General features: G+C 43.4%; 4 protein-coding genes and 2 long non-coding RNA genes across 12 annotated transcripts; 3 read left to right on the top strand and 3 right to left on the bottom strand.

Moving 5' to 3' along the window:
- Positions 1-41,660: 41,660 nt before the first annotated feature.
- Positions 41,661-48,017, top strand: LOC310764853. Its single transcript, XR_014549278.1, has 2 exons — positions 41,661-46,302; positions 47,517-48,017. It is a non-coding gene; the product is annotated as an uncharacterized lncRNA (long non-coding RNA).
- CHMP4B (charged multivesicular body protein 4B) lies at positions 43,349-55,942 on the bottom strand. The gene is made up of 5 exons (XM_083619204.1): positions 55,239-55,942; positions 47,735-47,912; positions 45,787-45,901; positions 45,316-45,442; positions 43,349-44,157 (listed from the first exon to the last, which is right to left on the bottom strand). The coding sequence occupies exons 1-5, from the start codon at positions 55,426-55,428 to the stop codon at positions 44,090-44,092; spliced, it is 678 nt and encodes a 225-aa protein (XP_083475330.1). The 5' UTR covers positions 55,429-55,942; the 3' UTR covers positions 43,349-44,089.
- A 1,268-nt stretch (positions 55,943-57,210) lies between these two features.
- On the bottom strand, positions 57,211-79,050 carry ZNF341 (zinc finger protein 341). Of its 3 annotated transcripts, XM_083618543.1 has the most exons (16): positions 78,896-79,050; positions 74,504-74,614; positions 72,309-72,496; positions 70,855-71,004; positions 69,916-70,149; positions 68,064-68,259; positions 66,646-66,730; positions 65,535-65,725; positions 63,930-64,123; positions 62,702-62,910; positions 61,456-61,552; positions 60,825-60,957; positions 59,827-59,938; positions 58,811-58,881; positions 58,628-58,693; positions 57,211-58,048 (listed from the first exon to the last, which is right to left on the bottom strand). In XM_083618543.1, exons 1-15 carry the CDS (start codon positions 78,924-78,926, stop codon positions 58,650-58,652), a joined length of 2,046 nt encoding a protein of 681 aa, XP_083474669.1. In that variant the 5' UTR covers positions 78,927-79,050; the 3' UTR covers positions 57,211-58,048; positions 58,628-58,649. The 3 variants fall into 3 exon arrangements, with proteins under 3 accessions (XP_083474669.1, XP_083474668.1, XP_083474670.1); XM_083618542.1 differs by lacking the exon at positions 58,628-58,693 and having other exon boundaries at positions 78,896-79,048; XM_083618544.1 differs by lacking the exon at positions 58,628-58,693 and having other exon boundaries at positions 69,916-70,144; positions 78,896-78,972.
- A 1,573-nt stretch (positions 79,051-80,623) lies between these two features.
- PXMP4 (peroxisomal membrane protein 4) lies at positions 80,624-90,075 on the top strand. Of its 2 annotated transcripts, XM_083619217.1 has the most exons (5): positions 80,796-81,090; positions 82,802-82,864; positions 83,592-83,790; positions 84,586-84,776; positions 89,740-90,075. In XM_083619217.1, the coding sequence occupies exons 1-5, from the start codon at positions 80,978-80,980 to the stop codon at positions 89,759-89,761; spliced, it is 588 nt and encodes a 195-aa protein (XP_083475343.1). In that variant the 5' UTR covers positions 80,796-80,977; the 3' UTR covers positions 89,762-90,075. The 2 variants fall into 2 exon arrangements, with proteins under 2 accessions (XP_083475342.1, XP_083475343.1); XM_083619216.1 differs by lacking the exon at positions 89,740-90,075 and having other exon boundaries at positions 80,624-81,090; positions 84,586-86,232.
- On the bottom strand, positions 84,889-100,952 carry LOC310764865. 4 transcript variants are annotated; one of them, XR_014549293.1, is made up of 2 exons: positions 100,879-100,952; positions 84,889-85,091 (listed from the first exon to the last, which is right to left on the bottom strand). It is a non-coding gene; the product is annotated as an uncharacterized lncRNA (long non-coding RNA). The 4 variants fall into 4 exon arrangements; XR_014549294.1 differs by lacking the exon at positions 100,879-100,952 and adding an exon at positions 100,767-100,872; XR_014549295.1 differs by lacking the exon at positions 100,879-100,952 and adding an exon at positions 100,197-100,293.
- A 326-nt stretch (positions 100,953-101,278) lies between these two features.
- E2F1 (E2F transcription factor 1) lies at positions 101,279-126,775 on the top strand. The gene is made up of 7 exons (XM_083620015.1): positions 101,279-102,224; positions 111,194-111,284; positions 113,363-113,582; positions 115,085-115,237; positions 116,371-116,485; positions 117,562-117,772; positions 121,179-126,775. The coding sequence occupies exons 1-7, from the start codon at positions 101,997-101,999 to the stop codon at positions 121,421-121,423; spliced, it is 1,263 nt and encodes a 420-aa protein (XP_083476141.1). The 5' UTR covers positions 101,279-101,996; the 3' UTR covers positions 121,424-126,775.
- Positions 126,776-143,638: the final 16,863 nt, after the last annotated feature.

Here is a 143,638-nt window from a genome sequence, read left to right as displayed (position 1 = left end):
TGGCTCTGCCTCCTCCTCTCCCATTCTTTCCCAACTTTCCCCCTCATCTTCCTCTGAGCTGCGACCCCCCGCAAACTCCTGTTGTATTTCTGAACTGTCTTCTTCTTCTCTGGGAGGGTCAGGCTGGGGAGGCCATTATGCCGTTAACATATGAGAGTGCTGGAGGTGAAATAGTTAAACAGGTAACCCAATCAGAACCCAGGGGGGTGGAGTCAGAGGGACTATAAAACCAGCTCTGGGAGGGGCAAAGGGAGAAGTTTGTTGGGAATTGGATGGTTAGTTGGAGTGGGAGTGAATTGGGATAGAGTTTGTGGGTAGGTTGAATTAGTGTAGCAAAATAAGCTGAGTCAGGAATTGTTAGGGGCTAGGAAGACAAGTAAATATCTGAGCGGTGGTTTAGTGAGTGAGAGCAGGTAGCAGAGGTTATAGGTCTGGATAGGCACCCCATGTTTGTAACTGACCGATACTGTTGATGAAACCACACGCTTGTTAAACTGCAATAAACAAACAAAAGTTTATGTTCCAATTTAACCCTGACTGGACTCAGTATTGTACCAGGTAGGGCCTGGGTGGTGGCAGCGAGAAATAAAGTGGTGGCGCAGGGATCTAACATCCTGGGACCCTGTGTGATCGCCACAGCAGTCTCCACCATTCCTCCTCTGCCCAGTCCCTGACACCTGCCATTCAAACATCTCCTGCACTGATCAATGTACTAGTTTATATAACATTTATTCAACAATCAGTTTCATTGTGCATGGGTTTTCCTCACCATTGCTGGGTACCATTCCCTAGTGACAAAAGGCTCGTGCAATCAGCTTCCCATTTGCAGTAGTGGCTTTTCCATGGCACTCATGTTAAGCTGATGGCAAACCCAAGTTATTAGCCTCTGGATAATTTCCACTGCCTTCCTGCTTTTGAATGCAGGACTGCCGTCCAATGCACCCTTGTTTGACACAGGCTTCTTCAAAATGTGCCGCATTATTAGATTCTTGTTATTCAGTAATCTTTCTAGGCGGCCAGCAAACATGATTCTGGATCACATAAACCCCAAAGTAAACACATCGTTTAATGAAGCCTCTCTATAAAATCCCAGTCCGTGTTGGCGTCCTTGCAGATGGGTATTGAAAAGTCCACCCTGATATCTGGGAAGATTTATTTTTTAAAACTCAATGAGGCAGGGTGAAAAGGTTCCATTATAAATCTTGGGATTCAATCCTATAATTAAGCAGTGTGTATGGTAGACCAGCAGGGGGCAAAGCAAGGACGGAGTTCTCCTCAAATTACTGTTACAAATAGCTACAGAACAGTTTGATCAGCTAACCGCAGGCAGCAATGCTGAAAAACAGAACTGTTGAGTGCAAGCTAAAAGCAAAAATTAGGAATCATAAAGGTTCAAACTGAGACAGATACAGCTGCGAAGTCAATGTGCCCAAATGGAAAATGGAGAGAAGGACGTATTTCATAATCTAATATCTGAACTACAAAGAAAGGAAAGGAAAAAATAAATCTCCTTTTAGACTACCTGGAAACATGAAAGGCATATAACAAAGAAATTGACGAGGCAAAACGTTGCTTGTCCTAGGGGGAGAGGCAGGTGGTGGTGGGAGGGAAAACTGAAGAGACTGTCTCCTTTGCAGTAAATATTTGAGTTGGCACAAGCCTTGCCGGTGTGGTGTGGTGGTGTTTATTTTTATTTTTTATTATTATTATTTTATACCCCAGCTTTTCCCTTGATTGGACTCAAGGTGGTTTACAGATAAAAACCAGAATCGCTAGAAACATAGAAAAAACAGCCATTACAAAAATGGATACAATTAAAACTATATAAATATATAAGATCTGTTTAAAACATACAAATAATTACAATAAAAACAGCATTTCATTAAAAGCAGCCATTTCTCAAAAGCCTGTTTGAACAAGGTCTTCACATGCTGACAGAAGGACAAGGAGGGAGCCAGGCTAGCTTCTCCAGGGAGGAAGTTCCAGAGTCTGGGAGCAGCCACCAAGGAGGCCCTTTCCTGCATGCCTGTGAGGGTGGCATGACCAACTTCTGCTGCCAGGTAAGCCAACCAGGGCTCAGATATCAGAGGAAGAGAGGGCCCCACCAGAGACTCTTTTATCAGGGTCCCTAAAACCTGAAGCTGCCCTTGACATGGAGTTTGGGGCAGAGACAGTGGTGTCCCCCTCCCCACCTCCACAGAGTCATCTGTGCAAAAAATCCTGAACAGAGCTATACTGTTAACGCTGGCAAAGAAAACCTTGTGGCGCCAGTATTATTATACCTCCTACCAAGGTTGAAGATCAGGCTAGCCGAAATGCATTTTGGGCAAAGAATTTCATCTCCCTTTATCCTTTCTAGTGGAAGGTCAGGAAAGAGGAGACGAAATGGGGTAAAGTTAATTGTACACGCTGCAGTTGAATCACGGCCTCCTTTAAAACTGTAGCTAATTAGTTGAGTAATATCCAAATGTTATTAATTCTGCAGTTCCTTAAGTAGCAATCGCCCATTTATTTATAATAGCATTTCCACTGTAATTACAAGCATCATAATGAATTTATGGGGGGATTAATGGGGATGGGATATTTATATCCCTTAGGAATTCCATTTGACAACCACCCTACTTAATGTGAAGATTTTATTGTTTAAATTTGTAATGTCTCGTTCATTAATCTGGCTTTCTACCATTCCATGCGGCATATCTTTTGGCAACTGAAAACCACAAAAATTGTAATTACATTTCCTCTATCGGCAAGTGTCTCAAGAACAAGCATTTAGCAGGAACCACAGAAGTCCCTTCAGGAGATGGCTCATTTGGGGCCAAGCACTTCTCCTCTCTGGAGCAGTTGTTTCAAACCAAATCACTGTTGCATATGAGTTTTATTATGAGTTTCCGTGCGCTCTGATTTCCTTCACAGTGTTCCGTTGCGCCAGAAGCGGTTTAGTCATGCAGGTCACATGACCTGGAAAGCAGTCTGTGGACAAACACCGGCACCCTCAGCGAGATGAGTGCCACAACCCCATAGTCGCCTTTGACTGGGCTTAACCGTCCAGGGGTCCTTTACCTTTACCTTTTTATTATAATATTATTCTCATAATATTATTGTACATGATGTCTCACAGCACATCTTCTCTTGATTTAAAAGGAATTTTCACTTCAGCTTAAAAACAAAAAAGCTGAGTTTTTGTGACTGTGTGGAACCCAGTTCAGCTACTGATTCATTGATTGGTTGATTGATTGTGTGACTGCAGTACATTGTTTATTGCTTTCATTTTCAATGGTCTTGATAGATAGTAAAATTCACATTAAATTGCTGTTTTAGGGGTTGTTTTTAAAAGTCTGGAACAGATTAATCCATTTTGCAATACTTTCTATGGGAAAGTGTACCTTGGTTTTGGAACGCTTTGGTTTCAGAATGGACCTCCAGAACAGATTAAGTTTGAGAACTTTACTATACTTTACTCACATCACCTGCGAGGATAATGAAACCTCAACAACTGCTTGTATTAGTGCAAAGCAATGTCAGAAAGAGGTCATTTGAAGTAGAGGCCTGGCAAGAGGAAAGAGATACTTACCCTCCCACCACCATCATCACTTTCCCCATCACTGGTTTCCAGATGCAACTTGGTGAAGGGGTGAGTTTTTCTCCCATTGCAAATACAAAGCTTGTTGTGCATGGGGCGCATGACACTTCTGATCAGGATCATAGCCGTCACAAACCCTCTTCCCCCCGTGTCATAGGCATGCAGTAGGATGGGAAACAAAATTAAATAACTTTGGTTGTAGGCCCAGTGTCATAACAAAGGATTTGTCTCCTCTTTATTCCATTTCTGGAATGTGAAAAAAAGGTATCACCTCCATAACACTGGAAATAGCCTGGATATCCCAGGGTATAGTTTTGGCAAGGGCATGGAGACCAGCAGATCTTTGCTGTTTTGAAGTTTCTGGAATGAACCAAGGTTCTTGTAAGAATATGCAAAGCCCTGGACAACTTCAGTCCAGCATACCTTGAATACCACCTGAGCCCTTATATCCTAGCTTGGTCACTGAGATAATCTGAGCATTGTTCATTGTTCCGTGCTCCTGACTGGCTTCAACTAGATGTTGGGCATTGAGTGTCACCAGTCCCATCCTGTGGAATACCCTTCCGGCAGAGATTCGGAAGGCATCCTCCCCACTCATTTTCAGTTGTCTCTAGAAGAAGCAGCTTGTGATAGACATTTGACTCCCCTTGGTCAGTACAGCAGAACTTTGGATTCTTATTTAATTCTCAGAAGATTTCAAGTATTTAGAAGCTAGCAGCTTCTATATGTGAACATTCTGTTTGTAGACATATTTTTTAAAGAATCACACTGATTTTCACGACGATATACATTTTTATTACAGTACTTGCATTTAACTTTAATTTTATATTTTTAAATGGGCAAAATAGGTATAGTAATATATCTGAAGGAAGATTTTGTGTAGTTTTATGCTGCAGTTCCAATTATTTTATGTCCGTACCATCTATGAATACACAATAAATTAAATTTATCTACTAATACTACATGAACTGAGACCTATTTCCTTATTTGGCTGTACGAGACATGGGCTTTGGTGAATGAGTTTTAGGGAAGGATTAATTCCCTTGTACAGATAATTTCCTTCACAATTGATGTTGTGCATTAATGTTTTATTAGGGGTTTCCTTTCTGAAGCCAATTTTATAAAACTGATTTATTGCCAGTTCCAGTGATATTCAAGTCAAGGCTTTATGGAGAGGTCAGCATTATCTGATTTAGTTTATGGAAGTTCATAAAAACAATGAGAATCCTTAATGTGGTCTGTGTTAAAACCAAGATGTACTTTATCAAGAGTACAATAATGCTGCGCGCTTATCCTGGGGGCCTGTGTTAGCCCCTGGCATCCTTGGGCAACCGCCAGGTCCTCATCACCTGGAATGGTTCACTGCTAACACCTTGCTTGGACCCTTTTATTTTAAAAGATGAATATGCCCTGGTCCTATGAGACCACCTGGTGGCTGGGTCTCACTTCATTCTAATTTCCAAATATGCATTCAATATTAGGACATTAGGGATGCGGGTGGTGCTGTGGGTTAAACCACAGAGCCTAGGACTTGCCGATCAGAAGGTTGGCGGTTCGAATCCCCGCGACGGGGTGAGCTCCCATAGCTCGGTCCCTGTTCCTGCCAACCTAGTAGTTCGAAAGCACGTCAAAGTGCAAGTAGATAAATAGGTACCACTCCGGTAGGAAAGTAAACGGCGTTTCCGTGTGCTGCTCTGGTTCGCCAGAAGCGGCTTAGTCATGCTGGCCACATGACCCAGAAGCTGTACGCCGGCTCCCTCAGCCAATAAAGCGAGATGAGCACTGCAACCCCAGAGTCGGTCACGACTGGACCTAATGGTCAGGTTTCCCTTTACCTTTACTTATTAGGGCATTGTGGATAATTTAAATAGTGGTACTCAGCAATGCTTGGAGTTCTGCTGCCACCAGGGCTCATGAAATAGATGCAGGAGGTCACCATGTGGCATTTTGTCCTGGTCCAAGAGCAAGAGAAATGTTAGTGGTCTAAGGAAGCCATTCATGAATTTATTTAGAGGCTAGGCCCACCTCCTTAATTACTCTGCAATTATACAAGGAATGGCCCGTTTTCATCAGCTGAAGTATTGTGGATGAGGCATTTACCTAAAAATGTGTAGTTAAAAACAAAACACAGGATATCTGACAGTAGAGGACACCCAAAGGAGTGTTCTGATCATAGATGATTGAGGGGGTTGCTCTGTTCAGAATACAGAATTCATCACCGGGAGCTAGACCAAATATACATATATATATATTGCTTCTCTCCAATCAGGATAGTAACAGGAAAAGCCTCACTCCATCTAAATACAGCTAAGTCTGGTGCCACCTAATGTGTAGCCATGTAATGACACTATCCACAAACCACAGAAGGCACTGATAACCACTCTACTACTTATCTGATTGCATAAAACCCTCTATAATAGCCCTTTAAGATTTTAGGCTATCCATTTATTTTTTTGTGCAGTTTTAAGGATTGGGGGTTTAGGAGATATCTCCAATCAGGCCCAACTTCAACACTTGGCTAATGAACTAATCCAAGAGCATGGAGTCGGTTTGTTGTCGCATATCCCTGACTTCACTCCTACAGTCCATGTTCCGTTGGTGCTCTGCTTCCCTCTCCCCCTCTCTGTCTCACAGCACAGTGTGTCTTTACTTCTAATTTGCAAAGCAGGAGTCATAGCCTGGATAATTAAATCTGTCTTAATTAGTATGTGCTGCCACACACCATTGTATTGCCAGAGACGGTATTCTACGCTGCCACAGAATGCTTGCCACGTACCTAATGCCTCATTTCCATCACTGCAAGCACAATCTGTTGAAAGAAACATTGTAACCCATCTCAATCGGGCTCCTTTCAGTGAGCCGATTAAATACAGGGGATTTTTATGCAAACATGCATCAATAAATTATCAAGGTAATGTAGCACAACGCATGGTGGAGCTGAGCATGAAATTAACTGTGGGATCGATTTACACTGTAGCCTTAGAGTTATTGGTGAGTCTGGGAGGTGGTGTGGAAAAGAAAGAGAAAGAGAGAGCAGGGGCCAGTGAAAAAAATAATCCAGAGGGTTAAGCATGCACAAATAAATAAATAAATAAATGCTTTTAAAAAAAAAACAACACCTAACATGCACATACTTTGGGCCACACTCTTCTTCAGCAATAGTTAGATCAACGAACCTCAAAGAAACGGAATTATTTATATACTTCTTGATATGTAAGCAATATATATATATATAATATTTGTCTCCTTCAGGCTGCAAAAACCACACTTTATCAACCTTGGGTTCCCAAATGCTCTTGAACAACAGCTTCCATCATAACTGAACACTGTCCATGCCAGCTAGGAATGATGGGATTTGGGAGCTGTGGTACAAGAACATCTGCGGACCCAAGGTTGAGAAAGACTGGGCTACATATTTACCTAGAAGGATGTGCCATTGCCAAGAGCTGCTGGTTCTGTATGCAGATGCCCCATGTGGTGAATCACAGAACTGCAGGTGGCATCTTTTCTGTGGAGAAACTTCTGGACATGGGCTGCCCATCCAGACTGGCCATGGAACCTTTCTGGACAGGAAGGGCTACTGAGTTTTGCTTGGACAATATAGTATTCCTGTGCTCTGATGTGTTCCTGGATTTTTGGATAATCTTTAGTCCTGACATGCTCTTCAGACCTGCCTCCTGGTTTGACTGTTGGCTCCCAGGGCACTTGTCGCTCATTCCAAAGTCCGCCACCAGGAACTTTGGGAGAAAAATATTTTTTTCAAAATTCAAATATATACATGATCCAAGCAAAATACATCACATTAAAATCACGCACAAGGTTGCCCTTCTGAGTTGTGTATCAAATAACACAACCAATTGCTAGTTAGTATATCAAATACAATTTTTAAAGCAAAGTCCAATGCAAACACAGCTGACTTAAGCTATTGTGATTTTTATTTTTTTTGTACTTTGCTTTTTGGATAATACTTTTAACAACCGAATGCTTCACTGCCTCTTTGGTCTCTTCTTTCAGAAAATTAGGGTGCTTCAATAATCTGCAAAGAAAACCATGCCTTCTCTCATTACACCATTAAAAGGACTGCTTAGGACTACTTAGAAAGTAATTTCTGTTGTAGTTTTGGGTCAGGGGACACGATTCAACAACATTTTTGTATTTCTGGCAATGCATCAATATACTTTCTTCTCAGTTTTTCAGTACCTTATCAAATATACCCATGGTTGAAAATGGCAGCTCCTACTTCAACGATCATCTTCACCAAAACCCCAGATTGTCATGGAATAATGCAATGGTTGGGGCATTCTGTGACAATAAAATGATGGCCTCCAGAAATGGCCACAGAAGTTAGCTCCATTGACCAGTGCTTGAATAGACATGAATAGACATGAAAAAGAAGAAGAAGAAGAGTTTGGATTTGATATCCCGCTTTATCACTACCCTTGGGAGTCTCAAAGCAGCTAACATTCTCCTTTCCCTTCCTCCCCCACAACAAACACTCTGTGAGGTGAGTGGGGCTGAGAGACTTCAGAGAAGTGTGACTAGCCCAAGGTCACCCAGCAGCTGCATATGCAGGAGCAGGGAAGCGAACCCGGTTCACCAGATTACGAGTCCACCGCTCTTAACCACTGCACCACACTGGCTCAGACCATTTGTTTCTCTGGATGTTAATTGTGGGCTACACGGCAATTAAGCTGAATGGGCTACATTCAATTTAGTGTTTTCATTCATTACAAAACAAATGAATACAAAACTAGGAATGACTACAACAGGGTAAGGAAATATTATTTCTTTTTCTTCTGTCCTCATTATGAAGAGCTGTTGGCACATCCACGTGTCTATTCCTTGTGGCATCTTGGAGATGGTTTATGTTTTAGAAAAGAAAATTTAACATTCAGACTCCAGGTCAGCAGCCAATCCCAAACTTAATATGCTGCTAAGAGGCAAGGAATGGATTTCAGCTGCTCTCTAAATATTTGAGACCTGACAGCCTGGAATCCTAATGACAGGATAAGCCTTCTTGGAGGGAAATAATGAGATAAAATCTAAATGAAGCCCATAGTGTTTCATTACAGTAAACACTGCCTGCCTGTAGCACACAGAGCTATGACTTGAGCTATACACAGTGTTAATTCCACATCCATCCATTAGGGCCAAAACACACCTGATGCAGAAGATCCATGATCAGATCTGACTTTTTTTAACCAAGGAGCCACAGACATCTCCAAATTTGATAGGAGCAGTAACATTGGTAGTTAGTGTTCAAACCTTTCATCCAAGGCTATGTTCCTAATTATATCCCCGTTCTCAGAAGCTGCTATTATTCACAGAGGGTAAAAAATGCAAAGAAACAGTTTTGAGCCTGTATTTTACCTCCTGGTCACAGCTCCAATCATGCACTCTTGTAGCTATTTTAAAGGCTTGTTGTTGTTGCTGTGTGAGAGGGGGTCAATGGGCTGAGTCAAACGTAACCCTAAACCATGGGTTAGTGTTATGTGAACAAGCCTCAGGCTTATGCAGCCACCCCGCCCCTGTCTCTCTGTCTCTGTCTCTCGGTCAAAAGGCCACATTCACCCTTGACCAGCCTTCAATAGGTTGCGCACCAGAGGTAGAAGCACAGGTGGCAGAGCATCTACTTTGCATACAGAAGGTCCCAGATCCAATCTCTATCATCTCCAGGTGGGCCAAGGAGAGACTCCTGTCTGAAACAATACTGAACTAGATGGGACCAATGGTCTGGCTTGGTAGAAGGAAGCATTGTTAGATGTCCTGATCTATGATTGCAGTCATAGGATTGTTGTCTTCTTTCACATGACGGTATATGTTTTGACTCCACAGAGTGGGAAGTGATGGAAACAGGATGTTTGTGTTATATGTTCCACGAACTCCCATTGGGGCTAACTTCTAATTAGACAGGTTTAGGGTTGTACTGCTAGTTGGTTTCTGCATTTTTTATTTTTTATTTTGCAGCTGGAAGTTTGATATGATTGATGTGGTTTTGTCCTTGCCTTTGTTTTTCTTGTTTTGGTTTCGATACTGTTTTTAAACTGTACGCTCTGCTAGCTGCTTTGAGTTATTTTACAAAGAAAAGTGGGAAAGGATCTTGTCAAATATTTATTATTATAAGAATGTTCTGAGAGCCACTCATTATTCTACCTTATGATGAACTAAAGTGGAGCCAACCTCAAATAAACAATTTGGTGTTAGGGAGCTCTAGGCTGTAAGGACCCGTCACACCTTTTTGTAGGACAAGTGTACACAGGAAGGCAATGCCAATTCAGCAGCCACTAAGGCTATTTTACCTGCTATTTACACCTCAGGCTCCCAAAGCCATTAACACATTACCCAGCAGATGCCAGCTTCATTCTTAGTGCATTCAAGTTAATGGAACTGTGCACTGAAGTGCCATTGTGGTTATTTGTTTAACTGACAGGAGATGGGGATATTGCTTGAGACAACCTTATAAGAAGCACTCTAATTAAATTAGTGGCAAGGGAGCAGCAGCACAGGTAGAGAGTCCTCAAAGCAGGGTGGGAGAAGACTGTCCCCTTTCACAGGTTCACATGAAAATGTTGCATCACATGGTCCTTTGAGCTGATCCGGCGGGGCTACTTTCATGTTCTTATCTTCCATTTATGTAAGAGCAGCATATCCTAATTGTCCTTGCTCCCACCCAAGACTGAACCTCAAAGCAAAGAAGTAAACTCTAATGGTACAAACTCGGTGCCTAGGAAAGTGCAGAATGTAGTTCAGGTACTCTTACAAGGCAGCAATAAATCTGGTCTGAGAACAAGGCTAAGGTGCCCGAGTTCAATATTAGTAGCAAGAGTTCCAGGACTGTATGGAAGCTGCAAAGCTGTCTCAACAATTGCCCCACCTACCACCCAAGCTTTCAAGCAGAGAGTCTTTTCCCTGTGGGAATTCCTGCTCTGAAGATGGGCACTCTTCCTGATGATGGGAGTCTCTTTGCTTGGCGACACCTTTCCCTGGGAGACACCAGCAGGAGTGCTTCTGTCAGGTGTACATGCAGGAGCCAGGCCCTGTGACCAATAGGACTTTGCAGAACTGGGGCCTTCCTAAGTTTGTTCTGAAGAGGCAAGGCGTGGCTTCACAGGTGAGGCCGATTGGTAACTCACAGCACCTGGTGGCAAGAGCTGGGAAGGGATATAAGGTCAGCATTTCCTGTCGGCTCTTTGCCACAGCAACACGTTCCCTGACCTGCTTTATTTGGCTCCTTGACTCCTTGCTTCTTGATCCTCGGACCCCTGACTTCATGACTCCTGGCTCTCTGACCCTCATACTCTTGGCTTCCTGACTCCTGGCTTCTGGACTCCCGTTCCTGCTCCCACCCCGCCATCTTGCCCCCGGTCCCAACGTCCCCAGCTGGGACTTCGATCACCCGTGAACCGGACCATGACAGCTTCCTCTTCTGAACTCTGCTACTCTTCCCCAGCTAGCTGGGCCCATGAGTGCCCCTCATCCTCCACAGGCTGGGAAGGGGCACCCCCTGGGACTCCCATCTCATGTCTGGAGGCAGAAGGGGGCCTCAGCAAGAGGGCTCTGCAGCATAGTCTTCCCTCCCCTTCCTACTACTAATTGCCCTCATCCTTAGGTGCCTCCCACACTGGGTCTGAATCAGAAAGACCAGGGGGAAAGGGAACCATGACGCTATTAAAGGGTTACAGGACTGGGGGGAAATTGCACCTGTGCAATGTTGCCCCTCTTCAGAGAAGAAGCCCTGTTGTAAAAGAAATGTGATGCTCTTACTATCAACCACAAAAATCTGCAAATTCTGTACAGTGCACAACTTCTTCCCCACTCTAAAAACAATTACGCACAGATCAGTGTATTCATAGTCCTTCCATTTCCATATATATATATATATATATATATATATATATATATATATATATATTTCTCCCTCTCAGTTGTGGGAAACATTCTTGGTTGCTACCCATGTCAGAGCCTTGCAGGCTGTAAAATCCAATGAGGGTGCTTTTTAAAAAGAGTGTGAGAGACAATCATTGTTAATGTCTCAAGGAGCAGACTAAGGCACTGCCATTTTATTCACAAGCCAGAGGCAGAGGCAGTGAAACTGATGGAGCTTGTTCAAGCTTTATGGGTTTGACAGGCACTGCAGTCGTGGCTTTAGACTCAGCGGGAGTCCAGAGTGAGAATACCTGCCAAAACAAACTTTTGTGGCTGTTTAAAGCCATTTCAAATAGCAGTACCAACCAGCCTATTAAACCTTCAACTTAAAGCAGACTGTTACTTTCATCTTCAAGGCTGTTTGTTACTTGAAGCAACCCAAAAATATGCTCTTCACTCAAGAAATCATTTTTCTCACAAGAGAACTCCACACATTCAAAAAACCCCAGATACTACTGTGATACATCCGAAACTGCCCCTAGATCTAGCTACAAGCTGCTTGTGTAGCAAAAATGTCTTCCATAACAGCCACTGATTGTTCACTTTGACATGAATGAGGATCTGAGCTTTATCTGAACCCAGCAACTTTCCACTTGATTCCTCTACTCTCTTACCTGACAAAGTGACCAAGTCAGTCATTCCATGCTATGCTATGCATGAGCGTGTGGTTGTGACCTCGTAATGACCTCTGGGAATGAACCTGACGGAGTGTCTGAAAAAGACTTGCCTCACCGACTCACATGTTGTTTCCACAGAAGGCAAAGGGATGAGCACATGTTTTGAATAAAGAATGTTCCAGTTCAGTTCTTAGACTCTCCGTGTAAAGGGTCTCAGGTAGCAAGGCCTTGGTGAGTCGTGTTCAAAGTCAAAGATGGCTCAATCGTCTTACTCACTATAAAGACAACTTTCCAGGGGGTGAGAGGTCATTGCAATGTGTGGTTGGGAGAATATCCCTTCTGTGGAGCCTGTTTCAGACAGTTGAGCAGCCACACTTGAACTACTTCCACATCCATACTTCCTCAGAGCAAATCTAAAGCTATACAGAGGATGTTAACACATACCATTTTATTGTGCAGAATATGATTTGATGTGTCACGCTTTTATGGAAGCTTTCCATACAGCATGGCCATCACTTTGAACTGCTTTGTATACCTTAAAACACGTGGTGTGTGCTTTATTATTCATATGAGGTTTACCTAAATAATCGAAAAAATGCAGAACTCTCCTGTTCCACAAAAAGATCTGTTTTTCAAACCAAGCTTCACATTTCAAGGCCCTTGAGAAATCATACAATAATGGGCAAACATAAAAAAATACACTCACCTTATGATCTCTTTAGAAAAGGAAGAACCTTCCAATACATTCTTCCCAGAGTTTTTTCCGGGATAGATAGGTAGCAAAAGTACCATACTGCCATTATAGTAGAATTGCCACACACAAAAAGAAATCTAATCAATCTGTAGAAATCTAATCAATCAAGGATTTTTTTAAAAAAACAACAACAACAACCTAGAGGTACTTTAAAACTATCATACCCGGCAAGCACAATATTCAAAAACGGAGCTAGCAGAATGATACGCACATCTTCTGCTATCTAACATCTTGGATTCCAGGTTTAGCTGGCCATGTTTTCTTTACCCTTGTCCTTATTTCTGCAGAAAGCTTCACTTGCCTTGATCTTTCTGTTGCTCTGCAGGATCCACAGATAAAGGGGATGACATTCCAATAATCACTGAAAAGGTGCAGTCCATGGATGCACAACTCTCATTTTACCTTGAGTGGCAGGCAGCCCAGTCTTGAGTGAGGGTTCAGCCATCTACTGTTCCATCAGAAAGATGCATATAAGATATACCAGATCTGACTTTTATGCTCTGAAAATACAGAATGGTCTCCACTACCACCACCACCCCAGAAAAGAGAGCCCTGCATAAGACACCCATCATTTGAGCCCCTTATCACTGGTCACTGTACAAAACCTTAGCCCCCGGATGTTTGGAGGTTCCTGTCATTATCTTTCTATTAAGCATCTTTTTTATAAAAAAACAACAACACACAAAACACTTTTGTTATTGCGTTTTACTCAAATGTCATTTCTTGGAAATGTCAAACATCTTGTTTATTGGTGACATTTCAGAGGTGTCTGTCACAGCTGCTTCAGTGGGTGTCCTGAGGCAATATTTATTACTCTCATATCTATGTAGTTAGGGAATTTCATCCGTAATGCCAGGATTCTCACACCTGCTGCTCCTTTTCATAGTACATCCTTGCAAATGCTATGCATTCTCCTGGGCCTCAGCCTCTCTGTTCTGGGTGAAGGAGACATTTGCCCGTCAGATTATTGAAGGGGTTCTTCATTCTGTTTTGCTTTGATGTGGCTGTTTCTACTCATAGTTCCTCTGGATTTCTCAGGCTGAATGAAACTCCATCTCTGGGCTCTGGGTGGCGCTGTGGTCTAAACCACTGAGCCTCTTGGACTTACCAAACAGAAGGTTGGCAGTTAAAATCCTCACCACGGGGTGAGCTCCCGTTGCTCTGTCCCAGCTCCTGCCAACCTAGCAGTTCAAAAGCATGCCAGTGCAAGTAGATAAAGAGGTACTACTGCAGCAGGAACTTAAATGGCATTTCCGTGCACTCTGGTTTCTGTCATGGTGTCCCATTGTGCCAAAAGCGGTTTAGTCATGTTGGCCACATGACCCAGAAAGCTGTCTGTGGACAAACGCCAGCTCCCTTAGCCTAAAAGCAAGATGAGTGCCGCACAGGGCCAGATTTAGGTTTGATGAGGCCATAAGCTACCGAAGGTAATGAGGCCCTTTATAGCTCCAGCTGTCCTTTGTCAACAACAAATTGTCACTGTTTTTTGTGTTGAATATATGCTATAGGGTAATTTATGGACCTAATAGGTATCTATTACTTACATCATAGGAGCCTACACAACACAAAACACTGTTGCTGTATGTAGGTTTTATTTTATTTGTTTTTTATCTTATATTTTAGAAATGTACATCCAGGTTTTTTTTCCTTTAATTTTTTTGGGCCCCACCAAGAGAGTGGGCCCCTAAACTATAGCTTGTTTAGCTTATACATAAATCTGGCACTGGTGCCACACCCCATAGTGGCCTTTGACAGGACTTAACCGTCCAGGGGTCCTTTACCTTTTTACCTTTACCTCTAAATTTTTCCATTTCCACCCATAAACTTAAGCTATGAAATATATATATATATATATATATTGAGGAGGTGTTGATGTTGTGCAGGTCAATCAAGTCCTTCAGAATAGTGCTTGATGGTGGCTCTTTGATATCATTTCTGGAATGACTTCATACCTCTTTTACAGTATTTTTCCAATCCAAGTGCATTGCAAACCACCCAGGAGCTGCATGCCCAAAGTGGGTGCGACCCAAGTTAAAAGTGGGTGGAGTTATACACACAATATGTGCATGCATGCACACACACACACACTTATATAGACAAACCACGCATATTGCACAAATGCAGTTACCATAAATATAGTGTGTGCGCACATCATAGTTCTCTTTAAAGAATGTGAAAGAAGAACTCACAAGAAATATCTCCTAACTATGAATTTTGTGTCAAATAGAACAATATCACTCTTACTGAGATTTGAACAATTCCTGGTCAACAGTATCTGTTTGCATAAGAAGTGAAGTTTTCACAGTTAAGCACAGAGCAGTGGCTTCTCCGCTTTTATGGAACTGCCTCCCAATGAAGATTTATCAGGCCTAAACTGTCATTTTTTAGGTGCTCAGTGAAAACACCAAGCCTTTTATGGTCCTTGAACTTCCCGTTTTATCTCTTTGTTGCTACTAGCAGCTTTAAATTTTGTAGTTTCCAATTGTGCTTGATTAATTGGCTTGTTTTATTTCTTTATATTTATTGATGCCCTGTTTCTCAAGGAAGGCAGCCTTCCCAAAGCAACTTGCAATATAGCCTAATCTAGTATAAAAGCTAGTATAAATAAATTGTAAAGCAATTTTTAAATCATTTTAAAAACAATTCCTTGGTACTTCCAGATTTCACAGCTGAGAGAGACTGGCCGTGGCAACCTTGAAATTAGTAAGTGTGCGGATATGTGATTGCTTTTGAACGTTTAAAATGTGTTTTGTTAAACTAGCAGGGAGTGCCCAGTGCTTCCTGGTAATTTGTAGACATGCACAGTTTGCAAAGCTCCCAGAGCAGTCAGTGAGGATTTGTTAAGGAAGTGGGATGAGCTGTCTAGCCTTGGGAAATACAGCCCTTTCCAATGATCTAGGACTTGGAAAATGCCAGCAGGAATCATGCACAGCCTAGTCCCTGACTGGTCTATGCACTAATCCCGGGTAGTTCAACACGCAGCTCTCAAGGACTTTTTGGTGGCCCTCTGCAACATTTGACACCACCCCCGCCTTCACACTGCCTTCCAAAGCTGGGTAAGCAAAGCGCTGGGCTTTGGGAAGGAGTCGTGAGGGCTCTGATAGGGTCCTAGAGGCATCCCACCTCCTTCCCAAATTCTAGTTAGTGCTTTCCCAGCTTTCAGAAAGAGGTAGGAAGGCTCTAGGACCCTGCCAGAGCCTCACACCTATTTCCTAGCTTAGCTGGCTTTGGAAAGACAGTGTAAAGGCTGGTGTGTGTGTGTCTGTCTGTCAGATTTTGGCCTCACTCCCAGCTGCCCCCATGCAGCCCCCCCCCACCGCATGACAAGACAATGTGTGGTCCACAGGTTCCATGTCAAAGTACTCTTGCACTAATACTGCACTAATCCAAGCACTTTGGCAGGATGAGGTCCATGTACCGTTCCTCAGGGAAAGGTAACCCCATGTTCAACACAATGCTCCTTAGTTTCCCACTGATCATGGCCACCTATTACATCTTAACTGTATTGGTACTTTACGGCATTTTTTGTTGTTGTTGTAATCTGCTTTGAGGGCCATTTGAGGTGGAAAGACGGCGTATTGATCTATCTAGCATCACATTTGTGGCATTCCACAAGTTTGGTATGCTGATATCAACACTGTGCTCAGTCCCTTCTTGCATAAATGGTAGCCAGCAAGCAAATCTAAGTAACAGAAATGGTAGACAAAAATCTTGGCTTTACACATTGACCGCATGCATAACTACACACCGACTGCTTTTAACTCTACAATTCTATGATTCTATGTACTTGAACAATGAAGATTGCCCTCATGTGTAGTTTTCTCAGGTCCATGACCATTACTTGTGCAACTGAGTACTGGGTACATTTTGCTACAACCTTCCCCATAATCACTTGTCAAGATTAGACCAATGAAGAAACAGCTATATCATATGAAAAAGCAAATAAGTATAGGACTAGCCTAACTGCTTGCCTTCAGACAGGTGCCTAAAGCTTCTCATAACAAGAGAGATAGCACAAAAAAACAGGAAGTGACAGGAAGTGAAACAGGAAGTAGATACATTGGAAATCTTCTACTCAGTCCTACAGAGTTGTGCTGTGGAATAGGATGTCAAATTGTAATATGCAATCAGCGTTCGTTATGAGCCAACAAACCTCCTATGAGAATAATTAGCTGGTAGACAATTTACTCCCTGCCAAAGTCTTCCTGTGGGCTAACAGCTCTGATTAGCTCCTCATCACACGATGGATTTGCACCTGGCAGATGGCTAATATCTCATTGGTGCAAGATTATGAAAATTATTGCAAACATTTTTTGTAAATAATTTGCAAATTTTAAATGAAAATCACATCTAGTTAGCATATCAAAGTTCATTTTAATTAAGAAGATTTGAACGGCAGCTAAAACAAATAAGCAAATGAGCAAATCCTTTCTCCCCCTCCCCCGGCAAAGAAAATGGCACCAAGTTAAAATGCTCCTTGAGAAAAAGATGCCCGTATTTGAATTCTCTGTTTGTAAGCAAACACATTGATTAGACAAAATGAACATCGTCCCTTAAGGCATTTTCCTTATGCATGTTAACAATGTAAAAGTTTAAAGGGCAGAAAACTTGGCAAACAGAGGAGGCGAAGGAGGAAAAGGAGAAAAAGAAACACTGATGTTAACTCTGCTGAGGTGTAAACCTATTAATGGATAAAAAAACAAGTGTTCAGTCACCCTAAGGGCCATCCTTTCAGGTGCTCCCTGGGGCTTTCTTGTTCTGACACTCTTGCTGTTCAACGTGTCTCTCCCCAGAGAGATAATGAAACACACCAGATTAACATATCATCAGTGTGGTTTCAGCAAGGTAAAGCTGTGCCACAGTCCCACACAGTTCATTTGGGGCAGTGATGAACATGATGCATACCTGCTCGCACCATTGGCCTTTCTAGCCCCGAACTGAAAGTTAGGAGGGATCTCAAAGGTCTTCTAATCCAACCCCCTGACCCTGCCAATGCAGGAAATCCATCACAGCATCTCTGAGCTGTGGCGACTCTGTTTCATCTATCTTCCTCTCTGTACGTGCTCTGAAAGGTAGGTGGCTAATCTGTTGTCTACTCTTACTGGCAGCAGTTGTCAGATTTTATAGCATTTGATGACTGGGAGTCACTGTTCTTGGCAGCTCTTTAGATCTTGGTTGACACATCAGGTCACCCTGCCCTGAGTTGACCTGGGGACTACCACCCTGCCCTAGATCCCACCCCCTGAATAAATTTGGGGGCAGGAATAATGTTTAATTGGGGTTTTAAAATGTTAATCAAAGATATAGCTGGGAACTGGGATCAGAGATCCATTCCCTATCCTAGCCAAAACCAAGGGTGCTGAGATGCCTCCTCCTTCTCCCTCATATCAGCAGAGAGGTCAATCCTGCAGGATATGGAACCCTCCATGAGCAGAGGGTTCTATCCTGTGTGGGTGATGGGGGTTAATCCTATGTAGGTGATGCTCCTAAAGCAAAATCATCTGTGGACCATCACCAGCATCCCTGTAGGATCAATTCCTCCAATGAACAGCTCTTGAGTGGAGAGGATCAACGCTGGAGAAGGAGGCTTCAGGCAGGCTGGGAGTTGGCCCTTGCACTTCCTGGAAGATGCATGAAACAATCAGAGAAAAGTCTTTGGCTTTTTTGAAGGATTTTCTGCCCTTCCTATCTCTCTCCCTTCTTTATGCCCTTACCCCTGACAGCTACGGATCAATGTGAACCACCCAACTCATAGCGAACCATGGCTATCTGAACCCAACTCATTGAACATCCTAGTCACTCTGAATAGGCCTGATTTGGGTTGACACTCAGCCAGATCCAGGTGCACAGCCCTAATAATGACTGGTGAGTTTGTTACCCTGGGCACCTTTGGAAGGAAGAAAGGAATATGAATTGAAAAAAAGAAGCAAAACAGCCAATTCTCCTCTGCCAATACCCACCTTTCCTGTTTTCATCATTCTCCCAGTTTGGGGGAGGGGTAGAGCCTCAGATGCAATGGGTTACTTGGCAGGCACAGCAGGACCAAAGCATCCCTTCCTACTGCCAATTCTTTCTTTCCCACACATTTGGGTTGGTTTGTGACCAGGCATTTGCTGAGTTAAAAAACAAAGGAAGAATGCTAGAAAGGAAAGGAAAGGATGCATTAACTTGACCTGCTGCATGGGATCCATGTTAGCTCTGAAACCTCAGGTGAGGGATGACATTGTCTTAGCTCAGATAATGAAAATGACAAATAGACTCAGTTCTCTTGACAGAGCTTCCCACTATTTATTTATGAAGCAGATTTTGGGCTTGCGAAGCAAGGCGACATTTTAAGCCTTTGAGCACACATTGCTTGTTCCAGTTCCTCTCTTAATAGCAGCAAGTCTTGGCGCAGAGTTTAAAACTAAGTTACACTGTGGTGGGATGTTCTCCAGATCTAAATCAACATGCCAAGGAGATGTGTGTGAGCTTCTGTATGTCTAGTTTGTTTAAACCAGTGCTGTGCCAAAACAATGTATCCTGTGCTTTGTTTCTTTTTAAACCATTCTCCACCAACTAACAAGAAAAGAAATGACATTCAAAAATTATCAAGGGGGAGAGAAAATTTCAGTGAAATATTCAGGAATGAGATGCAGGGGTTTTGTCATGCTTACTTTACTCTTGTGATGGCCAAGGGGTATTTCTGGGCGCCCTTGCTTTTATTCTAAAAGTATCTCTGCAGCCTTCCTTGCTTCCCACACTTCAATTAAATCCCAGGGGAAGACATCATGAAGTCACTCTGCCCATGGCACTCTCCCCTGACAGAGGCCTTCCCAAGTTTCTCCCACCCTCTGGAGAAGCTGAGTTTTTTCTGTCCTCTCCTTGCTTCCTAGCCACCCTGCTTCAGATTAGCCTGGTTCTTCTAAATGTGTCTACTCTGCACAAATCCTAGGAGACCTTGCGTGGCCTTGCTTCCTATTTTCCAGGGAGTAATCCAGAGCCGCACTTTAATTGCAAATGTATATCACCTCTTCCTAAGAGCAGCACTTTCTCAGCCCGCTGCAGATTTATTTGCGTTGTTCTTCTGTTTAATAGAGACAAAAGAGGGGTTGCAGTCTGCTTGTTAAAAGAAAGAACCGTACAAGGAAATACAAGGACACAGAGAGCAGCCAGTGTCAGTCCATCAGGAGGACTGTTCAGATTAAATAGCTGTATCTTCAAGTACCAATGCTGGCTCTGAGCCGAGTTTTTAGCTGAAAGAAAAGCAAATTGATGCCTGGCTTGCAGTGGCCTAAAAATAAAATACTTTTATACAGGTCTTCCTTCTTTCCTTTTCTTTGAAAGGGGGACACCGGTGCTCCTGCAACACTTTAGCTATAATGGATGCAGACATCTTCTTTCCAGATCATGCCAACTTTGCTGTGGACCCAGCACTCCGCCATGATTAAATGTTGGTCAGTAATGGCAGCAATCCATTCCCCCCCACCCATCCAGCCCTACTTGCCATTAAGCTGTTCTATACACCATGCAGCCTGGCTGGCCCTGAGCTTCGTGCAGGCTAGGAAGGTGACTTACATTAAGTCAAACTATTGGCCCATCTGGTTCGGGATGATCAACACCAGAAGTGCAGAGCCTTTTCCAGCCCACTTTCACGTCTCCCAGTTTCTCATTTTTTCAATCTGAAATCTAGTTCTTGTTACAGCAGTTTGCAATTATTATTATTTAATAAAAATCCTCATGAAGCTTCTTCACCATTTTAGTTGCATTTTTCCTAATAAATACCTTTTCTGTGTGTGCATATGTTTTTTTTGCAAGCGATGCCTCCCAATATAATACATGTTTGTATGTTTTTTTCACTCATGCGTTCATTTGTATACACTTTTTTAAAATTACCTAATATATGCATTTTTGTAAACACTGGAGAACCATCACAAAATCCTAACAGCTCTGAATTTCAAAGGGCGGCTGCATATTTGTTCTCATATTGTTTCGGAAGGGGCAAATGATCGATTCACCTTTAAACACCAACTGGTTTGAATTTCTCCCCCATCCCTGGTACAAGGCTGTGTTCTGTCGGGGGCGTTTTTCCAGGGCCTAAAAGCCAGAGGTGGAGGGAGGAGGAAGATGTAATAGCTGCTTTCTATACACACTCGCACATTCCTCTCTTTCCTCCAATGAAACAAGCAAGAGGCATCATGCGAGCTCAAGGTCATATCCCAACCAGGCAAAAACCCTCAAGGAGGGTGAAGGGTGTGGCCTGGGAGTCCCACAAGGGCCAAATAAAGAGGTCTGGAGGGCTGCATTCAGCTACCAGGCCTGGGGTGCACCATCCCTAGTCTACACTGACAGACAGCAGCTCTCCAAGGTTTTAAGCAGCAGCCTTTCCCAGCCTTCCTTGGAGATGCCAAAAAATGATCCTGGGACCTTCTGCATGTTCTGTGACCCAGAGCTATGGCCCTCAGGGATGTGACCAGCTGGTGCAACACTGCTGCTCCCACTGCAGTCAGTAAACAAATGGGGACTCCTGTAAAATGGGGATGCGGCTCTGTGCCATCTCTTACAGGGCTGTTGCGAGGTCTAATGAGATAACGCATTATGATATGGTGGCCTTGGGGAAAGAGCAGTAGAAATCCTAAGTAATAATATAAGTGGAGGCAGGATTAGCATTAGTCAGGAAAAAGCCAAAGGGAAAGTATCAGGGTTGCTCTTTAGAGCTGAATAGACCAGGAGGCACACAATGCGTTTGCATTTGCGAGTCTATGAGCTTCCTAATTGGGTTTGTGCCCCTGTATTGTCGCCAGAGACAACAGCATCATCTTAGCAGGCAGTGATGAATGGGAATGATCTGTGCTGCCAGCCAGCGCTTTCATTTGCTTCAGCAAAGTGCCGAATGGAAGATGGCAAAGAAGTTAATGCTGATGGAGAGGCAGGGTGTGGGAACAAACATATTGTTTGCTGGCGCCATGGGAGGGGAGGCGGTCTCTCCCCTGCTTGCTTATTAAGTAAAAGCTTCACCTCCAATTTGAATAGCATTAAATTCCGAGCCACATAAAGGGGCAATCTGTACATTTGAATCAGGAGGACCCCTGTCCACGCTCTAATCAAATGCATTTTTCTTTCTTTTGCAAGCAGGTGTAGAAATCAAGTTATGGCAAGTGGTAAAGAACAATCAGGTTAACACACATAATAAACTTGATACCAAGATGAAGGGCAAAATTAAAGCCCATTAAATGTGACATAGAATATAGAGGTATATTATATATAAAACCAAAGGGAGCATAGATTTATAGGCTGCCTAACACAAGGGAGCACAGTGAGTTACATATACATCCATATATTAAATGCTGTGCTTTAAGTATCCTCAGAAGGAAAACCAGTATTGGTTCATCTAGTTCAGTATTGTCTGCTCTGACAGGCAGTCACTCTCCAGGGTTTGGGGCAAGTGACATTCGCAGCCCTACATGGAGACACCAAGAATTGAACATGGGACCTTCTGAGTGGAAGACAGATGCTCTACCACTGCACTACGGGTCCTTCACATACCACAATATCTCTGCCACTCACCTGCTTTCCTTTATGCTCAGTCCACTCCATCTCCAGTGACAAACAGAGCCAATTAATTTTACCATTGTCCTCATGCTCCTTTCTGCGGTGTTCAACAATGGCAGTGCTGAGATTGAGGAGGAGGAGGAAGCAGATCGGTGGTGCTGCCCTCTGGGCTGTGTGTGAAAATGAAGGCTGGTGGAAGGCTGGCTAAAGGCAAAACTGTGGGGCAATGCCCTATGATCCCTAATGGATCAGCCTGTGTGATTTGTTTTGGGGTTGGAAGGCTTTTTGTATGAAACAGCACTACTCTCTCTTTATGTATGAAGGACAAGCCTGCTCATCACCACCCCTGCCATCCCACCATGCATTCATATAACATACGAAAAGGGCTTTTTAAAGAACTGTTCATGGGGGCCCCATGTCCAAGTGAAACTATCTTCTCAGCTTCTCTAGCAGTTGTGATTAGTTTCCAGAAAGAGGTTTAATCTGGCAGTTCTCTGGTTTGGTGTCCCATGCAAACTGCTGCTATCTCATTATTGCAATGTAATGAGATGGTTCTGGGCTGCTTTCCCCAATAAGGTCATCCCTCTACTGGACTGATTTCCACAGCCTTGGCTGACCTGGCTCAGCTCTTGCTGCCTTGTGATCATCTCACATGGGTAACTTGCATGCTGCATTTCTACAGCTTCAGGTTTATCAGTGTTGTGGGGAAGGAGGGAATGGGAAGAGAAAATCCCGCCATCTTCTTCAACTCCAGGCCATACCTGATATCATTGCTCTGCTCAGCCAAAAGGATGAAGCAGCTTCTGGAATGGGTTACAGGGAGGCTGTGATTGGACAGGCAAGGCATCTTCTGCCTCTGGGTTAATGTCAAAAGTCACTATTTTAAAAAAAATTATTTAATCAATTTTTCGATACAAGCATCAACCGCAAAAGACACATACAACAAAAACCATAATAACAGTAATAACACAATTTGACAATTCAGATTTGGATACACTGATATACCTATGGCTACACCTTTTTTAACAATATTTTCCCATCACTCTCTCCTTCTACTTCCCACCACTATCCACCTTATAACTTAAATGTTTATTCCAGATTTCTTCATATTTATCCACTCTTATTTTGCATCGACATGCAATTTCCTCTTATGTAGCTAATCTGTCCATATTATCAATCCATGTGCTCAATGGAATCTATGTCAAAAGTCACTATTGTCTGTTCACCAGTCTGGTGCCCTCCTACAATTGGGGAGGGGGGCTGGTGAGAGTTGTGGTTCAAAAGAGCAGGGTAGCAACAGGTTGGGGAAGCTGCTCAGCTGTGAAGTCAACCCACCAAGGTCTAAAACAGATCACCTTCTGCAGCTCTGCTACATAAGATAATTTAACTAAATAGAACCCCCTCTTCAAATGAACCTGGAACCTCCTGCCTACAGAGCATGTTTTCTACCACGGAGCTAAGTTCTCTCCCCTGTGTATGTGTACAAAGCTGAGGAAAGAAGATGCATTTCAATTTTCTTACAGTGATCTTGCTAATTAGCCCCATGCAATTTAGCTCAGGCTTGCTTTTATCTTTTGCAGGCTTTCTGAAGTGAGAGTTTGATCCAACACCCGTTTCTTCCATGGCATAGAATTTTACTGCCCAAAAAACTGACGGAAAAACAAAACAAAAGCTCCAACCCAACACTAGCAGCAAGGGAAGTTGCATTTTTCATCACATCAATTCCATTTCAAAGCATTTTCCAGTACTAGCTAATCCCCATAGTGATGCCTTGGTTGTCAATAACTTCTCAGCAGGAACCTGGCTGTGTAATTCAGGAACAAATTCCTTGGGCTATCTATCTTCCTGGGGCATAAGAGAAGCAGTGTGAGCTTGAATTACAGAGTCTCTGGTTCTCCCCTTCACAGAACAGGAGGGGGGAAACTTCCAGAAGGAAGCAAATGGCACAGCTGTAAAGTGGGCATAACATAACAGGTTCTGGCAATGGTTCCAGGTCAGGACTGTTAAGCACAATCAGAAGGGCAGAGAGTTTCCTTTTCCCTCAGGGATGGGGTGGTAAACACATGGCTGTCCAGTCTCAGTCAGTATGGCCAGTGGTGAGGGATGATGGGAGTTGTAGTCTTACAACATCAACAGACCTACAGATTAAGTCACACTTGCTCTAGGGCAGGGATGAGGAACCTCTGCTTCTCCAACCAGTAGATAAATGACAAGGAATTATGGGAGTTATAGGCCAACAATGTCCAGAAGGCCAGAGGTTCCCCATGACACCTCTACCCTCAAATTCAGAAGCTCCAGTTCATTACAGCACAATAATTAACAGCCTATAGACATTAAGTCCTGGACTGCTAACAACTGATGCCTTGATTTGGTACAAATGAGAAATACAGAAGCAGCTGTATTTCAACGGAACTCTACAAAAACTCAGTGGAGAACTTTAAATCTGGATGACGACAGATTTAAGATTTTAAATGAGGAGGTAGTTTGAAAGCACCATTCCTGCTCTGAAAACATGTATACATTTTTCTGTCTGGGGGGGGGGGGAGTGGTTCTGCAAGTTTCCAGTATGCTGGGGGAAGTGTTGGGAAGCTTATGAAAGGTCCCAGGTTCAAATTGCAGCATCTCTGGGTAGCACCTGTCTGAAACACTTCAGAGTCTCTGTCAGTCAATGTAAACAATACTGAAAGTGATGGACATAAGGCAGCATCCTATGTGGAAAATCTTTTCCAGGAATGTGTAGGGGAGTGCATTTTGAACTCTGTCCCTTGGCTTTCTAAGTGCAGAGACTGCTTTTGAAAAGAGGGGGGAGGGAGCATTCAAACACACAACACATATCAATTGGCTGGAGTTGTACACTTTTAGGGGTCAGGTATTTGGAACACAGGAGAAGAGATGTAGCTCAGTGGTAGGTAAAGGTAAAGGACTCCTGGACGGTAAAGTCCAGTCAAAGGCGACTATGGGGTTGCAGCGCTCATCTTGCTTTCAGGCCAAGGGAGCCAGCGTTTGTCCACAGACAGCTTTCCGGGTCATGTGGCCAACATACTAAACCACTTCTGGCACAACAGAACACCGTGTCGGAAACCAGAGCGCATGGAAACGATGTTTACCTTCCCAACACAGCAGTACCTATTTATCTATTGCACTGGTGTGCTTTTGAACTGCTAGGTTGGCAGGAGCTGAGACAGAGCAACGGGAGCTCACCCTGTCACAGGGATTCAAACCGCCGACCTTCTGTTTGGCAAGCCCAAAAGGCTCAGTGGTTTAGACTCCAGTGCCTCTCGTGTCTTTAGCTCAGTGGTAGAACAGTTTCATTGCACACAGAAAGTCCCAGATTCTGTCCTTGGAATCTCCAGGTAGAGCTGGGAGGAGTTCCCTGCCTGAAACCCTATGGATCCACTGCCAGTCAGTGTAGACAAAAAAACATATTTTGCCTGACCTTTCCTTTATTTTGCCTGACCAAAGGTGGCAACACTATGTCTTGGTCTTATTTTTAACTGCTATTATCTCATTCACCCTTTTTGTTCCACTGCTTGCTCTCTTTCTTGTACTTCTACAGCAGCTCCAATGAGATGCAGCAGACACAAAACTAACTCTTCATCAGGGCCTGAATTAAATCTGCTGCAGTGTTCTTGTTTGCTTTCATTTATTAAATGTTTTTATATCCTGCCCTTCCTCCATTCTGAAGCACAGGGTAATTTCAGATAACTAATCATTTAAACACCTGTTTCTAACGAGGCAGGCAGTTGACAACTTTTCCTCTTATCTTCTGGAGCAGTTCTCCAGCCCTCTCCCTCCATGGTGTTCTTCCTCCAGCAGACTTTATAATAATTTAGGAAGCTGACACACAATCCAAACTTTTCTTCTGGATAATTAGCGAATCAAATGGCCGAAAGACGAAGGTAATTTTCATCCTCCTTGGAGACTTCTTTGCAACAGACATTTTATTGCATGCACAGCTCCAGTCATTACCCAGATGAGCTCTAAAATACCTGAGACAATAACAGACTCGTTGACTTGTAACAGTCTGTCAGTTACCTATAATAAGCCCCTCTGAAGTCGAGTTAAATCCCTGTGCATGAAAATGTTTGCTGATTGTGTTTGTGAATTACAGACTTCTTCCCTGAGTCTGGTCACATGTTCTACAAAGCTAAGCAGATAAGAAGAGCTCAGGTAGATGAGGCCAATGGCCCATCTAGTCCAGCATCCTGTTATCACACTGGCCAAGCAGATGCCATTATTATTATTATTATTATTATTATTATTATTATTATTATTATTACTATTACTATTATTATTACTATTACTATTCCTATTTATATACTGCCCTATATCAAAAGATCCCAGGGTGGTGTACAACATTAGAATAATAAAAACATAATAAAAAAGCATCATAATATACAGTATAATAATAAATTAATCATAACAACAGTCTCCCCACCCACCCACCCACCCACCCATAGCTTTAACAGGCCATAGATTATTTCATGGCCAAAGGTCTGAGTAAAGAGGAATGTTTTTGCCTGTTGCTTAAAGACCTCTAATGATGGTGCCAGGCAAGCCACTCTGGGGAGAGCGTTCCACAGATGGGGAGCCATCACAGAAATGGTTCATTCTCATCTTGTCACCCTCTGAACCTCTCAGGGATGGGGAACATAGAGAAGGGCCTCAGATGAAAAGCTCAGGGTACGTGCGCTCTGGCTTCCATCACGGTATCCTGTTGCACCAGAAGTGGTTTAGTCATGCTGGCCACATGACTCGGAAAGCTGTCTGTGGACAAACACCAGCTCCCTCGGCCTGAAGTGGGATGAGCGCTGCAACCCCATAGTCATTTTTGACTGGACTTAACCATCCAGGGGTCCTTTACCTTTTTTTTTACCTAAGGTATTGAGGAAAACCAAAAGCAGACGCACCATGGCATTTCTTCATTCCGCTTTATGGATACACAACCTGTCTGTCTGTCTGCACGCACTGCAGTCATCTGCAAGGGATTCCACAATGAGGGCAATTAAATTTATCTCATTGCCCTCAGGGGGCAGGTAAAATTTAAACACACGCCTGTCCTTGTGTGACGGCAAACACCTTTCAGTTCAGCAGGTTTATGGGCAGGGAAAAGGCTTACCAGTGTGAAGAAGGAGGAGCCAGAAAGCAAAACTGATCCTGTTCATTTCTGCCCAGGCTGCCCAAAGCATCCCAGTCTGAGATCCCTCTGGAAAGGACAACCATCCTTCCATCTTCCCAGCCAATGTAGCAGCTTACAGAGAATAACAAAAATGCTAGCAGTCTTGCCACAGCCGAGAAAGGAGGAAAGCAGAAGCCTGCATACAGAAGCAAGTGCGTGGAAGGAGGGTTGCTTCTTCCGATCATTCGCTTGCTGCTTCCCTATTCCACAGCCAACATTCTAATTGGCAACACTATGCTGTTTCTTCTTATTGATTGACAGGGTTTCTCTGCTGCCTTTTGATACAATTGAGCTCAAGGTAATTGAGCTCAATGGCTTGTTTGGGGTTTTTTTGTTTTTTAGAAAATCAAAGCATGCAATATAATATAGCATGGATAAGAATGTGACAATTACAAAGGTTATATTGGGGAGGGGGGGGATTAAAAATCTACATAACAAGCATTAAAAACAACAGCAGCAGCAAGGCTCCAGCCATCAAAGAGGTGACCAATCATGTTTTATAACTATGGCTGGGTGGAGGGAATATATCCTGAACAGAGCATCATTTAACTCAATGAAAAGATGACACATGGAGCAGGACCTCTAAGGATGCTCTTATAGCATAGGAAATCTAATGGGAAAGTAAACAAACACCTGGTGTTTGGATGAATCTCCAACTAGACTTGACAGGCTCATAGGAGCCACAACAATTTTCATCCCTGTAATAAAAATGTCACTTGGCGTTTTAGAAAATGTGTGATCTCATGGTCCCTAGGAGGACATCCCAGGGGCCATAGGATATAAAGGAGCAAGCGCTCGCTTTCTCTTTCTCTCTCGTTCTCTTTCTCATCAAAGGGGAGATCTGCTCCTGGATGCCTCCCCAGAGCAATGGGGGAAACGTCTCCTTTGCCATCAGTGATCCAACACAGAGAGGGGAAAGGGGGTCATTCCACAGGCAGGTTGGGGCAGATCAGGCAAGGCTCTGGATCCACTAGCTGCAAACCTCTTCCTTTGCTGGAACACCCCACCACTACCACTCACACAAAAAAGGGGGAGGGAATTTGCCAGGTCTGAGACTGGCATATGTTACCAATAGAAGGGCAAATACATCCCCCCCCAAAAAAAACCCCACCCAAAGATAAGAATGGGCAGATCAATAAGAAACGGTGGTAGAAAAGTTACAAAGTATTCACACATAATAATAATAATTTAATAATAATTTATTATTTATACCCTGCCCATCTGGCTGGGCTTCCCCAGCCACTCTGGGCAGCTTACAAAAAAATATTAAAATACTGTAATACATCAAACATTAAAAGCTTCCCTAAACAGGGCTGCCTTCAGATGTCTTCTAAAAGTCTGGTAGTTTTTGTTCTCTTTGACATCTGATGGGAGGGCGTTCCACAGGGAGGGCGCCACTACCGAGAAGGCCTTCTGCCTGCTTCCCTGTTATTCCCACATAACATTTTTGCCCTGCTAAAGGGAGCCCAGAGACACTTTGCATTTAGCAGTTCTTCTGCTATGGATTTTCCCTCCCCATAGGATTGTTCTGTAAATATGAAGAACTTCCAGAACACCTAGTAGACTCTAATCTGCTCCTTGTACTTGCCAGCAATTCCATGTAAAAGAACTTCAGTATCAGTAGGAACAATCAGAGTGACCACTCAGGTTTAAGATTCTCTTACCAGTATCTCCGTAGGCAGACATTTCTTAAAATGGTGAAAATTTAGCTTACAGCTAAGGAGGGGGGAAATGCCCAGTGAAATTAACACTGGAGCTGTCCCAACTCTGACTTACTCAATGGGTATAATTAAGTGGTCTGATGAAGACTTGAATTAGCTCATCAGTCTGCACATCCGTGATGAAGTTCAGAAATCATCAGGAAAATCTCTCAGTGGAAAGTCTATCTGCCCTGAGATTTGAAAAAGGTAGAGTCAATAAGGCACCTGATCACCCAGTTTTCCAGGCGGTGGCCTAGGCTGATTAAACTGTCACCTCTCTAAAACTCAGTGATGAATTATTCCAGCCACTCTCAGTATCAATAAAAGAAAGCACCGAAACAGGGGATCCCAAAACCCTGCACTGGGAATAGTTGTGTAGTGGCAAATCCAGAACTGCAGGGTCCCTTTATGACAGTCACAGCCACAATCCTCATAGCCATGCCCCCTTCTAAGATTACCCAACAATTGGATAATCATACAATGATAATAATTAGGGATGCATTGCAGCCATCACTGCAGATCGACTCTTTAGAGCTACACCAATGACTGGCAATACCCAGACAGCTTTAGCAATGGAGATGTGGGCATACCCTCATCAGTTAAAAGTCTAAAGGCAGGTCAGTTTAAAGCAGAAACTAAAGGGTTTGTCTTTGCTATCCAAAGCTCTGTACTTGCTGCCAGTGAACAATGACAATGGATACAGATACCTGCAAAAAATGCAAATATAAATCAAGAACAATAGAACATGGAGGTGTCTTATCCTGTACATTATATCTTATCAGATATACTGAGGTTGCAAAGCTCATTCCCGATCAACTGGATAGGAAGTACAAATGAATCAGTTCCTTACTATAAATAAACTGTTTTAACTGTGTATTGACAAATGTACTTTTTTCTGACTGACGGTCGAATAAAAGGTTGATGATGATGATGATACTATAAATAAACTCTTCAGCCTGTTCTTGAGAAAAATGGTTTCATTGTGTATTTGTATAAACCTAGCATAACAGATAAAACTATATATTACAATGGACTAGGCATAATTCTAGTGCACACCCTACCCCCAAATACCCTACCATAATAGATATTGCAATATTTGTCATGCATAACATGTGGAGCCAGGAGAACATAGAGATTTTTTAAAAAAATGAAAATATAACACTAAAGATAAAGCACACGGAGAAACTCAAGGTAATTCATATATACCTGGAATATTATATCCAGTTCTGGGTGCCACAACTTAATACCTGTGGGTAAAGGGTGGTATACAAATTTAAGAAGGATAGTGACATGCAGAGGAGGGCAACCAGGATGATCATGGATCTGGAAACCAAGCTTTATGAGGAACCATTGAGTGAGATGGAAAAGAGGTGGCTGAGAGGAGATATGATAGCCATTTTCAAATATCTAAAGGACTGTCACATGGAGACGGGGTCAAGTGTGTTTCCTTCTGCTCCGGAGGGCAGGACTTGAACCAATGGATTCAAGATACAAGAAAGGAGATTCTGACTAAACATCAGGAAGAACTTTCTGACAATAGGAGCTGTTTGACAGTGGAATTGAATCCCTTGGGAGGTTGTGGGTTCTCCTTCCTTGGAGGTTTTTAAGCAGAGGTTGGATGGTCATCTGTCATGGATGCTTTAGTTGAGATTCCTGCATTGCAGGGGGTTGGGCTAAAAGACCCTCGGGGTCCCTTCCAACCCTACAATTCTATGATTCTTAGGGTCCACTCTTGTCACGATGTCCTAAACTGCCACCAGGAGTTAGGCACAGAAGGAAAGGATCCAGCTGAGTTCTTCTCTTCCACATTCCCAGCAGAGAAGCAGCATCTCTAGAACGCAGAACTCTTGAACAAGGACAACCAAAGAGAGTTCCTCCCAAGCCAGACTCCCCTCCAAGGAACCATGTCTCAGTATCCAAGATGTGCCTATAAGGCTCCAGACCAAGGATCTCAACTCTTGGTGGAATGCTCTGCCACAAGAGACTAGGGCCCTGCGGGACTTGACATCTTTCCGCAGGGCCTGCAAGAAGAAGAGTTTGGATTTGATATCCCACTTAACACTACCTGAAGGAGTCTCAAAGTGGCTAACATTCTTCTTTCCCTTCCTCCCCCACAACAAACACTCTGTGAGGTGAGTGGGGCTGAGAGACTTCAAAGAAGTGTGACTGGCCCAAGGTCACCCAGCAGCTGCATGTGGAGGAGCGGAGACGCGAACCCAGTACACCAGATGACGAGTCTATCGCTCTTAACCAGTCTGACCTTTATGTTTCCCTCCCCTTATGGTTTTGATCTATGGGCTACTTTTAAAATGAGGCTGCATTTTAAATTGCATTTTAACCTGTATTTTAAATTGGTTCCCCCCCCCCCCATTATGCTTTTGCTGTAATTTTACTGGTGTTAGCTGCCCTGAGCCCGGCTCTGGCCGGGGAGGGTGGGGTATAAATAAAAATTATTATTATTATTATTTTATTGAGCCATGGGGGTGGAAGAATACAAGGTGCCCTTTGAAGCTTGGGTTTCATTTCAGTGCATTCCTTGCACTTAGTGATCTGTCCATGGTCCTGCAAGCTTGATGACTGATCCACCACTTTAAGTTCTCTTACCTCTTTCCTCCTCCCAAACTACAGGGCAGATTCCCCTGCCAGCCAGGCTATCTGTTGGCCTCACCAACTCAATGCAAATCAATTATAAAGCAGTCATGGAAGCGGAGAATAAATACTTTCCCCGCCACCATTGCAGTGCCTTCCCGTGAAGCTATTCTGAGTGCTCCAGGCCTTTTTCAAGAGGGCATGCAGCTGATCTTAAGGAAATTTCAGTGAACCCATTGTGAATTGTTTGCTAAGCACTGTGACAACACAGTTGCTTGAATCTGTCTTGACTTGCATGCCATCATGTGGGCAGAACAATCACAGCTAAGTCATATTTCTTTGGATGAATTTCAGTTATTGCAGCCTGAGGATGCAGAAAAGGTGCTTGGAAAGGAATGGCTTATTATTTGCCTGCTTGCCTACCTGACTGATAATATTGAGCAGTAAACAGATGACTAGATGGATCCGGGAAGAGATTAATACTGCATTATGAAACTGAGTAGTCCCAGCTATCTAGGTGGTGATAATGATATTACTCCTGAAGAAACTCTTCTGGGACCCTAAATATTTTTCTACTCGCTTATATCCTGTACTTGTATAAGGTGTTCTAAAACTCTAGGCAATCTTGGGTGACCCTGATTATATACATCCATTTCAGCCTTTCTTCTATTCTGGGTTTGGCAATGAACCTATCTTGGCTGCCCGTATTGGATCACTTATATGGGGAGAGTATAATCCTATTTGCTCACCCTCAACCTCTCAGGAGCTTTCAGTACCATTGACAAAGTTATTGTTCTGGACCATCTGTCTGGGATGGGAATTGGGAGGCGTTCAAGTAAGCTTTTCTCAGAGCTGACCCACTGAAATGAATGAACCTACATTAAACAACCTAAATCAACAACTGTCTGACTTTTAGAAGACATCTGAAGGCAGCCCTCTATTGGGAAATTTTCAATGTCTGATGTTTTACAATTTTTTATATGTGCTGTAAGCTGCCTCGAGTGGCTGGGGAAACCCAGCCAGATGGGCGGGGTACAAATATCATCATCATCATCAATAAGTTTGCTTTGAGTAAAAATTGGCTGAATAACTTCCACTGTGTTCCATGTGAGTTTGGGTATACTGTGTAATGTGTAACAACCAACCATCTTGCTATCCTTCTTTGTTGGTGCTTCAAGCCATAAGGCCATTTACTCCCCATTCGCCATTTTGTGTAAATAAACATTGTAGAATTGTTAATATTGGTATTTGTTGGTTCTTGCCAATTTCCCCCAAATAAGCAAGGCAACGCTGGTGTTTCTAAACTTGTGATCATATCCATTGCAATATCACCTGAGGCACACAATCACTTCCAGCAGTTTCCCCAAATTAGTTCCATGAGCATACAGGCAAAACACAAGCTCATATGTTTATAGACACACATGCAGATCGGAATACAGTTGATGCTTTGTTTTATGGCATTGTTTTTGCTGCGGTTTCACTCAGTTTTGATTTGCATCTTGAAAGCTTTAAAAAAATAATAATAATTGTAAGCCACCTAGGAAGGGGAAAGGAGACAGTGTGGAGCCTATGTTTGTAAAATACATATAATTATAAGGGGTTCTGACTCTCGCAAAACAAAATGGCTGGGTTCAATCCTTTGCATTTGTTAATTCAGTTTAATTCATATGCAGATCTGAAAGGAGTCCCATTGAAGTTAAGTGGGAGGTCAAACAAAACAAATCTCAACTTCATCCAATGCAGCAAGATTCTCTCTGCTGCCCTGGTGATTAGTCAAAAGGCAAGATGGATAAACTGGATAAACAAGCTTTGCAAAACCTTGGTCCCAGAAACTGGAAATAATTGCTACTGGCTGAAAATGTTTCCTAGTGGGGCAAGTTAGCACCCCTCTTTGCCTTTCCCATCATTGCTTTAAGCTTTTCTCTCTTTTCTGAATTTGAGAGAAGGGGAAAAATGGTTTTAATTAACAGAGATGACTGGCGAATTTCTCTCCTGTAATGAGACATGTTTAAAACATTAGCCTCCAATTTATGAAAATTTAATGTGCTTTAGAAGAGACATTGAAAATATTTTACAGTTGCAAACATTGCCAGGAGCTCTCCTCAGTGAGTGGACTCTTGCCAAAAAAGATGCTGCAACGTTCCAAGTCGGTACCACTAATAGGATTCCACCCAGATGAAAGTGTAAGGGTGGCTGAGCTCACACACTGGGTATTTACTCTGGGATTATCACTCTTTGTTTACTCACCATCTGAGGGCATCTGTATAACATCATCCTCAAATTATTGCTGGCCTGTGTTTCCCCTGTGGTTCTTCCATATCCTTGAGACTTTTGAATGGGTTTGGGGTATGGAAAGGATTCTCCACAGGCAAAGATCGCCTGAGCACTACTGCCTTCTTGAAGAGGCATGGTTTCGACATGCACAGTGATGTTTCAGGCAGTTCAGCCTAATGCCTCTTCATTTCAGCACAATTTTAGAGGTGTGGGGTTCTAGAAACAATTTTTAAATTTGTGCTAAAATGCTTTCCCACCTTTTTTAAAAAAATGCCCTACACCACTTAAAAGAAGTATTTTAAATGCAAAATTTAAAATGGCTGTGCTGCTAAAATGACACACTTAGGTGCAGTGACACATGTAGAAATGTGCAAAGAAAATAGCAGGGTGGATGCTCACAATTGTACCTGGAGTCACCGGGAATTGAACCTGTGGCCTTTTGCATGCAAAGGATATGTCCTACCACTAAGCTATAGCCCTTCTCTGCCTTAAAGTGAGGTGTACCTGCAGAAATGCCCTCTTCTGCACAACTCCTAAAGGTGCAGCAGCCCTGCTTTCTTTTGCTTCTGCACTGCCGCCACCTGTTGAGCTGTAATGTCCTATGGGTGGCATATATAGTGGCTTCTGTATGGATGTTATATGGCAAAATAGGATTTAAGATGCTGCAATCACTTGTACTTATAGAATCATAGAAATGAACAGTTGAGAGGGACCCCAACGGTCAGTTAGTCCACAGCTTCTGAATCCCTGCTTAATTGTGATCTAACATCTTACTAAACCCTTCCAAAATAAGTGCTCTTTCTTTCCTCCCACAGATTGTGGAAAGTCAGGTGCGCAGCCTGGGAGTCATTTTGGACTCACAGCTGTCCATGGAGGCACAGGTCAATTCTGTGTCCAGGGCAGCTGTCTACCAGCTCCACCTGGTACGCAGGCTGAGACCCTACCTGCCTGCGGACTGTCTCGCCAGAGTGGTGCATGCTCTAGTTATCTCCCACTTGGATTACTGCAATGTGCTCTATGTGGGGCTACCTTTGAAGGTGACCCGGAAACTACAACTAATCCAGAATGCAGCAGCTAGACTGGTGACTGGGGGCAGCCACCGAGACCACATAACACCGGTCTTGAAAGACCTACATTGGCTCCCAGTATGTTTCCGAGCACAATTCAACGTGTTGGTGCTGACCTTTCAAGCCCTAAATGACCTCAGCCCAGTATACCTGAAGGAGTGTCTCCACCCCCTCTTCTACCCGGACACTGAGGTCTAGCGCCGAGGACCTTCTGGCGGTTCCCTCACTGCGAGAAGCCAAGTTACAGGGAACCAGGCAGAGGGCCTTCTTGGTAGTGGCACCCACCCTGCGGAACGCCCTCCCACCAGATGTCAAAGAGAACAATTACTACCAGGCTTCTAGAACACATCTGAAGGCAGCCCTGTTTAGGGAAGTTTTTAATGTTTGATGCATTACTGTATTTTAATATTTTGTTGAAAGCCGCCCAGAGTGGCTGGAGAAGCCCAGCCAGATGGGCAGGATATAAATAAATTATTATTATTATTATTATTATTATTATTATTCCACATGCAGCACAAAAGCACCAAAGGTTGGCCACTGGAAAGCAGCCTGCAAAAGGAGGTGCTATTCAGCATCTCCAGGCATTGCCTGCAAAGTAAGCGACACAACCCCATGTCCAGGACTTATCATCTATAAATTACCATTGGGCAAAAACAAGTTCAACGAGGGGAGGGAATGCTAATCGCCAAATCTGAAATCTGAATGAGCCAAAGGGAAATGGGAATTACTGTCGGAGCTGACATTCATTTGTCTTTATCTGCTTCACTCATAGCTCTCCCTTCTCCATTTCCACTCATTGCTAGATATGGACATTGATTATGTCCTCCTTTTGTCCTCCTTTAATCACCCTGTTGTCCAAGAGAGATTATTCTGAATTGTTCACTGTGAGCACATTAATTCAGCCTAACAGACCACTACAACTCTTCCTCATGTAACTTGCACAGCTGCATGAGAAATCCTTATTTGTGCATACAGTTCATTTAACAAGTGTACGATCTGTGCACACAGATAGTTGAGCTGTACAGTCCTACATTTATTCACATGTAAATTCAATAAGTGCATAGTCGGTGTACACAGTGATTGAGTTGTACAAATCAACAAGTCTACACTCTTTCCCACAGACACTTGCACATGCAAGGTTGTCCGTGTGTTCAGCGTAATGTGTGAGCAAGCCTCCTGCTTGCCACCATGTGCTATGCACAATCCAGGCTGGTGGTTTTTTATTTTTTATTTTATTTATTTAAGATTTCACATGGAGAGGTTGCGTGAATGAACCTGAAACCCCTTCTGCACCTGTCTCGTCTGTCAAAATGCTTATGAGGACCAAATTCCACTGCAGTCAATGTGAATTTTGTGCCATTAAAGTCTAAGTTAATTGCTTTTCAACAGCGCTCTACTTACTGTTAAAAGAGGAAACATACCCCCCAAAGGCTACAATATTGTAGGGATGAACTTTCTGCTGACAGAAGCCTTGCTTTCACATCACTGTTCCTATAATTACCTGACTCTTGCAATAACACAACGCTACCCTGTACTGCTGGGAATGTACAGCAGTGTACACAAGGCAGAATCCCACTGCTAAAGTGAAGGATGCTGATATACAGCCAGGACACGAGTGGCATCTACAGGTGGTTTATCAATACTGCACATGTGCTTGTCATTACAGTAAGCCCACAACCTACACACATTTAACTCGTGCACATTCTGCTTTACACACCAGGCAAAAAAAATTAAAGAGGGGGGCAGAAAGGGAAAAAAAGACCTGCCCAACATTGCACCCAATGTGTTTTGACTATACACAATTTTGGCTTTAGGCGTGGGCTTAACGTATTCTCATTTTGGTACTGCAGCAAGGATGCAAGTTACTACATGGCATGCACATTCAGATTCCATTTGTATCATGCCAGCCAGACCCTATTTTAGTAGGCTGTACCAAAATCCATTAAATAAGCCAGCTTCAGTGGGAGTTGATGAGCAAGAAATCTAACATGGAGGAGGATAACAGTCTGTTAGATACCGCTGTCTGAGCCAAACATGGAGGGGTGGCTCACCCATGCATGTTTATGATTTCAGGAGCAGAGCACCAACTTGCACGTGTGAATGATGAAGGTCATACGTATAACACTAACGTAGTAGTTTGAAAATATTTCACTATTAAGCCAGATCTTCTCAGATCCTTCTAAACATAATGCTTTTCATTGGAGTTGGTTCACACAAACAGCTTCAAGTAATCAAGCAAGGTGTATGACTTTGAGGAGTAGCCTCAGTGCTCATTGATAGACCAAATGTTTTGCTATCTGACAGTCCTGGGTTCAATCCTCAGCATATCCAGGTATGGCTGAACCAACTGAAACTCTGGAAAGCCATCACCAGGGACAATAGTAAGCTAGATGGACCTGTAGTCTAACTCAGTAAAGGGCAGGATTTGTGAAGCTGCTATTTGCAGAGGAAAGCAAGGAGTTTTACAGCCTAAACATGATAGTTCATAGTACCATAGCTAAGCTATCCCAGTCATAGAAGGAGAATAGCTTATGAATCAGCTGTATGAATAGCTTATGAATCAGCTGTAGCTGGGCACAGACAAGGAGCGTCACTGAAGCTTCAAGAGCATTCCCAAGCTATGACCTTCAAGGGAAGGGTAACTCCATCCAGAATAGAACAGTACGGTCAAACCTTGGTTGTCGAATGTAATCCGTTAAGGAAGACCGTTTGACTTCCAAAATGTTCGACAACCAAAAACTGAAAGCAGAAGCCTCAGTACAATAGGGAAACTCAAAATGGAAGCCATGTAGCATGTTTGGCTTCTGAAAATCATTCAAAAACCGGAGCAGTTACTTCCGGGTTTTCAGCATTCAGGAACCGAAACGTTTCAAAACGGAGGCATTCAGGAACCGATGTTTGACTGTAACTCAACCCCATGGACCAAGGAAATGCTCCCCAATAGTACCTTCGTCTTATCAGTTACTGCCTTTCATCTGGCCCATTATTGCCTCTAGACACTGGTTGAGCTCCTAAACAGCCTCTCCTGATTCAGATGGAAGAGAGAAGTTTGGTGTTGTGCTGACGACACTGCATTCCAAAACCCCAATTACTCCCAGTGGCTTCATACAGATATCAAACAGCATTGACAATAATATGGTATCCTGCAGGACAAGTGGCAGTGGACTAAGGAGCTTCCCAATTCTCTCTGGTATTGATGTTGTAAATAAGAGCAGAACCACCATAGTGCAGTGCCTCCAATGCCCGGTCCACAGAGCCTACTGGTACAGAAAGTTCAAGAACCAGCAAGGTTGCACTCCAGCCCACCTTCCAGTCATTTGATCAGGGCAACCAAGGGAAGGGATGCAGCTCAGTGGTAGATGCAACCGTTTTGCATGCAGAAGGTCCGAGGTTTGACTCCTGGCATCTCTATATAGGGCTGAGAGAGACTCCCTGTCAAACCATGGAGAGCCATTGTCAGTCACTGTAGACTATACTGTGCCAGCTGAACTAAGAGTCTGACTTGGCAGAACAGACTGAAAATGTGCAATCGGGAGCATTTTAAGACTCCACTGTCAACACTATTTCTTGCATAGGACACAAGCACATATCAATAGCACAGATCATGTGAGTCGGTTGCCCATTGGTACTAGCTCACAGTGCAGTGCGGATCATGGCAGGCAGTTGTACAAGTGCGGCAGAGGATTCAACAGTTCTATAAATTACACATGCCACTAGTCACACATTATATTCCAGAGCGTTTCTGTGTGCTCTGGTTTCCGTCGTGGTTTTTCGTTGCGCCAGAAGCGGTTTAGTCATGCTGGCCACATGACCCGGAAAGCTATCTGTGGACAAACACCGGCTCCCTCAGCCCGAAAGCGAGATGAGCGCTGAAACCCCATAGCTGCCTTTGACTGGAGGCAGGGGTCTGTCCAGGGGTCCTTTACCTATATTCCTTGATAAAAAATACTCCACTTAAGCTAGATTAATATACAACAGCAAATAACCTGACTGGCCCTGTATAACTAGTTCCCCTAAACTACCTATACTGAGGAACTACAGGAACATAAAAAGAAAATAATAATGTATAAGCTTTCAAAATTTATCGATTTCCTAAGGAAGTACACATTTTAAATGGAATGGTGTAAGGTTGCCACCCAGTGTTCAAGTACAGGAATTTCATTTCTGTGGCTCAGTTAAGTATTCCATTGATTTGTGAATGGCCAAGGCTGAAATGCAGATATGTACATGGATCATCCCACTGCATATCTCATGTGAAATCTTAAAGCTTAAGCATTACACAAACCATCAACAAATAAACATCAGTGATTACTCTGAAGGCTAAAATTCCCGATTACCAACCAGGTCTGGTAAGTAAGATAAATCAAACTCTGAAAAGTGGAGAGGCAGAGAAATAAAATGCTTGGAAGAGCATATACAGTGCCACAACTATATGATCTATTCTGAACAGCCATCAAATTTCAGAGTAAGGAAGGAGACTCTCAAATACGAGCATCAAACCAAGAATAATACTTTCCTGACAAAGGCATTGTAAACAGAGAGCATGTTTGGGAGAATGATTTTGTGAGTATCTAATTATTATTATTAATTAAATTTCTATACTGCCTTCATTCAAGGATCACAGGGCGGTTTACAATATAAAACACAAAAATACATAGCAAAGTAACAAACATAAACTATAACCACCCCATTTTAAAAGGCCATAGATTGTTTAAATAGCCAAAGGCCTGGGAGAAGCGGAATGTTTTTGTCTGGCGCCTAAAGATATGTAACAAATGCGTCAGGCAAGCTTTCCTGGGGAGAGCATTCTACAAACAGGGAGCGACCGCAGAAAAGGCCCCTTCTTGCGTTGTCATCCTCTGGACCTCTCATGGAGGAGACATGTGAAGAAGGGCCTCAGAGGATGGTCAGAGGGTCCGCATCAGTTCATATGCGGAGAGGCAGCCCTTGAGTTATTATAAAATATTGCAGGAAATATTAAGAATCAGCATGTTCTTCTCTCTCTCTGTGCTGATTCTGCTTCTATACCCTTCTGTGTGAGACTCACATCTAAATATACACTGGTAGGTTGTGGTAGTCTTCCATTTTTATTTTACTGTTTTAAGCATTGTATTGTATTAATATTGCGCCCCTGTATACCATATGATTCATCTGTTGCTTTGCTGAGGATGTAAGAGACCGGGGGCGGGGAGAGACTACAAAGGCAAGTAACTGAGCAATAGGTAAAGGTAAAGGGACCCCTGACCATTAGGTCCAGTCGTGACCGACTCTGGGGTTGCGGCGCTCATCTCGCTTTATTGGCCGAGGGAGCCAGCGTACATGTGGCCAGCATGACAAAGCTGCTTCTGCTGAACCAGAGCAGCGCATGGGAACGCCGTTTACCTTCCCACTGGAGCGGTACCTATTTATCTACTTGCACTTTGATGTGCTTTTGAACTGCTAGGTTGGCAGGTGCAGGGACTGAGCAACGGGAGCTCACCCCGTCGCAGGGATTCAAACCGCGGACCTTGTGATCGGCAAGTCCTAGGCTCTGTGGTTTAACCCACAGCGCCACCCGCGTCCCTGAGCAATACTATCCCCCAATAGGACCAGCAGATTGATCACCACACCCAAAGGCCTGCTAGGGCATTAGACCTGCACATGTATTGCCGGTGTGTGTGCTGGTGTATTTTGCTGTGCCAATTCCATGCTGGCAGAGCTGAGGCACCCAAATTAGGCCCATCTCAGGGGAATGGAGTAGCTTAGGATACAGCATATTCCTTGTCAGCTGTAATTTGCCCTTGCCCCATAAAGCCTTGCTATGGAGCTGTAGGTTGGCTAACACAGGTGAAAACTCTGCAGCAGAAGTGCTCCATGCACCATGCTTTCCACAGCTGCAAGAACAGAGCCTCTCTAACAGCAGGCAAGTATGCCTGCCGCAGCCTAACACCTTCTAGCAACAAAGATCAAAGGGTTGGAATTGCATTTGGATCGTCTATGTTCACAGTATCTAAAGATATATAGCACATCCCTTAAGACTAGACTACATGCACCTAAACTGTATGATTTGTTTCATACAGCTCTTGATGAAGCTGTTAACAGGATGGATCTATATTTGAGAAGTACAAAGTCACTGATGTTATAGAGATGTACATTCTAGAAATGCAAAGTTGATTTTATTAAACTGTCTTACATTTGTAATCCAGAGGGAAGAGGACATGGGATAATTTAATACATTGTGCCATTCCTGTTTTTACTGATGTTTCTCAGGAAAATCAATAAAGTTATAAATTCTAAAAAAATTGCTCATATCATGTACTAGGATGAAGAATATAATCATAATGGTTGCCCTTCTACAGTCAAACCTTGGTTGTCGAACATAATGTGTTCCAGAAGCCCGTTCGGCTTCCGAAACACTTGACAACCAGGGCACAGCTTCCGATTGGCTGCAAGAGCTTCCTGCACTCAAGCAGAAGCTGCGTTGGACATTCAGCTTCCAAAAAACGTTTGAAAACCAGAACATTTACTTCTGGGTTTTTGGCATTCAGGAGCCAAAACGTTCCAAAACGGAGCTGTTTGGGAACCGAGGTTTGACTGTAATAAGTTGTCTGCAAGAGAACATATGAAGGGAGCTTGTAAACAAGACTTAATTTGAGAAGCCCTCCCAGCCTTTGATTGTACTTTTCCTCATAATTTTTATAGTGAATTTTGTATTATTTGTAATTAAAGAGAGAATTCCAGGCGAATACAATAGTTTAGGCAGGAAAAAAGGGAAAGGAAAAGGTAGAAGAACTGTGAAAGCCATATACAGATGTGACTCTGGGACTTAGTCCACGGAAGCAGAAATAAGGGGTTTAACATATTCATTATATTGATTAGAGTTATTACAGCTCTCTGGTTCAGAAGAATCTCATTTAGGCACTCTGGCTAATTTTCTAAACCCTTGCAATCATGGTCCTCAATAGGATGATCAGCTTTAATAACAGAGTGGGGATTACTGCAAGTACAAATCTACAAAAGGGACCGGCAATGTAGCGTGTATCACTGTATTCCAGCCATCTTTGAAAGAGACAAAATTAGGCAATTTCCACTGGAAGCCACGTGACAGGGGTTCGAGATGACCAGACAAAATTGTAGCTACTTCAGAACTACATGGAAGGAATATATTTCACATTAAATCATACTGAGATAGACTAATTAAAATCAATGGACTTTAAAGTCCATTCATTTTAATGGGGCTACTCTGATCATAACTAGCACTGGAGATCAGCCCTTGACTTTTTTTGGGGGGGTGCACATCCCCTATGGTGCATGGGGGCAGGGGAATGCATGAGAACATTAATTACAATTGTATAATTTACCATTCTTGAGAAAATGGGCACACAATCCTGAGGAGCAGAACATCCACGAATATAGGAAACACAAGGACATAATTAATAGGAAACAAGGGTATGCTGAAAACAGCAGCAACCATAATGCATATCAGACTATAATCTTCAGCTATACCCCAGGGAAATTTTCAAATGAGATTTCTACCATATTATGGAGCAGAGAAACTGCCAAGACAGCTGCCTCAGCCAGCATTTGGACTAAGCCTTTCCAAAACCAATACTAAGATAGTTACTGTGGGATGTTGTGTATTTTCAGTAGCGCTTGTCTGTTTTCTTCCTTTTCTACAAATACTTGGCGGCAGAGTTCCATATAGAATGCTGAAAGGTTGAATGCTGAAAAATGTATGATGTACTTATGCAGAATGAAGAGCAAAGGCCCTTCTATTATTAACCAAGGCAATGCTTCTGGCTCTGGCACAGAGTTGTTGTTTGTAGCAAATTAATGAACACCATGTGGCAAATGGATTCAACATCAGAAGGGCTGACACAGCGGTAAGCTTTCAAAAACAGGCACTGCTTAGCACTATTCAAATTCTGTTCATTTGGGGGGAGGGGAGAATGTATTAGTATTTCTAGCATATACTATTCTGAATATTCAACTTGAGAACCAAAGTGGCACATACTTGGATATCTACACTTCTGCCTCGAAGGAAGATCGAAGTACCGAGAATACCGATGTACAAAATGGGGTGGGGGAAATCCCAACAAGGTTCTCCAAGTTTCTGTTACATACATGCATAGTGAAGACATCAGGCAGGTACGAAAATCAATCAAGGTATTTAATACAGTGCAAACCATAGATCCTTATTTAAAATAAATGTATGTTTGTGTCTGAATGGGAATTGGATATCACAGATAGCAATCAACATTCCAGGTGCTATGTAGAAAAATGTACAGCTAGTGTCAATTTCACCTACTTCCATCATAGAATTACTTCAACATTCCAAATCCACCTCACCAAATCCAACTGCGAACAGCGACCAAGTGAGTGTAATGCGGAGAGAGGAGTGTCAATGCCACCAATGGATATAAATAGAGACTTTAAAGAACTAAAAGCCTAAGTGATGCATTTGTACATCTAAGCATAATAAGCCAATAACGGCTTATGACTTTTCCTTTTGAAATACTTTACAAGACTTCTAAAAGCGTTTCCATCAAATTAAGTTACAGGCTTCGTATCCCGAGTCAGATTCAGCATGGTCAGAACTCTGAAAGATGGTGATCCAGCAGTGGCATTAGCATAGTCCAGAAGCTGAATGTTGGAATTTTGCCAATAAGGTTTATTATTTAAAGTAAGTCAACACCCTAAACTGCAGGCAACTTTCTTTGGAAACTTTGTTTCCCTTGCTCAGACCATGCTATGCAGAATGCAATTCCCACAGCTATGGGATTAAAGAAATAAAGGTGTTGCGCTTAATGATGTCTCCCACCCATACATGCACCTGTAGCAACAGGTGAGCAGAGTCTCAATTGTTTCTCCAGCTGGGCAGCTGGTGTAGTTATATGTTTTCAGCCCAGGCTTCTAGCTCTTTCATGTCATCATCCTCCTCTTCTTCTTTCTTCTTAGCTAGAAAAAGACACAACACCACAAGATTAAGCACAGTGTTGTGATTGTATGCAGTTGCTCAATGTATTTATTTTATTTTAGGTATCTATACACCCACTCTTCATCTGGCCAATACAAGAGCAGTTCCTGGAATGTAAACATAATAATAAATAATAATAAAATAAAATAAAAACTAACATCATCAAATATTTAAAATTATGTCACACAAATACACCCCCCAAGAAATTATTTTAGCAACCAACAAATACCTGAGTGAACAAGTACTAAGCATGTTCTGAAAATTCAAGAGTTGCTTGCCTTATTTCAGAAAAGAGGAAGCTCTACAAGGCAGGTGCCACCAAAGACCCTCTCCCAGACTGCTGCATAATGTACATCTGTGACAGTGGCACAACCAGTGACAGCCTCTTCCAAGGATCTCAAGAAATGGAGAGGCCTAGATGGGAGCCTAAAAGGGATGCTTTCAGGTATCCAAGCCCGAGTTCTCTAGGGATTATGTCAATAGAAGCTCCTTAAATATGGCTTAGTAGCCAAATGGCAGGCAGTGTTTTAAAGTGGTGCTTGCTTCCCTGGGGTAGTACGCCAGGTTATATGGAAAAATGGAGGGCATGTTTAAAAAGCTCCTTGCTGTGTTGTCCACACATGGGCAATATCTGCATGCTGCCATCAGAACTGTGCAATGCTACAACACTATGGGCAAGGGATTTTAACCAGAACCACATCCATTTATTCTCATACCCAAGACAGTGATTCTCAAACTAAAGATATGGGGGAAGAATTTTGTCACCCAAGTTCCTTTTCTTCGAGAGACAATTGTTCTCATCCCTGGGGGAATAAAAGCAAATGAAATATTCCAACCTGGAAACCATTGATTAGTTGGAATAGGCGATCAGAGAACTGCTTAGGGGTTTAAGGTGTCAGAGATAGATCCTGAGGAAGCGCCCTCCCCCCCCCCCCAGATTTGAGAACCATGACTTTTGATCTGTAGGTAAAGATAACTAGGGAACTTAACTAGCTTTCCTTCTGTGAAACAGATTAGTGTGTGTAAATTTTGCACAGTAGTTGAGAAATAAAATCACAAGAATGGCATATTACAATGCTTTTTTGACAAATTCACTTGTTATAAGATGCTCCTGTCTTTAGCATTTGCAAGGCACTCACCTGGTTTTGAAGGTATAGATATTGAGGGCACATTGGGAAGTGGAACTGTTTCAGGACCACTGATCTCCAGCAAGTTTTTATCCAATTCTTCCTGTTCGAGTTCCTCTAGTTCAGCCATCAGTTCATCCTATTATTGAAGGAGAGAGACAAACTGCGGTTACAGGTGCTAGCACCAGAAATCACTGTTGCCAATTTTGTAACATCATATAATTGTAAGAAACCTTCATGTCCAACTCAACACAACTGGGCATTCTAGGTGTCTCAAAACGTTTACATATCCAAATTATTCTGTTGTTCCTAAGAGCAAGCCAAAGTACTAAACTCACATTTCTGTTGTTATTTAAGATGGAAAATTCATGAGTTTGTTCTCATTACATAATATTTTGAGTCACAAGAAGTAAGTGTGTTTCAAAATCCTTAAGTTTGTATGTGTACAAACGTCATACTTGTCTTAAACTGTTTGGTACTTACCTCATCAAATTCTTCACCGATTCCCACAGGCTTGGAGATAGCTGTTGAAATTTCTTCTGCTAACTCCTGCTGTTCTGCAATGTCTTGCATTAGTTCATCTACTTTGTCAATATCCCTGTAGGAAAAGGATTTAAGTTATTTGAACCATTCACCTGTTTAGTCTTGGAGATCATTACAAGTCTCAATAGCTTTAAGGAAATATTCAGCTAACCACCAGGGCAAACTGATTCAAATCATCAAGAAAACAATAATGCTGATTATTGCTGATTATTATTGAAGAGAGAATGCTACCACTTTGAAATCATTATTTCCTGAGCAAGAATTCAGACTAATTTAAATAAAAATTGTAACAGTAATAACTGGTTGCTCTATTAATTATAACTTGTTTGCATCTATTCAGTTGCATAATCTGGAAGTAAAATCCAAAGACTTTAACCATGAAAGCCACATGCTTTTCAAACTATATGCTGCTTACAGATAAAGCATGTCTACATGTAAAGATACTTAGTATGATTAGTTACTTGAAAACTTTTGATATTTGAATTTTTATTGATTTACAAATAAAAGATAAACAAAAAATAAGAAGAAAATAAAAAGAAAAGAAGAAAAAAAAATAGTACACGTTACATGTTTCACATCAGATATTTCACATTTCCATCTCTTATAAGACTTCCTTCAGCTTGTCCGTAAATCATTCGTGGTAATAATTAAGATTACGCATTTCCTAGCTTATATTGACAATATATATCTCTCTCTCTTCTATTCCCTTTAGTCAATAACTCTTCGTCTTTCACAATGCTTCTTTAAATCCCCTTAACGTTGTTTGTCCCTCACTTATATATTCCAGGTAATCTACATATTTTCCCCAATCCTTAATGAACTTTTGGTCTCTTAAATATCTAATCTTTCCTGTCAATTTATCCAACTCCGCGTAGTCTAATAATTTTGCTCTCCACTCATCCACCGTTGGTATTTCCTGCTGTTTCCACTTCTGGGCTAGCGTTACCCTTGCTGCTGTAACCGCGTAGTACACAAATTTACAATCCTTCTTTTGTATCTCGTTCCCTAGTATCCCCAATAGGAAGATTTCTGGTTTCTTTAAAAACGTATATTTTAGGATCTTCTTGAGTTCAATATATATTTTTTCCCAGAATTCTTTCACTTTTCTACACTCCCACCACATGTGGTAAAAGGAGCCTTCCTTGTCTTTGCATTTCCAGCACTTATTACAAACCTTGTACATTTTCGATAATTTTATAGGTGTTATATACCACCTATAAAACATCTTCATGACATTTTCTTTTATTGTCGTACATGCTGTAAAGTTTAATCCATCTTTCCACAGTTTTTCCCAATCTTCAAATTGTATACTATGGCCCACATCTCTAGCCCAGTGAATCATAACGGACTTGACTTCCTCATCTACTAAATTCCAATCTAACAACATCTTATACATTTTAGATAAAGTTTTCACATCATTGTCTATAATTTCCGTCTGAAATTTAGAGTCTTTATCCACATATCCTCTTTCTTTGCTGTCTTTTTTAAACATTGCATTTATTTGGAAATACTGTAGCCAATCAAATACTAGTTCTTTAACCTGCCCATAAGGTTTCAATCTCCATTTCCCACCTTCTTTAATTAATAATTGGCTGTATGTTACCCAGTTACTTCTCATATTAATCTTTTTCACACTTAACACTTCAAGAGGTGATAACCAGTGTGGATAGTTACTTGAAAACTTATACCAGGTCTGTGCATACTTTTATAGAAACAAGTCCCGCTGCACAATGTAGAATTTGAGTTACTGTGTGAAGACTGGTTTATAATAACTGTCCAGAACTATCCAAAAAAGAGGGAATATGGGCAAAGAGTGAATGTGTCCCTTTGTACTGCACTCAATGAAAAGTTGGCCCATTCAATGAACCAATGATGAAGAGCATCTTACATGTTGTCGTGAGCAGCTTTCATTGCTTTGGCAGCAAATCCCATATTCTTGAGCACTTCAGTGTTGGTGTTGGCATTTTCCAGGGCTTCCCTCTGGAATTCGATTGTTGATAATGTGCCATCAATTTGTGCAAGCTGCTTCTCATACCTCTTCTTTCGTTTTAGGGCTTGAAGTGCAGCTGGACAAAAACAAGACAAATGATGATTGATATACAACGTGCATCTAAAACTGTTTCTACAAGCATGATGTTCAGAACATAAAACCACTTAAAATTTATGCTACCAATTATGCCTCTCGCATCTTTTGTGTTCCCAGTTTAATTAACTTTTGTTACCAATAGGTGTCTTTCTCTAAGCAAATCAATTTTGTTGCTGAGTTGTTCGTCTATTCGGTATCAAACTGCAGGATCTACAGCCAACAGCCAAATACTAGAAGCTTAGATGCTTAGCACACAAGGCATGACAGGCTTGTTGACAAATAAACCTTCATTCAATCTTTCTAATATGGTAGACTAGCAGATAATGAGAGAAAAGGCTCAAAGAATTATTCAAACTACACAAGAATGTCAAGTAAAATGAACACAAGAAATGCAAAAAATCTGGATGTTTTGTCTTAGTCACTATGTAAGAAATGGAAACACTTTATATGACCACCATCTAAGATACTTTGGGGGCAGGAAAGAGAAGAGAACACTCTGAGTAAGCAAGGACATTTGGTACAGGGCAGGAATAAGTAGCTGCAAGAGAACCACCCCTAGGGCACCTTCTCTTCAAGGAAAAAGTGAGGCAATAAGGATCTCCCATTTCTTGGTGTCAATTAAAACTCAGCTTGGAGGGGGAACTTCAATTTTTTTGTCAGCATTGGAAATTTCACACCCCCCCTACATTCCTGCACTACTTCAGAGGATGCTATGAAAGGAGATAAGCATGTTCAAGTACTGTATTTTCTGGCATATAAGACTACTTTTTAACCCAGGAAAATCTTCTCAAAAGTCGGGGGTCTCCTTCTACGCCGGCTACAGCAGCAGCTCCTGCAGCAACTCCCCACCAAAGAACAAAACGACAGCAAATTAAATCGGAGGACACCAAGCTCTCTAGATGAAGCAGAAATACACTTGGAAATTGGCCCCAGAAGCCTCTCCAATCACCAGCAACAGAACGACCCTAACTGCTCCCGGTAGTAGACCATGTGGTCCAAAATGGCGGCCTCGCATTGCCCCAGCAACTAGACACGTGGCCGCTGCCTCAGCCCAAGCAGCCCCCACAGTAAAAGAAATGGAAAGGCTCATAACAAAGGCAGGGAACCAACAACAGCATTAAGCGCAGCAGAGCGTGGCACAGCCAAAGGGGCAAGCAAAGGTAGAAAATGGCTGGGGGAGGGGAGGGAAGCCGATTATCAAGCCGCGAGGGCAACGACAAAGGGAGCAGTTCGGGCAGGGGAAGCTGAGAGGGGGAGGTGGCCGGGATCAGAGAAACCCGGAAGCTTTTTCGCCACGAGGGCGGCAAAGTTGTAAAGCGAGAGTGGCAATTGAGGCAGCACTCCCCTCAAATGCCCTGCTCCCCACGCACAGCGATGGACTCACCCACTGCCAATTGATCGGGGCGTATGATAAAGCCTTTTTTCCAGCCACCCTGGGTTGAAACAGCGCCTGTCAGCTGTTCCACATCCCAAGCAAATTCCACGAGAGCGGCTCAACAAAAGCAGTAAAAAATCCCCCCCAAATGTTTCAGCAGGTCCGACAAAAGCAATAACTGAGCGATGTTCAGCGATGTCCTAGCAATTGAGGAAGCGAGCCAAAGAGGAAGCCCTCTGGCTCGCTCCTCTGTTTAAATGGACCCGCCCACTCCCACGCACCCCCCCCCCCGGGCACTGGGAAGTGGAGCGGATTTCTGAGCCGGACTGCAGACTGGTTTTTGTAATTTTTATTTGGTGTGTGTTGGAAGAGTGGTAGTCTTATACGGCGAGTATATCCCAAACTCTATATTTTAACTGGAAAAGTTGGGGGTCGTCTTATATGCCCAGTCTTATACGCCAGAAAATACGGTAATCAAGCAAGGTGTATGACTATGTTTTCTCTTTCTTTCTCTGTTTTTGTTTTTATTTAGATTAGTTTCTTTTATTGTATTGTATTATGAAAAACTTTTAATAAAATCTTATATATATAAAAAGGAGGCAATCCTCTGCATAGGTGTAGATTTTCTAGTTCAGTCTAGCATGTTATCATAGCGGAGAACTGGAAAATGCAAGCAGGAATACTGAACAAGATACAAGAAACTAGGCTGCTTGGTACACATGGAAGTGGATCAGTTTGGGGCAGTTAGAACTGATGTAGTAATTGGTACTCAAACAGAATTATAACCAGTTACAAAACTAAAATGGCTAAACAAGACTATTCACATTAAATAGTATGCAATCAGGTGTCCGTTTTTAATTTTAAGAGCTAAACATCTATAGCAAAGGAAATTTCATTATACCATTAAAATTAAGATGCAACAGTTACCATTTTCCACTGCCCACTGAAAGTTCCTAATTAAATGAATTTATCGTTTAAAACCTTAAACAGGAATTATACTGAGCAGGAATCCAGCTCCAGCCATCTGCAGTTTGTAAAACCTTTTCAAGAAGTAAACAAAGCATACATTTATAAGTTTCCCTCATCTGGCTGCCCTCTGTGAATGCTGGAATTTGAGCTGCTTTCCACTGTAAAACATTCAAACTGTAGGTCAAGTGTTATGGTAGAGCCACTGCACTGTTTCTGCCAGGATGAGTTACATTATCTTCTAAAAACCATCTTTTCAAAGAATCCTATGGTGCTATTCTACGAATAGCAGTCCAGTTTGTTGCCTAACCCTATGCAACTTTACCTATTTTCAGCAACAACACAAGTTAAATTAACATATGATGCAGGCCAGCACTGAAATAGATCTGTTCATATACCGCCTGGGCAGAGTGTTGTTTCTGGGCATTTAAGTGTCAGGTGGCAGTAAGTCATTTTGACCATCTGAATCAGGTAATTGTGAGAATAACTATAGTGTTCTGTTACAATGAAGTTTTCAGGCACTGAATTTTTTTACAAGTTATTTCCAAAGCATGTACAGCAAAATTGTTCTTGTTATAAATTCCCACTGAGCTAAAAATTAATTGTATTTATTTCCAGAGCATTATCTATCCAGAGCTAAAAAGATAACTTCTTAAGAGATGATAATAAAATTTAGCATCTTCTTTGCAATATTATGAATCTGAACATTTCAGTTAGCAGGGAAAACAGAAGCCTCAACATCCCAGTCATATGAAGTTATGCTCCATTATTTACACTGTATGTTACACCAGAGATGACCCTAATCTATTATACCTCTTAAAAGAGACTTGCAAATTAAGGAATAGCAATTCTCCTTTACAGCAAAAAATTCCTTTTAGCACTCAATAAACTTGAATCACTAACTCGCATCATCAGAAGCACTAAACTTCACTCATTAAGAACTGCATGCAGATTCTTGTGGAACTCTTAAGATTAAACTCAACATAAACAGCAATCTGCAGTGGAAATTGGGATACTGACAACTTTAGTGCAATTCCATTCATTTTGATGGGACGTAGACAGGTTTCAAATGTGCTACGTTACTGCTCAACAGATTCTTTCTTGCTATTGTCATTTCTGTGCAAAGGACTGAAATGCAGTTTTAAATGCACTTGTACCAAGATTTATAATCAACTGGTGACCATAACGGAAGATCAGCTTACAGTTTCAACCTATGTTTTTTGTATCATCCTCTCTAAAAATGCATCTTTATAGTATTTGAAGAATCTTCGGAATAGAGTTGTTGCTGGCATCCATCTGTCTCAAGAAACAATGGACTGCACCTCTGGGGGTGAAGTCAAACTGAGCACCAAAGTAACCTCCCCAGGGAACAAGCCTGGGCAGTATGTATGGAGGTCCTGGGCTGCCCAGATGACAAGATCCTCCTCTCTGCCTTGCTGATGTGGTCCAAAGAAAAGCAGAGCAATACGTTTGGCATCAGCTTGGCTGCAGGAGTAGCTGACCAGAAGGAGGCGTACAAGGTGCCATCCCACCACCTTAGGGACTCCACTCTGGATTTGTGTAGGGTTTGCTCCTTAGCCTTTTCTTCTCCGAAGATGTCCCACAAAGCAGTAGAGATTTAGGACCAGAGTTTTCCTTCTCTTAGATGGACTACCTTCCCAGGTTGATGAGCCCCATCTGCCCCTCACTTTCCTCTACAGCACGTGCAGTAACTGCCATCTTGACTGTGGGACACACTATTGGCTCAATCTGCTGCAGCTCTCTTCACATGAAGGGAAAGTCCTTACTCATCGAGAGTTTGAGAGTTGTATACATCAGGGAATAGGTTTTTCAAATTTTAACCTCCTTGACCTCACCGCAAATGTATTTTTGACTATTAGCAGATACAGTATGGTGGAGCTCTACTGCTCAACTTTCATAATGGTAGGCACTTGCAACACACAATGTAGCACTGTACATACACACACCATGATTTCTGCTGAAACTGGCGAGTTTGGGGGGACAACCATAGGAATTTTTCTCTATTTCTATGCATGCTAATCAGCATGAAGGGATGCAGTAACACTTTAATTTTAAGAAGAATGACAAGACATTGCTGAAATGTACATCTGTACCTGACATTTTCCTCCTGGAGCTTAGGGAATGATTTAGATCAGGGAAATAGCAGATTTTTGTTTGTTTGTTTGTTTGATTGCTTGCTTGCTTGCTTGCTCATTTTAAACACCTTTCCTAGTGTTCCTGCCCCATAGCTGTTTTGAGGTTTACAAGCATACAGGAGATTCTGATCTCAGACCTTCAACATGCCCAAGCTGGCCCTCAGTCTAGTCTCAAGGCAGTATGAACTACTGTCAGAGGTAAGCAAGGAGCAAGTATCTTCTCCCACACTGACTAGTGTGGTACTTTAATGAAATATTACTATTCAGAAATTATTTTGTTGTGATCTTTACAACCATCCTGCAAAGGAGACCAGCATCTTTCTACGGCTACCTAATGAACAGTAAGAATCAAACAGGGGACATCTTGATTTGTAGCTCAATCTCTTTACCACAACAACACATCAGCTGTCAATAAATTGCATTACAACATAAAGTGCAGCATTCTTTTGTAACTATACAACCAATCTAATTTACCATTGATAGAATGTAGCATTTGCCAGATCAGCAAACTAAGCTTTTTCAACTAGCCAGATGATGAATTAAAGAAGCCTATTGCTTTCTCCCTTTATTTTGGCTTTTTTTACAAGTCATGATTATAAAAGCTGACAACAGAAATGGTAAAGAATGTACATAAATTGTATACACAGAAACATATTCTGCTGTGGAGATAAAAAGTTCCAGTATTACTGTAAGGAGACCCTGTTGCTTCTAAATATCATAAGCATGCACAGCACACTAAATAGCAAAACCATGATAAGAATGAGACAGTGTCAATTAAAGGAAAATAGTCCTGAGCAACATAACATGGAACATATACTGCAGCTTCATAAAGGAGATAAGATAAACAGCCTCTTGTTTAATATCTTTTCAATGTGCCTCAGGTTCAACTAAGAAATAAGGAATACTGACCGACAAGAGATTAGCTTAGAACTTAGCCTCAGCGAGGAAGCCTCAATGAGGCAATACAATGTTGGTGCTAGTTTAAAGATTACAGATCACTCTGCACAAAGTGCAGGTTCCTACCTAGGTCTAGGCTTCAAATGGATGCAGCCAGGCCTATGGAGAGCTTGTCTGAGGCCTGAAGGAGAAGTCCTGTTCTTGACATGACAGCATAAGTCTGGCAGGCCCCTAACACCCCCCCTCCCCCAGCTTAGTCCTCTGAGGCCTGGGGCAAGTGTACCCTGCTGCCTCCCTGCCCTGCACAGGTCTGGATGCAGCCCCAAGGAAGCAACCCAAAACTAAGCAGGGACATAGAAAAGATGCTGTATCTAGAGGCTAACCCTAACGTACTCCCTCTCAGAATCCCACTCAAACTAACCCAAGATCTGAGTGCTACAGCAGAACTTGAAGAGCAAAACTCAAAGAGGGATGGGAAAAGAGTAAGACCAGGATAGATGCACAGCAAATTGCTGGTGTCAAGAATTAAGTCCAAACTATAGAAATAAGGCATCTGCTACCTTACACTTTTATGTGTATATAGGCCCCAAACCAGGAGAGTTCAAGATGCAAATGCTACTAATGGCCTGAGAAAAATGAAAGAGACTTTTACTGTAGGACAGGCACACCGAACTCGCAAGACACTGATCTACTCACAGTATAAAAAACTGGCAGTGATCTACATTGTCATTCGAGGGTGGATCAAAGTTGTCCCAAGATCGATAAGGATTAACCAGGGCCACCCCGCAATTGACCAGTAGATCACGATCAACCTGTTGGACATGCCTGCTATAGGAGATGGGCACATGGAAACATAAAGCACACCATATTTTTCAGATATACTACAATAATGTTCCCATTCTGAAAACCAGCTGCCATTTATTTGACTATATTGAATAAACTTGTATGCCTCCAGTGTAGTTCACACAACAGCCCCCTTTACTTCCCCCCTCAACATCTGAAGTCTCTTTTGTGCTTAAATCAGTGTAGAGAAAAGCCTGCAAAACTTATCTGCATGCCAAACTCACAAGAGGCCCACAAAAATAGGAATGGAGGAAGAGCTCTGGGCTGGGTACTTTTAATTACGGAACTGTAGCCTTATAACAATGATCTGGTGAGACCAAGCAGGCCACCCCAACAATGGAAATGTGTTTTGCTCCTGTCTTGCGTGCCATTTCATTGACAGTTGCTGCACGTTTAGTTTATCTATTTTGTGTTCTTAGTAGGCTGAACATTACCCTGGAGGCTTTTAAGGCAAAAATGCCACTAATACCGCAATCTTAGGCACATTTAAGTGAAAGTAAAAATCTACAGATTGCAAGGTGTCTTTATCTCTGAGTAAACATACACAACATTGTGAAGCAAACTCTTTTCCTACCTATTAGGCTGTGTTTTTACTTTGCTCTAACTGACCCCAGCACCATCCTTTCCTTTAGAAAGGTCCAAGCACCTTTCTGTCTCTACACCCCTCTTGCCACAGGTAGATTTTAGGCTGCTGTGGCCCCTTGGAGTATGTTCAGCACTGGTCCCGTTGGTCAGCTTTATTTATTTAGGTCTGCAAGCTTTGATTTGTGCTTTGCTTGTTAAGTATCAAACGGAGTAACTATAATACTGAAAGTCTTTTATTTACGGATTTACATCTACCTATCTTATTTTGCCTTACTTGAATGCAATTGATGTGTTCTGTAAAGTTGCTTCCCCTTCCCCGAAGATGTTACGTATTTTGACAGCGACTCCGCTAGTGGTTATTACGAGACGCTTTGGGCGCAGTTCACTGTGTGGGTGGGAAACCAGCATATAAATAAAGGGAACTTTGAAAAGAAGTCCCACCCGAGGAGAGAAGCCACCTCTTCCTCCCCCCGCGCCCGCTCACCGCGCTTGTTCTTGGTGCCGTGTTTGCGGGCCGCCCCCAGCTCCTGCTCGATCTTCTTCTCCAGGAACTCCTGCTTCTTGCTCAGCATCTCCTCCGTGTCGCGAAGCCGCTGGATGGCCTCCTGGGGGGAAGGCCCCTTGCCGCCGCCCTTCCCCCCCGTCCCGAACAGCTTGCCCAGCAGCCCCGACATGGCTGGGCCGCAGGCGGAGAAAGCGGCAGCGGAGAAACGGCGGCACCCCGCGACCTCCCAGTTACGATAGGATCAACCGTGAGGGAGTGAAGCGGGGCCGGCCGAAGACCGCCGGTGCTGAGGTGCTGAGGCAAAACGCCAGGAAAGAGACACCACCTCCGCCTTCCTCACGACCGGAGAGGCCCCTCCACCAGCACCAGCGGCGGCGGCTGTAGGGCCTCTCACAGGCCCGAGCCCTCACGGTGACCACTCCCTGACTGACACACAGATGCCACACACGCAAAGCCCCCGCCGGCACGTCAGCCTCGGCTGCCCCTTGACTGACTCACGGCCTCCCGGTAGGACCGCCCGAGATCTCTCTCACGTCACTCCGGGCGCCACGGCAACGGCGGCTCCGCCCACAGCCTTCTTCCCCAGCCCTCGCTACTCAAGAGGCCGCGAGTATGTAAATAACACGCAAGGGCTGCCGGGTGCCGTAGTTTTTTCACTCAGAGGATTTCCTCTCGTTCTCTGAGGGGGGTGACGTCACTTGGCGACGCGCGCTCGCACGAGCCTGGGTGTTTGTTGTTTTTTTTTTAACTCTCTCTCTCTCTCTCTCTCTGTCTGCTCAGTTGAACGCTGGGAGATGTAGGTAGTCCTGTCCTCCGCCAAAGCATTAGGAGATGCCCCATACAGGGCCGGCCCTACCATGAGGGAGAGAGAGGCAGGTGCAGGGAGGGGAGAGCCAGAGTTATGAGAGCCATGTGCTGGGGAAGACACTGTCCAGTTCACCAGTATTGTAGTAAGATTCAACCACCAGTTTGTGGCCTTGGGGAAAGGTGCCATCTCGTCCTTCGCCTCAGGCAGCTGATATCTTGAGCCACCCCTGAGCCCACATGTTGAACCTTTTCGGAGCCTCTAATAGTGACTTGCTTGAATGGTGGGTTTGGATGTGGGCCGATATTAAGTGACCTTGAGCAAGTCAGTTTCTCTTGCCTAACCTACTTCATGGGGTTGTTGTGGGACTAAAATGCAACTCTCAGCACTTTGGAGGATACACTGTAATAAATGATACAAAGTAATAAATGATAACAGCAGCAGAAATAAAACATCATTGTTAAAGATTGTACTTGAAATGCCAGGTGACTCGGGCTCATGCATGAAGCTTTTCCAAATACAGTACATTTGTTTTTCTGAGGTTCGTGGTCTGAATTTAGGTAGCCTGGCTATGGCAAAACTTGAAAAATGTAACATCAGTTCTATGGGTGGGTGAGGATGTTGTTTTAGTGAGGATGTTGTTAATTGATAAAACTGTTTAGTTAAACTTTCCCTGCTCTCGCCTCTGTCTCTCGCGTTCCTTCTCCAATTCTTCATTAGGCATTGTTGATTACACAGAATTGAGCAAGAATTGCTCGTTATTTTTCTCTGCCCTTCTTCACAATGCAGTCACTAGCTGCCTATACACTTGCATTTCGGTATGTATCCTTTTATATGAGGTTGCTGCTCATCATATGCTAATTCTAGTAAGTGTATGAGGGAAAGCTCAAATTTTAACTGGACCATGGTATTTGTGCAGAACCGCATCCCTTTTCTACATACATCAGAGTCATAGGATGTTTCCGTTGAGAGCATTTATGAATGACATTTCCAAATGGAGAACATAATGGACTTACTCCCAGTACGAAGGATTGTTTGCTTACAGCTGGAAAGACAAATTGTCCAGATACAGGGTATTGCAAATTTCAGAAAATAATTACAAATGGGATGCACTACAATTAAAAAGAAATAATCAGGTCTTGTATGTTATTTCAATGTTCTGTATTGTGTTTCTCACTGGATTCAGGAATCATCATAAATTAGGTTAACCAATAAGCATCTTTCAAAGAAAAGCATGCAACCATACCTTTCAGTGCTCCGCATGATTAATTCATCTGGATAAGGGAAGGTACTCTCAGTTTTATCAACAAAATTCTTTATGAATGCTGATCACTGCATCATGGCAGCTGAAACATACACACACACATACACATTCCATTCATTTCCAATCTCCTGCAGCAGCATATCTCCATCAAACAGCAGAGGAATTATTTCCCCCATTAAGTCACAGTACTACTTAGTTATTCAGTAGCCTGAATGTAAACAGGGACTGCTAGCATGGCGCATGGGCTCTCCGATCCAGGCTGCAACTCGGCCAGAGCAAGGTTGGATGGAATGCCACTGCATTGGGTAGGGTTGCCAAGATCAGAGTCTGTTGCCGACACGGCCGTTGATCTGCCAACCACAATGGACAGGACTGTGTCAGACACAGGAAACTGTTCTTTATTGGGACCACCTTTCTGAGGGTTTCCTCCATCTGCACTGTCTTTCAGTTCTGTCAAGGTCAACTGAGCTGAAACAGGAAGCCCCACTTTCCGCCCACGAGTCCCCCACTTCTTCTGGGATTTTCTGACTGGCAGCTCTTTGTCCTTGGCTGAACTCAGTCTACACTTGTGGTCCTTCATGTACTTTTGGCGTGTAAAGCCTTTGCTACATGTAGGGCAGCGGTATTTATAGTTTCCAGTGTGAGAGCGCTGGTGTTCCACCATGTGAGCTCGCCGGCTGAAGGCCTTGCTGCAGTATTGGCACTTGTGGATCTTCATCCCTAAATCAAGAAGAACACAACTTAGTTGCAAAAGGGCTCATGGACTAGGAACATAAAGAGAGCCCTGCCAGGTCAGAACAAAGGCCTAGCTAGTCCAGGATCCTGTTTCCCATAAAGAGCCTCAGACATATTCTTGAGCTACACTGTCCCCGCCCTTACCTGCAGCTGAGAAACAAAAAAACAAAAAAGAACAAAGAACAAAGGCCTAGCTAGTCCAGGATCCTGTTTCCCATAATGGATAATCAGATTCCAATAACCAGGACAAGAGGATGATGGCACCCTTCCACTGTAGATTCCTAGTAACTGCTATATGGCAGAATGGTACCTCTTATCTTGAAAGTTGTACATAGCCATCATGATTAGTAGGCATTGATAGCCTTATCCTCCATGAAGTTACCTAATCCCTTTCTAAAGCTATACAAGTTAGTGGCTATCACCAAATTCTGTGGAAGCCACTATGCGTTCTGGGAAGTAGTTCTTTATGTCTGTCCTGAATATCCCACCATTCAACTTTATCTATCTACTTTTTATACACCAAGCATAATTTTATACACCCTTTATTTCCGCTGCCTTATTCACCTCTTTTCTAAACTGAAGAGCCTCAGACATATTCTTGAGCTACACTGTTCCCGCCCTTACCTGCAGCTGAGAAACAAAAAAACAAAAAGATCACTGTGGTTCAATAATTAGATGAGTGAAGAAAATTAAATGAACCTGTTTATCTGCAGCAGAGGGCAGAGCATGAGCCAGAATTTCATTTACCTGAATGGGAGAGAATATGAGCTTTCAATTTGTCCGGTCTGTTGAACTCTTTATTGCAGCCTGTATGATTTCTGTGAAAAAAAAATTAAAACAAATATTTAATCAGATGTTGAATGATACAGATAGGAGTCTCAGATGTAGTTCTGTTTCAGCAGTGTGCAAGTAATGCTGGGTGTTTCTTATGATTTAAAATAGCAGAACAATCATCAGAGCTTTCTGATCTCCTTGTCATGGTACCAAAAGAAGAAGAAGAAAGCCTGCATAACATTGCAGATCAAATTGGCCCGACAACTGAAAAATGCTTTTTGCTGTTTTTGCCTTTTGCATAGCTTTTGGAAAACTGGACTACTGAAAAAGAAATGCAAGTATTGTGCCAATAAAGAGCTGCAAGTTTATCCTTAATTGAAGAGTTGGAAGGAACCAAAATGACCCATCAGATCTAACCCTCCATCATCCTGCCAATTCATACCAAATATAAAGCAAATACATTAAAGCTGCATTCTGTTAAGATGCCTGTGCAGCCAATGACTCAAGCAAATAAGCCAAACGAGCCACAAAAGGGAGAGGCAAAACCAAGTAAAACCCTTCTTGCTGTAAGCAGAAGTATGGCTTGCATGATAACAAAGTTCATTGAACTGAGTATGGGCCAGGGGGGAGGTTTAACCAAACGTCTGTGTCTAAGCACCTTATGTAAGGTGTGATGATGCCATCCAGAAGTGCCTTTAGAATTGCAAGGCACCACCACTGTCTGCCTAGCTCTTTCATTTCTAAACTGTCTTCCAATGAACAATGAAAAGAGAGAATGTGGTTCTAGAAGAGTAACTACTGCACAGAGACAAGATCCCAGAGCCAGTAAAATCAGAAGGCTTTTTTCCCTCCAAAAAGGTTATTCCCTTACTTCAAAAGGCCCTATGTTAGCCTATAAACAGAAACTAGTCAAAGATGAATTACACTTTACATCTAATGGCTGCAAAGCCAATGCCATTATTGGCTGCTGTTGAAAACGTGATACTTACGAGAAGGGGCATTTATATTTCTTGAAAGGCTCATGGATCAGCATATGCCGTTTGAGTTTATCTTTCCTGTTGAAGGCTGAGTCACACACAGAGCATTTAAAAGGCTTTTCACCTGTGTAGGACAGAGACATAAACTCAGCAAGAGAGTTGCAGGCTAAGCTTGGCTTACAGATATTCTAATATCCCTTGCTTTGGCTGAGCTACAGAAAACAGATGCAGCAGAACCAGGATCTTAAGTTCCCAAAGATCTCTCATCTATTTCTCCCTGTTGGCCACAATCCTTGAGAGTCATATGCCTGGATGTTAACTACTAAGAACTGTGTAGGCAGTTGGATGCATTTTAAACAGTTTCAATACTACATCTGGTGTTAACAGAGAAGTCTCATTTCTACATAAAACTTGCCTGTTTGTTCATCCAGGTGATCAGTTGCATATACAGTGACCTCCTAACCCATGGGTAGGCAAACTAAGGCCCGGGGGCCAGATCTGGCCCAAACGCCTTCTAAATTCGGCCTGTGGATGGTCTGAGAATCAGCATGTTTTTACATGAGTAGAATGTGCTCTTTTATTTAAAATGCATCTCTGGGTTATTTGTGGGTCCTGCCTGGTGTTTTTACATGAGCAGAATGTGTCCTTTTATTTAAAATGCATCTCTGGGTTATTTGTGGGGCATAGGAATTCGTTGTTCTTTCCCCCCCAAATATAGTCCGGCCCCCCATAAGGTCTGAGGGACAGTGGACCGGCCCCCTGCTGAAAAAGTTTGCTGACCCCAGTCCTAACCAATAGTTGCTGGCTGCAGCTATTCAAACAGCTAAGTGACATGCAAACAATAAAATAATGACTATAAGGGGAGGGGGGCAAGCCTGATCTGAATGACTTTAAAACAATGGGCTTACATTAGGAAGCAGGTTGCTGATCATCACTAGAAACGGTAGCAGCAGACCCCAAAGAATGAATGGGTTCAACATGCAGGAAAGAAGTACTGTGCTATTGCCTACCCGAGTGAATGTGAGCGTGTAGTTTGAGGTAGTGTTCTCGGCGGAAGAATTTTTTGCAGATCTGACATTTGAATTTCCCTCCACCCCCATGTGTAGGTAGATGACGTCGTAAGTACCTCTCACAAGGGAACACCTGGAAAAAGAAGACAACACATGACTAAGAGCACAGCCATCTGGAAGGGCAGCAGCCCTTACTCCTGGGCTAAGGGCACACGTTTTTCTAAATGACGCTCACCATAAAAACGTGCAGTGCAACTCTCATCCGGAGAGAACGATGACTTAACAGATCTTGGAGATGCTCTTTTAGTTATAATTGCATGGTCAATTCCTGCAGGTCCAAATATGGGAGGAAGAGTCATAGGACAGAACACACCTTGTTAACCAGGGGCAATGTGGCCAATGCTTAGCTCCTGTGACAGTGCTAATATTGCACAGGTCAACTGGACATTAGCATGCATCCAATATGCAACCTCAACCTTTCAGTAGGCAGTCTTGGATAAATCTATTTTTTCAGCCTAGCAGATCTCACAAAGATAGGGTAGAAAAGAAGTCTGCACAAATAAATAAGAGGTCATAGGGAAAATAGCTAATAAAACCACCAATGGCCCAAAAGAGTATATTGACTACCTACCTTCTGACAGTGAGGACAGGGAAAGTTGTGTGTTGCTGTCTGTAAGTGATGCTCCAGGGCTTCTGGAGTAGAATATTTATTTACACACTTGACACACCTGAAGCAGGAGGAAGAAGAAAGAATGCATTGAGTTAGAGGACTAGGGTCCAATTTTAGTATGCATTGATATTTATTATGAATATTATTAAAGAAGAAAATGAGACAATTTATAACCTTGAGTCCCCAGTGTGGTGTAGTGACTAAGAGTGCTTGGCTTAGGCACAGGAGATCTGGGTTAAAATCTCTGATCAGCCAGACATCAGTCAGTAGCTAACTCTCTGCCTAACCTAGTTTACAGAACTGGGAGGTTGATTGCAAGGCTAAAGGAATGGGGAAGGACCATGTGCTTTGCTTTGAAAAGTGCTGGGATTAAAACTGTAATAAACAGATAAATCACTTCCTCCTAATTTTCAGTTCAAAGCTGTTCCCCGCTCCCGCATTGCTTAACTGAGGTTATTTAATCTTTAAAACAATGGAGGCAGGTGGAGTGGATTGGGGGATGGAGAGCTTAAAGAAAACTTGTTCTTGTACCCCCAAGTTGACCATTGACACCAGAGCTCCCAAAAATATCTGAGTAAAGCCTAGTCACCTTTTATAATTATCTGAGAACTTTCAAGACCTGAGGGCCATATTTTATTCTCAAAATGTTCTCTAATCTGTGACTAGTGATGATGACTTAATTCAATGGCCTAAAAATCCTTTATTTCATATGGACAGTGTGCAATTTCTGTTTCTGTAAGTGGTTTTGCTTTGAGAATCTTTTCTAAATCACTTTGAGAGCCTCTTGGGGCAACAAAGTGAGGTGTAAGAATTTTAAATAAATAAACAAAGATGCAACAGTTTGTCAGTACAGAATTAGTACAAGCTTCAAACAACAGAGATTAATAGCTTCTGCTTCTAGTTTTTAGAAAACCAGAGTTTCGCCATTTCGTCTGAATTGCAACAAACTATAGTTTACTTACTCTCAAACCAGAATCCCAAACCACAGTTTCATCTGATATGTTTCATCTACCTACCTAAGCATTGCACCAGTGAGATCTACCTACCTAAACTATTAAATCAAAAATAGTCTCTAAGTCATCACTTGACTGCTACATACATGTTAACTGTTTGCCCTGACAATAACAAAATTAAGCTTGAAGTCAAAAGCTATAATTGCTCCCTCCAAACATAGACAGAAAAAGCACTTTCCCAACAACTACTGTACTTGTAAATGGCAATGTCCTTCTTGGGACTGTGTTGAGGGAGCAAGCTGTGGGAATACTGATGGACACCCAGTTCATAGAGGGAGGGGAAGTCCTTGCTGCAAAGGTGGCAACGGTAGCTCAGCTCCTCCTGATGGTTCTTGATGTGCTCCAAGAAGGAATCCAGCTTCTGGAATGTTTGAGCACAACTTTTCACAACACACTTGTAAACCTGCACATTAATGGTGATAGGAGAATGATTAGACCGGTAACCCTGACTGCTTATCATCATGAAAACAAGCAAACCCTAGTGTACTGTGAGAAATAAAATAATAAAAGTAATTAAAGATTATTGTATGCTCCTATAAAGGAGGTTGCCTGCTCCATCTCTGAATGATTTATTATTCTAACCTCTCTTTCCAAGCATGCTATACGGATGGTGGTCAGTGGCTCGTTCAGTTAGAGAGAGCACAGAATGACCTACCCTTAGAGGGAGGCTACAGGCTGTATCTCTGTACGAGTTACTAGTCTCGATTTGCCTCCTTCAAGTCAGGGGACATAGAAAGATGCCTTCTTCCAAGTCAAACCAGACTGATCTAGATTAGCATTGTCTATACTGACTGAGAGTAGTTCTTTGGGGGTTCAGACAGGGGTCTTTCCCAGCAGTACCTAGAGATGCCAGGGATTGAACCTGAGATCATCTGCATGCAAAGTATGCATGAGGACACATCCAAGACAGTGGCTCAGGCAGACATAAATGAGGTGGACTTTTTTACAGGCAGGTAATTCTTACACTAAAACAAACCTTTTTGGGGAGGGGTATCAAAAGGTACCTAAGCTATAAGAAATTTAGTGAGCAATCGTTTAGCTTTGCTGTGCTTTTCCTACCCAGAAGCATGGATAGGAATAGAGTGTATTGTCTGCAGGAGGGCTGCAGATCAGTTGTACAAAAACACATTTCTGTGTGCATAGTGTCTCAGGTTCCATCTCTAGCATCTTTGGCTGAAGGATTTCTGAGCCTTTGCCAGCCAGGCAAGATGTTACTAGACTAGATTGATCATTGGTCTGACTCAATAAAGAAATCAACATTCCATGCCAAATTAACCTGCATTTTGCACAAAGAAAAACTGGGTCCTATCACCTTTGTCCTTTGTGCAAATTTTGTGCATCCATTTCTTACTTCTGTAAGTCAGAGATCGGTAAAGAGTTTAGCAGCGCGGGGGGAAGTCATCCTTTGACTTTGGCACCCACCTGTTCATGTTTGTGTTGGGTCATGTGCGATTTCAACTGGAAATATGTGCAGAATTTGTTGGGGCAGAACTGGCACTGGTAAGAACTGTCTATCAAGACCACTTGCTTAGCTTCCAGTTTGCAAGCCTCATGCTCTTCTGCAGGAGGCATGACCTGTGGCTGTGGGGGGCTGCTTCTGGGAACCGCGTTCAAACCTGGAGAAAATAGCCAAGACAAATATATATTAGAGGTTCAGCTTAGGGAGTTACTAGCGTTGTTGTTGTTGTTGTTATTCTAATTATAAGAACATACAACTAAGGTCAGCCGTGCGTTTTCATACAATACCCTATCACTCATCTCAAATCACAGCCAGCCAGCTCTCTCTTCCAAAATGCAAAGCTGGGGGTGGGGGGCAGGTCAGCTTCTCTTCGTTTTCCCTTCCCTGTGCTTTTCACTTAATATGCATTATCATTAAGGAGTGAGATCTCCGCTCTGGGTATTTTAGAGTTTAAATGACAGAGGAACTTGCTGATCAAAGCTCTAGTTATTGGCAAGGTTAATGTGGGCCTGGACTGTACCGCTTCAAACTGCAGGTGAGAGCTCACATGATTGAATGACCCTCAATACAACAAACCTGATGCCAGGAAGGATTATTAGCTCTGAAATACCCGTTTTCTATGTGACATATAGAAACAGTAGTTTGAAGTGGGAATAGCCTAGATTTATTGCATCGGTGATAACTAGGTCAAGATCTACCCTTGGTTGGCGAGAGGCCTTAGGCACTGTGGAGAGGAGATAGTACTGTGGGAAGCACCAAATGTCATTCTCTGCCAGCTAGTCAGATTAGGTTCACTGTAATTTGCAGCCAGTATTCATTCTGCACTTTCAGACTTGTTATACCTGTAGCTGATCCCTTCTGTTTTGGTAAACCCATCTATAGCTGGGATGGGAATGCCCTTCCCACCCAACTAATTAGCTGACAAGGTGGCAAAGAGATTGGCTAGACAGGCTGACAAATTGCCATCCGATGTCTGGCTCAGGGCAAAGTAACTGGACCATCATGTACAAATGATTTGGAGTTCAAGGCTCAACTAATTCCTTAAGATCAACTATGGCTAGTAGCAGGGATATTTAGGATGTCAGCTATGCAATACATGAAGTCACTGGCTAAACAGGCTCTGTTCCATGGATAGTTCTTACATGAAGCTACTAAATCTTAGGAATAAACCATGTGCTTCGCAAGTACAATATACTGACTAGCATCCCTTCGCTTGCCCCATGTCTGGGGATTCATGATCACTATCTAAACACATCCAAACCAGCTCAGATACAAAGAACTATGGCTTTGTCTCCTACTGCCAGATCCCACTACTGTACTGGGCAGGGGAGAGATAACATGGATGGAGAATACAAAATAATGGATTGTGACCCAGTTGTAGCTTGCAAACCTGGCCCCTACATTCATGATCCAACAAATTTTGAAGTCAGTAGTACACATAAATCTACTCTCCAATCCTTCCTAGTCCTAGGGACCAAGAAAGGTAGAAGCAAGTGGAAGCACAATTATTCAGAGGTTTGGGGAGCAGGTCACCAGTCAACTGGCCATCCCACCAGTAAGTAATGCACCTGCATTCTCCTCATCCTCCTGCTGGTTGGGGTTGAGTGCCATGACTTGCACAGTGACAGAGCTCCGAGAGATGGTACACCCAATTCCTGGTGGCCACACCTTATGCGTCTGCATATGCTTTTTCACGTTGGACTTTTGGGCGAAGGCACGACCACATACGATGCACTGGAATGGCTTCTCCCCTGTGTGACTGAAGGAAAAAAGGAGATTGCATAAGGGAGGGTAAGGCAGAATCTCTCCACAGGGGAATAGCCACACTGCTCCAGCTCCTTTTCGGCAAAGGTAACAGGTTTGATTTCCAAAATACAGTAAAGAGCTTTTTAAAAACAGTGTCAAAATGAAGTGGAATTCCTGCCACTAAGAATTCTATCCAGGGAAGCAGGAAGTGGTACTGGGAAGCAGGAACTACTAAATGGCTACTGGCAAGAGGAGCAGAAACTTTGGCTTGGAAGCACAAAGCAAAAACTGGAGAATTCTTATTATTGTTTAGTCGCTTTGTTCATAAAAATGACTCAACGCACTTACAGACGCAATAAATAAATGAATTACAATAAACATAATAAAAACCTAACAAAGAAGCAAATTGATACAAATAAAAAGGACAGGTCCAGCAGATCCTGCTCTACCAAATACTTCAAAACCCTTCAAACCAAGGATGAAAAGCCCAGGTAAAATGGAGCATGTGGACAGACTGTTTCCAAGTGTTGGGATGCAAAACGGGAGGTGAATGTGGCAGCCTAGAAGGTATTGTTCCCAGCAGGATCACTTACGACCAGTCAGGAGAGTGACTGACAGGCCCAATTTGGCAGGCGGGTAACAGGCTGTGGTGTAGCCCTGCAAGACCTGGTGGCTTTTATCAGCTGAGAGCTGTGGCTGAATTTAGGTTTACAAACTACACGCATTTACCCACTCAGGCCATTCTGAGGCCAATGTTGAACTTTTTGGGGACCACACTGACCTAGCAGCAAGATAGTATTGATTTTCAAAGTCTTATCCAGCATGGAAGAATGGCTCAAATGGAAGTGACCTGTTGCTCAGAGTGTCCAGCCAATCCCTCATCCTATCCAATTAGCCATAATCTGCATGCCTCCTTTGGAATGCCAACGTTACCTCCTGATATGCTGCTGCAGGTCAAAGTTCTTGGTGAATGCTTTATCGCAGTATGTGCACTTCAGTTTTGGTGACTTGGGTTTCCCTGAAATAAAACGGTAGGAAATAATCATGAGCTCAAATTGGGGAGGCCACTGTCATGGATTCTTACTCCCTCGCTCTCCATTGTGCTAGAACTGTATTTGGGGGCAATGTCTAACATTGGGATGAAAGTGAAGCATGAATCTTAGGTTCAAGTGATGGAAGCATGGAAACGATTATGGTGGCCAATAATCTCAGCTAAGAAGTAGGCTCCTTAGTGGGCAAAATAAGCTACTTAGGCCCAGTAATCACGTTGCCCCTTGTGCTTATGGAGCAGCTTCAACACTTCAAACTCTGCATTACTAGGGTGAGAAACCTCAAACCAGGCATAAGTACTTTGGATTTTCCCCATATCAGTGCTAGTAATCTGGGAGCTGGGATAACACTGGCATGGGCTCCTCCTGTGTAGTCGGGGCTTCTCACATCATCTGGTGGCACAGGAAGGAACAGCACCGCAGCAACTCCTCTACCACCAGAGTAACAAAAATGACAAGCTTTAATGGACTATAACAAACATCATAATTTCCTGAAAATACTGATGAGAAAAACAGACATACTGATTTTCTGTAGTGGGACATATCAGCACTTGCTTAGGCAACGGCTCTGAGTTCCCACTGTGTAAATCTGCAAAATCCCACCCACCACCTACCCCTGCAGGATATGGAATAGTGACAGCAGTCAATCCACAAGCAGACTGCAAGCTAATTCCAGCGAGGAAGGGCTTTCTGTGTAGGAATTCCGCAATGTGTGAAGCGGACACGGAGCAATGGATCCAAACTACAAGATGAAGATTCCACCTAAACATTAGGAAGAACTTCCTGACAGTAAGAGCTGTTCGACAGTGGAATTTGCTGCCAAGGAGTGTGGTGGAGTCTCCTTCTTTGGAGGTCTTTAAGCAGAAGCTTGACAACCATATGTCAGGAGTGCTCTGATGGTGTTTCCTGCTTGGCAGGGGGTTGGACTCGATGGCCCTTGTGGTCTCTTCCAACTCTATGATTCTATGATTCTATGAAGCAGACCTGAAAAAACACTTAGCTGCAAAAACACTCATAACAGTCCATTAAGCCCACACAAGTATTTTAATTCATTTGTCTGCATCATCTAAAATATTGATTTGTATCTTATATCCCCCTGCACTGTGGAGATATGAACAAGTTCCCAACATGGGAAAACCTTAGAGGTAAAAACATGAAAATTCTATTTCAAATGTTATGTAGAGAAGTGTGGAAAGGGAAGCGTGAGGCATTTAATATCCATTTACAAATAGACAGATGCTCAGATTCTGATGCCCACCGGTGGAAAACGTTACAGCAAGCACTGGTGGCAAGAAGCCTTACCTTCTAGCAGGCTGCTGTCTGTCTTAAGACGACGGTTCTTGGCAGCTGAAGCTGGATCAAAATTGGTCACATTTCCTCCGCAGGCATTGTTCAAGGGGGCAACGGTGTTGGGGCTTTTAGACTTAAAACCTTGCTTCCCTGGACTGTATACTGGAGGGGAGGGGTACACTGGGGTTTCCACACATTGATTGGGCACCTAAAATGGAAATTATTGAGGAAAACATGCTGAAAATGTAGTGACAACATTGACAACTCTGCAAAGATGTTTCCACTTCTAAACATTTAATATTCTGCTGAACACGCTAGATGCAGCCTGGTGTAGTGGTTGGGTGTTAGACTAGGATCTGGGAAACCAGGGTTCAAATCCTCACTCAACCATGAAACTTATAGGTGACATTGGTTCCGTCACCATCTCTCAGAGTGACCTACCTCACAGGAAGGGAAGAACTGTGTATGCTACTTCTTGGGGGAAAGGTGGAATATAAATGTAACAATAAATAAAAATAAATGAAGTGTGGTCTAATTTCAAACATGTGGTTATCATCCTAAATGCAGTGTGGAAAGAGAAGTGAGTTCTCTTAGCTTCTGCTCACGGTCCTCTCAAAGGGCTGAGAAGTCAAAAGCAAGGCACAAGTGGAATTATCTAGTGAAGGTCTTATGAATTATGACTTAACATTTAGGTGTATCAAATTACCATACTCCACCCTGCTTTACAGTTCTGTAGTGCAATAGATATTTACGTTTTCTCATGTGAAATGAAACTGAACAGATTCCAGAGAAATGCCAAGTATCCAGAGCAACTGCAGACACTCTTGAACCAGAGCTGAGTCAAAACATTTAATCATTTTGACTTCATGATTGCCTTATAGAACTTGAAGTCACTTTTTAGACCTTGAATGCAGAAGACAGTGGGACTTTCTTTCTCAGACAAACTGAGAGCTCTTTGAATCAAAAGGTGGGATATAAATCATATAAAGATCTATGATTAAGATTAGAGAATACATCAAATTTATTTTACATATGCAAAGTAAAACCAGTGTTATGGTATCAGATGCATAAGTAATTTAGTGCAATGGGGTGACAGTGCTTTCTAAAGAGCCAGTCCTCTTCACTGTGGCCCCTGCTTTATCTGAGGGTATGAACTCACCAAAAACAAAATTAGGCAAAGAGTCTTGCCACATTCTTTTTTTCTGTGTAGCATCTGATTATGCTTTTTCGATCTGCAAGATTTTCATTTTACTCCCAAATCAACAGTTACGTCAAAAATAAATGTTTTGAAAAGAGCTTCAGCAGTGTGTGCTCTTCAAAGATGCAATTCCGTCTTGGACTATTGTCTTAATACTCAGGCTAGGTTACTTACTAGGCTTTCCTGGCTTTGTCCTGTTACTTCATGAACTCCATCTCTTAGTAGCTTTCTAAAAAAACCCTCTGCCTCCTGGTTTAGTGTTGACATTCTTCTACTTGTTGACAACTATATGATGTTCCCTTTTAATCACACTGGGCCAGCAACACATGTTTCATTCTAGCGACCTCTCCACATCCATCGATTTCTGTTGCCCATAAATCGTTTTCCTTGTTCCCTCAACTCCCTGCAGCTGGCTGACATCTTTCTGATCACTATTTTGCTCACAGAGAAAATAATCACTGATTAGAAGACAAGCTTGTTCATCTTGCTGCACCTCTAATTTCTTTGATAAATAGTATTTTGAGGCTAAGTGAATCACAGTCTTTTTATCACAGTCTTCTTGTAGCCAGAGGCCATGCACCCTTCAGGGGGGAAAGGCAGTAAGCAACACTTGGAACCATACTGCACTATGTGGGTCAAAAAAATAAAAAATAAAATAAGCTTTACCTCCATAGGTGGGTAGGGTTGCATTCCCAGATTCTGTATCTCTACTGTGCTATTCCCAGCCATGGGGGTTGATGCACTGTACACTTCCACCACTCCATTGCTGCCTGAGGTGGCCTGACCTGGTGCTCCAAGAGACTGAGGTGCGGGAGGAGGAGGCTGAGGTGGCGGTGGGGGTGGAGGAGGAGGCGGTGGTTGAGAAAGGTAGCCAGCTCCAGTATGCATATTCAGGCTGCTCTAAAAAGATAGGATGAGAAATTAGCAAGCTTTGGAAGAGAGCATCAGATTTCCCAGACTCAGTGACTCCCATTCATAAACAAAGATCACTTTTGTGGGTAAAACTACCTATAGCACTCTTTCCACATTGAGTATGGTTGACATGTGAGGGAAAAAAATGTTATCTGTGTTGGTATCTGCAAAGAGCCTGTTGCAATTGTAACATCAGAGTTAAAATGTTGTAATAAATTTGGATTTCCTTCTTCGTGCCTTAAATGTTGTGCTTGGTGATGTGGGCTCTGACACACAAAAGCTTGTACTGTCTCTATTCTCCAGCTTTATTTTATTTTATTTCTTAAATGGAATCACTAGAATCACACATACTTGTGCTATTTGCACACCATGGATTTCTACAATCATTGTTTCCCATGCTTTTTACAATGCTTCATCATATTCTACTTGCCTTTTTTACCACTGACATACACGAAGTTTACTATGCAATGGCAATAACGTATCTTACCTGCTTCAACAGTTACCACTAATTTAGTACTCCACGCTATGTAGATTTTGCCGTCAGTGCAGAGATGTTCTGATAAGGATGAGTCTGAAGCCAAAATCTTACTTTCTGTGTGTCATTATCCCCACAAAATTATCTCTAACCTCTTATATACTTTAATTTGCTAGGGCATGTATGCATCTTAAAGGACATAAAAACATTCTGCTTACCTGCACAGAGGGTTGTACTGTGGACATTGGTTGGTCCAGGGTTGTAAAAGCAGACATAGCTGACATCAAGACCTCATCACTCACTAAGATATTCCCCTGGACTAATGTCTGGATCAATGGAGAGGGTGGGACGGTAATATAGGTAGAGATCTGTTAGGAGGAAGAGATTCTTTAAAATCCTTTATGTTGGATCTCAGCTCAGAAAGAATAGCTTAGTTCTTGTGAACTGCATTAAAACAGGCTAGGAAAAAATCCATTAATCAATGCAATCTTTCTCTCTCTGCTAGAAAGAGTGTAAGAAGAATGGTCTAAAAACCTTGTCATGGAAAGCAACACTTGACATTTATACTACAATATGAGCATACAAAGCACTTCACAAACATTGTATCATTAAACTCTTGCGACACCTCTGTCTCATAATGTGGATATTTTACTGTATTCAGATTATATGGCTCTACTGTGACATTCATACTCTGACTTGAAATGTCTCCAGGAGAAATTTAACAGAGAACAGACAAATTTAATTAATCCAAGCCCAAAGCCGTGATATTTGTAGTCAAACCAAAGTGATATGTCTGGATCCTCAACAGGCAACAGCTCATCTAGAACCCAAGTTTCCCTTCTCTGGGGTTGTTTTTGTTTGTCTGTCGGCTTTTTTTTTCTTTTTTCGAGAGAGAAAGAAATGGAATAATCATCTGCTTGCAGTTAAATTAAAAGGCTTAATATATATATATAGATATATATAGATATATATAATTTTGTAAGAACTTAAGTTGTGCATTCTATCAAGTCCACATTTCAAGGAATATACAGAGAAGGTGCTGCCACAAAACACAAACAGGGAAGATATCTGGGGCTTACTCAAGTAGAGACAATTGGATAAAATACTGGAAGAAAGAGAGTTAAAACTAACTACAATGAATTCATAAATTCATTTTAAAACTTTCATGTAGGGATAGAATGCAGGTGTTTGATATTAATGCATTTCTATTGAGATCTGGAAGCTTGTCTCAAATTCACAAGATCACAGAAGCAGATGGAAAATTCTTCAAAGGTAATCTAGTCCAAGTCAACTGCTGATGCAGTTATTATCTGCCACTACTACAACATCCAAGGTGAGTTTCACCGTTTGAGGTGCAATAGGAAGTGCCACCCTGCCCTGCTGCCTCTGCCATAAGTGATTTCAGCTGAGATCTCAAGCCATTTTGGGGACGCTCCATCTGAGGCAGTGGCCTCACCCTCCCTAATGGCTGGGCCAGCCTTGATCCAAGGTAGGATACAAAAGTTTATGCCATTGCTACACAACTGGAAGTCAGAAATCCTTGCAAATCTCCCGGCAGTTCCAAATATACTTTGTACCCTCATCTCTTCTGGACTGCTAGTGCTGGTTTAGGGTTTTATCATGCAGTTCACTGTTAATGGCACAGAGATCTCAGACAGTTCAACATCTATACCTGACGATTTGTGGTCTGAGCCTGCTGCACTGAAGTAATGGATGGTGTGTAGACGCTGTTAGTAGCCAGTGAAACTGTAGCCAACGAGGGTGTACTGCCTTGACACTGCTCCCTTTTGTGGGTCATGAATGCAGGCAGTGAGTTGAATTGCTTCTTACATTTCCCACAAAGAAACACATCTTCATCATCTGCCGTCAAAAAGAGAGAGAAGTTATTGATCCAACTCCAGAGTCCTTTTCAATTGCTGCACTCAAATAATAAAACAGAGTTTCAGCAAGAGGAAGTAAATTTGCCTTTTAGGCCAGAACAGAAGCTCTTAGTCAGAGGCAAGTGAATTGTCAAAGAGTGGGATTTCTCTTCATGGTTAGCTTTCTAAAAGCAGTTTCTACCTCAAGAAAAGTCACCTGTTTATACAGCAAATCACATTTTTCTGCCTATACAAATGAAAGAGCTGCATATCGTCAAATACTAGGAAATATTGAGTGGACAAGCACTTGGAAAGCAGGGTTGGCATGCCCACTGCACATTTGGAAACCACCATTCCCATTTACACTTTGTGCACAGGAAGCAAAACACAAATGCTACATAAAGTGCCACCTGAGGCAGGTGAGCTTCCCAGTTGTGCTATTACTCTGATGTAAGAGATGAAACGACGAAAGCACAGGAAAATGCTCAAAATGGCGCTGTAAAGTTTATTCATATATAAATTGTTGATCAAATATTGCTGATTGCTTGCTGTGTAGCACTTGCTGATGTAAGTTTACTTGTTTTGTTACTGTTTCAATTTTTTAAAAAAGCCTCTAAGCCTTGATGCAATATCATACAAGAGCAGTAGGAAAGCCAGATCTCACGTTTCTAATTCTAATCTAATCTATTTTAATACTATTCTAATTCTAAATTCCACCTTTATAAATTATGATGGAGCTGCAATGCAGATTTACTTGGAAGCAAGAGCCAATGATGTTTAGGACCAAATTGTACATCACCAATCTAGAGTGAGAGGAAGAAAGCAAATCAAATTCTATCACCATTTGTAGGACAAATTTAAAACAAGCAAACAAACCCTAATATATTCCAAGGGCATCTAGCACCACATCCAACCCAATAAACAGCAATATGCAAATCCAGACTTCATATCACACCCTGCAGGTAAATCTCTGTAGTCCTGGCAGTTGCAGGATTCGGTCAATGGGAGGAAACCACAGAGGGAGAGAAGGGAAACAGAGCTAGTCCATCAGCTCTGCTGATAGACCTTAGTTTATCTTCTCCCTCAACAATCACCTAGCAGTGGCTGCATCATGCTGAACTGTTTCCATCCCAGTTGGTCATCTTAACATCAGTAACGTTAAAAATTGGTGCCTAAGTTTGCTTTTCCCCTCCTCCCTTTCCATCTCCCTTTCCTTTGGTGGTATGTCTTTTTCATTAAGGCACTATAAGAGCCCTTTTCATTGAAGTGAGGAGTAAAAATGCTTTAAATAAACAAACAAACCAAAAATGCATGCCAGTCTAAACAACAACCCTGCATCCCATATGCAAAAATGGCCAGATAAAATTAATATCCTGGAAATGCCTGCTGAAATAAAAATGCCTTCACAGCACCACAAAATCCATGCAAATGTTGGCATTGAGCTATCCAGAACAATTTAAAACCAACAACTTAAAACCAGCAGCTTTGTGTAGAGACAATGCACATACTTTTGTAAACCAAAAACATGTTTAATACTTTTTTTAGAAAAACAACAACAGCTATATAAAACATTAAAAAGTACAGCATCTTAATTAAATGCAGCACAGAATTAATGGGTTTACAAAATCCATTCAAAAGTCAGCACGGAATGGAACAAGCATATGTACCCTAGGAGGGAGTTCCACAGATATGGGGCTCCCACCCAAAAGTGCCAGTCTAGCACATAGGGTGGCCAATCAAAACTGGGAGCATTACAGGCGCTCCCCACCCCCATGCCAGGGTTCATAGTAACAAAATCAAACCCCAAGAGCCTGCGGTTTGCTATTTTCCATGCTGGCTAGGGAGCAAGGGAAGTCAGCAAAGAAGCTGGGGCTGAGGAGGAGATGCCCTTCTGCATGGGCACCGTCCAAGGCCAGAGATTCTTCATCCTTGCAATAAACCAAAAGTGGGGGATGGGACCTCTGATTCTTTTCTTTCCATCTCATTTGGTATGCAGAGAAGGGCTCACCCATGGACTGGATGGTGGTGGATGTGTTGACGGTTTGTCCTGATGGATCTGTTACTGCTCCCTGGCCATCTAGCAAAGACTGAACAGCCAGAACCGTCTGATTATCCATACCTGGAGAAACAGAAATGGTGGTTAGAGGGACTGTATTCAGAAACACTGGATTTGAATTATTTTAACTATCAAGCATATCATGCATTCTGCTGCAGGACCCCCATGTCCCAACCAGATTATAATATAACCTATTTCCTTCTCCTCTACTTTTTTTTAACCTTTTGATTTACAGCCACCTATGATATCAATAAGGACATGGATGGCGCAGTGGTCTAAACCACTGAGCCTCATGGGCTTGCCGATCAGGTGGTCAGCGGTTCGAATCCCCGCCACAGGGTGAGCTCCTGTTGCTCGGTCCCAGCTCCTGCCAACCTAACAGTTCAAAAGCATGCCAAAAAGTGCAAGTAGATAAATAGGTACCGCTCCAGTGGGAGGGTAAACGATGTTTCTGTGCGCTGCTCTGGTTTCGGTGTTCCGTTGCACCAGAAGTGACTTAGTCATGCTGGCCACATGACCCGGAAAAACTGTCTGCGGACAAATGCCGGCTCCCTCAGCCTGTAAAGCGAGATGAGAGCCACAACCCCAGAGTCGTCTGTGACTGGACTTAACTGTCAGGGGTCCTTTACCTTTACCTTTTATGATATCAATACCCCACAATTTTTAAAACCTAACATGTTTTATTACTCTATTAAAGCAACAAGATTGACAATATTGCTAAGGCTTTCTTTCTAAGATTCTACCAGTAAAAGCAGAATGATTATTTCTAGTACACAAGTATAGGAATAAGTGGGTTAAAAGGCTCATCACTAAAAAGTACTAAAACAGGTGGGGAACTGGAGCAAGCCTGCTCACTTGACAATCATCTGAAAACACCATACACAGTGCTTTGAAGCCTCAACAATCCGCTGATCGTCAGCGCATGAAAAAAGCCTGGTGTGGCACTTGACATCCCAACAATGTTGATTATCAGGGCTACAAAATACCACAATCTGCTCTATGTAGCCACTAATCAGCTGCTTGTCACGGCTTCAACAACCTGCGCATAGCTATATGCAAGACCCAGTGACTGGCTGATTGTTGGGACTTCAAAGCACTGTATATGGGTATTTGCAAGTGCCATTGATCAGCTGTGTTTGCATCCCCCTTTTTAGCCCAGCTGCATCTTTATGACATCAGGTGTCAATCTCACGGGGGGGGGGGGAGGGGTGTTACCAAAAAGAAATGTTAGAAATGCATCATCTATACTCTTGCACACATTTAGATTGCAAAGCTAAACACACTTACTACCTTAGGTAGTGAGCCCCACTTCTAAAGAAATACACATATCAATCAAGGCCAGCTAAGTTTTCTGCAGGTTCATGGGAAGTATTTTACTGAATCTGAAACACGGATTAAATCTAGCAAATAAACTGTACTGGAGAAACTTCCAAAAAATCACCATAACATATATGTTATGGTCAACAACTACACTATTATATTTGAAAGGGAAGGATGAATTTTAGGGCTAACTAAACCAATGCAGATTCTGTGTCCAGACAGGATAGGATACTGCACAGAGAAGGAAGTGATCACTGTTTTTAAATGGTTACCTTGGCCCTCTTCCATGCTTATGAAGCTATGCAGTCACAATGCAAGATTAAAAGGGGTTCTGATATAATTGGGAGTTTCCTGTGAAGAGGGCTTGTTAAACCACTTTGAGAGTTGCAGTTCTGTGATAGGAACAGGCTCCCAGGATTGGGAAGCCAGGACTGTTTAAAATGGTATCATAGTGCTTTAAATGTTTTGTGTGGCCTTAGAATTAAATTCAATGTCATACTCATAGTAGGCCCACTCAAATCAACAGAGTAAGGCAAGTCCAGTCACTTCAGTGGGTCTACTCTGAGTATGCCTAAGTTCACCCTTACCCCTGGCAGTTTCAGTGAGTTTCAAGCATCCTTATTTCCCATTTCTATACAAGCCGTTGAGTTCCATGATATCTTTCTTCCTGATAAATATGTTTGTGATTGCAGCTTTCATATTCTCCAAAACAGGAACCCTCTGAATTTAATTTTTGTGTTGTAAATATTACCACACAGTTTTTCTTGCTGTCTTGTCTCTCTGGCTTGCTTAAAAATGGCATTCACAAAATAAAGAGACAGAACCAGCAGAATGCATTAAAAGGTATACATCATCTAGATTCTGGACAAAGAACTACTTATTTTATTTGATGTCCACTTAAGACCTTACAGTTCTTTTTTCCATCAATAGAGGAAGTAATTCTATGATCCTGAGTTGTATATTCCTCTGTATCTAGTCACAACACCCCTGTGAGGTTGCTGAAATGAAGGAAGCTAATCAGGAATGAACTTTTGTGTGAGAAGATGGAGTTCTGGTACTGAAATTAGATTCCTAAGATCAAATCATTTTCAGAGGCAACCTGTCTTTTCATTCTAACTGTATGTCCTTCACATATGATTCCAGTTCACAGATTTGGGGTTCTAGTTGAACACTAAGTAGGCCCAACATGCCTGAAATCTGCCCAACCTGCTCTAAAACATCAGTACCACATAACAGCATCGCATGATCACTTAAGACAATCTGTGATAGCTTTTTAGCCCTTGTTGCTCTATTTATGAACATGTGTGATGGCAAATTGAGAACGTAATTATGCCACAGCACAGAAAAATTGAATGTTTTCACCTCTCATTATACTTGAACTCAGGGTCATCCAATTAAATTGATCAGGAAGAGATTTTGGGCAGAAAGGCACTGATTTGCACAGTGCACAATTAATTTATAGAAATCAATGCCACAAGATGTGATGGCTACTTGTTCAGGAGGCTTAGAATTAGACAAATCCATTGAGAATAATGGCTACAAATCATGATCCTATATGCACTCTTCAGGTTCAGTGGCAGTTGCTGGGGGGCGGGGGGAGAGTAGTTAGAATTATTCCTTCAGGTCTTGGATAGCCAGCTGTCATGGACACTTTGCAGAGGGTTGGGCTAGATGCCCTCAGGGTCCCTTCCAACTCTACAATTCTATGCAGTGTTTGAAACTCCCATTGTTCTAGGCATATTTTGCGACGGGGAATTTCATTAGCATGGGAGCAGTACTGCACCTAAGATTTCAGATTAAAACTGCAGAGTGGAAGGAAAGGTAGACCCTTTTTCTGCCTCCCCACTTCCAGCTACTATCTGAAAACTGGAGAAGAGACCCTCTTAAGAATATTAGGGGGGTGGGCAAGGGAAGGACTAGACCATGTGAAAAATGAACATAATATTTTAGCTGCAGTTCATTCATTTTCAGCTTTGTACTCGTTATAAAAAAGTGAAGCTAGACATTCCGTTGTTGCGCCCATAACCTAGGCTTAAGGTGCCATTTAGCCCCTTGCTTTCATATCTCTGTTTCCAACACTAATTCTATGATTCTCTGTGAGATTTCCTGAAACATCTGACCATGGTAGAAAACCAGGGTGCTGGGCGAGTCAGATGGTGTATCTGATCCAGCATGTTCTTAAAGAAGACATTTTGGCCAAGATGAAGGTATGTGAATTAAGACACTGGGAACATAAAAAACTAATTTTAAGCACTATTTGTGTAAGAACAAGCCCTAATTTACAACTGATTAACAAGCAGCCATCCACTCTGCGGGGCAACCTATCCAAAAGCGCAATACGCTCAACCAAGTTTTAAAGACGCAGGTGTTGAAGGAATTCAACGTCTCTGGGAATGGTGGCTGTCATGTCCCCCAAATCACAATAAGCTCTGCATCCTGGAAGCAAGGGAGAAACCCTTAAAACGGGGTTTCCCAAACTTGGGTCTCCAGCTGTTTTTGGACTACAATCCCCATCATCTGTGACCACTAGTCCTGCCGGCTAGGGATGATGGAAGTTGTAGTCCAGCAACAGCTTTGAAAACCCTGCTCTGGAAGGAAGGGGAAACTGAGGTATGGTTGAGGGGTGTAGGAAAGTCTTGTTCCTTAGATCCTGCAGTACAAAATCCCACCCAGAAGGACATCCGTCGCCTCCCTGCGCCCCCCGAGTCCGGCAGCAGCGGGCAGAGCCGCGCCCGCAGGCTGGCAGCGTTTGCTGCAACTGCTGCTCCTCCGCGGGAAAGAGGCGCAGCGGGGCCGCCTGAGCGGCTGTTCCGTGAACCCTCCCTCGGCCCCCGCGCTGCCCGGGGGCGGCCCCGCGTCGCCGTCCTCTCAGCCCCTGCCCCGTCCGCAGCGGCGGGAGGGGAGGCGCCCGGCGTGGAACAGCCGCGTCTGTCCTTGCGGCGCCTCCCCAACCAGCGCTAGGCCTCAGCCCGCCCGACTACACGCACACACACACCCTCCACCCCGATATCGAGATGTAGATACCTTCCAGCGCCTCGAATATCGCCTGCGCCATCTTGGAGCCGAGGCAGAGCAGCCTAAACGGGCATTGTGGGAAGGAAAAGGGAGGCTCGCTTTGCCGCCAGGGGGAGCAAGAGGGGGCGGGGAGGGGAGGCCGGCTGAGGGAAGAGCCGCTCCGCCAGTGCTGAGGGCGCTGCTTTATGGAAGCGGGTGGGGGGCAACGTCCAAGCTCCGGGGGGGGGGGCAGGGAGCTGCGCCTCCGTGATGTAAATAAATGGAAATACTTAACTCAAAGTAGCTTATTTGCTCCTTTTACTACAGCAATAACTGAAAGTAGAAGGATTTCGATAGATTTTTCTGAGTCAACAGAAAGTAATTCGAAACAACTCTGTTTTTTAATTGTTTTCTTGGGCTACAGAAGTACACGCATTGCCTCTATTTTCAGGTTCTTTCAGTCCTTTCTACAGATCGGTTGTATCCGATGGGAGACTTTAATAATGTTGAGACGTGGCATTCCAAATCTGCTAAACAGAGCCAGACATAGGATGATGGCAGGTGGGTGTCCATACATAAATCCTGGCTACTATGTCCATGGTCAGAAGTGGCACCTGCTGCTTAAGAAAAATTTTGCACGACACACGGCAGGACAGAGTCTCAGACAGAGATGTGCTCTTCCAAGCCCACATTCCCAAGCATGTTCACACTCCTGTCTTATTGATGTCTAGGCTGGCTTAGTCATTTTCACAGAATGGAAGATGCGGGATCCTTAAGGATGTGCTCTATATGGGAACCTGATTTCAGCCACTAGGCCTGTTGGCAGACCAACTCTGTATTACAAAGATGTCTGGAAATGTGACATGAAGGCTGGCAACATCCACCCTGCTGTGTGGGAATCCCTTGCAGACAACCACGGTGCCTGGAGAAACAAAGTCAGGTCATGCATCCATAGCAGGACCAGAGGAGGAATGACTGCTGGGAGGGGTGCAGAGAGAAGAAATGCCATGGTTTAAGTGCAGCAGCATAACCAGACACCTTCATTTGCCTCAGCTGCAACAAAATATGTCTCTCTCCCATATTGGTCTCTACAGCCACCGAAGGCTCTGTAACCTTCCAACAGTTTGATTTCACCCCCAAAGGCGCACTCCTCCATTGTCTCCTGAGACAGACGGATACCAAAGGGGGAGATTCATGAGGTTGGTCCTCCTGATGGCTGTGCTGGTGCAGGTCGATGCTTTTGTGCGCATGCACACTTCTTCAGATATGCACACGAAAGTTTATACCAAGAACAAACTTAGTTGGTCTCTAAGGTGCTACTGGACAATTATTTCATTTTTATTTTATATATTTTGACTGCGTCAGACCAACACGGCTACCTACCTGAATCTAGATGCATTGTAATGTGATTTGGCTCCACACCCTCTACATCTTTTTTTTTTTTTAATGCAGGAGCAAAATCAAGAGTTTATGCTCTTTCAAAAGCAGTAGTCTTACGGTATGTGTAAGATGGTAGTTCTCGAAGTTTTTGAAAATGTGCTGCAAGTGAAAATATAGTTCAGAGTTATTCTGTCACCAGATGTGAGGCAGAGTAGGCTGGGAGTCACTTACGACAACCTTGTACACAAAATCGTTTCCCACTAGCGCTGTGTAAAATAGAACAAAAAAGCAACACAGTGGGGGCTGATGCCCATTTGGGATTGGTAAGGGAGAAGGCAGAGAAGACCCAACAGTAGGTGGAGCCAGAGGCGACGAGAAGCAAAGCCGTCCCCTGACAGGTTGTAAGTAAGAAGGCAAACGAAGGTTGTCTGAGGGCAAAGTGAGGCTGGTGCGGCACCGCCCCGTTCGCCCTAATCGGACCAGTGACAGAACGGAGAGAAGCCCGTAAAACTTTTTCCCCCCTAGCTGCTTGCGCCTGCTATCGTTTCTCGTTGCCCTTCCCTTGGTTGGGCGGAACTGTAGTGCGTGGGTTGAGTTTTCCACACCGACGCTCTTTGCTCAAGCTCCATTTCCATGCATTCGGTGCTCTAGGCAAATCGTCCCCTCGGGTTGCGAAAGTGCCGGGATCGCTGTGCGAGCGCGAGAGAGGAGAGCGCGAGAGATTCTTCGGCCATGGGGGGCGAGACGATGTTCCGGACCCTGCTCTACACCGTCAACTCCCTGCTGCAGCAGCGCAGATACCAGGCGGCGTTGGCCGTCGTCAAGGGCTTCCGTAACGGAGCAGTGTAAGCCCTGGCTGGAGAGGGACGGTCTCTCCTTTCCCCCACCCACCGCATCCTTAGTCCGGGAATGGAGGCTGAGGGGCTCCCTTGTCGGCCGGGGGCGGAGCCTTTGGGCGGGCGCCACTCCAACGGGGAGCACTCCAACTCGAGCCCCGGCCGGGCGGGAAAGCCTCCCGGGTAGTTTGCAAACCACCAGCTGGGGGCAAAGGACTCTCTCCAAAAAGCCCTTTCCACGGGGAATGCCGTCTCCGTCAGTGTTAAACAAACACGATTCGTGTGTGTGTGGTGGTGGGAATGAAGGCTCGCTTTCTTTCTGGCGCAGGGCCGCCTGTGAATCGCCGAGGGTTTGTGCTAAGCAAAATTAACTACAGTACCTCATAGTGGACGAGTCTTTCCCTGAGAGGATTGACAGCCACGTCTTTGACGAGGTGGCAGTAGACAAGCGTGCCAACTTGAATTAAAATATTGGGAAGAAGGGGCAGGTAAGCCCCGCCCCACATAATCGATTACAAGGGCAAGGCGCACGCACACCGTTTGAATGGCATTGACCATCAACTTTGGGAGGCGGCCCCCTCAAATATTTCAAGGGGGGGAGGCAATGGAACCTCTCGGTCCCTAGGAGTTGGCTCCTATGGCAGTAGATATGACTGCCAGCTATTTGTTTACAGTAGTTTATTACGGTTTCTATAAAATGTATACACCGCTTGATTGTAGGGGGGAACCTCGAAGTGGTTTATAAAAAAGTTAAAACAATAATAGGAAAAGTCCACAACAGTAGTAAATAAATAAGTTTACCACGTCTCTTTAATTTTCTGCATGCACTTCACTTCAGTTGAAGCCAAAACCTGGATTTATGGTTGTTTTTCCAGTGACCTGAAATCAAGGTTGAGTTATGAAATATTAAATCCATGATGCCTCCTGTTGTAGAAATCGTATGGATCAGTATGTGTAAACCACACCCTTGCTATGTTCTTTTTCTTAAATGTCAGGGTGTGGCTTAAACATGCTAATCCAAAACTATTTCTACAACAAGAGGCAAAACCCATCAACATAAGCCATAGTCAATAAACTAATACTGTCGAAATATATTTAATACCTCAAAAGTGATTTGTTACCGAATCATGTTGCTTTCTACTTTACACACATTTCTAAAATCAGGTTTACATGTAAAGTGGAGTTATGTGTAAAGCGAGGGAGGGGGACTGGGGTCTTTGAGGTATTGCTGAACTCCAACTGCCATCAGCCTCACCCTGCATGGATGGCCAGGAATTACCGTACAAGATGACAAGAGAGTTTTAGGCCAGCAACTTCTGGAAGGCTAAAGGTTACCTATCCCCACTGTAAAGTGAATTTAGCTGCCGTTAGTGTAATCTGCATACCTGCGCATACCATACAGGCGTAAATTAATGGTTCTCTCTGAAAAATTGACTACTTTATGGCTAATGAGACAAATGTAGTGCTTTCTTCGGGGGGGGGGGGGCGAAGCAGGGGGACACATACCCCTAAACATTTTGTGAATCTTTGTACTTTGGGCCATTTACTGTATTTATTTTTCCCGATTTGAACTATAAAATGGTGGTTTTCTTGAGTCTAAATGAGAGTACCCCTAAACATTTTTAAAGAAAAAAAGCACTGGACAAATGAATCAATAACTTGATTCAAAACAACATTTGTACATGTGTGCAGTGTTTATTATCTTCTTTCCGTTTCCCAGGTATGGAGCAAAAATACGTGCCCCCCATGCTTTAGTGATGACATTTCTCTTCAGGAGTGGAAGGTATATTTATCAGTCCTTTCTTTTTCATATATATGTGTGTGTGATTATTTCTTTAAAAGACTATGTGATTTGATAAGGTTCAGTACTGTACAGCTATTGTCCTCTGTGCATATTGAACCCAGTGAAACAGGATCCTCCTTATTGATTTATAAGATTTATTCACCGTAAGGTCCCAGAATCAATTATAACTGTACAATCTTACAATTATAAAAAACAACTAAAAACCATTCCAACAAAAAACAGAACATGCTCTCTCTCTCTCTGTGCATTTCTTTGGAATAGAGCAACTAGATTAGAATACATGGAGACTTGTATTGTATGTCTTCTTGGTGTTAATGAATAGTCATTTTCTTTATTTTTAATTAAAGGCTACAGATGACATGTTTAGTGCTATCCTATGAATATGCGTTCAGAAGGCAGGTTTAGAATGGCAGCCCAACAGCACAGCATGTTTACTGGGAAGAAAGTCTTGGTTGTGTCCATTGGGGCTTAGGCTGCTATTATGTCACATTTACTATGGGATGTATTCATGCCCATATTAATTTAATTATTAATAGATTGGCTAATCTGTCTTTAGATTTTATTGCTTTCTGAAACCGGGATAAATGATCACTGTGACTTTCTGAAGTAGATCATAGGTTACAACTTAGTAGTTAATGTTTATTCACTTCTCTTTTAGTTGAAGAGTGTACTATCTGTAATAACAGATCTTCATTTTTTCTCTTAGTTTAAGGGAGAAATTGAAAGCAATTGTTCGTGCCACTTACACTCATTCCAGAAACCTGGCATACTTTGTATTCACATACAAGGGCCTGTTGGCCCTACAGTCACGAATGCAGGGAAAGAAGATCCCATTTCACTCTTTCCTCGCAGCCTGCATTGGAGGCTGGTTGGTGTTTGGAGAAAATAACAATATTAACAGCCAGGTAAATGATGGTGTTGTGTGCTTCTGGGTTTATACTGCTGCCAATTTGATGCAAAGTGAAAATCAAGTGATGTTAGTGATCCAGGTTGCTTCATATTTAACTGCCCTTCAAGTTAAAACTTGAGGACAATAAAATAACAGTGCCCCAACACTTCTGCATCTTTCACTCTCCAAGGTGCTCTATAGAATGGGGGAAAGGGTTGTTTTAGCTCAGAATTCTATTAATTCGGTCCCATCACCAGTTTCTGCTTCTCTCAGCTGCCTGTTTTGATCAGGTTTTTAATTAAATATAAGCATTGCTTTAACTGGTGCACCAGTGACCCATCTAGCTCAACATATTGCTTCTTCCTGGAGAAATGGTTTGCCTTTGAAAGCTGCAGTTAGTGATATTTTTTAATGTTTCACAGAGTTAGAAGGCTGCAGTGGGAAGAGGTTCTACAGAAAGCTGCAGTGGGAAGAGGACTCTCCCCCCCCCCCCATTTGAAAAGACTAGGGTCTCTAGGTATATTTTTGTTTCTCCCTAGGTTTACTCTGCTTCAGCTTTGAAAATAGTAATCTTTCTACTGAGCACACAAATTACTTTTTCAAGTGACTAAATTTTGCAATGCTCGATCATACGCTGTTGCTAAAAACGGCAAACAACGCAGCTGAGAGACTACAAAAGCATTATAATGTTTTTTAAAAAATGATTTGACATAAAACCAACTTGGTGATTGCCTAAATTGAGGACTGTTTGAAATAATCACTTTCTAGATATGTTCCTTGCCTAATATTTGTTTACAATTTCCCCCTACAGATAAACATGTACCTATTGTCTCGTATCCTGTTTGGCTTGTCCCGACTGGCAGTGGAGAAAGGTTACATCCCAGAGCCAAAACAAGATCCCTTTCCACTCTTTGCTGCTCTGGTTTGGGGGATTGTTCTCTGGCTCTTTGAGTACCACCGACACACTCTACAGCCATCATTGCAATCATCCATGACTTACCTGTATGATGACAGTAATGTCTGGCATGATGTTTCTGACTTTCTTGTATATAACAAAAGACCTGCTACCAATCAGTCTTGAAAGATCTTTTAGTAATGACACATTCCAACAGCAGGGTTTTTATGCTTTTATTTGGACACACTTCACTGAAAATCATTAACATTGGATGTTGATCTCTACATGGGTCTGGCCACGTTGTTCTGTGTAGGCTTCTGGTTTCTCTGGTTAGAGCTTGAAAAGGCCATATTTCAAGCAAACCATTTTGTAATCTTTTGTAAGGTGATCCTCTTGTCTGTAAGAGGCTGTTTCCTTTTCAGCTGTGGGTGGAAAAAATGCACTATAAATGCACTGATCTTAAAACTTGAGAAAATAGGGTGAAAATATTTTCTTTAATACTGAAATAACAGGTGCCATAGGTAACTTTCTGCCTACATATATGCAATACAACCTTCGCTGTTTCCTCAATTAGCCATAGAAGAAATAGGTTCATTCTCATCATAGTAAATACTACATAAAGCTCAAGTTTAGCATCTTTGTGTGTAGATATGGTACTGGGAAACTTTACTTCCTATATGCATGTTTGTTAATTAACCACCTATAACAACATAAAACCAGTAAAAGTGCATTTAAAAAAAGAAGATGACTAAAAGGGGGGGGGAGTTAACCAACTAAGAGAGGCTTTACTGCAAGCATGGTACGTACTCTGCAGTGCAAAGGGCCTGTTTTAAAATTTGATCATCAACGACTTAGACAAATGCCAAGATTTATTCAAAGAGTTGAGGTTCATTCCTCTAGACTTACAGTCTAGAGAAAGCTATGAAACAAAAGAAAAAATGGAGTAGATGGATTGGTGAAAGGGCAGATACAGTGGCAAATGAGTGATTTGCTTCTATTTTGACGTCTTTACTGTTAGGCGTATAAATACCTGAATAGTTTTCTTTGGCCCTAGCCTCTTCTAGTTGGAACAGAGGATGCAACTATACATTCTTACAACTGTTGTTGCAGTTGGCAAAATATGGTAGCGCTATGTAAATAGACCTTTGAAAAAATGTATCTGATCAAGCATCTGCTGTCATAGAAGCAAAGATGCCAATTGTTGAGGGTGTTGCTTTTATGACACTGCCTTATCAGAGAATGTTAAATATAAGGTAAGCCACTGATTATAGCACAATTATAGGAAAGTGACATAAAGTCTTGCAGCCTAATCCTCTGGGCTTGCAATGGCAGCTCTTTTTGTGCTAGTTTTGCACAGGATGGGGGGGGGAAGCACTTGAGTTACGAATTAAATATACATAGGCAATGGGAAAATTCTGGGTAAAGAACATGGTTGTTTTTTCACTTCTTGGGGTATTGTCATTGATTTTTTATTTTATCATTGTTTGGTAACTTGTGATGGTTTATTATTTAGTCCTGTCAGTTGGAGAAGTTTTTTTTAAAGAAAAACTTATAGGGCCACAACACTGGTGTATGCTTCTTGTTCTTTTGTCACATCTTTCAGTGGTTTGCTTGTTTGGTACCAATGTATCAGCTGTGTCTGTGAGCATCTGTCTTGATCTGGCACGTGAGCTGCCACCTTCTTTCTCCTGAATCTTTACTACCATATGTGAAATATCCTGCAAACACCCCCCCCCCCAAATTCCCTGTCCCATCAAATCAGATATATGAAAGAACAAACCCACCAAACACCTTCAGAACATTGATATTTTAAGCAGTAACTATGTTTTGAGCTTTCCTGGTCTCTCCCCAACATTTGGTTGCTTCCATGCAAAGGCACTATCTTCTACCCCCCCACCCCCACCCCAAACAACAGACAGTACAGTAGCTGTTGCTTACTACAGTGTCAGCATAATCGTAACAGTGCCTGCAATATATTTCCTTAATTTACATATAACTTCTGCTGCCCTCCTGTCCCCAGAACGCTAATGCTAAGCTCTTCTAGCAAACTGTCTGAGTCTCTTATCTGTCTGCAGTTCAGAGCACAAAACTGCCATAAAACACATCAAACTCTGGCCCCACCACAGCAGCACCCTTTACATATCTGTCCATGGCAATTAACTGTGCTTTTTAAAGACTGCTGTCCTGCTGTGGAAGGATAGAATGCTATGCTACAAAGTCAGTCAATTTCCCAGGGAGGTAGCTGGAATAATTTTAAACAGCATTTAACATCCACCACTGTTCCTATAGCTCGATTGGTGAGGTCGAATCCCTTCTGCCACTAATGTGATTGAACAATGCCAGTGTGTGCTGGGGAAGTGAACTAGAAGTAATGGGTCTGTCTGAAGACTCTTGGATACATAGGTTCCATTCCTCACCCTTCCAGATCGTATTGTTCGGCAAGCTAAGTGTTCTGTTTGGTTTTCATGCTAATAAGAAAGAAACACAAACAGGAATAAGGAGACGGTTTGAAAATCCACCTCCCAAGCAGCCCGTCACATCAAAATTAAGCAAGTCCCAACCATCCCCACTCTGAAGATCAAAACAGACATGCATATGTGTTTACAACAGCTCGATTGTGGCTTCTCATTGAAGGCTCAGCTCTTTTGTGTTTTGTTCAAGAGGAGATCTTGGTTCCCAATGCTGGGGAAATGTCTATCCCGATCTGATTTGCCATAACTGTTGTGCTTGAATAACACTGCTTCCACAGCCTAATGAAATAGTGCAAGGAACATCTACAAATGCCATGCAGACTACTTAATTATTTCAAGGAGTGGGGGGAAATTGAAATAAGTAAATAGCTGCACCATTCTAAAAGTTTAGGAAATATAATGTTGAGCTCAAATTACACACAAAAAAAATTAAAAACCCCATGTATTTATGGCCCTGTATTTATTCTTAATTCAAGTCCTCTAAAAACCTGGATCTACAATAAGGTATTGTTTCTCCTCCATTAATAACACCATTGGCTTGTTTTATAAAAGTTATTTACAATAGGCTTCCTAACATATATTTGGAGGTCTTGATTTGTAGACATCTGCAACAGATATTTACAAGAACAACAAATAGAACCAGTGACCCCTTGACAATGTCAAGAGCCTGTTTTGTTGTTTACTTTGTTTGCTATTTTTAGTGCATACTGCTCTGATTTCCTTAGGCAGGATTAGTGGGAAATAAGTGCCTTTTTGTGAAATACATATACACACCTTCATGTGGGTGAATGTGCTTCCCCGCACCTTACTGCTGTTTTCCGAATCATTTAGATTTGTTGTTGCTTAGTCATTTAGTCGTGTCCGACTCTTCGTGACCCCATGGACCAGAGCACGCCAGGCACTTCTGCCTCCCGCAGTTTGGTCAAACTCATGCGTAAACAGCAAAAAGCCACTTCACACCTGCAACTTTGTCTTTGTCAGAGGGAAATGTGTGCCAACATTTACTGTTGCATTTAGTTTGCCAGCTCGAATGACCCCTCTCTCTTCCCACACACTCTGTTCTGTGGTTTCTCCTGACACCCCCAGAACCAATTTCAGTGGGCATGTCAAGGGTGCAGGTTTCTATTGACAGGGCTCCTTAGGTGAATCCTGCCCTATGCTCTCTTCCTCTACACTCATGTAGGTGTTGTGTTTGATAGGAAAGCTTGTGGTGCTGTGGTCTAAACCACCAAGCGTCTTGGGCTTGCCAATCGTAAGGTCAGCAGTTCAAATCTGTGCGACAGAGTGAGCTCCCATTGCTCTGTCCCAGCTCCTGCCAACCTAGCAGTTTGAAAGCATACCAGTGCGAGTAGATAAATCGGTACCATTGTGACGGGAAGGTAAATGGCGTTTCTGTGCACTCTGGCTTTTATCACAGTGTTTTGTTGCTCTAGAAGTGATTTAGTCATGCTGGCCAGATGACCCACAAAGCTGTCTGTGGACAAATGCCAGCTCCCTCAGCCTGAAAGCCGAGATAAGCGCCACACCCCATAGTCAAATTTGACTGGACTTAACCGTCCAGGGGCCCTTTTACCTGTGTTTGATATGCTTTGTAAAAACTAGGTATTTTGGCTACATAACTGCAGGCTTTGCTTTTCAAGAATGTGGTGGTGACTAATTGCACATTTCTACTTTTGCCTTGTAAAAATATTAATTGCTGTAACTACCTTTACCTGGCACAGACTATCTTCCTATTCGTGGTGCTACATATTTCAATAATTCTCTTCCTGCCTTCTGGTAAAGCAGCCTGATGCTGTTCTCTGTGTTAAGTTTTTAACAGCAAACGTAAGATCAGAAGACATCCAGAGATGATATATTCCAACTACACTTCATTCTATGAAGCCAAAACTGCTGAAAACCTTAGGAATCATTCCACATATAAGTGATTCTTCCTGGCGAGTTATGCCAGTAGTTCTCATACAAGCAACATATAAAAATGGGCATGGCATTCAGTTTGGCTTGCTGAGTTCATAAATTAATGAAGAAAGTCTTAAATCCTATTATTTGAAAATGTATGGGTTCATACCAGGGCTTTTTTTACAGCTGGAACTCACCAGAACTCAGTTCAGGCATCTCTCAGGTGGGTGCCACTGCCATTATAAGAGAACAAAGGAGGTGAGTTCATGGTGAGTTCCAGCACCTCTTTTTCTAGAAAAATAGCACTGACTCTGATTACACAAAGAGATCTGTTGAGTGTTTGGAGACTTAGGTGTGCAATACAGTATTTGGCAGCGACAATGCAGAATTTCCTAAGAGATAACAGAATGTACATTTGTAACAGACTGAAACGTTGACTTGAGTTTTTTCAGGCAATAGTGGATGCATTGAAACATACAGTAAAGTAGCAGATTGGCCAGACTGTTTCAAATAAACTGCTATGTACTTTAACAAAATGTAGTAGAAAATTAACTTGTTAATTAGTAAGGTCTAGCTGCCAACACAGCTTTGCCACCCCTTTGGTTTGATACTGAAGTATATGGAAACAAATTAAATGCAAAATATCTGCTTTAAGATGCACTTCTGTATAATGTGTTTTTTCTCATTTTAACCTTTTTTTTAGGGATCCGACACGCAGCTTGTGAGAACACCTTACATTCTGACTAGATGTTTCTGTTCCTTAAGAATGTAAAGCTAAGTTTGCAATTGTGATGGAGATCACTAAGATACAGGTGATTTTAAAAATAAGCCTACATGCATATATTTCTAGAATCCTTAGTCTGTAATATCAAAATATTACGAAGTTTACTTAAGCTTTTCACGCTAAAAGAAATAATAATTTCAGTATAAGGATCTTGTACAAGTGTAACATGCCTGTCAACTGTAATTTGGCATCTGCCAGCTTCATTAAAATGATATGCAAATTATGGGGAGCAATTAAATATGCATATTAGCTGCAGCTGTCCAAGTCATGGCTACGTTGGCAGTGTGGCCTTCACACTGACCAAGTTGTCTACCTCTGCTCTAAATGATTTATACTGTTAATTAAACTGCAGCTTAATTAAATTCATCTTCCTAACAACATGGAAATGATTAATTATAAACAAGTAATGTTGCTATTATCCAGTATCTCATATTATCACAGAAAATACAGTCATGGGTTAAACCATATAGATGTTGAAAGTATACTGGTGTCTGCCCTGGTATTTTTGACTACCTTGGTTCTAGGGGCAAGGGTGGCACTTAAAAGTATTGTGAATAGAAGTATTATTATTATTATTATTATTATTATTATTATTTAATTTTATTTTAAAGACCATTAAATAATTCAGAATTTTGTCGTTCACAAAGCTGACCAGCTAATCCTAGCCAAACCAGTTGCTGAAACATATTGTCACAGCTATCACAAAAAGGCCACAATGGAATAAGATCTTGAGGGCTAATGACATGTTACACGTTGCCATTTTAAGGAGCTGTGCCACACTATGGAACCATGTTGGGTATTAATACAGCATCTTCTTTCATCTTGTCTATATGTCAGAAACACATTAGGGGAATCCCTGACTTGCCCCAGCTCCCCAGCACATGTTTTTTGCATTGTAGAAAAGACGAGAGAGAAGTCAAATATGTACTTCAAACATTAACCTGTGGAGAGATCTCTTTGATCTCCAAAGAATTCTTTTAAGAGCTGTACTAAGCATTATATACAGATGTATGTAACATTCCCCTGTGTGCGTTTTCTTCCTACTGAAGTAAGAAGCAGCTTCAGGAGGCTGCAAACTTGAGTGTGCATCTTTCCCATACTTGCTGTATTTCTCCTCTGCACACACACCGCAACCATGACAGAAAAGATTTTGACATCCATGTGGGGAAGGAGGGGAGGTGCCAGAAAAAGCAGCCAGCACACAGAAGGGTTAAACAGCCTCCCTACTCAACATTACATCATTCCTATACTATCTATCTCTCTATATGATGGGAAGTTACCTGTATCTGTGTACATAACATCCAGTTTGTCCCTAATGGTTTCTAACCAGTTTGTTTCACTTCTGCTTGCAAAGAGACTGAGAAATAAGAATGAGATGGTGACAATTATTAGGTCATGCTGCTCTTGAATTGTTGATTTGGTAAAGAAAACAGAGAGGCCTTTCCCAATATCCATTTAGGAGAAACAGAGTAATGCCCAGCCTGAACACCCAGCACTAAATTGAAATTAGTTAACTGGTCATGACTCTGTAGCTGCAGATAGGAGCCCTCCATGCCTTGTGTAGGCTATTCAGAGTCATGATGACTGGTTCGATTTTGTACAAGAAGTGCCAATAAGCATTGGGAACCCTGGCTTTGTGCAAGCTACTTCTCAAATGAGATGTCTTGGGGAAAGAAGTGTATATGTGAACTGGGGGAGTATCTCTGGTGGGTTGCTGTATTGAAGCTGAGTCTTGTCTTCTTCTTCTCTTTTTTAGAAGTACATTCTTGAACAGCACAAAAGGCAGTTAGTTCTGAAGAACCCCCCTCCCCAGAAGTACCTAGCAAGGATTGGCTTTGTTCATGTAAATGTCACCTCTGTCGTTGTCCCCACCCCCAACCTTTAACAGAAGGTACATCATCTTGTTATGTTAGATTGAAATACAGATTAATATTGAAAGTTGCAATCCAGGCCTGAATGTTTTGGGTGTGCGGATATCCTTTCCAGGGTCTCCATAATTTGCACTGCACTCTTAAACTAAGGTTACCAGATTTTTTTCAATGAATCCGGGGACACTTTTCAACTTCCTACTAAATAGATGGATTTTGTCAGGGGACTGATTTGTAAATCCGGGGACGTCTGGTAACCTTATCTTAAACACCATTTTTAACCACCTTTGAGGCAACAGAACTGTGCAATGTTAAAGAGGAACAACCTCCTTTCCCCTGAAGTGGACAGGCTGGTGGGCGGTCTGACTACCCTTTGGGATGGAGGGGGGGGGGTTAAGCGGATCTGTTCACCCTGAATAAACTTACTCCACGGATTTGAAATTAAACTTTTTAATTCCATTTGGCATTTCTGAGCTCCCTGCCAATGGGGATCATCGCCTTGCTAAAAAAAATAAAAAAATCTTTTGTGACAGTAGGAGGAACAGCTGGTGCAGCAGCTGTGTCCAAAAACTGCACACTAAGAGAGCTGCAGAGTCTCCATGGGGGAGGGGGGAGCAGAACTACCGCAAAACTCTGCCCTACTTTCTCACAGATTGGGGGTGGGGTGGGGTGGCGCGTGAATCAAACCAGACTGCTTCCATCTGGTCTAACTGTTGCTCAGTTTGCAATGTTACAGTAATGTTAGGATTCGATTTGGCATTTGTAAAGTATAGCAACCGTCCACTAAAGGAAGGTAAATATCCATCTCAAACTATAGTTCCCCAGAACCATGAAACCCACCAAGCTTTTATCTCTCTGCAATTTTAACATAGTATATATATTTTAGCACCAACAGTACGGGGATAGAATACAGAAACAAAAGGATCTCTGCCAGGTATTGGTAAGACTGAGCCTTTGACATCAGGACACAGTGGCACAGGAGTTTTTTCCCTGGCTGCATACATATTGTGCATATAAAGCACACAGCTTCCCCTCAAAGAATCCTGGGAGCTGTAGTTTACCTCTCACAGAGCCAATTCCCAGCACATTAACAAACTACAGTTCCCAGGATTCAATGGAGGAAGTCATGCTTTAAGTGTATGGGGTGTACACAGTCTTTGTGATGTGACTCCATAGTGTTGTAGGCTATGTGAGAGTAACAGAACTTCCGGGGTGGCGCCATCGGCAATGGCGGTCTCCCTCTGAACTGGAGGGACCAGCTCTGCGCGAAACGGGTCTTTTCCGCTACGGCGAAGCGGGGACCCTTTAAAAAATCACAGGCGGGTGAAGCCTGTGACCATGGGACTCGGCGGGCACCTTTAGCGCCCCCCCACCCGCAAAGGAACCCATTAACGGGCTCGGAAGCAAAGAGGGGGAAGTGGCGTGGTGCTGTGAGTCAACTGCTTTTTCGTGGAGCGAAGCCGCATAGCCGTTGCCGGAGAGCGCTGCCTTTTTCCTGGGACAATTTGGCATCTAAAGAATCACCCATGAGTACTTAAATCTTGAACAACTGGACTTTAAATAAGGACTGGCCAGAAGAGAGGAATTGGACTCAAAATTTACTTCAATTTGGTACTGAAACGGGAAGGTCTAAACAGGAAGTCAGCCTTCCGTTTCTTTGTAGTCAGAATAAAGCAAAGACAACGTAAACTAGAGCTTAGAAAATTACTTTTAAAGGATTGGCTTTCATCATTTAAAATCGTGGAACCCCCCTTCGGTAGCAGGAGAAGAAGGGGGATTTCTTTTTGGACTGTTTAAACCTGCAGAAGTGAGTTTAAAGTAAAGTAACTTTCCACCGTCCTGATCCTGGAGCGGAGTGTCAGGACTGACATTTGAAGCTCATTGACCAGAGACAAATGTTTTTGACAGACAGCTAAAAGAAAAGTAACATAGTGATTCCATTGTTTCCTCTCGCATTTTAAAGGAAGAAATATTGACAGAATATCTTAAAAAGGAAACTTTGTTGTTATTGTTCATAAAAGAAAGAATAAACAGAAGTTTTCCCCCTAGAGGGAGACTGTGAAATTGTAACCAATTCCAGGAGCTTGCAGCTGCTACAGATTACAATTGTGGGAAAGGACTTGTGACCTTGTAGGACAATGTTTTCAGAAGCTCTGTTGGGTGCTTTCTGTAAAATAAATGCCCTATTGGATCAGTTAAGTCAGAAGACGGATTTGATGACTAATGCGGCCAGAATTTTTGAACAGGCAGCAGGAAACTACATGGAGCCTACCCAGGAACTAAAACAGGAGTGTGCTATGACAGCACAGATGAGAGAAGAGGATGCTGCTGAATCCTGGGTGCCAGAAATGGAGGGAGTTGCGGCCCTGCAGGAATATGAGCCTTTGGATTTGATAAATGAATTTGGAAAAAACCAGATTTGGAAAGATAAAGTTTGGTTTGGTTTGGAAATGGGGGGTTGGATTGACCCTCCTATGCAGGGATGTTGGGACTTTCTGAGTCTGGTAATGGGCCATCAGATGTTTGGAGTTGTGGGGGCTCTCAACTTTGGAGGGAATCTGAAACAGGTGTTTAAATATTACATGGAGTTTTGTCTGGACTATGGAAATGGGGCTGATCTGCTGAAAAGGGTCAAAAACATTACTAAGATGGAGTTCCCACGAGTGAAAGGAAAATATGAAGAAGCGTCGCGGAAGGGACATGGAAGAGACTTGAGGGCCTCGGATATAAGGATACCAGGTTAATGCGCTAGATTAATGGGACAAAAAGGACTGACAAAATCCGGGACCAGGAGGAAGGGACGCTGGATGAAGATTGGATTGTTTTATCTTTTTTTTTCTTTTATCATTAGGACTGTTTTAAAATAATTGATGAATGTTAGGAAAATGTTGAAATGGAACTATTTGGTTCTAGTAAAAATGTTTAAAGAATTAGGTTAATGATAGGGTTATGAGAAGCTGATAAAAATAAGATTTAAGTTTTAACGTTTGCTATAAGACAAGATGAAAATAGATTAAGGTAATGTAAGGACAAAATATTATGAACTATGGAAAAGATTTGCTATGATAATTATTAACCAGGATACAAGAAAGGGGAGGAGGAGGAAGTCAAAGAAAGAAGGTAATGAAAGTTGAAAAATTTGAGAATGATGGATGTATTTTTTTTCTATTTTTCTGTTTTGTCTTTTTTTTGTTTTGTTTTTTCTTTTTTGTATAATTTAAAAAAAAATCTTTAATAAATATTATTTAAAAAAGAGAGAGAGAGTAACAGAACCCTGTAAATTTGGGGGTGGGGGGATTACACAGCCCCATCCATGCGCTGTCTCATTTGTACGCACCTGAAAACCATGCGGGATCGCACTACAATGATGCATCTCCTATGCTGCTGCAGCTAAGTGTGGATGAGGGTCTGGCACAGCAAATGCAAAGAGGGAGCAGATGATGCAACAGAGGAGTGAAAAGAACATGGTTGGGGGATGTAAATATTTCCTTTACTAATACGGACAAGCAGCTTTATCTGAAAGCAGTTGCTTCTTGTTAAAAATGGATTGTTTACTCAATAGACCCCACGCAGTCACTACAGGGGAAAGAAATGCACAGTAGTTGCCCCAGAAGCTAACAGAGATGGTGCTTCATCTTCATGGAGATGCCAGCATTTTCTGACTTCATGAAATTGCCCAAAGCTCACTCTGCGAATTGAAAGAGGGTTGTCAACACAGACACAGGGAAGTAGTTTTCGACATCGTTTTGAGATAAGCTGCTTTACCCATATGACAATGCAAAAACATCTGTCATGGTAAAGGTGGGAATCCTAAGTGGTATCCCCAAGACTGCAAAAAGAGGGTGGAATAACCAGGGTTAGCACTCATGACTGCGCCATGATTAACCTACTCTACCACCAGCATTACCTTTCAAATACTGTCCTCCTTACTTTAAGTGAGGATGGGGAAGACATTCAATTAAGTTCACACTTAAAGGGAAACCTACCTAATTAAAACTTTCCAAAACAAAACACAACCATCCTTAGAAATTGGCACTTCTCCCAATTTTGCAGTGCAGTTCTCCAGGCAAGTAATTATACAAAAATGCACATACAAGGGTAAAGTGCATAGTAATGCATATATTCGTGAAAATCATATATAAAAATGCATTGTATTAGGAGAAATCGCTTTATAAAAATGTGTATTAGACAAAATCACGTACTAAAATGTGTATATTGGGAGAAATTTGTACTAAAATGCTAATTAATTTTCTTGAGGATATTGGGGGTTTTTAAAACAAAAACAGGTAGAAATTCCAACTGAAAATTGGAAGAATGAGAAACTGAAACTGACATATTAACTCATCCCTAGCTTTAAAGCATTATATTTATCATAAAGCAAAAGTGCCCCGTGAAGTGCACTCGCAAGCAAAGAGTTACTCAATACTTAGCATATTCTCTAACTATCTTTTCAGATGTATGAAAATATTGGTGTTGAACTCTTGCCTAGGGTTCCTCCTTTGGCTAAGGACTGAGAGTAATTATTCTCTTGCTATTCCCAGTCTGCAGGAGTAAAGGAATGGTTCTAACTTAGCTTCTTCTGGCTGGCAGAGTGACCCCAAGCAGTCTAGGCTTCCAACCACAGTTCCAACCTTTATGTGGCAACCATGAGGCTGTACTAGAGAAGCCGAAATACAGGTTTCGTTTTAAACCTAATTAGTGTGTGCAAAACCTGTTTTATGAATGCAACCATTTCACCTATTAGGCTCTCTTATCGAGATCTGACTAACATATACATAGATCCTCATCCATTCTTAATGCAAACAAAATTGCCCCGCATAATATATAAATACACCACACAAACACACATATACACTCATATATTTGACTGAATCTCATGAAGCCTCTTGTTTAATCTGATTGGCTTTCTGTTTGTAGGCTTGTGTGTTTGAACAATTCTAGTGACTACTCTTCTGTTATAACCTATGGTTAAAACATTAAAGACTGACTGACTCATTTGGCAGCTACTTTTATATTAATGAAGTCATAAATAACATTGGCTTTTTTTGCAGTCACAATACACTGCTAACTTATGTTTAGCCTGGGTCATAGAGTTGTAGAGTCTGAAGGGTCTGAGGGTCATCTAATGCAGTCCCCTGCAATGCAGGAATCTCAATTAGAGCATCCTTGACAGGCAGCCATCTAACCTAACTACTACTACTACTACTACTACTACTTCTTCTTCTTCTTCTTCTTCTTCTTCTTCTTCTTCTTCTTCTTCTTCTTCTTCTTCTTCTTCCCTCTGCTTGCACCTTCCAGGGGAGTCCAGTCCACCATCAGACAGTTCTTACCATCAGAAAAATCTTCCTTGGATTCTCTTTTCTTGGAACTTGAAGCCATTGGTTTGGTTCCTACCCTCCAGAGAGGAGAAAACAAGCTTGCTCCATCTTCCATGTGACAGCCCTTTAGATATTTGAAGGTGGCTATCATATCTTCTTTTGGAAGAAGAGAAATGATGGCCTGTAAAATCTCCCCTGCAGTTTCATAAGGAAATTCCTAACAAGTGCTAACAAAGGGGATAGTTAATAAAGCTGCTTCCCGAGCCCCTCCAAGCAGGGCTTTTGTGCCTATAACACGCAGAAATCCATCAGGTGAAACTTTTCCTTTCCTGTCTCCATCCTGGGAAAAGCTCTTTGGTTGGCACTTGTGTTCACCATAAAGCTGTAAAAAGCACAAGAACCCTACATCTAAAAACCTACCATGTACCACATTTCAGAATAAGCCAAACCATTTCAGGCATGAGTTGTATGGCAAGTTGTATTTGATGTTGAAAGCCTTGGTTTGGTGGGAAGGAAAACTGTCCCATGACATTTAGGGCTTACATAACACAAAAGTGATCCAGACTGATTCCCTTCAGCAATGCAGGATGCCACCATGTCTAACACATTTGCATTTTATTTTATCTAGTACACTAGTTTATCACGTGCAAGAAAAAAGACGAAACAAAGCATGCAACACTATGTAACTTTTGCTGCCTGAATTAAAAGCAAGATGGCACCTACGGAAACCTATCAAAGTGGCAGTTGAACTTTAGTTTAGCACTGGCAATGGAACAGCGCCCTCCTCTGCATGTGAAGGTAACAGGCAGGTATAGGGCAGGCAGCTCTTTTCTTGGAACAGTTTGCTTCCACCCCCCTCCTCTCTGTTACCCGAAACAGCTGCCTCACTCTGCCTAATGGCAGGATGGGCCCCAGCACTACAGGGCAATCAGGCCTTATGCATGAAAGCAGAACCAGTTCACCATCAGACATACACTCTACCATTTATTATACCAGAGTCTATATTTCAATTTTTGCGAGAATCTTGTGTGGCATATCATCACAATGCACATGGAAGGGACTCCACAATCTAGACCATATTTTGCGGGTGTTTCACTGTTATCTTCTACTGTTCTATCTTTTAAATGCTGGCTTGCTTCTTTTTCTTTTTGTCATGTGTAGCAGGAGCCTAGCATGTTTACTCAGGGCCACCCTTTTCAACAAGGTTTAACCCAAAGTGAGCGTGCACAAGGGTTCTAGCTGTGGTGACTATTTCATGGAAATAAAAGCATAGTACATGCAGTACAGTGGTGATCCCAGAAATAACATTCAAAGGGGACAATAATAGAAACAGAAACAGGTATTAATATAATACATCAATGAGGCCCATTATTTTCACTGTTGCAATGGTAATACTGTACAATGCAATTACAAAGAAAATATTACAGTCTTATATTTAACAACTACTTGTGTTGCATAAGCCACCTTATCTTACAGTCCTACCTAGGTGGCCAACACTTACACCATTGCTTGTGCTACTCATGAATTTGTAGTTGTTTAATTACTCATTCCCATCCACCCAGAATTATGGTTTTATGAATGTGTATCTAAACATGTATTTTAAAAACTTGAATCTGGTGCACTCAAACATGCTTTACTTGATTTTTCTACACAGTGTCTATTGTTTCCCTCCTATTTTTGTATGTTCCATGTTGTTTTCTCTCTACCCCATGCTAAGCAAATAATGGTTTCAATGGCCATTCCACTGGCAGTGGCAGCATATATCTGGATTTGACAAAATATAAATATAGAATCACTCATCCCTGAATGTTTTCAGGTTTCCCATTTAATGTGCTTCACTTGAGCAGGATCATGTCCTAAATAAAAACTGAATGTATGTATGTGGTGAACACACTTACTATGCAGATTCACTTGCCAGGGCTACAAGATTGACTTCAGTTTCTTTCTGCATGTAGATGTAGGGGCAAACATACATCTCACGCTGCTTAATAAATGAAGAAAACTTTACAGCACCTGAACTTTTATCTGTAAGTTGGCTTGAGTTCCATCAGGGAAAAAGGCGGGGTATAAATTTTATTATTATTATTATTATTATTATTATTATCATTATTATTTCAAAGACTATGGGAAATATCCAGTGGAAGTTCTACAAACATGGAGCAAATACCCCAAGTACTCCTCTCAGGGTGCTTTAAACAGTATTTTCACATTTAGTAGAAGGCAACACCTGCAGGGTATACTAACTTTTGGAGGGTCCAGAAAACCAAGCTCTGGTGCAAACCTTAATCCATCCTCTAAGCCACTGTTCCAGTGTTCGTGAAATCATTGGGTTGTGTGGATTGAAGATAACAGAATCACCCAAGTCATCATGTTTTGTTGGGGAAAGGACAATTGTCTAGGTCCAATGCTCTATTGCAAAGGAAGGGAACGTGTGGATCTCCAGTTGTTGTTGGACACCAACCTACTCCATCAGCCTCAGTCAACATAAGCAATAATCAGAGATGGTGGAAGTCCAGCAAGATCTGGAGGACAACAGGTTCTTCACTGCTGCCTAACTGCATCCAGACGATGGTTCCAATGCAAGCATGCCACTCATAACAGAAGCGGTTCTTGAGGGCACAAGAAAGTGGTAGGGAAAACGGATTGTGAAAGTTAGCAAGAAATGGCGGGATGAGGGAAAGAGGCATATTTCCTGAAGGCCAACAAACATCACTATTAATATTATTATTAATGTAACTATTCTTCAGTATCATTAATGCAGACTTCTTTACAAAGTTACAGTACAAAGACAGAAAAGAAATTATCCTGTAGTACCTTACCAACTCGAGGGACGCGGGTGGCGCTGTGGGTAAAACCTCAGTGCCTAGGACTTGCCGATCGTATGGTCGGCGGTTCGAATCCCCGCGGCGGGGTGAGCTCCCGTCTTTCGGTCCCAGCTCCTGCCCACCTAGCAGTTCGAAAGCACCCCTAAGTGCAAGTAGATAAATAGGTACCACTTTATAGCGGGAAGGTAAATGGCGTTTCCGTGTGCTGCACTGGTGCTGGCTCGCCAGAGCAGCTTCGTCACGCTGGCCACGTGACCCGGAAGTGTCTGCAGACAGCGCTGGCCCCCGGCCTCTTAAGTGAGATGAGCGCACAACCCTAGAGTCGGACACGACTGGCCCGTACGGGCAGGGTACCTTTACCTTACCAACTAACACATCACAGTATACACTACCGAGCACCAAAGCTTCAGATTTGTTGGACATGGCTACCCTTCTGGAATATGATCCCTTCCCCAAGGAGTTTGCAAACTAATATTTGGAACAGAAGAGACAAAAGTGGAAGAGGAGGGAATGGGGGTTAGAATATGTGTTTGGCCTCAGTGAGGGATGAGTACTAAGATCCTTTCAGTAGAGCTTGAAGCTGCTTTCAGCAGCAGGACTAACTCGGTTCGTGTGAATTAGTCCTAGCAGGAACAAAGTTCCTTTTCATCTTTGCCAAGGCTCAGCAATCACAACCAGCCCCCACAAGCCTGGGATTCCGAGATAAAAGGCTTGTAGGCCAGAGGGCCTGACTCTGCATGCATCCTTGAAGCTCTGCCCCAGCTCCCGCCAACGGAGAAATTAATGGTGCAGACCGCAGCTTGGGAATCTCGCTGCACGCAGGAAAGGCAGCGCAGCCACGCCATGCATCCTTAGATTAAGTGAGAGTAAAATCCCATTTACCGTGTGTGTGTGTGTGCATGCCTTACTTCCGAGTAAATGTTCCTGGAACCGACCTGAGCGTTCAGAGAAAAGTCGGAGGAGCTACGCTGCGAAATGAGAAGAAAGTCGGAACAACGCAGGGCACTTGGGGGGCAGGAAAGCGGGAGAAAGTAGCGAAGGATGCGCCTTCAGAAAACAAGCACTTATGCTGCAGCAGCACCGAGCGCCACTGATGCGCCTTGCGCGGTCGCCGAGGTTCCCCTCACAACTGGCTGGGCAACACCGCCTCCTCTCCCACGTGCCCCGCCGCAGCGTCTCCCATCCCTTCCCCCGCTCTGATTGGCTGAGCCCCGTTCCCCCTTCCGCAACCCGGGCCCTCGCCATTGGGCGGCTGTCAGAACGTTCGGGCCGTCACGACGGCGCTCCGGCGTCCTCCGTCTCGCAGCCAACGAGGCGGCGGCGTGGCGTATCAATCACGGCGCTGCGTCCAATAGGGAGACGGCGTCGGCTCTTTCCCCCCGCCCCCTCGCCCACCCGGAGCCGAATGTTGATGCGGGCCAGCCGACCAATGGGAGCGACGGCGCCCTGCTCGTGCTGCTTTCGCGGCAAAAAGGATTTGGCGCGCAAACGTGTGCGGGGCCGGGACCAGCTGGGAACAATAACAGTGCCTGGAGCGGAGCGCGAGCCGAGCGGACGGGTCCGGCCGAGCGCGGGAGAGAAGGGCGAGAGGAGCCCGGCTCCGCGCGGGGCCACCACACAGCCGAGCGGGGCAGGGCAGGGCGGCTGGGAAGTCGGCGCTGACCGGCCGAGCGTAGGCGGAAGGGAGCCCTGCTGTGCGCCGTAGCGCCCTGCCCTTCCCCGCGGAGACCCGCGCCTTCGTGGGGGCCTCGCAGATGACCCGGGAAGCAGCCTCGGCGCCCTCCGCTCTCGGCCTGGCCGCCGCCGCCGCCTCCTCTCCGCTCGCGGCCCTGGCCGGCTGCACCTCCGCGGGACACCATTTCCCGGGCCTCTGCCCTTAAAGGAGGATGGGGCGTGTTCCTGGCTCCCGGCCCCTGCCATCCGGCGTCTCCCTGCACCCCCGCGGCCAGGACGGTGGCACCGGCCCGCTGACACGGCTCTGATTCCCGGGAAGGGGGAATCAAGACGGCGGGGTGGGGTGGGGGTGGGGGAAGAGGGATCCTCCGGATTTCCTGCGGTGCGTGGGGGAAGGGAGGCAGAGGAGCGGGCAGGATCAGGCCTTTCCCTCACCCCTACCCACCCCACCCAGGCTCCTCCGAGGCATGTGAGTGCCAGCGTTTTGTACCATGTCTCTGGAGGGCCTGGGGGTGACCCAGAATGTGGCGGACCTGGAAGCCCTCTTGAGGGGCGCGGAAGCCATCCATGTGATGGAGCAGCAGATCGTGATCATTTCCACCCCAGACCAGCTCTCCGCGCCCGGAGGAGAGAGCGACGCCGAGCTGCTGCTGTTCGCCACTCCGCAGCCCGCCAGATTGGAAACGGCGACGCAGAGGCCTGCTCTGGAGCGCCCGCCGGTAATGCCACCCGCTTACCCGCTGCAGCTGCTGCTGCTGGCTCCTAGGAGAGCAGCAAGCTTTGCCATCAACGAAATGTTTTGAAGCGTAACTTGTGTATAACGTTTTTATATATATATTGCACCCAATGTTCTAGGACGCTACGGTGATGGGCATATAATATAGATGCCCTTTGTTTACCACTGAATCGTGCTCCATCCTCCACCGGGGGCATGGTGCAAAAATGTAAAAACTCTTGTGACCAACAGCAATGTGGCAATCTTTAGACTTTACACTCAGGGTAATGGAACAAGTTGCAATCTCCATAAGACCTTGTAGTTGGTTTTGACCATATGTTGGGGAATAAGTGGTTAACTTCTCAGATTGCCTCCCGGCCACCAAATATATATATTTGGAATATATATATATATATATATATATATATATATATACACTTTCAACTTGTTGCTTCTGTCCAGGATCAGCTACCTAGTAAATTCCAGCACTGCTAAATAATATGGGAGCCATTGTATTAGAGGCCTTTTCAATCCTTTTCTAGGTTGCTTATTTCAGTAGGACACAGTTATATCTGTGAGTTGATACAGTTTTCTTTTAATCCCATGTGGCTTTGTAAAGGATTTCCCTGTGCCTGTAATTACAGGAGAGATGTGGGGAGAGTTTCAAGACTGTGACTGAAATAGTGCCTCTTAAACGTGGCATATGTAGCAATCTCTTAGGAAGGGCAGAGTGCTCATGAAGGCATGCAGAGAAATCATTAACTAGAAGGTCTAGGCTTCAAAATGTTACATTGTCGAACTTAAGGCAGCAAGGTTGTCCTGTCTGACCTAGATAGATAGACACCCGGTTGTTGTTTTTTTCTGAGCCTGGCTGCAGAACTTGCTGGATTGTGTCGAGTCTCTTCTTTCAGTGCAAGCAGCCTGCAAATGTTGTTAGTGAAGCAGCTTAACTTCCTGTTACAGGATGTCAAGGCCCAGAGTTCTGTGCAACTTGTTCTTAACAAAGACAAATGTTTGGCTTCGGCTTTGTTGTGCAGTTGCTTTCTTTAGAGCTACATACTCTGAGGTATGCAGTGCCCAGCCTGATGTTAAACAAAAGGAAGACCTACCAAAGGGAAATCGATTGGTAATAGATTTGCCACCGCATTGCAAAGGAAGGAAGTGGCAGGAACTGTGCAACTTTGGTTTCTGTTCTATCAGGCTAGTGTCTTTAAATGTGTGTGAGAGAAGGCGACGTATGTTGTGCCCCTAAGGATGGGCAGACCAGTCTATTTCCAGTCCATGTCAATTGGGCATGAATTAACATGTAAGTCTGTCTCTGCATTCATCATTGCATTTCTTTTTCTTAAAAAATCTGCACGAGTTTTTAAATGCATATTTTATCACAAAATAAGCTACTTAAATAATGTTTCTATTTCAATGTAGGCATTTGCAAACCTATTTTATAATAAAATACAGTTCTAATGCATTTCTGTACATTGTTTGAGCCAATAAGTATTGCAGAAGTGTGCAATCTGAAGGATAATTATTCTCTGATCCACACATTAATCCAAGAGGTTTGGATCAAATTAGTTTGCACAGGAATTCACAGAATATCTCAAGCATTTCTATATGTCCCTTTATTTATGTTAGGGAGCATATGCATTTACATATATACATGAGCTAATCTTAAATTAGTTTGTCGCTAACAGTTTTAGCACTGACTGACTGTTCTATGTTTTCTTACTATTGTGTATATTGGAAGAAGAGGCACGAACGCTGCAATAAAATGACACAGTTTAGGAATATTGGGACATAGTGTGTACAGAGAAATAGGCAGATCTTCAAATGGTACTGGAGATGCTGTTGTGTGAATCAGTGTATACACTCTATAGTAAGGAGCTTCTATGTGCTGCTTTGTTTATAGTATGACTATTGACTATAGGACTTAGAGGGTTAGTGATGAAGCATGTCTAACTAGTTGGAAGTGACAAGTACAGTAGATTATTTTGTCTCTGTGTTTCTAATATATAGCATAATCACTAGTTGTAGCATGCACTAAGATGTTGATAAGAAGCTAGAGGTCCTGTTGGTTAACTGAAGGCAAAAAAAAAAACCTTCAAGAATGCTGAATTTGTCAGTATTTTATATAAACATATTTGGTTTAGAAGAAATTGCTGGATCCTTAGATCCAAAACACGGGGCAAACACATTCTCTAGTAGAGAGAGTGTCAACAGAAGTTTTAAAAAGGAAAAAAAAAAACATTCAGCAAAGTGAAGCATGGGAATTTAGGCTGCTAGACCCTTTTAAGTTCATGTTTAGTCTACTTACAGCACTCTTCCCTCCCTCTCGCAGTGAACAGACCACACCATTAGTAAGTTTAAATGCTTTACCTACAAACTCCAAAGGTTAGATTATTCCATGTAGCTGCACAAAGAACAGAGGTAGAAAATTATTAGGTTTAAAAAATACTTCTGAGCATACAGCCTGGGCTTGAAGCGAACAAGCTCAGATGCGCTGCCTGGTCTGTTTCAGATGGTGGAAGAGAATGAACAAAGACACTTCACTTCACCAGACTCAGGCCTAACTGAGTCTAGGCATACAATTCTGTGGTCTTAACCCCTTCATGTGTTAACTACCCCAAGCTTGATAGTTACATTTGATTGCAGTTTCCCACAGGATTCACTCTTCCAGTTTGGTTCGCTTACATTCTAGGTGTAGGAGCAGCATTTGGCAAAGAGAGGTACCTTCTTCAGGCCTTCTCCTCTGCACATATACTTCTACATCGAAGAGAGGATGGGCAGAGCCTGCTGGCCTGGCCCTGTCCCAACATCCACATGTTCAGTGTGACGTATGAAAAGGGTAGCCTACACACCTGCGTTTGTTATCAATTGCATGGAGGTGCAACTGCGTATACATAGGCTCCTGTTTGCAGACATTGCTTTGAACCCATGGGTGTTTGGGGGGTGGGGTACCAAATGTTGTGGGCAAAACCAGCAGTCACTGTCCCACTTCTTCATGTGTTAGTATACGTTTAGAGCATAAAGTGTTTAACGTAACCCTGCTTAATAATAAAAGTAGCTTACTAATGTATATCTGTCCGCCCAAACGCTTTCAGTGCATGTTTGTTACTTATTTTCTCTCTCTCCTTGGAGCTTCTTGTGAACCAGCATAGTAGCAATTCAACAAGCAGAGTTTCTTCATCAACACATCTCCATGGTGCGGGAAAATGCTGGTCAAGGAACCACATCTGTAAGGGCAAGGGGAAGGCGACAGTGTAGAAAGTAGGAGAAGCCTGCACAAGGAATTTGACTAGGGCAATAGTGCTTTCCCCCCATTTCCCCCATGGTAAAGGTAAAGGGGTAAAGGGACCCCTGACCATTAGGTCCAGTCGTGGCTGACTCTGGGGTTGCGGCGCTCATCTCGCTTTATTGGCCGAGGAAGCCGCCGTACAGCTTCCGGGTCATGCGGCCAGCATGACTCAGCCGCTTCTGGCGAACCAGAGCAGCACACGGAAACGCCGTTTACCTTCCCGCCGGAGCGGTACCTATTTATCTACTTGCACTTTGACGTGCTTTCAAACTGCTAGGTTGGCAGAAGCAGGGACCGAGCAACGGGAGCTCACCCCGTTGCGGGGATTCAAACCGCTGACCTTCTGATTGGCAAGTCCTAGGCTCTGTGGTTTAACCCACAGCGCCACCCATGTCCCCCATGGTAGTTGGGGTCAAAAGAACCCCCAGAACAACATACAGGGAGGAGAACAGGGGTGTTGGTTCTTTCTGGCCAGCTGAAATGCTTGTGCTGAGGCAACGATTTCCATAGCACTGTGTTGAATTCCTACCATATACTGGTGCTTATACAAATAAACACACAGGGGAGCAGGGACTACCTGCCCCTCCAACCCCAGTTGAAAGACATGAGCTTGCAAACCTGGTCTCTTTCCCTGCCTTCTCAGTTGGGTTGGCTTGTCAGAGATTAAGTGAATGGAGCCAGATGCTTAAGGGACTTACTGTCCTCTGTAATGAGACAGCTGGCAACAAAACATGGAGCCATGGTTGCCCTTGGCTATATTGTGTGGTATCCTCCTCCCACAACTGCCTGCTCCTGGAGAACTGAAGCTGTTGCTGGAGTTGGCCAGTGCAAGGGAGTTGATGGTTGCAATTCCCGTTGCTCTTTCCCAGCAGGCAGAGCAAGGGAGGTGATGCTCACAAAAGCTGCCTGCATCCTCCTCCCACAGAGGCCCTTTTCTGTTGAGAGGGGCCTGCAGTGGGCGGCCGCTTTACAGTCGGTTCTTTGTTTTAAATGTTTGGGTCGGGAATCTGTAATGAGCCTTCACTTTGTGTTGTCTCATTGGGGTGCCTGTTGTTCAGGGCAGGACTGAAGATGTCTGGTTTCCCCGCCCTGTTGGTGCTGCTGTATTCAAGCCATGTAGTAGGTTTGAGGGCATGACCTTTGTGGGGGCATGGAGGACGCCAGCACCCCCAGAACCTGGATTTGCTCAATTTGCAGGGATCTGTCATTTTGGAATGGAAGCAAGAAAGGAAAGGCTATTTTTTAAAGGCTATTCCAAGTCAAACCTTGAAAAATATTTCAAATCACAAGGTGTCCAGCTTTTCAGTTTTGGAGAACCAACATTAGGCTTTCTAGGCCCTTAGATTTGTTCAGGGTTTTTATATGCCACACCTTCTAAGTTTGCAGAAACTCAGATATAATAGGCGCCAGAGGCTTTTCAGCTTTGCTAGGCTGGAATCTCATGGACACTTTGACTTTAGTGCCTCTCTTTACAGTGGGCAGAGACTAAAAGGGTTGTATACAACACTAGACCTACTCAGAGTGGACCTGTTGAGGTTAATGAAGCTAAATTAGCTGTGTCCTTTAATGTCAGTTGGTCTACTCTAAGTCAGACTAGAATTGGCTACAATCCATGGCCTTGTAATTGATTTGTGTCACCTTGAGGTTATTTTTCTGGGTTGCCTACTATATGTCATTGCTGATGTCATTGTTTGATTTGAACCCTAAATTTGTGTCTCTTAAAAAAATGCCCAACATCATACAAAATTATTTATTTCTTATTAATAGTCTCTTGCTGCAAAAAAGTCTCAAAGTAACATACTAACCCCCCCCCCCCAAGCACACAATATCAAATTTAAAATAAGCTGGGAAATAAAAAGATCATTAGTAACTAAAAGTGTAAATCCTGGAACAAATGCCTTGGCAAAAAAGCCAGCGCTATAAAACATTTTCTAGCAATGCAGTTAATCATCAATACAAAATCTTTAAAGTAATATATTGGTAGGCAACCAGGGGATAATAAACCCACATTTTAGCACAAAATGCACACTTATGCCCACCCTCCAGCAACTGATATACAAAACCATGTTTATGTGGCATAAAGGATGGCAAATCCACCACAGAGTCAGCATAAGCCAAGAGAAGAACTAACTATTTCCATTTCATACGGTAATAGCAAAGGATATGTTACAAAAAAAGGCCACGGTGCACCAAGACCTGCTTATGGCCACACTGTTGATGTTAATGCAGTAGCAAAAAAGGGGGAGACAGCCTACACTGCTCTCTCATCAAACTGCCAGTGGTTGTGGCTTTGTAATGCATCCTGAAGCACACTCACCTGGCAACAATGACGCAACACACTAAATCCTCTGGGTTGTGCAGCACCACAGTCTCAGCCACTCACTAGGCTTGATGTTTCAGGCATCTTCTCCAAGTGGTTGGATAAGATGCTCCTCTATTGCCCTTTCTCTCCAGCTGTTCTCCCATCTCTGCCCTGCGCACTGGTGATGCACCAACCTGGGCTGTATGTGTTAGTAGTAGTAGTAGTAATAATAATAATAATGATAACCACAACAAGTTTAGTAATATGTTTCCTGTTAACATAAAAATACTATGGACACGGTAATCTAGAAAGGGGAATGCCTGGGTGCAAGATTTCATTGTGACATAAATGTGCCTCAGGTTGACAGGAACAGGAAAGCACATTCCCAAGACCAACCAGGTCATGCACATTGAACAGAGTATTCTTTGGGACAGAATTAAAAATTAAGCTCCCTTGCTGAAAGCACAAGTTCCAACTCTCACCCCATTTAAAAGGCATTCTTGGCATCACATGTGAAGGCATCCACAGGGCATGTCTACTCTGCAGACCTAAACTGGTTTAATTGCTATAGCTTCCCACCCAGGGCCCCTAGAAATTCTGGTTTTGCAACGAGGCAAAAAATTTCTAATTCATGCCGGATTCATGCGCCATTTAAAGTGCCTGTACCTGAGGGATTCATTCAGGTATGGCCAACATTTACTCCTTAAAGCATTTTTAGCATGCTGCGAGTACTTCTGCAGTTAACTGTAAATGACTCTATGGAAAGTATTTTCTTGCAGGATGCATGAGAATATACTTCCTTTAGTAAGTAACACCTTCACCCCCACCTTCGTCTCGTCATTTTGTCTTAGCTGCTGGGAAAGAAGCAGTCTCTTTCTTTTATCAGTAGTTGGACAAGTGGAAGCAGTGAAATTTGACCTGATGATTGCTTCAGATCCTGGAATTGCCAGGTGAGATCTCTCAGCATTGCTGCTCACCTTAGCCAAGAAGCAAGCTGCTCACAAGTGTTTCAGGCCTTCATTAGAGACAGAATAGTGCTGGGGTGAGCCTCGATCCCATTACTAGCCTCCCACGTTAAAGGGAAGAAAGCATAGAGACCATTAAAGGTAAAGGTACCCCTGCCCGTACGGGCCAGTCGTGTCCGACTCTAGGGTTGCGCGCTCATCTCGCTCAAGAGGTCGGGAGCCAGCGCTGTCTGAAGACACTTCCAGGTCACGTGGCCAGCGTGACGAAGCTGCATCTGGCGAGCCAGTACCAGCGCAGCACACGGAAACGCCGTAGAGTATAGAGACCATTACTGTCCATAGAGACCATTACTGGACAGTAAAATGGAACAATTAATAAATTGAAGCCTTCAGCCGGAGTTCAGTTTGGAAAAGAATTACATCTCTCTTCCCATAGGGTGGTTCTCAGCAAACACCAGTACTGGAAAACAAAAGAAAAAACTAGATGGTAGGGTTATGTTTGTGGCTATGCCTAGTGTATTTCAGTCATTGGCAAAAAAATGCAGATGGTATTTTATATTTAAAATTTCGTCTATCAAGCCTGTCTTGTTAACTGTCCACAGGCATTGCGGATTTCCTAATGCTTCCTTTCAGAAGAAGCAAATAGGCTTCCAGAAAGCGGAATGTCCAGGCTTGCATTTGCTTTGCACTCCAGCTGTTGTAATCTCTGGGGATGGATAGACCTGAGGATGCAATCTTGTTGTGTGGGGACCTATGAGCTGTGCGGAAATTGTACCCACAGAATAAACTACAAGATGGGCTGAAAGGAATGCAGAAACCATTCTGTCCTTATGGTTGCAGACTGGCAACCCATTTCAATCTAATGTACCAATTTATCATCTTCTTGATAGTGACTCTTCTTAATCTTTTATCTACCTATACTTGCTGCAGTCAAGCTTTTCTTTGTAGTGGTCATCCTTTGTAGTTTCTCTGCTACCTCCTAACTAATTTCCATCTACCTCCTTACTAATTTCCATCTATGTCAGCAATCATTTAATAAGGTTGAGTTGGAAAAACAGGATAATGTTGTGGGATGTTATCTTAACTTAATGATAACTTAATTTGTTGAAGCTTTGTGTCTGAATCACCGATTAAAGAGAATATGACTTGTTGCTTCTACCACTTTTGGGGTTATCTGTGGAATTGTCTGCTACTTCTACTATGGGACTGAGGAGCTTTTGGCCCTCCAGATGTTGTTGGACTGTAACTCCCAATAGTCTCATCCAGTATGTACAATGGAGTGTCAAAAGGTTTCCAGCCCTGCTCTACTAGTATGACTTCTGGTCATCTTCTTCTTCTTCAACACATCAGGTTGGAGCAACTTCTCTCCCTCATTGAAACATCCCAACCAAGTTGGTGCTCTGTAAATAGTAACTAAAGTGGGATTCTCAAACCAACATATTGCAACTGTGCTGTCCTTATTGGATTTTTCTTTGTATAAAAAGTCCTGCATCTTTTGCTCATTGCTAGGCAACCTCATGGAGATTTGTTGTTTGTGGAACTCTAGTGGATTATGTGATCGACTTCTATTAGGTCAACACTTCAGGTCTCTGTGGCCCAAGATCTTGCCATCTCTTACTCTTCTGTTTCAGGCAAGAGGTATGGAGTTACGAGAGCATAAAGGTTTATCAGTTGTTGGTGTTGATGACTGGAATATCATTGATGCTTAGGTTCATTGAAATAATACCTGGGACTTGCAGAATATAAGCTCTCCTTACTCCACACTTTGAAAAGAAGCTGCACAGAAGAAAAACTAAAAATACGCCATCACAATCATGTTGATCATGAGCAGTGAATAGTTTGGACAGCTTCCTAAGCTTTTTCTTATTCTGGGCAATAGTAGCTAGAGTGCTTGTAAATGGTTCTTGGTAAGCAACCTTCTTGTCTATGAAAAAAATAGCAATTCCAATGGCACAATTTCTTCACACATTACTTTCTGCTATGGTTTTAGACAGCTTTGGTGATGTCTTAGGGCTCTGTCTACAGTTGCAGAGAAACTATATGATACAGCCTTTGCTGTACCACTTCTGTTTGGAAGTGGGAGACTCTTATAATAAGAGCCCAGCTGGATCAGGCCAAAGGACTAAGTAGCCCAGCATCCTTTTTCCCACAGTGGTCAGCCAGATGTCCCTGGGAAGCTCACAGGGAGGACAGGAAGTCAGTCACTCTCCACAAAACAACTGATAATTCAGATTGGTAATTCATCGTGCCTTTGAACATGGAGATAGCACATAGCCATATAGATTTCATCCTGTTTTTCAAAGTACTCTTGGGCTCTTTCTGCTTCACAAACTCTTCCTTGTTTCACTGCATAGCTGAAATGAAATTATAGCTATCCACCAACCTATTGCAAATCTCTCTCTCTTCTGTTCCAGGTAAAGCGGAAGCTGAACTTGGAGACTGACCACCAGTACATTGCAGAGAGTGTTCATGCAGCCCGAGGAAAAGCGAAAAACCCTGTCAAAGGTGCTAGTGGCCAGAAGGGAACCCTGTTGCTTTTAATCAATCCACAGATTTTTCAAGATTCCTTGTCCCAGTAGCTAAACAGGGCAGGACTTCCTGTTAATAGAGCAGCCTGAGCCTAGAAGGCAGCTGTGCTGCTTTTTTTTTGGGGGGGGGGAAATAAGCAATTACAAGCCTTGTACATCGTTGGGGGGGGGTAGCCATTTGAAACAAAAATGAAGTGACCCCCCCTTTAAAAAATTGTTATTTTTATTTTGGCAACTTACATACCCCTTAATTACAATCTTCTCTAAGCAATCTACAGGTAACCCAGCCATACATTAACGATAGAGACATCAATTACAACTATACAACCAGATTTTGGTTAAAATGGTACAGAAATAAGTGCAAGGAGACAAACGGCTGAAAGACAGAAGTGAAAGAACCACTACAAAAGAGACAAATGGAATTTGGGGAAAATAGGAAACCAACTATGTTGCTGTAAAAATCTGAAAATCCCAATACAGTGGTACGATTTGGGTTACATACATTTCAGGTTACAGACTCCACTAACCCAGAAATAGTATCTCAGGTTAAGAACTTTGCTTCAGGGTGAGAACAGAAATTGTGCGGTGGCAGCGGGAGGCCCCATTAGCTAATGTGGTGCTTCAGGTTAAGAACAGTTTCAGGTTAAGAACGGACCTCTGGAACGAATTAAGTACTTAACCTGAGGTACCACTGTAAATGATCAATAATAATAAGTGCTGAAGCTGATGTTTGGCACTAGATTTAGAATCTTAGAAATCTGAGCATTCTTGGAGTTGTTGTTTTTTTTTTAGTGAAAAAAGAGCAAGTTTCTCACAGAACTGCCGTTCTGGAAGGGACCCTAGTCCAACCCCCTGCAATGCAGAAATCTTAACTAGATCTTATATGGCAGGTGGCCATCCAACCTCTGCTTCAAAACCTCCAAGGAAGGAGATTCCGCCACCTTCCCAGAGAGTCTGTTCCACTGTTGAACAGTTCTTACTGTCAGAAAATTCTTCCTGCTGTTTAGTCAAAATCTCCTTCCTCGTAATTTGAAGCCATTGGTTTGGTTCCTAGCCTCCAGAGCAGGAGAAAACAAGCTTGCTCCATCTTCCATGTGGCAGCCCTTGAGATATTTGAAGATGGCTGTCATAGCTCCTCTTTTCCAGGCTAAACATACCCAATTCCCTCAACTGTTCCTCATAAGGCTTGCTTTCCAGACCTTTGATCATCTTGGTCTTCCTCCTTTGCACACGCTACAGCTTGTCAACATCCTGATTAGACTGTGGTGCCCAGAACTGGACACAGTATTCCAGGTGTGTTCTGACCAAGGCAGAATAGAGTGGTACTATTACATCCCTTGACCTGGACACTGTGCTTCTCTTGATGCAGCCTAGAAGATCATTCACTCTTTTTTTGCATCACCCTGTTGACTCATGTTAAGCTTGTGGTCCACCAAGACCCTTAGATCCTTTTCTTGTACTGTACCTAAAAAGCTGTGAAGATAGACATGAAACTATGTTGGCCCTGGCATCTGACGTCGCTGAAGCTGAAGGGGAACTGGGTAGGATGCTACAGGGGACTGCAAAACTCTTTGCTTGCCTTACCTAAGAAAGTTTTCTGCTCCTGCTAGCAAGAGACAAATGCTTGTGCAAATCAACCGGAAGACATGGCCAGTTCCTCTTTTGGTTGCAATGTAATTGGTGGATGGATATCTTTCAGACTGTAGACTGATTTTTATAATGCACCTTAATGGGTCTGCAAATCTTTGTTTTTCACCATGAGCCCCTGCCGCCTCCTCTGCAAAACCCTTCCTACTTGCTTGGGTAAGTGGGGAGGTCTTGCTGGAGCCCTCTTTGAGAAGCCACGATCTTTATATTTTATCTGGTGCCTCGGATAGCAGAATTCAAGGCATTGGGGGTTTAAATTCTGAGCCAAGCAGCAGTAACTTGGGGAAATGCTGCTTGATTTGTGATGCAGCCAAGCATCATGAGCTGGACAAGTTCACATTCCAAGCCATGCAGTGGCAAACCTTCAACAACGTTGCTAGTTGTAATGAAGTCATCATTGATCCTCAGGGGTGAAGTCTCCTGGAGAGAAATCCCGCTATGAAACCTCCCTGAATCTGACCACCAAACGTTTCCTGGAGCTGCTGAGCCAATCGCCTGATGGTGTTGTGGATCTCAACTGGGCTGCAGAGGTGTTGAAGGTGCAGAAGAGGCGGATCTATGACATCACAAATGTCCTGGAAGGTATCCAGCTGATCACCAAGAAGTCCAAGAACCATATCCAGTGGTTGTAAGTAGAATGTCACCTGTTCTTTTGGGTTGCCCTATTCTGATTGTATTGGTCTTCCGAATTTCTCCTGGCCTTAGGAAGTAACCAACCTCTTGCATTTGCTGTAGGAGACTTGCCTGGTTGTCCTTTTGGAATGTGTCTCTTAGGAGAAAAGCCTTTGTCTTCATTTCTTTTGTATGAAATGAAGTTTGGCATGGATAAGGCTTTCTGTATTGCACAAAGTTAATAGGGTAACACTTGAAGATGAGAGTGATAACTATACTGGACTTAATACAGTTCCTTTTGTTAATAGTTCTTATTTACAAGCATTCTTCTGTGAGTGAATGTCATCACAAGGACTATATATGGAGTCAAAGGCTTAAAGAAACTAAAGACTACATCAAGAAAACTTGAACATGGTGCCAGAAAAACTGAATTCGGGTATCTATGTAAACTACAAAATGAAATGTACATACTTTATGGAATGTGCGTAAAATGTACTGCTTGTCATAGGGATGGGCAAACAGCTTTGCAGAGCAGTGAAATCCCATCTCCTGAACCACTGGGAGTCCTGCTGTGAAGTGTACTTGCACCTCTGCTCCATCCATGCTTTTGAAGCTGCACCAGTATTTATTATTATTATGATTTGAATAAATTGTGCTTTCCTAGGTATGTTTATTGAGAACCTAGCCTCTCACTACAGAAAGGTCCTAGCTCAATAGTGGAGCACCTGCATTGCATGCAGAAAACACCAGGTTCAATCTGTGACATCTCCAGGTAGCACTGGAAGAGGTGTCTGTCTGAAACCCTGGAGAGCCACTGCCAGACATTGTAGACAAAACTGAGCAAGATGGACTAATGGTCTGATGATTTAAGGCAGCTTCCTATGATCTTATGACAAAATTAAATGAGGCTTAACTCCCAAGTAAGTGTGCATAGGATTGCAGCAAACCCCATGGAACGAAATGGGACTATCTTATGAGTAAATGTGGCTAAAATGATGCTGTTAAGCCTGACTTAAGCTAAAAAAAACTGCTCTTCTGTCCTTTTGAATATGTTTTATTCCCCTCCTGCACGGAAGAGATGATCTTACAAAAAAGCCTGCACATATAATGTAATGCATGAAGTGTGGCATGAATGGATTCATCTGCAATGTATGCTTGATCCATGCCATGCTGTAGAAAAATGTGCACTACATCCCACCCTGATGTGGGGATTATTTGAATGTGTAGAGATGGTTGTATATAAACATTCAACAACATCAAATGAATAGCAGATGAAAAGTTGTATCAGATAGAGTTGACCAACTTTCAGTGTTGGCCCAATGTGACTTCCATGTTGCTGCACCATAAAACTTCTAATATAAGTACCTGGGCATTCACTAACCCTGCACTGGATCAGTTTTGACCACGTGGGACCATAGAACATGCTGTCTGTTCCTCTTTTTAATATGCCCCCTGATGTTAGGAGACAGCAGGTCGCTGATGAGACTGTTCCATCTTGACGTGCCCTGTTTTCTTTAGGGGAAGCCGGACTGCTGTGGGGAGCGCCAGCAAGAGCCAGGGGTTGGTGAAGGAACTCCAGGATCTTCAGGCAGCAGAACAGCAACTGGACAGCCTCATCCAGATGTGTACTACTCAGTTCAAGCACCTCACGGAGGACCCAGAAAACAAGCAATATCCTTGTGTGGAAGGTGGGGGGGGGTTGGGTGCAGAGTTGGGCTCCTAGCAAGCAGGTCCTAAGCATTAGCCAGGTGCAGCAAGAGTGCCTTCTTCCAAAGAGGTAGTTGCACCTCTGACATTCCAGGACTGGGTGTTGGTGTTTTAATTTGTACTTCCCCACCCTGTGAGCTAATGGAAAAATCCCTACCTGGCTGCTGGTTAAGACTGTGCATTGTCAGTGGAACGGAGAGCTGTGTGAGAGCGAGAGAAGGGTGGCGTTGAGTCAGTCAGATGTTGCTAGTTGATTTTTGCCTGGCAGCTCTGTAGCCGAGCCTGTTCCTGATAATGCGACTTGGATCCCACCCTCTGTGACGGGTGCAGTGCCGCAAATGTGTCACAACTGTCACATTTAACTCAGTTTCAACCTATTCCTTTGCAATCCATTAAAGTTTGACCGGGAGGCACACAGCTCATCACCAACACAGCCCATACTTTATATATAAGCAAGTGGCTTTTCTTCAGGGTGTCTGGTGGAAGTAGCTGAAATTATTATCTTCATGGTCCTAAGGATTAGGCTGATGGGCTTGCTGTCCATTTTGAATCATCCAGGTGATCTCAGAGAACAATGTGGAGCAGAAAATTGCCGCTCACTGTCTCCCAAAGTGTTAACATTCTTCTCCAAGAATGTATACAGTTAACAAGGAATTGATTGTAATGGAAGCTGACACCTGTGCGAAGCCATTATAGTGCAGAATCCACTGGGAAATTGCACAGGCGGACTCTGTGATGCTGATCCATGGATGTACAATGTCCGTGTTTGGGAGGAAGAGGAAAATGTGCCCAAATGTTAATGATGCTTTTTAAAAATAATAATAATGCAGTTTTACTGGGGGGCGCGTTCCTATTGCAATAACAAATGATTTCTTGCTGTGTGGAAAAGCTATACGTGCCATCCTACACTAAAGCAATTCTTTCATTTCGTATCTTCCCTACAATGTTTGGTAGCTGAAGAATACAAGCATATTATGCTGCGTTCAGAAGAACAGTGGTAGTCTTTGTTTCCCAAAAGCTAGTGATTTGGGCTTGGTAACTTAGTGCTTAGCATGTAGCCTGTCATCCTTCTCCTGGCAAAACTTAACTGGGCACACCTCAGCTTACGTGACATGCCAAGATCTGCGCAGCATTGCAGACCCTTCTGAGCAACTGGTGATGGTGATCAAAGCACCCCAGGAGACGCAGATGCAAGTCTCTGATCCGGCAGAGGTAACTCTTCCTGGTCACTACAGGGCCATTGTGCACAGAATGCTTTCTGCACCAGCTCCTTCCAGCTGAACCGGTCACTCCCTTTGCAGGAGTCTGTGGTGACTGATCCAGCTGTAGCCAACCCTGAACCAATGGTATGGCTAAGAAATCCAGACTTCAAGAATCATAGGCCAATAAGGATCCTTTCTCGCTTGCCTATCCAAGGCAGGATTCTCCATGCATCATACTGATCCAAATCATGTCATCTCCAGTAGACAGATCTGGAGGCAAGAATTAGAAATACATTAGACAGTTCATGCAGCTACAAACTGTATGGAAGGGTGGAGAGGGGGTAGCCAGTAGCTTCTCTTTAACTGGATTAGCTGATAATGGTGAGTAAGAATCAACATTCATTCACTCACGGAGCCTTGTTAATACAGTGGTACCTTGGGTTACGAACTTAATTCGTTCCAGAGGTCCATTCTTAACCCAAAACCTTCTTAACCTGAGGCGCTCTTTCATTACTGGGGCCTCCCACACCACCAGTGCATGATTTCCCTTCTCATCCTGGGGCAAAGTTCGCAACCCGAGGTACTACTTCCGGGTTAGCGGAGTTTGTAACCCAAAGTGTTTGTAACCCAAAGCGTTTGTAACCCGAGGTACCACTGTAATAAATTGTTGACCTCCAGAAAAAGGCAGCTCAGGCAATGTTGTCTCCGTCCTTCCAAATACAATTGGTGAGCAAAGGGGGAAATTCCCATGGACGTAGTAGACAATGTGAAGCTAATGCTGCACATTTGGGGAGTAGTCCTTCTTGAAAAAGTGACTGCTCTATTATTGAGCCCCTGTTAGTTAGAGCCAAAAATGGTAAGATTGTGCATAGCTCCCCCAATCCAATCCAGGTTTTGTAAAACCCTAATTAATCCTAATGTCCACCCATTAATCCCCACATCACTGGAATATAGGTTAAGTTCCCACCATGTTTTGACCATAATCTCTTCTTCAGGGGAACAAGCTGGTAGGGAGATTTTCCACTACAGAAAACTATTCAGTTGTGTAAACGTCTCCTCAGATGTCCACCTCTTCTTCTTTTCCAGGCTTTCCAAATTGCTGTGAAGAGCACCCAGGGCCCCATAGATGTGTTCCTGTGCCCAGAAGAGAGCTCTGGAGTCTGCAGCCCCACCAAGAGTCCATTGAAGGTGGCTTCCGAGGAACCTTCCCCAGGGTCTTCGCAAGCAGCAGCAGCATCTCCTGCACTTCTGCGTCCCTCCCAGGAAATGAACTCGCCATTGCTGAGTGCAGACCAAGGTATGTGGATGGGGGAACAGGGCACCTGAAGGTCGCTTTGGAGCATGTTGTGCTTGGAGGCTGTATCAAAGCAGGTCAGGATCTGAGCCTGTAACGTCTCCTATAAGAGTGTGAGAATTGCCTTGCTTGGTCTGACCATGGCCCATCTAGTCTGGGTTTCTGTGTACAGCTGGGCCCAACCAGGTACGTTGAGAAGCTTGCAAGAAATCCATGGTTGTGCTGGCTGTCCCTTTATTTTGTCTGCAGCAGCTGATACACCAGCCCCATCACCCCATAGGTCATAGAACAGGATGCAGAGTGGAGCGTGGGAGCAGTTTGGGGGCTTGCAAGGGCAGGCTTGGTTTGTGGACTGGGGACAGAACATTGGTACACAAACGCAGAAGATTTTGTATTCTCTCCATATGAACCGACCTAGACCCTGCGACCATCATCTTCTTCGTGTGCTTCCTCCACAAGAGGTCCAGAGGGTGGCAACTCGAGAACAGGACTTTTCCGCAGTGGTTCTCTGCTTGTGGAATGCTCTCCCCAGGGAGTCTTGCCTAGCGCCTTTGTTGCATATCTTTAGGTGCCAAGCAAAAACATTCCTCCCCTCTCAGGCCTTCGGCTAATTAAACAAGACCATAAACTGGTGTGGGTGGGTGTGTCATTGTTTTCGGTTGTTACTATATTATGTATTTTTGTGTTTTTATGCTGTAAACCACCCTGTGATCCTTGGATGAAGGGCAGTATAGAAGATGATGATGATGATCATTATTATTACAGTCTCCATCCCCCCCATGATTAGATACATTTTCATGTTGAAAGCTGTAATAGGACGTAAGATTTAATTAAAAGAAATGTATTTCCAGACCTCCAGTAAAAGCAGCCTAGATCTCCACCGGGGATAGGAAACCAGTAGCTCTCCAGATGTTGCTGGACTCACAACTCACACCAGCTCCATCTAGCAATGATCAAAGGTCAAGGATGATGGAATTTGTAGTCCAGAAACGTCAGGAGGGCCACAGGTTCCCCTTCCCTGAGCTAGACTGAAACCCATTCACTTGAGAACAATATGCTAGGATCAGAAGCATCATTTTTGTGTGGACCTTCATCTTTCTGTGCTTTGTGTTGTAAGCCAGTGTGGGAAAATTCATTCCTGTGCTCCCCATCTTAGCATTCCCTTCTCATAACTCTATAGATTTCAGCCACTCTGGTTTTCTGATGAAAAAACCCAGAAGGGTCTGCCTAGTGTAAACTCTGTTAGCAGCAAGAGATCCAAGAATTCCTCTCTGTCCAGTTGTTTAATCTAAAACCTGCTCACCCCAACTTAATGGGTGGAGTTGCGTGGAAAATATGTATTTTGTGCCTACTGAAGTCTCCGTATAATCAGATCAGGAATGTTAGGTAGGGCTTCAAGTGGTCAAAGGGGAAACATTCTGTTCTTCCTCTTTCCCTCCTGGCCCTACCCAAGCATTACTGCACACACTCCTAATGCTGGGCTTTCCTTTCCATCACCCAGATATAGGAAGCTGCTTTATACCAAATCTAACTCTGTACTGTCTACACTGACTTGAAGCATATCCCCAGGGTTTCAGGCAGGGGTTTCTTCCTAGCACACCTGGAGAAGCTGGGCATTGAGCTCTGGCCGTTCCCTATGAGAGGCTAATCTCAGCAGGTTCCTTGTGCTTTAGGCCTGATGGTTCGCTGTGGCTCCTAGTGATGGTTGACAGGCACTACTGGGGCAGCTGCGCTTAAAGGAGGAAGTATCCACCCTAACTTTTCTTCTAAATCTGGCTTTTGCCCACACTTTCCCTACTTTTCCTTGCCTGAACTGACCTGTGGCATTTTGGAAGAGATTTCTGCCTGGAAAGAGCAGTCTTAAACATGCCCTTTTCTGTCACGGTGGCCTCTCTTAAGAAGCTACCATAATCTCATCGGCTTTGTTGCTGGGCTCCAGGTTTCCTTTTTCCTTTTCTTTTTTTTGCTGAGCCACCTGCCTTCCCCATGGCGGTGACAAAGCACAATACTTAGCCTTGCTTGGGATGCTGCATGCAGCAGCCTGGGCTGCGGTTCCCTGCTTATGGGCTGAGTAGAAGAAAAGACCGCAGGCTGAATTTCTGGAAAGGCACATGGACAGACAGTGTGGCAAGGAGGTCGGTGTCGTGACTCAGCAGTTGTGCCTGGTGCCTTTGTTTCATGCATTACCTCTTCTCAGGAGGACTAGATAAGGCGTCCATAGGCATGTTAGGCGTATCAGAAAGGTACTGACAAGGTTGGGAGTCAAGGTTATTCATATTTTGCAAGTCTCTGACAGGGGAGACTGCAAGTTAATGTGGCTGCATACACACACACACACACACATACACACGGAAAGGGGTGGAAGATGCACTGCCAAACTTGAGTACCAGATGATCAATGGCCACAATGGTTGTGTTCTGTCTCCACTGAATACCAGTGACTGGGGCGAATGTTATGGCACTCAGGTTTTGCTTACAGGCTTCCCATAGGCATTTCCATGGGAAATGAGCATCATTGGCAAGAGTAAAAGCTTTTAATTTACTTGGGCCTTTGGGATATAGGGAGCATTATCACTGACTCTGCTGCTGTCAGTTGTTCAAACTGCTGCTGCTGGTGTTCAATTCAGTTCTTGTTTTATTATTGCATTTATGTTGTTAGCCGCCTTGTGCTCCTTCAGGAGGAAGGGCAGGCTATAAAACTGATGAGCAGGAGTCCAGTAAGTTGCTGCATGCATGGAACAAGTTCTGTTCATGCAGTGACACTCTCCATGCCCCTAAATATTCTCTGGAGGGTTGGAGGAACCCTAGAACAGGTTTAGGGTGAATGCAAGAAGTGCACGGCGAGGGAGGAAAAGAGTGGGGTAGGAAACATCCCACTGCATGAGCAAACTTTGTTCCTCACACACATACCCCACTTAGCTGTATAATAATAATAATAATAATAATAATAATAATAATAATTTATTATTATTTATACCCCATCTGGCTGGGTTTCCCCAGCCATTCTGGGCGGCTTCCAACAGAACACTAAAATACGATAACCTATTAAACATTAAAAGCTTCCCTAAACAGGGCTGCCTTCAGATGTCTTCTAAAAGTTTGGTAGTTATTTTTCTCTTTGACATCTGATGGGAGGGCGTTCCACAGGGCGGATGCCACTACCGAGAAGGCCCTCTGCCTGGTTCCCTGTAACTTGGCTTCTCGTAGCGAGGGAACTGCCAGAAGGCCCTTTCATTCAGTGTAATGAAATGAAATAAATGGTGGGCAGTCACCATGTGTTGCCTGAACTGACCTGTGGCATTTTAAATGCACGCTTTAAAAGTTCATTGTTCATTACCCAGAGAAGTTGATTGTGGCGTGATTAAAAAATAGAAGTAATGAATGAAACCCATGTGTTTTGTCTTTTGCAGAGCCCCTGTTGTCTAGGGAGAGCGCGTTGCCACTGAAGTGCCCTGCGGATGACGTGAACCTCTCGCCACTGGCGTCCGTGGATGCTTTGCTCCAGCAGGGCAAGGAGGACTTCTCAAGCTTCCTACCTGCCGAATTCATTGCGCTTTCGCCGACCCAGGACTATCACTTTGGGCTCGAGGAGGGCGAGGGCATCAGCGAGCTCTTTGACTGTGATTTCGGAGACTTGACTTCCTTGGATTTCTGAGCATCCTCAAGTGGGGTGGGGTGTGGAGCGCCACTCAGCTGGCCCTGCCCCACCACGGGGCATCCTCTCAGAGCTGACGTCTGAATGTAATCGCAAGGCCAGCTGCAGCCTCCTTGGCCGGTGTGCTGCAGAGAGGACTCCAGGGGAGGAAACAGAAGGCAGCAGTGGCCGGGGTGTGATTCAGCTCTTGGTTTCCTGTCACCAGCTGCCTCGCTGCGGCTGAAGGTGGCTGTGAAGCTAATGGCTGCTGTGAATGTTGCAGGCCCCTTTCTGTGGCCTTCCAGTGGGCCTGCTGCGTCCAGGCCCATAGTAGTAGTGTCCAGGGCCATCTTGATTCTCTGGTGCCATGTTTTGACTCTATAGGGGCAGTCCTAGTAGTTAATGCTGTCGCCCTAGCAAGAGCTAACTTAACTCTCGCTCAACCACTCATTCCCCCAAGTCCTCTAAACTGAATTTTGCTGTGGGCAAACCACCCCACCCCGTGTCAGCTGTTTATCGCTCCTTACTGTGAGCAATTTCTTCTCTTGCCTTGGAAACCGTGCCTGTCACAAGAGTTTCTGAGAACACGCGCTCCTCCCTCCCTTCTGTCGGCAAAGTCTCTGGGGTGTAGGGCAGTAATGGTCTGGATATTCATTGCGAGGGGGGCACCTCTCTCTGCCAGCCAGCTGTGGAAGAAAAAAAGGCAAGAACAGTACTTCTAAGTAATAATTGGTGATAACCTGACACCCCCAGTGTCGTACAGAGCAGGTCATTCTGGTTGGCTGGCATTGAGACACCGACAATTTGCAGTTTGAGGATCAGAGGTGATGGGGGGGGGGGAGTTCTTTTTGCCAGCAAGGTGTAAACCTGAGATTTGTAATCCTGAGGTGAAATAATGGCCATTTTGAGGAAAGGAAGCCAAGTGTGTAGAATTGTGCAGGATGGCGCTGAGGGAACCTTTCAGTAATTCTTTTTTGGGCGGGGGGGGGAGCTGCTCAAAGCTAGTGAAACAAAATAGATAATCAGATGTGCCTGAAGAGTTGCTTCTCCCCCATAGTTGTTTTATATATATATATATATATACTGGTTGCAAAAGAGAAGTGAATATAAGGAAGCCAGGAATGATGGGCTGAGTTGTTTCTGGATATTAGCCTGGGGCATGAGGTCCTACTCATGATAAAGCTTTAAGGAGGATTCTATATAGATTATTTATTTATTTTGGGCTCCCCTCACCTCACCTTTTTTTTTTTTTTTTTTTGGAAGGCCTCTGAGTCTCCCCACCTTTGCGTGTAGAAGAAGTTCATTTCTGGGGATGGGTTCGGTGCGACTTTTTTTAAAAAAAAGAAGTAGGCTAGATGGCCATTGAATTTAGCTGTCGCTTCTCTTTTGATGAGCAGAAGGCAGGAGGGGATGGTGATTAAGGTGAGGTCAGCCAAGAACGTTTTGCTTCATCAGGAGAGAAGCAAAATGTGGCTCGCTAGTCTCCAGAAAGGCAAGGAATTCTGTTTTCTGGCTGTGGTGCAGATAATAATGTAAAGCCGTATATGACAAATGCCTTTTTTTCCCCATTGGAGACCTGTTTGACCCTCCCCTGCGAAGCAAAAGGCGTGAATACTGACTGCCTTCAGTCTGTGCACTGCCCGTACACCCCCCCTCCCCCTGTGCTAAGCACTATGGGGTTTTCTCGAGAAATCATGAATTCATACTATTTATTTATTATTTATGTGGGCTCCATCCAGTGTTTCTGGAAGGTTAAAGGGCAAGTAAAGAGGAGACTGCATGAAGTGGAACTCTGCATGTCCAGGCATGCAGGGAAAGAGGCCATATTGTATCCTGGTAGAATAGCTAGCCTAGCGAAATGAGGAATGGAGGAAGAGAGTTTGAGAAATGAGTAGCCGGCGTGTTGTAGATGAGCTGTTGGGGTCTGGTAGGACAAGGTTGCTCTTGTGTCCCATCCGTGTGGTGGGAGGTGTGGCTGGTCAATACTGTTGTGCTGAAATGCTATTTATTGGTAGAAAAATGAACGGCAGGTTCATCTTGTACAGGAATATTCTGTGTTGAGGGTGTTGAGAAGGGAGAGAGACACATATAGTGTTAGTTACAGGAGTCTGAGGAAGGAAGAGCATCATTCTGGGCTTGTCCATTTGGTAAGTACCTTCAGTTGTTGGGAAGCAAGGATAAATTGAGTGAAACCTTAAAAAGGGTGTGAATGTTGCCGGCTGGATAGCATATGACAAGGCAGCTCTCGGTGCTGTCCCCTAGGTGCCTTCCTTTTTCATTAGCCTAGCAAATTTCAATTACTAGGACTCACCAAAGTCTCCCCTTGCTTCACAAAAAAGGCAGCTGGGTGGGTGAGTGTGTTTGTGTGCAAAGCTTTATTACTCAGCAACGTGGTGCCCGTAGGCAGCCTTTGTGGTGTCAGTACATTTTTGGAACAGCCCTATCCATTTCGGCTAGTTCTATAAGAAAAAGAAACTGTGTATGCCTGTTAGAATGAGAGGGCTACGGACCCTGTAATGCATCGTGGCACTGGGTTGCACATAGCCTAAAACCATGCTGGAAGTTCTTCTTCTGTCCGAGGGGGAAAGTAAGAACAATGCCTTTTTGAATTAGGCTTTTCCTGGCTGTCATATACAGAAAGGTTCTTTAGCCCTCCTTAGGTGTTTGGATGGGAGTATTTAGGTCACATTCACGCCATGTATTTAAAGTACCACGGTACTACTTTGCATAGTCATGGCTTCCCGCAAAGGATTCTGGGAGCTGTTTAAAGTTACTGAGGAGTTAGGAGACCCTCCTTATTCCCCTCCCACGACTACAATTCACAGAGTCCCCTGCGAAGAGGGATTGAGTGTTAAACCCCACTCTGAGAACTGTAGCTGTGTGAGGGGAATAGTCTAGCAGCTCTCAGCACCCTTAACAAACTGCAGCTCCCAGAATTCCTTGGGGGAAGCCATGACGGTTTAAAGTGGTATCATACTGCATGAAATGTATGGTGTGAATCTGGCATTAAGCTCTGTAGGGGCTGTGAGAGTTGCCGTCTCCTCTTCCAGCCATTGTGCATTCAGAGTGAAGGTGTGCAGGGATTCTAACAGTGGGATGCAGTTCAAATACCTTCCATTGGTATCTCTGATTGCCCAGGGTTCCCAGTTGCCTGGAGGGTTGTAGCTGTGTCATACTGAACATGATTAGAATCCCCTCTCAGGCCCTCTGTGCAAAAATGCACAAAGAATAGATGAGGAAGGGGCAGAGGCAACATGCACACACTTCTGCAGAGTATGAGCTCTTGGACATTCATCCACGTGCCTGAAGATCCCTTTGCTGGAATTGGACAGCCCATGATTTTATAAAGGTGGAGGCACATACTGCCAGTCAGGCAAATATTATGCCTGCAACACGTGTTCTTCCCTCCTACTGCGTAGGTCACAGTAAAGCTGAAACAACCAATACTTCAGAGTAACCATCCTGTGCCTAGGCTCTGTAGTCATTGCAAAAGGAGAAGCAGCTAACTCTCCTAGCCGTCTGGTCACCTGCAAGTAGTCCGTCTTGAAGCAAATGTTAGGAGTTATATTTTCCATGGAAAATACACACGCACACAAACACACAGACGCGGGTGCCATGGTGTTTTATTTTAAATATCTACCCTAGGCTGGCCTTATTTTCTAGTTCAGATCAGAACTAGCATTGTAGGACTTGGATCGCTTTCGCTTGAGCTACTTTCCTGTGCTACAGCTGCCCACAACCTTCTAGACACTTTTGGACTACAACTCCCACCATCCATGGCTATGAGGATGGTGGGAGTTGTAGTCCAAAATGTCCCCAAAGCAACAGGTTGTGGGAAGGCTGCTCTATTAGGTTAGGTGCAGAAGACTCAGGTCTGATTATCTCTCTTCATTAAGATGTGGGTACCTTCTAGGGAATTCTGTTCCTCCTCAGCAAAGGCCAGTGCTTAGAGCCACAAGCTGTTGCCATAATGTGCCACTGCTTCCAAATGGCTTGTTGAGATGAGCTATTCTTCTTGGTGTGCCTGTTCCATGTGCTGCTTTGCAGTTCTTGGTAGGGAAAGTCATTTTCCAAGGGTTTGCCCTGTTCCTGACTCAGAGCATGTTCCCTGATTCCTACAAAGTGCCTAATGTTTCCATACCATAGCACGTTTCAGAGGCTTTTTGAGGTTTTGATACACTTAATAAACTTTTCCCCGAACCGGTGATTGCAAAAGCCAGGAACAAATCAGTATCATAAAGCATCCTTCTGTTTTATTTATTAACCTTACATCCACTCTTCCGCCCAACATTTGCCTTGTTGACACTTCTTGGTTTTGCTGATGGAACCCATTTGTTGTCGCCTGGCAAAAAGTTACAATGAGTAGCACAAAGGAACAGTACCTCACAGCCTGTGAGATGTTGGTGTGTGCCGTGCAAGTTGATCTTGCATGGTGGAAGAGTCAGACTGTGTGTGTGTGTGTGTGTGTGTGTGTGTAATATTTGCATAAAGTTCAGCAGAGCCTCTTTGGTTGAAATGGTGGCCTATAGGCCTACAGAACTTTCAAGGAGTTGACAAGGGGGAAACCAGCCACTTAACTGTAGTGCTTAATATGTATTTTGGGGGATTCAGGTAAACTCACGAATAAAAGAGCTTATGAATCAGGGGGCTGTTTTGAGAAAAGCCCTATGTCTGATATTCCAGGTATCTTGAATTTAAGCATGGATGTCTAGCTACAGAAAGTTCTGCTGGTATTGACCCGCGAACCTGTTGTGAGAAGTGGCAGCAGATTGGGGGGGGGGGGGAGAGGATGGGAGCAGGCTCTCTCCCTCCCTGTTTTTTTTCTAACCCAGATGAGAGCACTTATAGAACACATATACCAATAGCTTTGAAAAGCCTTTATTTACTGGAGCAAAGAAGTAAAAGCCTAGATTGTGTATGATTCTTCTTCTCCTTCCAGTACGTCTCAGTTACTACTTCCAGTGAAAAGTATGGGCAAGTTCAAGTAGAGATTGGCTTTTGTCATGTTGTTTTATTAAAATTGGAAGCACAGCAGAAGAGAGAGGGTGTCTTCTGCCTCGGCAAGGAGGTGCGTGTAGTCTGTCTTGGAGGTGGGTGCTTAATGCATGGGGCTACGGAATCCCAAGCAATTTCAGAAAGCAATGGCATTCAGTTTGGGCAGCTAAAGGTTGCTGGGATATTGTGGTGGTTCTTAAGGATTGCACCTTTTCCTGTAAGTGCCAAGCCAGGAACTCTGGGTCCTTCAGCAGCCAAGCACCTAAGTGCATTGCAAAAACTCCAGCAAATCCCAGTGCCTGAACATTGAGGGCAATGCACCTCTGTGTGCCTTGTTCATTATCTGTGCTTTTAGTTTTAATAAATACTTCTACTTCATTTTCTCTTTCTGCAGTGTCTCTTGTGATTTTTAGAACACTTGGTGACCTCTGTGGGGGTATTTTAAATAAAGCCTTTTGTCTCAAGAGAGGGCTCCACTGTTCTGAACACCTCTGGGTTCTCTGCTGCATTCAAAAGTTCATCTGTGGAGTGGGATGTTCAAACACAGATTCAAAAGATGCGCACCTGGAAAGCCCACAAGCAAGTTCTTTTAGGACTGTTTTCAGCAGGAGAAAGGTTTTGCAATTTCACATACGTTTATTTGCCCAATATTGTGATAGTCATGGAGTTGGGTAAAGAGCATTGCAGAATCCTGAAACTATACCACTAGCAATCATATTCTGGGGCCCTTGCTTCTGTCTCCTGAACTTTTCACCAGTCATTCCCCTCATATTTTCAAGTTCTCCTCACAGACTTAACAGCTAGATGCTTGCTCCCCCCCCTTTCTTTTTTTAAAGCCTGACATTTCGGGGATATTTCCTGTCTTCTGCTTTGTTCTGTAAAACTCAACATTTTAACTGCTGCCGTCTTCCACTCCGGGTCACCCCCTTTAATTGCTAATGTTCATGCTGACTTAATCAATGTCCCTAACTTAAATATCTCAGCTGGGAATGAGCCACTAACGATGCTGGGGAGCTTCATAGCAGAGTGGATTATTTTCAGAATCTTGTATGTACAGTTTTGTTGGCTTAATTCCTCTTGGAAAGTAAGCATTCGGTTGATCACGTAGGTACTCAGAAACAGACTTGCCGCTGCTTCATAGCTTTCTGTGAAGTCTGTGACAATGCCGAAGCTACGAGGAATAATCTACATTTCACCTTTCAGTTCATGAGCATGTGATACTGCCTTATAATAATTCAGAGCTGTGCTTCATCTTTCCCAGGGGTACACACCTCAAACCACTCTGAAGGCCTGTCAGGGATGCCAGTTCCCTCAGCCTCCCATGGGCAACCGCAAGTTTAGGTAACACTGCTTTAAATTTTTTGCTCCCACCAATTTACTCAGAATGTTTTAAAGGCCTCCTTGCAGCTGATACAGGAGACTCAGGTGTGAGATGAACACAAGCTGTGGAGACGGGATGAATTTTAAGATTGTTGATTTATTAAAGAGTTGCTATGCACATATGGACTTATACTGAGGTCTTAAAGGTGGTGGTTGACTGGTTCCGAAGGTTCAAGTGACATTGTCACTGGCCCTATCCTCGAAGTGGCTTTTACCTCAGGCCAAATCCCCCAAACTTCCATCCCAACCAGTTAGTTCCACAGCTCAGTCCATCTAGTGGGAACAATCTGCCACTTTACCTCAAAGCTCCTCTAGTTGTACCAGAGGTGAGAAACAGGAGTCCGGTATCTTTGGTCAAATATGAAATAGAGTAAGCAGCTGACTGAAAGAATGTCGTAGCTGTTATATTTACTGTATATAAATGCTTGCATGGTTCCTGTTATGCACGCATCTCAAGGTGATGTGCAAAAGATCATAACATACAGGTCAAATAATCAAATACAGTAAATAAAATGAAGTGGTTAAAAACAAAACACTTAAAGTTCTACTGTGGCAGAGTATCCATAGCCAGCAAAAGCATTCATTCAAGTACAGTAGACTTGGAACTTGCACCAGATTTCACTTACAGTGTAGAGTCAGAATTGCCTCCATGTGACCATCCCTACCTTTCCAAAGATAATTTCAGCTGGCCAGCCGTTAAGCTACGATCCCACAAGTTTCAGGTCGGCTGTTCTTACTCGTTCTGTCCTCCTAATGTAATTAATGCACTTCTCAGGGTGGCTTGCATCTTACTCAATATAACTTCATGCAAACAACAAAAACAGTCACAAAAATACATGAGAGTGAGATGCAGGCACATTTTCAGGCTGACCATGGATGACTAGGCAACACAAGTTTCCCCCAGGGATCAATCAGGTTCTTAAATTTAACAGTTGCCTACTCTACAAACGCAAGATACAATTCTTTGTAATGAAACAAGGGTGTGATATGTGTGCGGCTCCAGCAGATGTCAGCATTTGGAAGCAAGGGAAATCAGCAAAGGGGAGAAATGGGTTTAAAGTACTGCGGCGAGCCTAAACCACAGCATTCATTGAATGTCTTCTAATGCTTTGTGGACTCAAGGCTGTGCTTTTTGTGGGCTCTGCTTTTAATTTGATTCCTGAGTGCCAACTTCTGGTGGGAGTTTTCTGAACCACAGGTCAAAATACAGACTTGTAAATCGAAGCTGTAAGATTCCTAAAAGACCTGCCCTAAGCATTTTTGAAATTTAAGAAGTGCCCTTTGTCAGACGGTTTGCCCATCTAGCTCAGTATTGTCTCTTTTGACTGGCAACAACTACTGAGGAGGTCTGGGACACTCAGAGGTCTTTCCCATTGGAAGGGCCATAGCTCAGTGGCTGAGCAGCTGTTTTAAATGCAGAAGGTTCCATGTTCAATTCCTGGCGTCTCTCCATGTAAGGCTGGGAGAGACCAAGGAGAGCAGCTGCCAATCAGTGTAGATAATACTGAGCTATATGTAGGGCTGGGCAATATCTGGTTTTCAACATTGCAATATATCACCAGCTAAACATCGCAATATATTGATATATCACAAAAGGATGGAGCTATGTAGAGACATTGGCTGGCTTCAGGGATTTTCCCACATTGTGATTTTTGCATAGTGCACTCACACACACACACATCATGACTGGCAATATATTGCTGGGTCAAAAATTATGAAACCGATATTACGATATGGACTTCAAACCGGTTTTGGATTATATATTGATACATCGCCTAGCCCTAGCTCTATGCACTACTTGTCTGAGTCAAGCTGTGTACATGCCAGAATGTTAATGTGCACATGGGTCACACTAAACAGATTGTTCCATGTTTTCTTTTGTGCACACGTGTATCTCAATGTTTCCAATCCACACTAGCGGCGGTGCTTTATGAGATGAATTTGCACTTCGTGGTGCTGTCCCCTCCTCTCAGGTACAGTCATACCTTGGAAGTCAAACGGAGTCCATTCTGGAAGTTCATTCGACGTCCAAAATGTTCAGAAACCAAAGCGCGGCTTCTGATTGGCTGCACCATGGACTGCACCAAAGCCACTTTAAACTGCCATGTGTACACAACCGCTATAAGGCAGTTCCCTCTGTTCAGCACCTGCTAGTTGAGCCTTTTAACTAGAGATGCCAAAGATTAAACCTGGAACCTTCTGCAAGCAAAGTGCATGCTCTACCAGCAACCCTTCCTTTTCTACATTTGCATTCATGAATTTTCAGCTATGCACCTTTAGGTAGGAAAAAAAAGACAGAAATTCACTGGTGCATCTTTTTAGTTTAGGGGTACTGGGATGGGGAAAGCTTCATTCTACATTTTTTGGCACGGCTAGCAAGCCTTACTCTATCTGAATACAATTCAACAGGTGTTCTAACATTTTTTATTATTATTATAATTTATTGCCCACCCTTTACCTCAAGTTCTCAGGGTGGGTTACAAGAATTAAAACAGCTTAATGCAAGCATTCTCGATTGTATAGTTGACCTGCAGGATCTCCAAACCAGACCTGTGCTTAGATTTGACAGCAACGTTTGCAATAACAGTTGAATTTTTGGATTGAATATTTGCGATTCCAGAACTTCTGAATCTTGCCCTGATGCCTGTCAATCAATCTGAAAGACACTGTACTTTTAATTAATCTGCTACGCATTCATTGTGAGCCAGGATGTGTTTATTGCTGTCAAGGCTTGCGCTAATGAGCACAATTCATCTGTATTCAAGTGTTTTCATGCCAAATCATCTTCTTTAATCAGTGAGGCTTAAAGTAAAATATACATGTGCAAGATTGAGGCGGAACTTCAAAGCACGCTTCGAAGGAAGCCCTGAGCTGAGCTTGCTGCTTAGTAAATATGGTCAGTTAGGGGTCACAGTGTAAACTAGGTTAGGACTGGAACCTTTAAACTACAAATGCAAAGGTGTATCATGTCTGCAAACAAAAAAAAAAGCATGCATATGCATGAAGATGGTTGGGGCATTCAGCTGGTGTGGACAACTGATATATTGATGGCCTGGCAATGCAAACAGAACCAGCAGAAGTTGATATTAGAAGGTTAATTGCTGTGGTGGAGGAGCCCTCATATTGCTTCTGTTGAAAATATGGCAACTGCATCAATGTGAAGCAAATGAAGATAATAGAGGGGAAATCCAGTTTTATTTTCTGCCTGGAGAAAGCGTGTCACTCCAATATAGGGGGATGTGGATAATAAAACCATGGCTCTTGCAGTAAGAAGACCCCTACTGGATGAGACCAAAGGCCAATCCAATTAAGTATTCTGTTCTCACAGTGGCCAACCAGATGCCCATGGGAAGCCAGCAAACATGACACAAGCACGGCAGCGTTTGTGCTCCCCAGCTCCAGGGTAGATCTCACCTGGCTGAATTTGAATATATTTTGAATTGTCCTGGCCTTTGGAAGGGAATGGGTACATTTAGGCACATTGTCATCATTGGATACGGTTTTGTTAGGTTTTATGTTGTTGGCCTCGCTGCGCACTCTTCGGGGAGAAAGGGCAGGATAGAAAATAAATAAACACTAGTCTCTGGTTTGAATCACCAGCAAAGCCAGATACTTGTGATCTCTCAAGATAGCCACACAGCACCATAGAAAGAAAAGGCCAAGCAGTAAACCCTACAGAAATCTGGAGTGGAGTCCCTAAGACGGTTGGATGGCACCCTGTATGCCAAATGTATTGCTCTGCTTCCCTTTGGACCACATCAGCAAGGCCAAGAGGGGTTGCGCTTGTCATCTGGGCAGCCCAGGACCTCCCTACGCACTGTTCAGGCTTGCAACACAGGGAGGTCACTTTGGTGCTGCTAATGCAGCAAAAACTAGGGAGGCAGTGGTTATGAGTGACTGGTCTCTGCAGCCACAGCAGGTGCTGTGATTCTCCAGCAGTTTGACTTCACCCATAGAGACGCACTCCGTTGTCTCTTGAGAAGGATAGATGCCAACAATAAAAAGAACAAGCAACTGGTGTTCAGAGCCTGCAACACTGGAACCACCTAGGAAGCTGCCATTGGTCCATCTAGCTCAGTATTGTCTACAATGCAGTAGCTCTCCAAAGTTTCAAACAGAACAGCTGGAGATGTCCTGGAGAAGTTAAGGATTGATGCTCTACCACTGAACTACAGCCCCTCCCTAAAGGTAGTACATAGCCATCTTGACTCATAGTCACTGATGGCTTTATCCACCATGAATTTCAGACATGGAAGAATTCAGCACCATCCTTATCTTCAGAGATCTTTATTGTCCATGAAACTCTGTGACACGGCATGGACTTAGATTTCATAAAGAAAAGTAAACAAGCTACAATGGACGCTCGGGTTGTGAACATGATCCATGCAGGAGGCACGTTCTCAACCCGCAGTGTTTGCAACCCACAGCACTGCATCTGCGCATGCGTGGGTCATGATTCAGCGCTTCTGTGCATGCACAAAGCACCGAAACCCGGAAGTAACCTGTTCTGGTACTTCGGGGTTTGGGGCAGTGCACAACCCGAAAACGCGCAATCTGAAATGTCTGTAACCCAAAGTATGACTTATTTGATTTTCTGAAATTCATCTTCAAGACGTTGCAAGACTTTTGGTAGTCTTCTCTAACTCTTCTACTTCAGAGTTACCATTCTGGTCACTGGCAGACCATTGCAATTGGGGAGGTAGTTTTCTGTGTTCTCCGTATCCCGTGACTTTCACAGAAGGATCCTGTGGTATGTTCAAAAGGCACACTATGAAATGTGGTCATCAATAATGAAAGCTAAAAGACAGCTGAGATAATGAATAAACCACGAGTGCTTTGTGATGTACACTCCTCGCTGCACTGCTCTGTCTGATAGCCTTCCACAATTTTGCCTATGCTCCTGTGGAAAAAAAAGGATACTGCTGAAGTATCCGAGAGCATTTAGCCTTACATGAGAATAAGTGCATCTTTTGTTCTCTGTGTTATGTCAGGAAGGAATTTGTTCTATCCATAAAAGAACTGAAGGGTGAAAAGTGATTTCCTCGGGCATGTATGCAAGGTGTGTGGCAGAATAACATTTAAAGAGCTTCTACAATGGTTGGGAAACATTTTTTTAGGTCAAGGACCACAGTCCCTTCTGGGCAGTTTTCTGAGGGCCACATGCCAGTGAGCGGCAGGGCCGGAGGTAGAAGTGGGTGGAGCGACCTTTGTACAATAGGCTAATTTCTACATACACTCGCATGCATTGCTCTGTCCTCCAGACAAGCAAAAGTCATTGTCAAGGACACATTCCAGCCAGGCAAAGGCACTCAAGGATCATGAGAGGCAATGCTGGTGAGGAGTGGCCCCTTTAGGAGGATTCCATGGGTGCCTAGATCCAAGTTTGGGACAAGTACTCTTTGGTGAGACAGCCCCAGCAGAGATTTAAAATCACAAAACATGCAGCAAAGTAAAATGTGGAAAAGTAGGCTGCTAGACCTTTAAAATATCCTCTTCTAAGTTTCTTCCGAACATAGAAAGTTCGGTAAGTTTAAAAAAATGGTTTACTTACAAACTCTTCACAAGGTCAGATCCATGTGCTTTCCCATACAGCAGCAAGCAAAGGCAGGCAGTTCAACTTAGTTTCAAAAATGTTTCTAAATTATTTGTATAGGAAACCAAAGATGGCTTGCTAAGGCCACATGATCTGGGCTTGGAGCAACTAGCCCAGGCATCCTTACTGGCTGGTTCACACAGTAAAAAGGGGGGTGGGGTGGAAAGAACAAAGAGGTTGGTAATCCTACCTCCCAATGTGAGGGTATGTGGCCTAGTTAAGCCTGGCAGGACGGCTTACTCTATGGTCTTAACCTCTTCATGCCTTAGTTGTTAGTCATGTTAGTTATATGAGGCTGATTTATATCACATAGGTAGCCCCACTTGCTCCCCCAAGCCTGAGGTTCCCCATCCTGGTTCTACATTGTCAAAACTTTCCACATTCTAAGAGACAAAGCTCATCCTCAGCCATGCACATGAAATCACAGAACGACTTTCATCATATGGAAATTCACCTGACATGGAGGGATGGAGATGCAATGCAGGGAATGAGCAGGTGGACTTATATGCTCTGGACTTTTGTCAGTCCCATTCACTTGTTTCTCTGTATCTGATTGCTCTATTTACCTATGTTGTCCCATGCTTCCTTAATTCATATATTCCAATGCTGGCCCTAGAAAAACTAGTGCTAGGTCAGATTTAGACCAGCTTTACTATGTGTGTCAATATTTGTTCCCGAGTGCAATCAACCAGTCACACTAAATCAAATTATTATTATTATTCTGTTTTTCCCTAATAGAAAAAAAGGAAGGGGAGAGAAAACTACCCATAAATGTTTAGTAACTCAGCTGACTGTATCTAATGAATTTTATATAAATGATGGAGCTTCCTCTCTCTGGTCGTTTTAAAAGCCACAATATTTAAGGTTGTGGAGGAGGAAAAGCTCTCAGCATTTGCACCCTTAGTTATGGGGGAAACTACTGGTGAGAACGTATCACCCAAAACATTCAGTGGCCAGGTAAGTTATTACATTCAGGGTAATCATATATATTTTTAAATTAATTAATAGGCATTTCACGTTTGGACTTTCATTTCTAGCGAACTAACTGCAGGTTTATAAACACATTGTCACCTGATCACCTATAGCAAGAGAAAACTGCTTCCAGGAGACCAAATAGAGGCACTTGACAAAGGTCGATCTCTTTCTTTTACTCACACAAATGAGTGTCAGGGGTATGAGCAGGCAGACAGGCTACTGCTACACTTTCGTGGTCATATTTTCAAAGCTGAACTGACCAAACAGCAGTTGCACAGAACACACGGCGAGCTCATTGGCAGTCTGGCCATTCCTCTTCTCTCATGCTGAAGAGTCGAAGGAATACCTGAGAGCTTTTAGAGTTCTGTCATCCCTTACTCAGGAGGACTTCAGTCTCTGTGGCTGAGTGCTTTCTATGCTGCTGTTAGTGCTGGGGCAGCTATCTGCTTGTTTGCATACGACTTTCCGCTTGTTATTATTTAATCAATCTGATGAATATTTCACTCACGGCTCACTTATGTAAGATTCCTAGTGGTGCTTCAGGTTTCACATCTAATTGGGAGTCCTATTTTTTTTTTATTGCAAGCTGTTATTGGGTGGCCTATAACTGTCACAAACAAACAATTTTCTCTGTGCATGGAAAAGAGCTAAAGTGTGTCCAGTGCAGTCTCAGGAAGGAAGCTAGAGGACACTCAGCAGAGGATTTCTCTCAAGTGTCACTGTGGCAGAAATAGAAGGAAGCGTCTACTGCATTAGCTAGAGCTAGTCTAGATGGAGCTTTGCGTGGGGGAAGGTGCTGGCTGTATGCCTGAGACCTAATTCCTGGACCCAGCATGGATCAAACTCTTGGAATAGCCAGACTAGTTTCCTGGTGAGGTAGTGGCCTAAGTATGGGTCATTAAGGTAACAAAGGAAGTGACTCTGAGCAAGAAAACCAATAGGTGTGAGCCCCTTCCTCAACTGTCTGGTAGTTAGAAAGACAAAGGTGAGAGTTGTGTGGAAGCTGGCAGGCTGGGCAGCTTGGCGCCAGAGCTATGTCTGATTGCTGTTGGAATTTAAGGCTGTGGCTATGGGACAAGCAAGATTAGTTGTTCATTATGGTTACTAGTTTAACAATCTAAGACATTTTAAACGAAGGGGGGTATTGTTTTGTTTTCATTATGTTATGTATTTTTGAGTTTTTATATTGCAAGCTGCCCAGCGATCCTCAGATGAAGGGTGGTATAGAAATTTAATAAATAAAATCAATACATTTTTTCCATCATACCCACTGATCTGAAATAATCTCTGTGTGCATTTCCCATACCCTCAGACTTCACACTTCTGGAAGCAGATATTCAAACTTATAAATTTTATTATTTAAAACACTGAATTTGTGCAGTTCCACCCATGCATGGCTGCTAGCCTTTCCAATACATTTTATTCCAGTGTACTGAAAAACCAGGGAAACCGATTGCCGGGGATCGAGAAGAGGAAACAAGGAAACAAGAGAAATATGCTACTGCCACAAATTTTGTAGGGCAGCGAAGTGTTTGAGAGATTTGATCTCTACCATCAGTTTTCCCATATTGTCCTTGACAGCTTGCGACCATGTCTAAAGAAACAGGCTACTTGCACGTGTGAATGTCTGTGAACCAGCCTGAACATTGCCCCTTTTTTTCGGTGTACACCCAATACATGTATAAATGCAGCAACCGAGTATTTGACAATGCATGCATTGTGCAAGTATGCTTGTCAGAGATTTGGGGCTGGATGTGGCTCCACGCTGAGCGTACAGTTGCTGGCAAAGCTGCAATTGCTGCCGTGCATTGTGCACAGGAGTCGACAAATTTTGGCTGGCCTTGGTAGCCAACCCAAAATGTGTGGTTACCTTAATCCTGCAGAAGATCAAGGACAATTCCCTCTCCCCAGCTCCCCAGGGGTTGGAGGCTGTAAGTCAGGCTTCCTCAGCCTTGGCCCTCCAGATATTTTGAGAATACAATTCCCATCATCCCTGACCACTGCTTCTGCTAGCTTGGGATCATGGGAGTTGTAGGCCAAAAACATCTGGAGGGCTGAGGTTGAGGAAGCCTGTTGTAAATGAACATCTGCTCCTGAGGTGCTCAGAGGGCTTCAGTAGCACAGTGCAACTGCAGGGGTGATGCCATCTCCCCGCCCCCGCCCCCCCCAGCTTCACAGTCAGGGAATAAGTCTGAGACTTGTAACAGGGACACGTGGCAAATGGAATTGCAGACCCTTGTTGATATGTAAAAGAGCCCTGAGGACCAAGTGTCTTAGACCAGCACAGTGGTAAATTACCTCTTTCTCCACCCCACCCAGAGTATCCTGCATCCTTAATGTGCTTATCCTCCTCTATTGCAGAGGTCTGCTTGACATCTACGATTGGCTGCTGATTGTCAGTCTCCAGAGCCTACGGTCTGACACTTTTCATCAGCAGTCAATCCGCTTAATTTCAGTTTCCAAAATGTGTCTCAATTTTCTCCAGCGTGTTGGACACAGTTGACAGAGCCTGCTCTGTTTGCTTGAGGCTTGGCAAGTAATTAAAACAGGGAATGTGATAAAAAGGGATTTGAGCATTCGCTCAGAATTATGAGGAAGTACTAGAGGGGCAGCCCTGCCAGCTACAGGAAGCAGAGGAGATAGGCTCTGGGCTTTTGGTATTTGTTATGCAATAGAAGCTGGCCCAGTGCAAAATGCAGACTGAGGGTTTTATTTCCACTTCTCCTGAACTGCGTGAGCACAATTACTTTAGCCACATAAACTTTAGTCTTAAAAAGGAGTTTATCCTGCAGATAATGCAGAAACAAGACAGACTTATGAACAAACATAGGCATGGGCTGAAAATAAACTGATCCATCCAGCCCTGTCTATCACTAATATTATTAACAGTGTTTGTTTTTGCTGTTTGAACACTATCCTTGTTTCGATTTAACAATATTTATAATGCTTTGTTCCTTAAGAGCCCTTGTAAGTGTAGTGAGCAGGAGATGCATTTCTAAATGAATAAAACAAGTTCTGCAAGTACAATTCTGCCTTGGAGGCTGATCGGTTGGTAGGTTTTGCTTACCAGCTATCTATTCTGTGCATTGCAGAGCAGTCTCTACGCACCCACTTCCTCATTGTACTGAATTTGGGGATCTAGTGCTGGTCAGAGACTGGTATAATAGCAAGGAATTAGCCATGAAGCAGCTGAAATGGGCAAACAAATAACAAGCTTTGAGCAGACTCTGAGCAATAATATTGTTCCCCTCCAGCACTCTCTATAAATCAAATATTTAAACTGTCAAGACAAATTTGGTTCGATGCTGATCTCCTAAGCCGCTAATAGAGGGATTTACAATTGAATTCCATGCTCCTGTGAGAGATGCTATAGCACAATGGATGTTGGCGATATAAAGAATCAAGGCTTCTCTTTTTGGCGAATATTTCTTTCTCTAATAATCTGCTTTTTAAAAAAATATGTAACCAGATTTGCAGATCTTTTGAACAAGACTAATGCCATTCTGCTTCCATCATGCAGGGACGACAAACTACACATAATACAGGTGCATCTGTTTTATGCATAGTCATATGTTTTCTTTTGTACATGTGAAATCCTTTCCTACTATTCTCTGGCTATGCCAGCAGTGGTGATTACCGCTGTGTCTTTTGTGTAGTACAGTGTTGGTCCACTTTGCTTGTACAGTGCTTTTGTATCCAATGATCTGCTTTTTCCAGGATTCTCATGTTAGAAGCACATATTTTTCTGCATATACTTTCTTATTCTGGGGTCATGGAGGAGCCCTTAGAGAAATCTATGAAGCAGTCTTCTTACCATTCCTCTGTCTGTGGCCTGCTCTACACATACAGCAGATTGAAGAGGTAAAATCCTGAAATAGTAGAATGCTCTCTATCACCTCAGATCATGGCTAGAGGAATGTCATTGTTTAATGTTCCCTACAAGTAAAAGGTTAGTACATCAGGGAGAGAGTTGGTCTAGACCCTTCTTTCTGGAAGTGCTAAATTTCTACTCGCAGAACTTTCGAAATGGATCCAAAAATCAACAGTTAACAATTTCCATTTTACCTGCTCAGGAAGTCACCACTGCTTGATGCGTAAATCAGACATAAGTTCTTCTCACTTCTGGTGGACAGAGCTGTACAAATGATTGGGCCAGCTGCAAAATCAACATCAATTGTATTTCCCATTATAGACATGGTCAAACTTCATCTCAAAAAACATTCAATGTTATGCAACTTACACAATGTATCGAACAGAAAAGACTGCCATATTCCTCTCTGTTTAAACCACAAGAAAATGAACAGCATGATTCAGGAGGTATTTGTCCACAATGTTCAGAAGTCCTGCTAAACCATAGTTTAGTGTGGCATTGATAGGCCACAGTGAGTCTTGGACTTGCACACACACCCTCCCCTCCTCTGGAACAGCTGTGAAGTGGTGGACAAGGGGGGAAGGGAAGGAGCTCAAGAACCCAAGGTTCACTGCAGCTTGTTCATGACGTGCTAACCCGGGGGCAGAGAACCTCGGACCCAGGGGCCAAATGTGGCTCTCTTTCTGGCTCTCAAAACTTTCCTTATGTTAAAGTGACCAGACGTCCCCATTTCCTGGGGGCAGTCCCCAGATTTACAAATCAGTCCCCTGACAAAATCCATCTATTTAGTAGGAAGTTGAAAAGTGTCCCCAGATTCAGTGGAAAAAAATATGGTAACCTTACCTTATCTCGTATCCCCTCCTCAGGCCACACTTCTCACTGGCCCTACTCCATCCCCTCCTCAAACGCTTTTGCCTGGCTGAAACATGTCCTTGAACTGTGGTAATGTGTCTTGCTTGCCTATCTGGAGGTGTGTGTGCACGTTTGAACCTCTCATTTTTGTGTGGCTGTAGCCTACTGTAATAAAGGTAAGTATGGTAGCCTTGTTGCTGAGCAACAGCATGCAAAGCTCAGTGAAGTGGAAGGCCAGCCAACTGGAAGAGTCTCTGAGGTGTACTTTGCCTGGAGGCTGAGTCAGCATCTAAAGTCAGGTCCAGTCCTAAGGTTGGGCAAACAGCAATTCCTGGGGTCAGGAAATCCAATGATCATGGGTTCAAAGGTCAAGATGAGCAGGAAGCAGCAAGGTCAGACCAGGAACTACAAATGTTGTTGCCAGCATCTGACTGCTGCTGGAAGCTTTGCTTAAGAAGGTTGCAGTCAGCTGGTTCTCATCAGTGCCTTCACCTCTGTATCCTTGAAGGCTGATCAACTGCAGGCGGAGTCAGTCTGGCTTCTCCCCCTTCAGGCTGCTGTTCAGCAGGTGAACACCCATCACTGGCCACACCCATTGCTGTCATGTGTCCACTGGAAGGTTCCTCATGTGAGGGAGTGTGGCCCTTGGGCAGAAAAGGACTCCCCACTCCTGTGCCACCCTATCCAAAAGTGGCCAGTTTCTAAATCAACAGCAATAATTTACTACAGAAGTGAATGTGAAAACTAAACACTTTCTATCCATGCATCAGGCCCTGTTCCTACTGTACCCAAATGGAAAGTAGAGGCTGCCTATATTCTCCCACAATGAGTAAGTATTGGCATGCAGGAGATGCTGTTTTTGCAAAGAGCACTCTATCCAACCATTTCTTCTTAGGAGGACAGAGGAAGAACCAGCCCTACCATTAGGCAGAGTGTAGTGGCTGCCTCAGGCAGCTTTTTTATTGTTATTTTATTTTCAATGCAGAATCATAACAAAAATTACAGACATTGAATCCAAAAAAATACTATACAAACAAGAAAGGAAATCAGAAGATACAAAAAAGGCAGCTTTTGTTGGGTGTCATGAAATGACAACCAATTGTGAGTTATGTAATGTATTTATTATTGTTGCATTTTTATTCCCAGGGAGAGATGCTTCTGGGGTTTCTGACCTCAGGTTACAAAATAATTTGGCCAGCCTTTGGCACAATGTAGCTTGACAGAAGATTTGTTTCACTGAATGCTGCAATGATTTCCAAACTGCTTACATTATACCTGTGGCCCACACAGGAGTACTTATAATCTAGTGTTGCAAGGGACTTCACAGATGGAGTGTGCATTTGAAAAAGTGCAGTGATGAGAGGCTCTATGAGAGCATGCCATGGTGGAAAACACAATTTAAAAATAGCTTTTGCATGGAATTGATTTGCATAGTGTGATAAGAATTTTAAGGTCTCAGATATATATTAAATGTTCATAAATGTACCAACCAAGCACGTACATAGATCAGCACAGGAAGACCAACCTGAAACCATTTTTTATTCCCAAACTGACCAAATGTTTTCTCTGCAAGGTCAAAGGAAAATGGAAAAGCCTCCCCATTGTCTTTTCCTTCACAAATCCTCTCTTAAAGGGTATGTCTGTGTTTGAATAGGGTGAGCCTGTGACCTGGCTCAGGAACTAAGTATTTATCATTACTAAGTATTTATCATTACAAAAGACTGGCCAGGCTCCCCAGGGTATCCAATCAAGTAACCTGCCAGACAGGAGATAAACAACGCACTCAGATTTCTGCTGTAGACCGCCCTTTCTGTGATGTAGGTATGATGTGTCTGGGGGGGTGGTCTTGAACTACAACCTTTCTGTGATGTACGTATGATGTTTCTGGGGGTGCTCTTGAGCTCAAGGGCAGGGAATTTAAAATGTCTATATAAGGGCTTGTGCGCATGGCTTGGGGTCCCTCCCCCCCCCCCCGTGTGTGTGTGAGGGGAGCACCCTGTTGCAACAGATCAATAAAGATCAGGCTTACTAGCTGCTTTGCTTCTCAATATTCTCTGGTTGGCTTCTGTTATTTTCTCCTACCAATAGGGAACCTGCATAAGGACTCTATATGGGCTCTTGGATACCCCATAAGGGAAAAAGGGATGATTTTGTTTACAACAGTAGATGCATATGGCAAGACAGGTGTTCCATCCATGAGTAATTGCATTACAGGTATCACATTTCATGCAACAGGACATTGTATCCTTGTGAACATGCTGTGGTCTGATAAAAGTGGAATCCAAACAGAAGGTGAATTAGTTTCAGGTTCTGAATTGCATTGTTGTGGATGATGCGCAGACACCCTACATTATGGCTGGGTATAATCCATCACCTCTTTGCCATGCCACTTAATCCGCCTGCTTCTTAATCTATGAAAACTGAGTGCAGCAAATAAACTGATCAACTCCTGTAAAAGACAGTGAATTTAATGTTGCTGAAGCACAAGGAGTGCTTCCAGATGGATGTTTATTATGGCATGCATATTGCTCGTGCATGCAAACTTTTCCACAGTATGCCAGCTCATTCCCTGCTTCAAATCTGGATTTACCCTTTTTAGGGGGGGGGGGAAATCTGATAATTATTTTTTGCCAATGACACATTTGTGATATCAGAATGGCCCATTTACAATATTAAGTTCCGATCTTAATATTAAGTAGCCTTCATATTAAGGCTTCTGGGTTTTTTTCCCATAGCAAGATTGCCCGTCCTTTCTGTATTCATTTTGCTAATGTAGGCGCCCCCTCAAGCTTCTGGTAGGCACTGCATTTTAAAGGGCATTTTCAGCACACACACACACCTAAATATGCTTTTTGCTTTAAAAAGGTAAAGGGACCCCTGACCATTAGGTCCAGTCGTGGACGACTCTGGGGTTGCGGCGCTCATCTCACTTTATTGGCCGAGGGAGCCGGCGTACATCTTCCGGGTCATGTGGCCAGCATGACTAAGCCGCTTCTGGTGAACCAGAGCAGTGCACAGAAACACCATTTACCTTCCCGCCGGAGCGGTACCTATTGATCTACTTGCACTTTGATGTGCTTTCGAACTGTTAGGTTGACAGGAGCAGGGACCAAGCAACAGGAGCTCACCCCGTTGCAGGGATTCGAACTGCTGACCTTTTAATCGGCAAGTCCTAGGCTCAGTAGTTTAACCCACAGCGCCACCCACGTCCCACTTTTTGCTTTAGGTTGGTGCTTAATACAAATGTAAAGCCTGCATTTATTAACATGAACAGTCTCTTTTGTACACTCTCTCCTGCATGCGTACAAGACACATGTGCACGAAGCACCGAAGTGTCATCTGAATGTACTTGGCTAGGGATCAATTCCCTTTCAACTAATTTGAACTCAGTCCTGAGTAAATGTGCACACTGAACCTAGATATATCACTGAGCCCTATTTGCTGTCATGTTTATGGGCTAATAGCCGTAAATAAATAAATAAATAAATAAATAAATAAAATAAATTTGCTGTCATGGACTGGCTGGATGCAGAGGAGGGCTGGGAGGCACCAGTTGGGGAATTCCCAAGGGAAGAAGGCTCAGAGCCAGGGGATTGGTGATGGGATGATGATGAGTGGTCAGAGGGAGAAGACGGAGCAGACTGGGAGGTGGTGGTGTCGGAAGCTGAAGAGGTAACAGGCTTTAGGGAGCAGGAAGAGGCTGTGGCAGAGAGCAGTTCAGAATCAGAGGCTGGAGAGGAGGGATGCCAAGAGGCAGCAATGAATCAGGCTGGTGAGGCAGCCATTTTTTGCCAATGACACATTTGTGATATCAGAATGGCCCATTTACAATATTAAGTTCCGATCTTAATATTAAGTAGCTTCATATTAAGGCTTCTGGGTTTTTTCCCATAGCAAGATTGCCCGTCCTTTCTGTCTTCATTTTGCTAATGTGGGCTTCTGGCAGGCTCAAGCTTCTGGTTCCTCCTGCTGCTGTGACTAGCTCCCCTTCCCGCTGTTCTCCCAGAACCCAAAGAAGCATGAAGAGGGTGGAGCAAAGACAAACAAGGTGGTGGAGTCTCAGACTGCTTGGGAAGGAACCAGGGGAGGAGACTTGGGGAGTTGTGGGAAGGCAGGGACTTTCAGTCCTCACAACTTCCTCATCGGAGCAGGTACTACTAGGAAGAGTTGCTGTGCTCACCAGGCATGGCCTCTTGGGCTGTCTTGTTTCTTTGAACCGAATTAACTTCACTGAAGCTGTGTGAGTTATCGCTGACCTGTCCCTGTCATTTGGTCTGGCTACACTGCAGCATATCCCTCTGAAGTCTGAAAACGCAGATTAAATTTGAGCTAGTGTGGTGTAGTCAACAAATTCCTTTGGAGAAGCCGAGTTGACATCCACATTCACCCATAAAGTTCACTGGGGTGACTGTGGGCCAGTTGTTCTTTCTCCCTTAGCCAAACCTCCCACACCTGACCGTTTAGTTTATTCCTAAAACGGGGTGGGGGGATTAAACCTCTCTGATTATTAAGGTAGCAGTTCAGGGCATGTGTTTGCTGCATCACAGGGGAATATCAGCTAGGGAAAGAA

The sequence above is a fragment of the Podarcis filfolensis genome (assembly GCF_964270895.1).
Source record: "Podarcis filfolensis genome assembly, chromosome: 6".
NCBI classification, from domain to species: domain Eukaryota; kingdom Metazoa; phylum Chordata; class Lepidosauria; order Squamata; family Lacertidae; genus Podarcis; species Podarcis filfolensis.
This window is presented reverse-complemented; position numbering and strand designations above follow the sequence as displayed.

What these genes read in the sequence shown, in the direction of transcription:
- CHMP4B (XM_083619204.1), bottom strand. Translation starts at nt 55,428, where the DNA reads ATGTCGGGGCTGCTGGGCAAGCTGTTCGGGACGGGGGGGAAGGGCGGC. An exon ending in AAAGCTGCTCACGACAACAT is followed by an intron (nt 45,902 to 47,734) that starts GTAAGATGCTCT and finishes CTTTTCCTACAG; the next exon opens with GGATATTGACAAAGTAGATG. An exon ending in ATCTATACCTTCAAAACCAG is followed by an intron (nt 44,158 to 45,315) that starts GTGAGTGCCTTG and finishes GTCTTTTTCTAG; the next exon opens with CTAAGAAGAAAGAAGAAGAG.
- ZNF341 (XM_083618542.1), bottom strand. Translation starts at nt 78,926, where the DNA reads ATGGCGCAGGCGATATTCGAGGCGCTGGAAG. An exon ending in GATATTCGAGGCGCTGGAAG is followed by an intron (nt 74,615 to 78,895) that starts GTATCTACATCT and finishes CTGTTTCTCCAG; the next exon opens with GTATGGATAATCAGACGGTT. An exon ending in CTGCAGCAGCATATCAGGAG is followed by an intron (nt 65,726 to 66,645) that starts GTAACGTTGGCA and finishes TTTTTCCTTCAG; the next exon opens with TCACACAGGGGAGAAGCCAT.
- PXMP4 (XM_083619216.1), top strand. Translation starts at nt 80,978, where the DNA reads ATGGGGGGCGAGACGATGTTCCGGACCCTGCTCTACACCGTCAACTCC. An exon ending in GGCTTCCGTAACGGAGCAGT is followed by an intron (nt 81,091 to 82,801) that starts GTAAGCCCTGGC and finishes TCCGTTTCCCAG; the next exon opens with GTATGGAGCAAAAATACGTG. An exon ending in TTTCTCTTCAGGAGTGGAAG is followed by an intron (nt 82,865 to 83,591) that starts GTATATTTATCA and finishes TTTTTCTCTTAG; the next exon opens with TTTAAGGGAGAAATTGAAAG.
- E2F1 (XM_083620015.1), top strand. Translation starts at nt 101,997, where the DNA reads ATGTCTCTGGAGGGCCTGGGGGTGACCCAGAATGTGGCGGACCTGGAA. An exon ending in AAGAACCATATCCAGTGGTT is followed by an intron (nt 113,583 to 115,084) that starts GTAAGTAGAATG and finishes TGTTTTCTTTAG; the next exon opens with GGGAAGCCGGACTGCTGTGG. An exon ending in ATTGCTGAGTGCAGACCAAG is followed by an intron (nt 117,773 to 121,178) that starts GTATGTGGATGG and finishes TGTCTTTTGCAG; the next exon opens with AGCCCCTGTTGTCTAGGGAG.